Source organism: Pleurodeles waltl, chromosome 3_1 (genome assembly GCF_031143425.1).
Source record: "Pleurodeles waltl isolate 20211129_DDA chromosome 3_1, aPleWal1.hap1.20221129, whole genome shotgun sequence".
Lineage (NCBI taxonomy): Eukaryota > Metazoa > Chordata > Amphibia > Caudata > Salamandridae > Pleurodeles > Pleurodeles waltl.
Genome location: NC_090440.1, coordinates 692,800,638 through 692,944,816, shown reverse-complemented (window position 1 = coordinate 692,944,816; position 144,179 = coordinate 692,800,638).

The window sequence follows — 144,179 nt, the reverse complement described above, 5'->3', positions numbered from 1 at the left end:
CTACAATTCGTGCTGGAAATGGCAAACGAGATCTGGGATGGTAATTAGGATCAGTTGGGTTGAACTTATAAGGCCTGTAGCCTTTAGTTGGTATAATACTCTATCCAATACAGACCTACTGAAGTGAGCAATAGGTGGTAGCCATCACGCATACCGTTATAAATCACAAATACAGGGAGTGCAGAATTATTAGGCAAGTTGTATTTTTGAGGATTAATTTTATTATTGAACAACAACCATGTTCTCAATGAACCCAAAAAACTCATTAATATCAAAGCTGAATATTTTTGGAAGTAGTTTTTAGTTTGTTTTTAGTTTTTGCTATGTTAGGGGGATATCTGTGTGTGCAGGTGACTATTACTGTGCATAATTATTAGGCAACTTAACAAAAAAAATATATATACCCATTTCAATTATTTATTATTACCAGTGAAACCAATATAACATCTCAACATTCACAAATATACATTTCTGACATTCAAAAACAAAACAAAAACAAATCAGTGACCAATATAGCCACCTTTCTTTGCAAGGACACTCAAAAGCCTGCCATCCATGGATTCTGTCAGTGTTTTGATCTGTTCACCATCAACATTGCGTGCAGCAGCAACCACAGCCTCCCAGACACTGTTCAGAGAGGTGTACTGTTTTCCCTCCTTGTAAATCTCACATTTGATGATGGACCACAGGTTCTCAATGGGGTTCAGATCAGGTGAACAAGGAGGCCATGTCATTAGATTTCCTTCTTTTATACCCTTTCTTGCCAGCCACGCTGTGGAGTACTTGGACGCGTGTGATGGAGCATTGTCCTGCATGAAAATCATGTTTTTCTTGAAGGATGCAGACTTCTTCCTGTACCACTGCTTGAAGAAGGTGTCTTCCAGGAACTGGCAGTAGGACTGGGAGTTGAGCTTGACTCCATCCTCAACCCGAAAAGGCCCCACAAGCTCATCTTTGATGATACCAGCCCAAACCAGTACTCCACCTCCACCTTGCTGGCGTCTGAGTCGGACTGGAGCTCTCTGCCCTTTACCAATCCAGCCACGGGCCCATCCATCTGGCCCATCAAGACTCACTCTCATTTCATCAGTCCATAAAACCTTATAAAAATCAGTCTTGAGATATTTATTGGCCCAGTCTTGACGTTTCAGCTTGTGTGTCTTGTTCAGTGGTGGTCGTCTTTCAGCCTTTCTTACCTTGGCCATGTCTCTGAGTATTGCACACCTTGTGCTTTTGGGCACTCCAGTGATGTTGCAGCTCTGAAATATGGCCAAACTGGTGGCAAGTGGCATCGTGGCAGCTGCACGCTTGACTTTTCTCAGTTCATGGGCAGTTATTTTGCGCCTTGGTTTTTCCACACGCTTCTTGCGACCCTGTTGACTATTTTGAATGAAACGCTTGATTGTTCGATGATCACGCTTCAGAAGCTTTGCAATTTTAAGAGTGCTGCATCCCTCTGCAAGATATCTCACTATTTTTGACTTTTCTGAGCCTGTCAAGTCCTTCTTTTGACCCATTTTGCCAAAGGAAAGGAAGTTGCCTAATAATTATGCACACCTGATATAGGGTGTTGATGTCATTAGACCACACCCCTTCTCATTACAGAGATGCACATCACCTAATATGCTTAATTGGTAGTAGGCTTTCGAGCCTATACAGCTTGGAGTAAGACAACATGCATAAAGAGGATGATGTGGCCAAAATACTCATTTGCCTAATAATTCTGCACTCCCTGTATATGCAGAATTGCAGATGGCAAAACAATAAGTGACCCACTCAATAAGGTCTAACAAGAATCATCACAGGGAAAATGTTGTACTCCCAGGATTTATCAGACTGGGGACTAACACCTAAACCCTTGCCTACACTCTGCAAGATTGCGTATAACAAAATACCTGCATAGAGACTTTATTACAGTGTAATAACAATCCACTATTAAAAGCGGACTGCATTTAACACATGCTTTTAACTATCAATAAGTATGGCCTACTTGCTTTGTCATAACCTTTCATTATAAAGAGATCAACACTAAGGCATCTAACACAATTAGAGGCTCAGCTGCGTTGAGTGGTGGGCTGTTTGGGATTTTACACACCCCTAATAAATGTATTTTGCAATAAATAGTTGGGACAGGTGCTTTCTTTCAGGTATGGTGAGGGGTCTGTCATATTTCACCAGGAAGTTGTACACACACAGACAAAAACACACACACTCTCTCCCTCTCTCTGTTTGGGAAATCTTCACAAATGTTGGTTATTTCACAAAATAATTTGCTTTCTCTCACATAGTACCTCTACCAATTAGCACCACGCGCCCTTTCTGCTGTCCCTTAAGCCCCTCTTGTGTACCCTGCTTGTCGTATAATGTATTTTAACATTACGTGCCCGCGTGATTGTTAGGAAATCCGATGCTCAACCCCCCCAAACTTACTGACCAAGCTAAGCCTCTGAACATAATTTTTCCCAGTGAAGTGATAAGGCCCATAGTCTTTACCATTGACTTGACTTAATATCCAATACAGGCCAACTGAAGTGCACATAAATCGACAACCATCAGGCATCCACTCATAACATTACAAATATATACAAAATTACAGTGCGCACAACAATATACAACACCTCTCAACAGGACAGTGAAAGCCTACTCCTAAAGTATATTAGAGTGGGTGAGCAACACCAAAACCCTTGTCTATTACGGTAATCTTTGAGGTTACATGTAACCACCTGTCTACAGTCAGTAACATAATCTGATAACAATACACTGTTAGAGGCCTACTGGCGCTAACAAATGCTTTTCACAAAAAGCCAGGCCTAATGCCTTTGTCATAACTTCTCATAATAAATAGATCAGGCTTAGGTCTTCTGGCATAATGTTTCCCTGTGACCAATTAGGCATAGAGCTGTTATCATTAACAATAACCATCATGGGCCTACTGTACTGAACAGAAGCTTTCCAACTGGGCATCCATCTTGCATCCAGTCATAAAGTTACAACTGTATACAAAATTACAGCTAACAGAGCAAAATACTATATTTCCTAAAACAGCCTAAGAGGGGTTATCACAGTGCATATCTTCTGTCCCCAGAGTTTGTTCAGGTGGTTCTCCAACACCAAAACCACGGTCTGCTATGACAATCTGTGCAATTCTACATACCAAATACCTCCCTAAAGGTTTAGAGCATTGCAATAACATTCCACCCTTAGAGGCCTATTGCCTTTAACAGGTTTTACACAATAAGTAGATCAGACCTTCTGACTCTGTCATAATGATCCATTACAAACAGATATATACTATGGGATCTAGCATGACCTTTCCCAATGAACCAATAAGACCCATACCTTTATTAAATTGGCTTTACACCTTGACTAACACCGGGCTGTTCAAGTGAACATAAACTGAAAACCATCATGCATATAGTTATATAATTCCAAATACATTTGCAAAAAAATATACAGCCCATCTCAATTGGGCCTAACACGAATCTTCCGAGTGAAAATGTCCAGAGTTTGTCAGAGTGAGTGGCTAACACCAACATAATAGGCAGACCAATCCTATGGCATCAGACATAAAGTTTCTCTGTGCACCTATCAGGTCTATTTCTTGTCACCATAACCAACTGTGGACTACTGTTTTGAGCATAAACCTTTCTATAAGACAACAATCAGGCACACAGTCACAAAATTAAAAAGATATGCAAAATTACAGTTTACTAAGCAAAACACTTTCACTCCTGTGAGGACGAGAAAAAGGATTCTCACAGGTCAAATTTTCTATATCCATGGATTGTCACAGAAGGAAATCAAGACCAAACCCCGTACCTGTTATAGTAATCTATGAGATTCCACATAACAAAATATCTACCTATGGGCTTCAATGTGGAGGAATACCAATTCACCCTTAGATACCAGTTGACTTCGACATATACTTTTCACTATAAATACGTCAGTTTACTGCCTTTATCTTAACATTTCATAATAAACAAATCAGGTTTATTGCCATGATTATTGCTCTGTCACCATAACCATCTCCTTCCTGCTGCATTCAGTATAAGCTTTGTCAAATGCCAAAAAAGTATAATGCATGTACTCCAGTTAGTGGAAGCACAGAAATGTGGCCCAATTTAATCCAGTACTCAGGAAAACCAACATGTAGGTGGAGCCTAAGCCTTTCACTCAGTAGTACTCTAAAAGCTACTTTTGTTGATGATATAAGTTCAGGAGACAGTTGAATGGCCAAGCCACACCTAAAATCCATTTAGATTAGTTTAGCTCAGGACCTCCATTACTGCTCCCAAACATACAACTGCACTTTGAAGTCTACAGTTAAGGATGAAAGAGGATGGTGCTGTGATTGAAACACACATACCTTCCTTAAGATTGTATTCATCTTATATGTGCTGCTGCCAGAGAAACCCGAATACTATAAATTATATACTTATTTAAGACACCTAAACAGCATTAAAGCACCATATTTGTGCTCCAGAAAGGTCAAGGATTTCTTACTGCTGCTGGCTCAGGTAGCTGGATAAACAAACAAAACAATCTCAGCTGTGTGGCATGGAAAGCACCTTTTTGGGGAAGAACACAGCGTCTGCCCAATCAAAACATATTCCTGTTTAACAACACGCGGACTGAGCCAAAGCCCTCCTCAGTAAAACTCCTGAAAGCTCTTTTTTTTACGTTGATTGCATAAGGTCTGGCCATCGCTGCACTGTCAAGCAAGAACTAAAAGTGTGCCTCATTCTTAGAAGGTGGGTCGCTTTCTTTCTGTGACCAACTAGAATGTGTTTTGCATTACAGAGCCTTCGAGTTGAACCTACGCCTTACTTCCAAAAACATATTTTCTCTAGGTTGTCAGGTTCATGAATTTGAGCTAGACAACCTTTGCTGAGTAGAGTAAACAGGTTAAAAATCAACAATAGCAGGGGCCCTGCCACTTATGGTCTAAACCTCAGCATTAGCCACACCTCCTCCCCACACAGGCATGCTCCTTCCAGGCCATTGTTTTTTTTTTTGTTCCTTTGTTCAACACTTGGGCATTCACATATCTATTTAAACAGTTTCAAGGTTAGGAATACGTAGGGGGTAATCAGCTGGGATGAAATTTGATAATGGTGAAATCCAAAGTTTGATTACCAGCAGTGGAGCCAGACAAACACTTGTCAGAAGTTGTAGATCTCAAAGGTATTTCCAAAATTTGAGGAAGATGGATTCTAAATGGAGGGAGGAAGGAAGCCACTTCCAAAGTGAAAAGTCTTTGCATTTTACCAGGTGTATTTCAAAGTGTGTTGGCCAGCTAAATTGGGTATGTGGTAAGTAAACACAAATTTGGTGACTTATGGTGAAAGTCTACCATGAAAGGCCGTATGCAGAAATATAGTGCAAAAAAAAGGGAGTACACTGCCTCACACTCCAGCAAAAACTTGGCCCGATGCATCTTTGTAAATGCAGTCAGATTCGTTTCACATTAACAAAAGTAATCAAAGTCTTTCACCTTAGTAGGTGCAGCAAGTGCTGTGTATCTCTGGACACGTGTTTCTGGCTTTCGCCCGTCATCAGCAGAGAGCAAGGGAGCACACCTAGGGTATTGACCTCAATCCTTTGATCAGGGACAGCGAAGCGTCAGCAGAGCACAGGCAATGCGGTTATTGTGCTCCTGATGCAGGAGATTTTGTTATATCCTTCAATCCCAGTGACATACCCCTCAACCTTTTGACCCTCCACGGATTGTGAGAATGGGTCGTTTTGGAGGGTATTTCTATTTACATAAATTGGAGATTGACATCTTTTTTTGGAGGGTGAGAAATGATGCCTGGATGGGTTATGGCTCTGGAGTCTGCTGATGCCACTTTGCTTGTTTGAAGGGTGAAGGTGAGCCCATGAAGTGTGTCCTCATCCAAATGAGGGGAAGGTAAGAGGTATGCATTTGAAGGCAGGGAGTACACTTCCCATCCAAAGGTGCCATTTTGGAAGTATTTAATTTCTACATTCCAGATACTAATGAGACCCTATCTGAAGTCGGGGAAAAGAAGAACAATGTCAAGGAAAGCATTCAATAAACCCCAATATTTTGAGGAGTTTGATTAACCATGTTCACCAACATCCCCTAAATCAAACAGCCCTCTGGGGAAAGTGCCTAGAAGCCTTTAACCACCCAGAAGCACCTCCTGGCTCTGGGACATCTTTACATATGACATTGCATGGAGAGCTATTCACTAATATTTGAAGGGTGATTTCTTGGGAAGTAAGCAGCTTTTTCAGATATGTCTCTCTTCTCACTCTCCTGACTCCCATGTTTCTTGTCTCTGTTCTGATCAGTCAGATGCAAAGTAAGGTAGGTTCTTTATTAGCAGCCCCAGACACTTCGTACAGCCTCCGCATTACATATTCCCCACCTCCTGACTGCCTTCTTTAAAACATACAGCTATATGTGTTCTATTATGGAACTGTACATGACCAATCTCCTACCAGTAAGGTGAAACTTCATAATAGTACTAACTTGGCATTATAACAGTCTCCAGTCTCCTTCCCATGTTTCTAAATTATATTACTTCTATGTTATATGATTATTTGCTTCAGGGAGTTAGTACTACTACTAATTATTAGCTTTCCTCTGCTAGTTTTATCATTTTTTTAGCTAACATTTTTCTCAATTTGAATCTATACTTTTATGACCATTCACATGTTTATGACACTGGCTTGGGTCTTTGAATAGATATATCAAAAGCAATAAAATAAATACAAATAAAAACATTTTAAGCCTTTTCGTCACACTGAAAGCTTAGATCAAAAGCACAGTGAGTCATTTTAAGCTTTTTATTTGGCAAAGTTGGGCACAGAGAATGATAGGAACTGGACCTATCTAGGACATCTTTAACCAAAGTGTAGAGCTGTGAAGACTTTCAGGTTATGCAAATGAGTGACGTTATAGAGGGTGGTGTCTGAGAGAGGATCCTGGTCATATCTTTCAGGTGTTTCACCATGGAAATAGGCCCAAAGGTCCCCTAACTCCTGTCCTGACCCAGGCGGTAAATAATGGTGCAAAGCTGGCTTTGCAGCATTATTTAACCCTTCCTCCCCCTGTGCCTGATTTTAGCATGGGGGATAAATGTGACGCTAAGGTCATAGAGTCAATTTTTGCACGGGAACGCCTACCTTGCATCTCATTAATGCAAGGTAGGTTTCCACGTCCAAAAAATGAATTTAACTCCATAAATTTGGTGCTGGACTGGTCTATATCAATTGCTATCGAATGCAATGGATTTTTTGGGCCAACATTTTCACTCATTGGAGGTCTAAAGGTCTGAAGGGACTTATCAGCTCTCAAACATTCTATACATTCTCTCACCATGCGTTCTTTGTCCGAATCTATACCAGGATATCAAAAAACTTTTTTTACAGTAGTCTTGGTTTGACTGATACCAAAATGACCTTTGTGTCACAGTGCTAAGATGTTAACACGTAATTCAAGTGGCAGGACTGTCCTCTTCCCCCCGAATAACACTCCCCCATCTAGTGAAAGTGCAGAACATATTTCCCAAAAACATTAAATTTTGCCTGTCAACAATTTTTTATTAGGTCACACACCCTCCACATATTTTTTATATTCTTGAATCCATTCCTCCTTGTTTACTGCAGGCAACCCATTATCATGTATTAGTGCTACCTGAAATTAATTCAATTTTTCATCATCACACTCTTCTATATGAATTAGCCTTCTTGAGAGAAAATCTGCATCTATATTTTCTTTCCCTGGCATATAAACTATTTCATATTTGAAGTCCTGCATACGAATGGAAATTTTGGCAATTCTTGCAGAAGCATTTGTAGTGCCTTGTCATCAATAATTTCACAAAGGATTTTTGGTCACAACGGATTGTAATGGGTTTACCACACACAAACACTCTGAAATGATAGAGTGCCCAAGCACATGCAAGTGCTTTCCTTTCAGTAGTTGGGTATTTTTCTTCTGTTGGCGTTAATGACATAGACAATGCCCTTACATTTTCGCCAGCCTTTGGCATAACATTGCTCCCAAGCCCTTATTGCTTATGTCCATTTAAATTATTCAATCATTATATGGATCAAAACTTCCTACCCTGGTAGCTTCAGTGATCCCTTCCTTAATAGTTTCAAAATAATTTTCACATTGTTGTGCCCAAACAAACTTTGTTCCTGATTTTAGAAGTTGCCTGATAAAAAAACACTTCTCCGCAAACCCGGGAATAAACTTAGCACTAATGGCTTGTGCCAAAGTGGGGGTAGGTCTGACCCCAAACTCATCAATCACATGCCCAAGGTACGTTCCATTTTTTCCACAAATTTACATTTTGTCAATTTGAACTTCAATCCACTTGATTCAAGAATGGACAGTACTTTATCCAACTTTTCATCATGCTTTTGTCTGTTCTTGCCAAAGATCAAAATGTCATCTTGGAAAAATTTAACATTTTGCTCTTTACCAAAAAAAGGACATCAACCTCTAAAAGGCCGCAGCCGTGGATGCCAACCCAAAAGGTGTGCACCGAAATGGTAGATAACGCTCAGGCTTCATAAATGTTGTAGATTTTCGGGAGTCAGGTGCCAATGAGATTTGGTGATACGCAGAAGACAGATCGAGGATAGAAAACCATTTTGCATCTTGAAGTAAGGTCACCATCTCATTGATTTTCGATAACGGAAACTTGTCAACTATAATATAGTTGTTAAGATGGCAAAGGTATGTGCATAATCGGAGCTTCCCGTTGCTGTGTTATGCCACCACCATTAGAGAACTCCACTCCAATGCTTCAACGGGTTCAATCTCCCCAGAATTTACTAACTTTTTAAACTCCTTATATATACCTCTTCTCTTATTGCCATGGGCACATTTCTTATTTTATGGACTTTAAAACATTAATCTTTTTTTAATCGAATTTTGGGTCAAAAACCTACACGATTATCTAAGCCTTGATTGAATACACCAAGGGATTCTGCATAATTTATCCTCCATCAAAGTGTTCTGGTCAACGATCAAGACTTGTTCTTTGCATTTTGGGTCTAACACAATAGACAAGTCCTTTTGGTCACACCAACTTAGCACCGGAGGACCTCTTTTTGCTACATATGAATTTCCACATGACTTTCTATGCTTAAATTTGAAATTTAGCCACCTGAATCCTAGCATCTCTATTTTCTCCCCTCCATATTCTTCAGGCTCAATGTCAGAAGGAAGTAAATATCCTCCAATCTTTCCAACAAATTTGTTCTTCCAAGGATGTTCATCAATAATAGTGTAAGGGGAACAGAGTCAGCAAAGATATTTACCTCCACCTCTCCAATGGTCATTCTGGTTTCCCTTTACATGCATCGCTGTGTACGTTTAAAATAAATTTTTCTTTTATGTTTTCTATATCATTTGAACTATCTCCCTCAGAATCATGTTCGGATTCACTTTGTTCAGAAACCTCCTTTACCTCATGATAAACAAATTTCACACACATTTTTTTCTAGCACACCTTAGCAAAGTGGCCTTTGATGCCACAATTACTACATTTTTGGTTCATGGTGGGGCAAGCCTTGCTGTAAACCAGATGTTCCTTGCTGTTACATCAGTAACATCTAGCCTTATCACGTGCTTTGGTATTTCTTTTGTAATTTGTCCCCTTGCCTTTAGTACTGTAACTTTTGACAATTCTATGCACAGATTCCACCTCCTTATCACTCTGTTTCATGCTACCACACTCTTTTCAGATCATTTTGCCTTCCTGACTATTGCTAGACTGATATCTAAAGGTGCATCTCCCGTTAACCTATAATCTCTCCTGACTGGCCAGATTACTAGTCTGCATCACAATCTGATTCCTTATTAAATCCTCTTGTAAATTACTGAAATTACAATCAGTGGCCAGTTTTTGAAATTCAGCAACATATTCATCAATGGTTTCAATCTCGGTCTGTTTGTGCTGAAAAAACGTGTATCTACAGATACCTGTGCACAACTTAGGTTGAAAATGGTTATCCAAATCATTGAATGCAGCAGTGAAAAAACACACACACCCCTCCTCTTCCCCCTGAAGGGGTTTCAGACACATGTGAAAACATTTTTAAACCCACTGGTCCCAACGTGTGTAGTAAAATTCTTCTTTTTTGTGCAGACAACATTTTTCCTGCTTCATCAATGGCATCTATATAATTTGTAAAGTGTTATCTCCATTCCATCCATTTCATGGGATGTTCTGAACCTTATGCCCAGAAGGACTAAGGTGGGCTAATGTTAAAATTCAGGCTACTCATTTTATTTTGATAGTGGACTCCTTCAGTGAAAGGAAACACTGTCCAATCTTCACCATTACCAGCAGGAAACCAGCAATATGTAAGGTCTTTGTACTAGTTGAAGCTGACTGCTAGCAGTAAAATAAAGGTATTGGTCGAAAAGTACGACTTGCGTGAAAATGTTATATTTTAAAATTGAGGATCTACAGCAAGAATCACCAACAGTAAATACTCCATGAAATGTGCGAGTCCTGAAAAAACATATCTTTAAAATAGTTTAATTTCCATTGGAATGCTACTAGATAAAGCTTTTGTTGCAGATAAGTAAGTATTCCTCACACGGAACAATTTCCGAGTAGGCCGGGTCAATTACGTTACTTGGCACTTCCAAAAACTGCAAAAACGTGTGCCGCCACAGCTCGCTCCACCATGCTTATATTCAGTTCCTTGTACATGACCGGCGGTGCTATGGATACGCTCGCACTCTGCACTGCGTCACATTAACTTTCTTGTACGCGAGACTCACACACCCCGCAATGCCTTCCACACAATCCTTGTACTGGCCTGAGGCGCCGGAGCTGCCTCGCGCCCAGGCCCCCGACCGAGACTACAGTCCCGCAAAAAAGAAATATATGCAGCAGTTGCAAATAAAGCACCACTAACCGCCAAGTTAGATCAATCTGAAGTTACTAATCCATCCGGAGGAATCACAATCCTGAATTAATGTGCGTCCGTTGATATGCACCAAAAGCCTCCGTGGGTTCCTTCCTTTACCTTGGAAGCTCATCACCAATTTGTAGAGGTAAGAGGACATAAGGTGCCAGTTAAATACGTTGCTTTATTCTAAGGTACAAAGAGTAAAGGGCCTGCTTTCTTCCAGCGTCATCCTGTCTCCAACTGTCCCCTACCATGCTCTAGAACTACAATTTAGGATTCCTAGCATAATACATAACACGCTTCCTCATAGGACAAAACAAGCTCACAAAACTAAGGTAATCATTGGGGAATGCACTATTGTATGCTATGAATTTGGTCATTGTGATCACAACAGATATCTGTGTGTAACAAGAGAGCCACAGAATCGAATCCTTGTCATTGCAGTGGGGAAGACTGACTTGTGTGTTTAGTGCTAGGAAGTCAGAGTCATGACAGAAAGCACTTCACTCTCAGTACGCCATACATTATTTTAAACTTGCATTACATACAGTATGCCATAGGCTTCCTTAAAATGTGCAAACGATTTAAATTTTAGGTTTAAGATAGCATAGTGCTTTCAAAACATAGATTTTAGTAATATGCAATCAAACTGTACCTACTGCAAACATTTTTATGTGTTCATTAAACGCACACACTCCACATCTCAGTTGGTAACATCATTACAATAGGTCTCAAATAGAATACATCTTTGTCATAATTAAGCTTTAAGTGACTATTAATTAAAACAGCTTCCAAGCAGCCTTTCACATTTGCAGATTAACCAATTGCACACATTTACATTTTTTTCAAGCAGCAGGCACCCTGGCAATAAAGCTTGTTTCTAGTTTAACTGTTTGTTCCTCCCTCGCCTGCACAGTACAGGAGACTACTTTCCTTCTAGTGCAGCGGAGGCAGCTGAACTGCTGGGAATAAGTGTTGCCTTTTTAACAAAAAGTAAGAGAACTATTTTTGTTATATTAAAAAAGTAAGGGCATATGTGTACCACAGACCCCACCCACTTCAACCTTAGAAGACTAGGACACACTTTCTCCAGTGCCATCAGGTAAGCGCAAGGCAAGCTCCCTCTAATCATTTAATTGAGGCACTAGTGGCAGATTTCTGTCCACAATTTTAGGGCAAGTCACTCTGTCAATCTTTCAAACAGAGGGGGTTATTACAACTTTGGAGGAGGTGTTAATCCGTCCCAAATGTGACGGATATACCACCAGCCGTATTACGAGTTCCATAGGATATAATGGACTCGTAATACGTCTGGTGGTATATCCGTCACTTTACCGTCACTTTTGGGACGGATTAACACTTCCTCCAAAGTTGTAATAACCCCCAGAGTGTAGTGTTACCGGTCTGTGCGGACCACTGTTTGCCATTGCTGTGGTTGGGTCACATAATCCACCATCTGCTGCATAAATTGCAGATCTTTTTAAACTGCAGATTTCTTTTAAAAAATAAAGAACTTTGTTTCTAGCGCAAACACATCAAAATTTACTAAAAGTGCAGCAACATTTGTTGCTGTGTAGCGGAAGGCACTTCACAAAGATTGACTGTTTACCTTTCAGTTACATATTGAAGTATTTGGGTGATAAACTAGTACTAATAAGGTGAAAACACTGTTAATATGTAACAATGTGAAAATTATGAACTGATGTTTTCACAAAATGTGGCACATTATGCGACATAATTTGCATTTTCTTGCTGCATAATTTATTAAACTCTGCCACATAATTTGGTCCTCCCTTGCCGCATAGTTCCAGTGGCCCTGTATATACCCTTCCCATTACATGGCAGAGTCATCTGGTGGGAGCAGGGTTGCTGTGGTGGCCTACCTATTGGGCCAAGCCAGAGCTGTGACATGGCAGACTGGGAGTCAGTGGTCATAACCTAGTGTTTAAAGTTAAGTTTGCTTCTCATATTTTGCCAGTGAAACTAGATAGTGAGACCAGGTGACCTCTCTAACCGTGGGTCAGCATCGACACACTCCTGAACACAAGCCACCTTCTTCTGCATATTTCCTCCTCAGTCAGTCTATTTTCCTGCATAGCCAGACACACTCCTTCCCTCTCTAAGCAGGCTGGTAGGCTTCTAGTTTTAGACAGACCCACAGCTTCTACAGCAAGTTGTGCAGATCTGTTTAGAAACCAGCCCTGGTCACACAGCAGCGCTTCGAATACTCTGCAGAGCACTGGCGTGTATGGCCAAACAAAACTTGGAAATTAAACACATTTTCAGAGAGGGATTTTGATCCAATGTCCAGGGTCCTCAAACCAGTTTTGGGTAGTTTGCTTTCAAATATAATTTTCTGGCTGCCGTTGTCTTCAGACACAGCCTTTTTGCAAGACGATGCCTCTCACAACAGATTGTGATGATACAGGCTCACAGCAGAAGTATCCAAAAGTGAAGTGGGAAGTGTCTCTACCTGGCTGTTATCAGCCTTCCAGAATGAGCAATTATGGACAGAAAAAGCTTTGGATAGAAACTACTATCCAGAGCAGGCACCGAAATACAGAACTCTCATTCTTCTTCCTGCAAAGATGCCTCATCAATCCTTAATGTCAAAGCAAAGATGAAATCTCACCTGACGAATAACATCGCAACCAATAACTATTAACCTCTCTTCGGTTATATTGTTTTTCCTAGGAACTGTACACATTGTCCTACAGCGGCCTTGCCACCAACGATATGTTAAGCTTTTGCCTCATTTCACCTTCATCTTCTTAATACCCTCTGACTGCATAGCTATGCTATCTTACCTACTCCAATCAGATCTCGCTGCACTGCAATTTCTACTGCATTACACCCACTTACTTTATTACTATGATCTCCTGCCTATTCCTCCAAATGGGCCTTACCGTGCCTAAAATTAAATCTATCTGGTATACGTTGCACGCAATGAATAAATAAATATCTACAAAATACTAAAGGACAAGCCCTGTCTAGAAAGTTTCTCATCTTTAACCTTTGAATTTCTGGAAGAGTAATCAGTTATCCCTAGGTAAAAGCTCCTCATATAGTTTCTAAAGGTAGCAATGTCTCCATTCCTCCTTACTTCAGTTTCTGGGTCTCTATTCTTCAGCCACAGGAATGCAGGTAAAACACTTCCTCTGTCTGGATAAGTTGTATCCACCGTCTATCTTGTGCCATGCAAATACCTAGAAACACGGACATGTTGTTTGATGTCCAGCTATCCTTTGCACTAAAGATTTTGCAGATTGATTCCTTGTGTTTTGCAATAATAATAGTACTTTGCATAGTCCTTCCCTTCCCCTTCTCCAACTTTCTTCACTGAAAAGTGAAGTGCAGTCTTTCATAATCTGTCACCTGTGAAATGGGAATTCCTTCTCTCTGAGTCTAGTGGACAATGTCATTAAAAGTGTCCAGGTGGTATCAAATGCTACAGCTCGGCTTATTCTGAATCTTCTGTGATGTAAGTCGGGGTGTCAGCACCTTAAAATCCTGAATCCCTAGCCCAGATCCAGCAACCATACACTGAGTCTTGCTCATTTGCCACACTCCCACCTTGTATACGCACAATCAGCAAGCACACAGAATGTCAGAGCAAAAACTTGGGTATTGCATCTCAGCAGAACTTTACACAAGAGAAGCCAGTAAGCTGCACTCCCCCTAAAATAGAAAAAAGGACTGCTCAGGACTATGAATCTTCAAAACTCAGTATGCTGGCCCCACTGCTGTATGTCAACAACCCAGGATGTGGACAGTTGTCCCAAATCATTGAGAGGGTACGCTTGGTGTGCCCCTCCAGATTACAGAACATGTTTTGGACCTTGGCTTTACCATAAAAAGGCAGGCTTAGGCCTCTGCGCAATGGCTGGGTTAGCATGCTAGCTGGACCAAAAGCAAGCCAGGATGCTAGCTTCACATGGAGTTAGGTTTCTCAGGGCCATGGTACATATACCATGCATGCGACATTGTGGTCCCAGCACTGAGGACGTCTCCACACAAAGTTCCAATGGAACATGCTGTGGCATTCTCAACCAAGAAAGGCAACATTCCCCTAACTGCGTAATTGCAAAACAAACTGCAATCAAACCACTGGGAGTATTACCCCCAATAGTGTAAGAAACTGACACACTTCCACCAATAGTTTAAAGCAGGATAAGCTACAGTCAAACTACTGTGAGAGTCAACGAGCTATGAAAGAGATTAGGAAACTCTTGCCAAACCTGTAAAACCAGGCTAAGTAAATCATGTATTAGCCTGGCAAACGCCTGCAAATCGTGTAATAGCAGGCTATGATATAGCCAAATTATAGAGGATGCTACCTCGTCATGTCAAAAATTGGCAAACTCACATAAATCCTGTATGAATAGTCTAAGCTTCCGTCAGATGTGTAAGACATACTCAAACTGCTAATCCTGTAAGAAAATCTAAATTCCAGCCAAAGTAGTGACCAAGTTAGCATAAATCATAAAAACGTTTTGCTAATTCCTGCAAATCCTAAAGGAACAGGTGAAACTCCAGCCAAACTACTGTGAAAGATATTTCCAAGTATGTGAGAGACTGACAATCTCACCCCACCATCCTGTGGGAACAAGCTAAACCCCTGCCAAACTAACAGAGAGATTACCCCCAATCAGACTGACGATCTCCCATCATCCTGTGAGAGCAGACTAAACTCCAGCTAAACTAATAGACAGGTTAATCACAATCATGTAAGAGACCAGCAATTATCCAGGGTCATTGAAATTATGAGGCACAGGAGGACCTGATCATGTGGCAGGGTTAACTAAATTATGTGTCAATAAAGCAAATTGTGTGGCACACTTGTTGATAGTATTACTTCAGTATTTTGCCATTTTTGCATGTTAACAGTGTCAGGACAAAAGTTTTATCTCATCAGTACCAGTTTAACACACAAATTGAGCAAAGAAGCAACAGAAAAGTGACCATGACCAGTCAACCTTTGCAAAGGGCCTTCCACTGTGCGAATTGTCAGATTATGCAGTAGATGGTGGAATAAGTGGCTAATGCTGCAATACAGAAATATGTGGAAAATGCCATAAACGCGAAATCACATAATTCCATTGGCTCTGTCAATATCTCACTGATCCTACAAGAGCAGACTAAACTTTTTCTAAACCAATAGGGAAGATTTCCCCAATCATGTAAGAGACAGGCAATCCCCAACCAATTCTGTAAGACCAGACTAAGTGACACTAGTAATAATGAAGAAGTTATCCTCAATCTTGTAAGAGCAAGACACATGTAAAACAGACATCCTAGAGAAGTCCTGGTAAAATGCAACTGAATATACTGGGAATCATGATTTACAAATTCCTTCTAATTCTGTAAAAGCAGTCTAAACTGAAACCAAATGATTTGGAAAGTCAGCCCAATCATGTGGCAAAGACTCACTCCAGTTGGGGGAGACGTATATATGGCAGTTTTCGCTGGCCTGAGAGCTGGAGGTTGGCAGTGCGATGCGCCACACTCACCCAGTAAGGTGGGTGGTGATTAGGCGATGGCAAGGTTGTAGCCTGGAAGCACTTAGGGGCTGATTTAAGTGCCCCTATTGCTATCTTAGCACCGCCATAGCGTCATATTTTTGATGCTAAGGCAGTTCTTAATTGGCATTTTCCCTACACCATATTGACAAAGTTGCGCAATGCATGTCTTGCACCACTCTGTAAACCCTTGCGTCACATTATGCCTGCACCTGGCATCATGTTTGTAAGGGGGGCCGAAAAAATGGCACAAAGAAACCTAAGATTTTTTTTTCAGCACTTTTAATGCCTGCTCACAGCAAGCGTTAAAAGGGAGCCTCCATTAATTATAATGGGCCCCAATATACTCTGCAGGAGTAGCGCCAAAATGTTGGCATTAATCCTGCAGAGTACATCAATAGCATAAATAAAGATTACGCTATTGCCCCCTACCCTGCGCCATTGTGCGCTGTATTTTAAATACAGTGCACATGTGGTGGCAACAGGGGGCAATAAGGGGTGCAAGGAAAGTGGCACTGCACCCGGTTCAATGGCACTATCCTTAAATCTGCCGCTTAGAGTGCTTCAGGGTCAAGTTCCTTGAACATGTGCCAAGCCCCATCCATAAAAGGGGCAGCGAGGCTGCGAGCGGGTCTCTGGCTCCCGATCACCGCCTCATGAAGACGCCGCCCACTCCCCCATGCAACAAGGGATTTTCTCTTTTGTATCTCTTTGTTTGTCTCTGCTTTTCTCTCCTCCTGCAGGTTCATTTATAGTGCTTTCTGCTCCGCAGTCTGCACGATATCAGCAGCAGCACAGCCATCACCTTCCTCGCGGTTGCACAGGCTAAAGCGTGTCTCATCTGACCTGGGTACCCTGTACTACGTGGCAGTTCCGACAGGTTGCTGCAGGTGGGAGGGGCATTTTGGAGATACAGTTTGCTTTGATTGCAAGACAGCACAATGAAGTATTGGTTAGGAGTATTACATTCATTGTGTTCATTGTGTGTTTATTGAGTCAGCGGGTCATTGGCTTCACTGGGCAATTTTTTAGCATTTGTCTTGGGCCAGTTTTGAGCAGGGCAGTTGGGGAATTATTTTCATAGTGTGTTTATGGACAGAGAGACTTCTTTTTAGGCAGAACCAGAACTTTGTGGAATCCTTGGTGCACTGGGAATTTTTTAAGGCTGATTCCCTCTTTAAGGGGCTAGTTTTGTTTTTCATTGTGTGCTGTGGCAATGTTTGAGGAGCAGTTTTATCTCTGGCCAATTTTGAGGTGGGTGCTCTGTCGGGAAGTGAGAGGCTGTGAGTTGTTTTTGCCACATTGGTGTATTTGGTTTGTAGGCAACAGGTGTAATTTGTGTACCTACATTTGCTTTGGGTTACCTGGTGAGTGTTGGAACAGTGTCTAGTGTTGCATAGTAAGGTGCTAAGGGCTCATGGACTGAGGTGCTTCTGGAATCACTGATGAGTATAATGGATGCTATGAAGTCACAGCATGCAGCAGGCCAGGACAGCGTGCCTGCTGAGCCATTGGATAGACCCAGAAGGTCAGACCCCGGAAGTGGGTAACTCGGGCCCAGTAGCATCTCAGGGTAATATCACTGCAGTAATGGGACCAGCGGCGCAGAGGGTTTTGCCCAGAATAGCAACAGATGCATAGCTACTGGGGTTACGCCTTTGGTAGGCTCTGTCCAGCCAGACTTGGTGGCTAATTTAGCAAGTTTGTTGCTTTGGCTTTCCAAAGTGGGGAAGTTGGCTGTCTCCCTCGTGGGGGGGCCCTTGCCGGTGTTGGTGATGACCTGAAAAGGGCCAGGCAATTGGTGGCGTACCTTGATGGGACCGTTGTTAGTCAGGGGACTGAGGGGTGCGCCGCTTCTGTAGGGGGATTGCGGGAAGCAGTGGGGTGCCACAGGTGAATGCTACAGCCGCGTCAGGTAGTCAGGTGAGAACGGTGGGGGTTCCCGCTGGCTGCAGGGGTTCATGTTGCCGCTCAGCTAACGGTGCAGGTACCTTCAGCACCAGGCACTGCATTGGAGGGAAGCGTGCCCTGGGGCTCGGCAGCAACAATGACCGCGATGGATCCCCCTGCTTAAAGAATTCAGGTATGGGAGCTTTATTACTGGTTTGGGCGATGTACGGTCTCAGCATAAACCGCAGGGCAGGCATGTTTCAATGAAGGTAGAAATCTGGAAGGGGGCACACATAGACATTTTTGAATTGCTTGTGGACAAGCCTGAAAAAGAGGAGGTCAAGCTCAGCAGGGAATGTTCTCACTATAAGGACTGTAGCCACTGGCCATACAAAAAGAAGGAGGAGGAAACAATATTGAGCTGGGTGAAAAGTTCTCAGTTTACTAGGCTATTCTGGCTGAGCGTTTAATAATTTGGTGCTCAACTCACATGCTATCAGAATAGAATTTTTTGTGCTGGATATAGTGGTTTGGCCTGGAAGGAATATGATAAGGAGTTCAGGAGGATTAAGGCCATTAGGCCATCATTAGCCTGGGATCAAATAGATCTCATCACGTGGCTAGGGTATATAAAACCATACCATGTGGATGCAACCGCTGGTCAACCCTTCAGCACGGGTTCGGGGTCTGCTAGCATCACAGGGAATGGGGGATGAAGAAAGGTGCCTGATGGGACTTTAACAGGTGGACCAATACCTGGCCTGCAGGGACCTGTATATTCAGGCATTGTTGCTCATTCTGTGGCTTGGCCTCACACCCAGAGTTCAAGTGCTTTAGGAAGTCCAAAGACAAAGGTGCCAAAAAGCAGGATTGATTGCCCAAATTTGACAAAACTCGCTCACCAGTTAATTTTATGTCAGTGATTCCATGGCTTAGTGTGTACAATAATCATCTGGCAGCTCGGACATTGTATGAAGATTTAAAGGAAGGTTTAAGGACCCAGAGGAGGGGTATGTGGGCATCCTTTCCTGATGAAATCAACAGTCACTCAGGTCCAATCCTAGAGTTGCCAAGGTGAAGATCTTTAATGAGATGAGTTTGGGAAGAGTGGCAGGCCCCTTCCACGTGATCCCGCTAGAGGATTTTGTTTGCTATCCTCTAGGAGTGGTTCCTAAAAAATAGCCTGGTGAGTTTAGATGGATACACAACATATTGGCTCCCATGGGTCAGTCAATGAATGAGCCTATTGCTTATTCTCTATCAAATATGCTTCCCTTGATCAAGCAATTCAGATATTATAGAAACTGGGACCTGGGACCTTGTTGGAAAATCTTTCATTAAGTCTGCCTTCTGCTTGCTTCTTTTATATCCACAGGATTTCCATCTGTTGTATTTCCAATTTGAGTGTGCATTATATTTTTGAGAATTGCATGTCCATGGTTGGTCAGTATCTTGCTCCTACTTAGAAAAATTCAGCACATTCCTTGAAGATAAGAAAGATGAGTTACTTCTTGCTTTGGCCTGTGGTGATTCCAATTTGATCTGTGAAAATACAGCAAGAATATGAACTGACCCAAACAGAAGCACGAAAGGATTGGGACATGCACATATGGGAGAACCTATGTGAAGCTTCTGTCCTTAGATACTGTAGGAAATTCTGAAAGGTAGTAGCCAATGGTAATCAGCATCCGCTCAAACCTATGGCTTCTTGTATCTCCCCTGAGATATGGCACTCCCATATTTTGGACCTCTATAAACATGGACCGGCTAGTGATAGAATAACTGAATCTAGTGTAGTTGATTTAGCTCCCTCTGGGCTGTTAGAGTTGGAGGTCAGTGAGACTGTTACTGCAATTAAAGCTGAAGTAAGTGGTAAGTTGTCAGGACATTTTAGCATCCCAGGTGACGTCGTTTTAGCAGATGTTGATGGTTGGGCTGTGTATTTTAATAAATTAGCTAATTTATTCTTCAAGGGGCCAGTATCCCCAGTAGTTGGAAGGCAGCCAAAATAATCTCCATTTATAAAAAGGGAGAACACGATTCCCCTCCAAACTACAGGCTGATTAGCCTGATTGATGTGACTCAAAAGGTTTTTGCAAGGCAAATGTTAAGGATCCTAGTATGTTGGATTAAGGAGCAGAAGGATCTCTCCCCCTTACAGGCAAGCTTTCGAAAAGGGATTAGTACATTTGACCAGTTTTTTAGGTTTTTATTGATATACTGGAAAATAGTTCTTCTCCAAAAAGCACACCTATACCTGGTCTTTGCAGACTCTGCATTTGACCTCGTTCCACATGGAAAGCTTTGATAGGTCCTTAAAATCAAATGGGTCCCATATGATCTCCTGGATGTTTTGGTTTATCTGTACAAGAACACATACACCCAAGTTAGATAAGGAGGAAGGGCTGGGGGACTCACAGATCATATACCCATTCAAAATGGAGTGTCAGGGAGGCACCCTCGCCCAACCCTATTCTCCTTATGTCTAAATGATGTAGTGCATTTTTTAAAAGATGACCTGAATGATGCACCCCAACTTGCTGGTTGTAAGATTCCTCTTTTATTATCTACTGATAATACTCTTTTGATATCAAAAACCCTGAGTGGCCTCAAATGCCTAGTGGATAAATTTGCTGCTTTTTGCAGTGAGCCAGGGCTGGTTCTTAACCACTCTAATACAAAGTTTATTGTTATCAGCCAGCATAAATCTTTTAGGGGTTCTCTAACTTTGGCAAGCAGACCACTAGATAGGGTCATCTACTTGCCGATTAAGTTAACTAAATCGATGTCTTGGTTGTCTCAGGTCGAGAGAAGTATTCTGAATCTTACTCAGCACTCTGCAGTCATCTTAAAACTGTACTGGGCCCCTCGATCCAGACAGACATCTCCCACTTTGAAGGTGTATCGAGCCAAGGCTGAGGGCACTGCATTCATGAGGCTGAAGTATGGGGCAGTGCTACCTTGGCTCCTTTGGAGGTGGCTGCAAGCACGTTATTAAGAACTATTACTAACCTCCCAATAAATACTCCAGTGATCTCACTTAGACGAGATTCAGGCCACCACTAATGTACCAACTCCAATGCAAATATTTGAACACTGCGCATACAATCGCCAGTTTAATGCACAGAAGCTATAAGGCATCCTATGCTGCCTACAGCCCAATTGTTTGCATATAGGAATAATCCCTAATTTTATGGGATACACATAGGAGGGGAAGAAGAAAAGAAAATGAGCCTAGGGTTTCTCAGCCTGCTGACATGTTGGACATATAGAATTCACACAGCATTGGGTGTTCCATTTCACTTGTAGCGACTGTGGAGGAGGAGTGCCATAATGGAATTTAAGATATATACTCTTAGCAGCTGTTGGAGTTATATAATCTAAAAAAGGCTCAAATGCCATAGAACTCTGGGGGACAGATTTGCAAGGCCCTAGCGCCACTGGAGCGTCACCTTTAGTGAAACTCCGGTGGCACTATTTACTACAACATGTTTACAAGGAGGCATTAAGCCTCCTTGTAAATATGGGCCCCTCCGACACAGTTTTCTGTGGCAGAGGGGTGTGCAATGGGTGTTGCTGTGGGCCTTCTAGTGCAACACCCATTGCTTTTGACGCTGAAATCGTAAATCTGTGGCAGCGCCAAAAACGACTGCCACCCCATGGGTGGCGTTAGCGTGGCACAACGAGGAGGAATACTGTTATTCCTCCTCATTTTTGCTTTCCTGTGTGTTCCACATTCTGCAGCAAACATAGAAAGAGCAAAAGGCCATGAATGATTGTTTATGTGCAGCAAGGTTTCCCTTCCTGCACGTAAACAATCATTCAAAAGTGATGATTTAGTACTTCTATGTGTGCTGCAATCTGCAGCACACATAGAATTGCCAAATCGCCATTGTAGATCGTTTATGTGCAGGAAGGCACACCTTCCTGCACATAAACAATCTATCTCCTCAACACAGACAACCTTGCACTATGGTGCAAGGATGCCTGCATTGGCGCTGGCAGCTATATTTAGCAACGGTGCAGGGGGAAACACAAGGGTGCACCATATTTTGGTAAATATGGCGCATCCCTGCGTTTTGAAAGTGGTGCAGCGCTACAAATTTTGTCGCAGTACTGCACTGCACCACTTTTTTTGAAAATCTTGGCTAAAACATCAAACAAATGATCAGCAAGAGACCCCTCTGTGACGTTCCTAATTTATTTAGCATACATATGTTCCCAAAAAGCTTCTTTTTGAGAGATGCCCTAGAAAGATGTTTTATGGTAGGGGAAGAAGACCAAAAGTCACCAAGACCAATCTTACATAACAGAGTTTTGAAATAAGAAACCCATTTGATTTTCCCAGCCCTATCATAGTTGGCTACATCCTGGTAAGAACAATAATAATTCGCCATGTTTGAAGAGTATTTAGGCTTTCAACAAAAGAGAAGTGGTTTAAGTTAGGCTTTATAAACAATCGGCCTAAGGCCTGAATCTCGTCTAAGTGAGATCACTGGAGTATTTATTGGGAGGTTAGTAATAGTTCTTAATAACGTGCTTGCAGCCACCTCCAAAGGAGCCAAGGTAGCACTGCCCCATACTTCAGCCTCATGAATGCAGTGCCCTCAGCCTTGGCTCGATACACCTTCAAAGTGGGAGATGTCTGTCTGGATCGAGGGGCCCAGTACAGTTTTAAGATGACTGCAGAGTGCTGAGTAAGATTCAGAATACTTCTCTCGACCTGAGACAACCAAGAGATCGATTTAGTTAACTTAATCGGCAAGTAGATGACCCTATCTAGTGGTCTGCTTGCCAAAGTTAGAGAACCCCTAAAAGATTTATGCTGGTTGATAACAATAAACTTTGTATTAGATTGGTTAAGAACCAGCCCTGGCTCACTGCAAAAAGCAGCAAATGTATCCACTAGGCATTTGAGGCCACTCAGGGTTTTTGATATCAAAAGAGTATTATCAGTAGATAATAAAAGAGGAATCTTACCACCAGCAAGTTGGGGTGCATCATTCAGGTCATCTTTTAAAAAATGCACTACATCATTTAGACATAAGGAGAATAGGGTTGGGCGAGGGTGCATCCCTGACACTCCATTTTGAATGGGTATATGATCTGTGAGTCCCCCAGCCCTTCCTCCTTATCTAACTTGGGTGTATGTGTTCTTGTACAGATAAACCAAAACATCCAGGAGATCATATGGGACCCATTTGATTTTAAGGACCTATCAAAGCTTTCCATGTGGAACGAGGTCAAATGCAGAGTCTACAAAGACCAGGTATAGGTGTGCTTTTTGGAGAAGAACTATTTTCCAGTATATCAATAAAAACCTAAAAAACTGGTCAAATGTACTAACCCCTTTTCGAAAGCTTGCCTTGCCTGTAAGGGGGAGAGATCCTTCTGCTCCTTAATCCAACATACTAGGATCCTTAACATTTGCCTTGCAAAAACCTTTTGAGTCACATCAATCAGGCTAATCAGCCTGTAGTTTGGAGGGGAATCGTGTTCTCCCTTTTTATAAATGGAGATTATTTTGGCTGCCTTCCAACTACTGGGGATACTGGCCCCTTGAAGAATAAATTAGCTAATTTATTAAAATACACAGCCCAACCATCAACATCTGCTAAAACGAGGTCACCTGGGATGCTAAAATGTCCTGACACCTTACCACTTACTTCAGCTTTAATTGCAGTAACAGTCTCACTGACCTCCAACTCTAACAGCCCAGAGGGAGCTAAATCAACTACACTAGATTCAGTTATTCTATCACTAGCCGGTCCATGTTTATAGAGGTCCAAAATATGGGAGTGCCATATCTCAGGGGAGATACAAGAAGCCATAGGTTTGAGCGGATGCTGATTACCATTGGCTACTACCTTCCAGAATTTCCTACAGTATCTAAGGACAGAAGCTTCACATAGGTTCTCCCATATGTGCATGTCCCAATCCTTTCGTGCTTCTGTTTGGGTCAGTTCATATTCTTGCTGTATTTTCACAGATCAAATTGGAATCACCACAGGCCAAAGCAAGAAGTAACTAATCTTTCTTATCTTTACAAGCTTTATTGTACCAAGTGTGTGCACCCTTTAGTGGAGGCCGACCAGACCCAGGTCACCTAGCTGCTTAAAAAACTCCCCGTTAATCTTTAAAAAGTTAGACTGCCACACCTCATCCCTGGGCTGGGCTAAAACGAGATTTTCAAGTTCTAATACCGCATCCCCTAGAGCTTTGATCCTAAAAGCTCTGGTGTCTGTATTAGCAGCTACTTTGTCCTATTTTATTCTATGTTTATTGTTTGCAGGGATCATGTTTGTAGTTAGTGAAACCGTGACATTCCAGACATGGGTAAATAGATCTTTTAAAGAACAGTGGAGAGCGTTGTGGTTGCTATCTTACCTGCCTAAAGTCTAAAATCGACCAAATTGTCCCACAAGTGCAAAGAAATCAAGCAGTAATCAATTCTACTTGTGCAACCAAGGAAATTGTAGGTGTGAGCAGCATACAAATCCTTTACTGGCCCTTAGGCCATATGCTTAAGTGAATGGCATAAGTTGGTAAGCAGCACCTGTCCAGCATTTTAATAGAATGGTGTTGGGTGAAGGGATTCCGCCAGTCCTCGTCCTTCTCACTAACTGGGGAAGCACAACCCAAGTCTATTAGTTCATAGGTCATATTAAAATCACCACCAATGAGAATTAGATCATGAATTATCTGGGTCCCATCCCCTCCTCCAGTTACCCGATTATCACCATATATATAGAGAGAGTTCGAGCACCCAACATGGATAGGGATACACTCAAAATGTCATGCGAGATCAAAGGCAGCACAGATATCTTGATGCCTAGAGCCAGTCTGACCTAAATAAGCAGGCCACCCGATGAGCGGCCCCTTTGTGCTAGAATAGCAGGTACGTAATATGGAATGTAGCTCGATCTATGCAATGGATCACATGGCAAGGCTTCCTGTAAAAGACAAAGATCAAACTCGTCAATAAAGTTTCCCCAGTTCGCCTCCCCTAATTTGAACTTAATCCCTGCTGTGTTCCATGATGGGGTGTTCATAATGGGGATTGCACTAATAGTGGGCACACTATTTGAGGCCAAAGTAATTGGGACATTGTTAGGCTCCGTTCTCACCTGTTTGACTGGGCGATCACTTTCACTATTTATGAGGGAACTGTGGGGAAAGCCCATTGAGTCAACCATAGAGGTAGCCAGATCATCTGGGTGTTAGCAAAGTGGTATCTGAGGTTCGACTGACTGTATCACTAGTAGGCGGAAATGTCTCCTTCTGAGTGGCTCATGGTTCACAGGGAGATGGAGGGTTCAGTCTAAACCAAGTAAACCGCCCACAAAGAGTTTGCCTTCATCTTCAGCCTTGTATAATCAAAACTCCCTGCAGGCAAAGATAGATCAGGAAAACGTTTTGCCTGCAGGATGTCTGATCAGGCAACAGAGCACAATTCATAGAGTGTCCTTATGTGATGTATGCATTTGTTTTGGAGGGACTCTTCGTCTTCAAACGAATTTTTTGATTGAGACCTTAGTCATATATATATTTAAAAAATGGTTGGTCTACCGACTGGGATGTTACCAACTGAGTGAATGACCCATCTCGACCCCAAGTAGGTATGAGCCATGTTGGGCCCTAATGTCCCACCTTTCCCGCCCCTGAAACAAAGGGTGAAAGGCCTTTTAGAGGTGGGTACAAGGGCCCCTTAAGAGGCAAATCTCTGGGTGGTGGTGGGTTGGGGGCAGATACGCGCCTTTTAATGGCACTATTGTTTTTCGCGTCATTTCTATGATTAATTAATAAAGTGTAGGCACAATATTCTGCCCCAGGAGAGGTTTTAACTGCACTAGGTGGCCTAGCTAAAGCTTTAAGCTTTCCGATTTCTCTAATCAATAGGTTAACCTTAGACCTCAACTTCCCCACCTCAGCTTGAAGAGATTGCAGAATGCGAGCCACTTCAAAAGACCCCGATTCCCGTGCTGCTTTGTCAACCATAACCAGTGGGTTTAAGGTGGATGAGTGCAGAACAGAGGGACGGTGAGCCTCAGATCCCTTTAACGGGCCTTCTTCTCAATCAGAAGTATATTTACACAGATTATCGAAGGAGAAAGGGGCACAGGCACAGATACCGTATTCATGGATACAGTTTGCTGCGTGGTGGTTATTAAATCACTGTCACATCCAGGAACATTTGTTAAGCTCACATCCGAGGCAAGGTTCAAGTTGAGCAAACTTGTAAAGTCTTCGTTGCGTTAGGCTTCCGTTTTTTAAAGATGGATGGTACTTGCCTCAAAGAGTGTCTCAGTAGAGAGTTAGGTATGGTCAGTGCCACCCAGGAGATTTTCTACTTGTTCAATTATGTTATCAATGTCCTTAACAGTTAAACTGTCTGATAGATTGTCAGGGTATGGGCTCATGGCTGGTTTGTGCTTTTTGACCATATTTTCCCTGTAAGGGCTGTTTCTGTGCTCTTCTCCATATTAAGACACAGTGGCTACTCTGCCAAGGGTGGCCTCAATCAGGATTCTCCAGGGCATTGCAGTAAATGTGGCATAGATCAGGATTCACCAGGGCATTGCAGGTAATTAAAGAATTTGCAAATTGGGACCAAAGACACAAATGACCATGATAGTCAGCACATAAGATGTATCATCTTAAGTTAGAGGACCAAACCGATTGCTCAAAAAATCAGAGGTGTTACAGTAAAATAGACCATTCTGCTTTGAGGCAAAGGCAGCCGATGTATCTTACCCCGAGCTGACAAGTGTCCTTCCAGAAGAAACAAAGCGGGCGAGGTGCGGCCCTGCTCTGCCTTTTCCTGGCACTGATCGGTGCAGGAAGGGTCCACCCTTGGCCTGGGCTTTGCCTGGGTGTGGCCCATGCTGCAGAACGATGGAGGGAAATGTATAGCCCTAGCAGCTCCCCAGGTGCAGCTTGCGGTAGGGACTGCCTCCTGGAGCCCAAGAGATTGTGGAAAAACAAGTCCTCAACAACTTAGTAGGCATTGGTTGACCTGCACTGTGGAGCAATGTAGCACACTATATAGTGACGCCGCAGGTCCCCAGGTGCTGCTTGTGCCAGGGACCAGCTCCTGGAGCCTAGGAGATTGTGGAAAATGAGATCCTCCACACCTTAGTACACGTTGGTCAACCCACACTATGGGACGATGGAGTGCGCTATATAGCGCTGCTGCAGCTTTCCAGGTGCAGCTTGTGCCAGGGACTGCCTCCTAGAGCCAAGGGGACTGTAGAAAATTAAGACCTCAATACCTTAGTACACATTGGTTAACTTGCGCTGCAGGATGATGGAGGGCACTATATAGCACCGCTGCAGCACCCCAGATGCAGGTTGTGCCAAGGACCGCCTTCTGGAGCCCAGGGGATTGTGGAAAATGAAGTCCTCAATACCTTAGTACACGTTGGTTAACCCACTCTGCAGGATGATGGAGCGTGCTATATAGCGCCGCTGCAGCTCCCCAGCTTGTGCCAGGATCTGCCTCCTGGAGCCCAGGGGATTGTGGAAAGCAAAGTCCTCAACAACTTAATACACGTTGCTTAACCCATGCTCTGTGATATTGGAGCACGCTCTACGGCACCACTGCAGTTCCCCAGGGGCAGCTTGTGCCAGGGACCTCCTTCTGGAGCCCAGAGGATTGTGAAAATGATGTCCTCAACACCTTAGTACACAATGGTTAACTTGCACTGCAGGACGATGGAGTGCGCTATATAGTGCCACTTTGGCTCCCCAGGTGCAGCTTGTGCCATGACTGCCTCTTGGAGCCCAGGGGATTGTGGAAAATTAAGCCCCCAACACCTTAGTACAAGTTGGTTAACCCACCCTGCGGGAAAACGGAGCGTGCTATATAGCACCACTGCAGATCCCCCAGTGCAGCTTGTGCCAGGGACCACCTCTGGAGCCCAGGAGATTGTGAAAAACGAAGTCCTCAACACCTTAGTACATGTTGGTTAACCCACACCGTGGGACAACGGAGTGTGCTATGTAGCACCGCTGCAGCTCCTCAGGTGCAGCATGTGCCAGGGACCACCTCCTGGTGCCCAGGGGGTTGTGAAAAATGAAGTCCTCAACACCTTAGTACATGTTGGTTAACTCATACTACGAGACGATGGAGTGAACTATATAGCTCCACTGCAGCTCCACAGGTATGGCTTGTCCCAGGCACCAGCTCCTGCAGCCCAGGGGAATTGTGAAAAGCAAAGTCCTTAACACCTTAGCACACGTTGGTTAAGTTCATTTATCAAAGATAAGTAACAAAATGTTCTTAGTGAACCTACTGACCTGATTAATTCACTCCTTGCGGTAGTGTGATTGATTGGGGTGACGCCAGATAGTAGTGGAAATATGCTGGCCTGCAGCTTGTGAGGTCATGATTGGTGGGACATTTTGGGTCCCTATACGGCATACCTTTTAGCCTAGGTAAACACTACATCTGTGTCACAGGGCCCTCCAAGGGGTGCTGACAGGGAGTTGAATAGATGTCACATGGGTGCGAGGGTTGGGAGTGATCACTGACATCTGGTCCTTCTGGCCAACCAACCATTCAGGTGCAATTGTGCAAAGCTAGCACTGGTCCATCTCGCCAACCAACCATGCAGGCGCAATGGGCACGAAGCTAGCACTGGCCTGTGGAGGGGATAATGATGGGTGTAGGGTGTGCCTGAAGTAAGTATCTTAACGGGCAGACGGGCCCCAGGCTAAGGAGGGACCTACCCTAGGTCCACTAGATGGGAAAAGGAGGTTCTGGAGCAGGAGACATCACTAGGACCAGTCATGAGCTCACTCAAAGGCCTAAATTGTGAATGCAAAGGAACAAATTTTAGATATAGGTTAGGAAATCTAATATATTAGTGTCTCTGTTAAGGCTAGTCATCAACACATGTAAATAAAGCTGTAACTATCAAGGGTTAATGCGTATAATCATGAGAAATTTGTGTCTTTTAGTGCAATTTTATGCATTAATAAAATATGGTTGGGGGTTCACGATCCCTAACCCTAAGGGAAAAGGGAAAATGTGTGTGCCTGTCTAACGTGGGGTGGGTATGTTGTGGGAGTTTTGGTCTGGTGTCACTTGGGAGGGGAGGGCCATGGCGATACCAGGCCATATGAGAAACTGAGAATATTACAACAACCCCTTCAAGATCTAGATAAACCTCAATTAAACTATGAAAGTCCAATGACATAAAGGTTACACAAACTCTGCCTATCGCACTGGGGCGGCTAAGTGTCAGCCAAACTAGTAACCAAGCAATCCCGATTCCTGCGGGAGATTGGCAAACTCTCTTAAAAGTAGCCTCTATTCCAGCCAGTCAACTGGGTAACTTACCACCAATCACGCATGAAAGAGACTTGATGGCGAATGTATGCTATCAACACCTTCTCTACAAGGCGCCCGGGCTTTCTCTTCCTTCTTTTAATTCTGCTTTCCAGGATCACCATGTTTCATGTGACAAGGCTTGTATTCGTTCCTAGCAGGGTAGCTCTCCACCTCAGCCGCACACCCCCTCAGTGTGTGTGTTAAAAATAACATCACTTGTTATTGAAACCCAAAGACAGCTTTTCCTCTTGCAGATTCCACCCTGTGTTTTAATAAAACACATCCTTGCTCTGTGATTGCCTGTGTGTTTACCGATTGAACATGTCAAATTCAACGTATATAAATGGAAACAAAACCAGCAGTAGTCAGGGTATCTTCACTTGAGTTCACATGCATTTCGAATATATTCTAGCAACGGGGAGGCCCCCTGCCGCCAATCTCCGCTCTTCACGTGTGCGGCGCTATATAATGGCAATCTTTTAAAGTGTACTGTCTAAAGATAATAAATTCATTTTTGTAGCTACAATTAGAAACTAGTAAAAGTATCTGAAGCAGAAATAAAGAGCAAACACCTCGGGCTGTCTGAGATAAAAGGAAAGGTCGCAATACATCGACTATCTGTAGCACACTGTCACTTTCAACACTTTCTGTGAAAGCGTTAATAAGCACTGGAGGTGGACAACTCTCAGGAAAAGAGGTGCGCCCACTGCTATAGGGAAAGGCGAGTGTGCATAATGCAGAATGGGTTGTGGGGAAGGACTTCTTCTGGATACCCCAAAAGACATCATCTGGAGCAGGGGTGTCCAGCGTGGGTCCGCAAGGGCCGGATCCCTTCCAGCTATTCAAAAAATGCACATAAGATCAGGTCACATACAATGACCTCATTTATATAGTCTGGTGTTCTGGAAAATCTGGAATATAGACCCATCTGCCCGACAGAGTGGAGTATGTGGTCTCACGAGAGTACAGTGGTCTTTAATGAGACCATATTTAATGTTGTCCATGTTAAATACCGCAGTGGGTGGTTGTTAGAGAATGGCGACTCTCATAATATACTGAAAAGAGGTTCTAGATTTCATGAAAGACACAGAGGCTAGCATTATGCCTTTAATCCTTTAATGTCACTCCAAGCAGCACATTTCAAAGAAAATATTACATCATAAAGAAACATTCCACAATAGAACACTATACTCCATAAATAGTGTTGGACCTGGCCCTTTTTGCAGGGTCATCACCAAACTTTTTGCCTTCCTCCTCCTGTTTTTTCAGACCTCTTTTTGTTGCCTCTAGGACTCTGAGCACTTTGTCACTTCTGATCAGAGCTAAAGTGCATGTGCTCTCGCTTCTAAACTTGGTATGATTGACTTACACCTGATTGGCACATTTAATTTACATGTAAGTCCCTTGCATAGTGGTATCCTTTACACCCAGGGCCTGTAAAGTAAATGCTACTAATCAGCCTACAGCGCAGCTTGCGCCACCCACAGAAGTAGCATTTCAAACCTGTCACAAGCCTGCCACTGCAGGGCCTTTGTGCCCAGTCTACTGCCACATAGGCTTGGCATCTAAATTTACTTACCAGGCCTAGAACTTTCCTTTAGGTCACCCCTAAGGTAGGCCCTAGGTAGCCTTAAGGGCAGGGTGCTGTGTAGGTAAGAGGTAGAACATGTGCCTTCATTGTGGGGCATGTCCTGGTAGTGACAAACAGCCTGTTTGGTTTCTCACTGCTGTAAATGCTGTGCTTCTCATAGGTTTGCATTAGGAATGCTGTTGCATATGTCTAAGTGGTATTTTCTGATCTATGAAGAGCAGCATGGGCATGTTTGGCATGTTTGGAATGGTAGTGAGAAATGCTGCTTATTGGTGTAGGTGGATTGTTTTCTTACCATTGTGGAAGTGCCACTTTTAGAAAGTGGCCATTTCTCTGTGCCTATGACTCTCGTGCTTTGCAATCTGACTTCAATCCATGTCTGGGGTAGGGTGACAGCTGGGCTTTGTGCATACTTTCCAGACAGCCATCACACAGTGAGGGTGTATAAGATTACATCTGCATACTGAATGGTCTTCCTGGGCTTGGGCGCACTTGCATTTGTATAAACTGTGTCCTGCCCTCACACAAAAGGCTTGTTTACTCTCTACTGATGTCTGGAGCCAGGGATAGGGTTAAAGGGGGCTGTTGGGCACTTCTGAAGTTCCTTTGAAGTGCCCACTGAGATCAAAGAGAAAACGAGTATAATTGCAGGGGTTGTTCCCCTTGTTTTTAGACACTGTGTGGGCTGGACACCAGATGCTGCTGGAAGGATTTGCTAGGAATCACCCTTGGGACTGCTCTATTGATGTGCTGACCTGTGGCCTGCTAGACACCCTGCTTTGGTGCCCCCAATGTTCTCCAGGGGCTGGGTGGTGTGTCACCTTCACCCCTGTTTTCTGCTCTATAGCACAAGGGAAGCGCTTGATCCTTTGTGTGGAAGCTCTGTTTTCTGCAGGGAGCGCGTGGTGAGCACCCCTGCAGTCACCGTGGCTGTGGGCCCCCCTGTTGCAGGCTTGTTCCCCTGTCTAAGAGGACCATGAGGAGTAGAAAAGCACATGGAGCCCCCGACAGTCCTTGATGTGCATGGACGGGGCACACGCTCTTTGGTGCCCCAGAGGCACAAGTAGGAGTCCTTTTCAGGGGCCAGCTCACCGACATGCCCGGGAGCACCTGTCACGGAAAGTCCTGCCACCCTAAAGAAGGAGAGGGTGAGAGTATCCGGAGGGAGAACCACCTTCTTGGATCTGAGCCGTGTTACTGCGGGGTTAAAGGAAGTGGCTCCGAGGAAATAAGCATAGCAGTCTGGGAGGCCTTGGAGGGCTTAGACCACACTAAGTAGGTTTGAGGCAGCTGAGAAGAGAAAGCTGCACAAGTGAGCAGCTGCAGCGATGCAGGTGGCTGCTGGATGAGTTGTACTATGCGGGAAGGACCCAGTGAGGTCTCCCTGCTGTGATGGGAACTGTTTGTGCGCCTCCATACGATAGAGGAGTAGTGTGTGTGGTCCCCATGTCTCGTGGGGCATACCACATTAGGAGGCATTGTCTGGCCAAACGCAGGACGAGACGGAGACCTCGAAGGAGGCCCCATTCCCACTAGGAGAAGAAAAACCATATCTGGAGCTAAAGGAGCTCCTGGCCCGTTGTTGTGGTGATTGCTTGAGGCTCTACATTGCCACTGTGTTCTTTACCTGATACCTTGCAGAGCGAGTGCAGATGTGCTGTAGCCCTTGGTAGAAGGTACTGTTGGAAATCCTGACAGATTATGTATTTTGTTACATTATTTTTGCCCTCACTGTTTCTGCAATGTGTTTCATAACCTGATTCATGCAATATTTTGTCTTTGCCATATTAGGGGGACATGCATATTTCAGGATTTGCATTGCAAGCATTGGGTGAGTATGTTTTGTTTATCACACATGCAATAGGAGAATATTTCTTTTATTTGCATACAGGAAGAAAAGGGTTTGACCACTGCTTGCTTAGCAGAGTATTACTAATTTATGTTGTTTTTGGTCTGAGGATTTATTCAATATAATGTGGTGTGTTTACTGTGGCACTGGGTTGTGTGTGTTGTGCAAACGCTTCACACATTGCCTCTGGGATAAGCCTGACGGCTCGTGCCAAGCTACCAGGGTGGTTAGCAGGGGTTATATTAGGTGTGTAGCTTACTCGCTCTGACTAGAGAGGTGGTACTGCCTGGTTTATGGGCCTAACCTAGCCAACTAGGAACCTTATTGATAACAAATTGTCTCCATCCTCTTTTAAATTGTCAATCATAAAGGAAAAATTCCATTAGATAATTCTAATCCAAACGATTATCTGCCAACCACAATCTTCTTATTGATTATTTTCTGAAAAGATATACAGATAAAAATCATTACAATGTAATCAGTACAAAAAATAATAATGCATTTCCTATTTATTTATTTATTTATTTGTTTATTTATTTATTTATTGTATTTATTTATTTTTAATGCAACCCCATTAGAAAAAACACCAATTAAAACAATCAATCATATACTTAATATATTTTTATAATTCCTAAAATCCATACTTTATTTGAACAAAATATAAACATTATGAGGTCCGGAGGGAGGGATAATGCTAGCCTCCATGTCTTTAATGAAAATCTAGATCCTCTTTTCATTACATTATGAGAATCACCATTTCATTACAAGACCAGGGGCTATCATCATGCATGTTGGTAGCTCTCCAGCACCACTCTAGACATATGTTCAATTGGTTTGCAATAATGATTAGCAAAAGTAGAAGCATTTGAGCAATCTGCTGCTATCAGGATACCTTCCAATCTACCACCACTCCAAAACGCTTTTCTGGCCATAACCCCTCTCAAAGAATGTGCTGTAAAATTATTCACATCAATGCTTGCCTCATGCATTATCCATTTAATCCATCTTGCAATAGTGGTTTTGGTAATCACTTTGTATGGTTTCACCAAATATATCAACAATTGATTTACTTCATGAGCTCTCACTTCCAGAGTTCTTGATTCATACTTCTTTATGCAACATACCACACACAGATCTTTGCATAGATCATATATTGAATAGAAAATAGTTTCTGACATAGGCTTAGTTTATTTCAAAATTTCAAATGTTACCCTAAAGGGGCTATAAATCATGCTACTTACCCCCAAAACCTTCACATCTGATACTTTAAGGCATGAGATCAAACATAACAAGGAAACCAAGTTCATAGACAGTCTCTTGATGTCCCAATATTTATTACATGACCAGGAAGTGAACACAGATAATACCTTATTCACGTCCCATAATTCTCTATGGGCCAGATGTATCAAGTCTTTGTGCATTCGCAAACGGTGCGAATGCCCGTTTGCGAATGCAAAAAGGCCTTTCAGAATGTATGAAAGGCATTCTGAACGCAATTTAAAGGGATCGCTAAAATAGCGATTCCTTAAAATTGCGAGCCCATTTAGAGAATCGCAATTAGCGATTCTCTAAATAAGAAATCACAAATAAGGAATCCTTATTTGTGATTTCTTAAGCACATGTATGAAGCAGTTCCTTAATGTGAATTGGGCATGGATGAATCGCTATTACCACCAAGTTGAACTTGTCGGTAACAATGTGCAAATTTTAAAAAATACATAAAAAATGCATTTTTAAAATTGACATTTAACGCACACATGCCCTTTTGGCATGTGTGGACCTTACATGTCTTCCAAAATTGTTTTGGGGTGCAGCAGAGGGGGCCTTAGGTCCCCAGAACCCTGGAGTTTGCATTTCCAAAATTGCGAATTCCAGTCAGAATTCGCAATTTGGGAAATGCAAACAATTTGCAAATATGGGCAGCCCATAGGTGCGAATGGGGGCTGTATCGCAATTTGCGATTCGGTAATAGCATTTGTGATTTTTAAGAAATCGCTATTACTGAATCGCAAATATGATACATAGCATTTTGCGACTCTGAAATAGAGATTTCTTAAAAATCGCTATTTCTGAATCGCAAAAGGCTTTTTTGATACATCTGGCCCTATATCTTGACATTGGAGGTCTCTTCAATCTAATACTTTTCATTATCCTACATACTAAAACATTACTCCCTATGCTTCGTCCTTCTACTTGAGAATGACCTGCAGAAATTGCTGACCTATTACAATTAATTGTCCTATAAGATAAACCCTTCTCAAATGATTCCACCACAAAATTCACAACTTCCACTATAGGGGACTTCACAGAATCCAGACCCCTTTCCATGCACCAACATACCCATTTGTTCCAAAGTCCTTTATATCGACGACTGGTTCCCGGAGCCCATGACTCCTTCAATAACTCCTCAGCCTTACCCGAAAGGCCAGACACACATGAAGATTTCTTCATACTTTCCAAGCAAGAAGGTTCAAAACTCCTGACTGTACCATAGGATGATCCTCTCCTCCTACACTCAACAAAAGGCCTTCTCTTGCTGGCAAATAAAACAGAACTTTGCAAGCCATCTCCAACAGCATGAGAAACCACCCCTGAGATGTTCAGAATACCAATACCAGAACACATGTTTCTCTTCTCACCTTCTGCAAAACCCTGTGAATCATGGCAAATGGAAGAAAGGCATGACCTCATTCCCTTCCAACTGTGTTGGGATGCGTCTACTGCAAGAGCTCCTGGGTCTGGCAACTAACTTAAAAACTTCTGAAACTAAAAAGTCAATCTGCTTGCAAATAAATATATTTCCAAATGACCTCAAAGATGATCTAACTCCTGAAAACGCTCCGACAAAGCTTCCAATCTGTGTAATCCCTCAAATATCTTGAACTCCAATGCTCAGATACACTTTCCTTCCCAGGTAAATATTCTTGAATCATAATTATTTTGTGCTCTAGTCAAAACATCCAAATCTCCTTTGCCAACGCTGAAAGTCCACTGGATCGACCTTCCCTTAATTGATTTATATAGGCCACTGCAAAAACATTGTCCATCTTCAGAAGCACTGCGATGCCTTTCAAATAATCTTTGAAACTCATGAGCACATAAAGACTTGGGGGGTTATTCTAACTTTGGAGGAGTGTTAATCCGTCCCAAAAGTGACGTAAAAGTGACGGATATACCACCAGCCGTATTACGAGTTCCATAGGATATAATGGACTCGTAATACGGCTGGTGGTAAATCCGTCACTTTTCCGTCACTTTTGGGACGGATTAACACCTCCTCCAAAGTTAGAATAACCCCCTTGCTGTCATTTGTCAACAATTGACATGATAATTCCTCTCTTTGTCTCATGAAGCACCAGTATCCTGAGCACCCAAACGTGCACCCCAGCCTGACAGACTGGCATCCGTCTCCAATACCAATGCCTTCATTACAAATTTGGCGGTCTATTCCGAAGACCACCGCGGTGTTGGCCACCAAAAGACCGTAAAGTTGGTGGTAACCAGACTGTCGTATTATGAGTCACACACTGCACGCTGCCAAAAGACAGCCACAAATCTGATACCGCCTGGGCAACTGAGGGTGTGAAAGAGGCAGTCCTACCACCAGCACCACAATGCTGACCACATCCCGCCCTCCATATTACAACCCACAAATCAAGTCCCTTTCACGGGCAACCCAGCATCTGAGCCATCTACTTCTGCGGCATCCAGTGGACTAGAGGCCCTGCCAGGGGAACCACAGGCCACTGACACCCCTCCCTCTGTAGCTGAGGAACCCCCCGAAAACATGGTCGTCCATCCAGGCATTCTGCTGGAGCAGATACGAAGACCAAAACCACCGCTGGAAGTGAACCTTCCCTGAACATTCTCCCTTGTGTGCCACTGACACACCCTGTTGACTGTTCAATGCCATAACTCACCTTTTCCTATGACCCTTGGACACTGGACCTAGACTACCTATAGCTAGGCCATCTACTCGGAGGATTTCATCCACCATGACCCCACTCATCAACTGTTGAACCCAATATGCACAATAAACACTGTAGAACACAGACAAATGCATATGTGGCTTCAATGTATGATGTGTATATGGTATACTTAAATGACATGTCTCGTACCACCCATCAACCCACAGCAAGTGCAAATCACAGTAGAGGTATGCATCCTCTGCAGGGAACTTAGGACAACACAGGTGGTTTATTAGTGGTAATAAAGGAGGGTCAGTAGGCCAGCCACACACCAGAGTAGACCCAGTAATCCAATCTGTAAAAACGACAACAAAGGGACACAAATCAGGATGTGAGTCAAGGTGTCACCCTATGCACATATGCAGAAAATTGCTGTGATGGCCATTGTCATATGGCAAGGAAACAAGGCACATCAAATTGCACCTCCACATCTAAAAACACAAAAACTGCACAACCAAAAACCTGTAGCTGACACCTGGAATGGGCTTTAAACAATACCTCCAACTGTATGCAGACACAATTTGCCATCCATGCCTCAACCAGTAAGTAGGATATGTAATGATACTCTCCATACAGTCCATAGCCTGCCTCACTTCTGGACAGGAGATGACATGACACAATGCACATAACAGGATTGTTCTAAGTAGATGTAAACCTGCCAACCTATAGATGGTCACAATGGCAGTGTGTTGACCACTTACACTGCTCCAGACATACAATCAGTAGTTTTTCACCAGCCACATATAGGAAGGGTAAATGTGACATCCCCACTGATAAACCTGGCCAAGATGGACATTTCATTGTATCCAAGTGTTAAAATATAATTTGCAAAATCACACAGACAACATACCTACAGATTATTGATCAACTCCGTCCTGGACTAAGCTGCACCATCCTCACCTGCCTCCTCATCACTCTCCATGTGCCCCTCACCACCCACAGGTTCAGCAACCACCTCCTCATCTGCCAGTAATGGGATTTGATGTCTGAGGAGCATGCAGTAGGCAACAATCATCTGACACACCTTTTGAGGACTGTAGAGGAGGGCACCTCCTGAGATGTGGAGACATCTAAATCTTGCCTTGAGTAGGCCAAATGTCCTTCAAATCACACACCTTGTCCTACTGTGGGCCTCATTGTAATGTGTCTCTGCATCGGTGGCATGGTACATCACTGGTGTCAACAGCCATGGTAGGATAGGATATCCAGAGTCTCCTGTCTCAATAGAGGCAGGACATGTTAGAAACCATATATAGACATATGGAAGATAATATTGGCATGTGCAACAACAGAAACACACATCCACACAGATACCTACCAATTAGCCACGCCCTCTCTCATTTTAGACGTGCCATCATGTTTGGGATATTGCTGTTCCTCCTTATGTAGGCATCATGGACAGATCCCAGAAACCTTGCAGTCACCTGGGCGATACTGGTCCACGAAGCACACTACCTGCACGTTTATAGAGTGGAAGTTTTTCCTGTTCCGATAGACATGTTCGTAGAGACTTGGAGGAACCAAAGCAATATTGGTGCAATCAATAGCCCCTGTTATGTGAGGGATGTGTCCCAGCTCATAGAAGTCAACTTTTACAGTGGCCAAATCCTCAGGTTGTGGAAACCGGATGTAACAGTCCAGGTGTTTCTGGAAAGCTGACAGTATATCCCACAACACAATGCTGAACATGGGTGATGACATCCCTGCTGCCAAGCACACTGTTAACTGGAAGGACCCTGTAGCAAGGAAGTGCAGCACCGACAACACTTGGACCATGGGAGGGATGGGTACAGAGTTCCATGATGGTGACACGATTCAATCTGTAGGTCTGCACGATGGCACGATTCCTTCAAGGTGGCAAGGTCGACCTCCAGACTATACACAGGTTCATTCCTCTTTCTCCTCATTACATGGTATCTACGATGGACAGGGAAATATCGTTTCATGTGATGTGCAGGTCAAACATGTTATCATTCCAATACATTGTGATACGCATTAATCAATGCAGACATGACTGAACAGGTGACAGTTACTTCATACGGTATGTAGGAGTATCCTTAATGGCATGCATGCTGGCAATATCTGGTCCTGTACATGGTATGTGTCAACCAATACATGTGTGATGGTGCAGGTCGTGTGCACATATGTGTCCCGCATGGGACCTGCATGTACATATGACAGTGATATAGGTAGCAAAGCAGCCAACAGGCCAACATGTAGGGGCATATTCACTTCATATTACATATGTGTTGTATCCCCCATGCATGTGGCCATGTATGACGTACGGTTGTACGACGGAACACCGATTTCCTAAACAACTAGTGCCTTAACAACGAGGTCGGAACACCGACCTCGTTGCTACTACTAATGATTTTACCACGAATGCCTTAACAACAATTTTCGTTGTAAAGGCATTCCTGATAAAAGCATTACCCCCCCAACCCCACCCCAAAACCTAAAACCCCCTGACCCCCCACCCCCTCCCCAAAACCAAAAATGCCCCACCCCCCCAACCCCACCCCAAAACCTAAAACCCCCTAACCCCCACCCCCTCCCCAAAACCAAAAACGCCCCACCCCCCAACCCCACCCCAAAACCTAAAACCCCCTGACCCCCCACCCCTCCCCAAAACCAAAAACGCCACACACCCCCAACCCCACCCCAAAACCTAAAACCCCCTGAATCCCCACCCCCTCCCCAAAACCAAAAACACTCCAGCCCCCCAACCCCACCCCAAAACCTAAAACCCCCTGACCCCCCACCCCTCCCCAAAACCAAAAACGCCCCACGCCCCCAACCCCACCCCAAAACCTAAAACCCCCTAACCCCCACCCCCTCCCCAAAACCAAAAATGCCCCACCCCCCCAACCTCACCCCAAAACCTAAAAACCCCTAACCCCCCACCCCCTCCCCAAAACCAAAAACGTCCCACCCCCCAACCCAACCCCAAAACCTAAAACTCCCTGACCCCCCACCCCTTCCCAAAACCAAAAACGCCCCACCCCCCCAACCCCTCCCCAAAACCAAAAACACCCCACCCCCCCAACCCCACCCCAAAACCTAAAACCCCCCGCCCCCCACCCGCTCCCCAAAACCTAAACCCACCACTTACCTTAGTCGACCCCTTCTCACCTGCGTCGTCCTCCTTCGCCAACTCCCTTCTTTGTACCTTAACCACGCATGTTCGATGTTCAGAACATACGTAGTTAAGGCACAAAATAACGGAGTCGTGGTTAAAAAAAGTTTTTGCGCTTTCTTTAACCACGACTTTCGTAAAAACAAAGTCGTAAAAAATGATGTTTCCCATGACGTACATACATGGGCAGTAATCGGGACATTTCAGTGTCATGACGAACTTGCATTTCTCAGATAAACCCAGCACAGGACAGTTGGAAGTGATGCAGTTCTGCCAGCACATGCTGTCATGGTGGTCGTATTGAACGCATAACTTCTCATTGGTTGACGTTGCTCCCTATGGGGGGATGGGGGCAATGATGATCACCGCTGGCAGTGACGGTCCTGTACTCACCAGCCTTGACTGCCATTTTCTGCCAGCTATTTCACTTGACTCCTGACACTCCTGCAAGCAAGACATCCACTACGTGAGCAGGTGTGAACTGTCTCAGTGAGCCATAATGCCAAGTCATGCAGGTGATAGGGCCCCGGCCTTTACCCAGGAAGAACTGGAGAAACTGGTGCAAGGGGTCCTACCCCTGTATGGACAGCTGTATGGGGCACCAGTGGAACAGGTGAGCCCCATGCCATTGGCTTGTGTGATAGGGGTGTCACTGTGAGTGGTCGTGCCATACCGGCCACGGTGTGCATGCATGCTGGGGGCATAGATAAATGGAGTGTGATCCGTTTGGATAGATGTGGATGGCGATGTGTGTGTGGTGTATATAGGCCACTGCTGTTGATGTAGTGCCACTCCTAATCACATTCTCCTATCTGTGCCACCCATCCAGGTCAGCGCCCATCAGAAGAAAGGGGTTTGGAGGACCATCGCCAAGCAAGTGCTGACCCGGGGGGTCCATAGCCAGCAGAGCACCCACTGAAAGCGGTGGGTGGACCTGAGACACTGGGCTCGGAAGATCACCGAGGCCCAGTTGGGGTTGTCCTCCCAACGAGGGAGGGGTGCCCGTCTTACCCTGACCCCCCAATGGCCTGCATTTTGGTGGTGGCCTACCCTGAGGTGGATGAGCGCTTAAGGACAGCAGAGCAGCCACAAGGGGGCAAGTACTGACAGTTGACACTTGACAGGCTTTGAATGTGATTGGGTGGCTGCATACTGGTATACTGTGAATGTGTACACTGACAATGTGTTTCAGTGACCCTGGTAGGGTAATCAAGGGGTAAGTGTGACAAGGCAATGATGTAAGTGAAGTGCACTTCCAAACTTGCCATGGGTGGGACTGTTTTGACAACCTATTCATTGTGTCTAACCAGCTCCTGCCTATTCCATTATTGTATCAGAGCTGTCAATTCTATTCCATCTATGTAAGTCCCCTATTGCAACTGCATTTGCATTGGCATGGTATGGTATGGGAGCTGCCATTGACTCTATGTGGGTCTGGCTTTACATGTCCTCCATAAGAAGGGCCTCAATGGGGCTGGAGTATTGGCTTGATAGCTGACTATGCAATCATGCCTCACCGTCAGAGTTCAGGGATGTGTTGTGACACAACAATGGAATACTGATAATTGCTCTAAGATGAGGGCTGATGGTATAGCAAGTGCAGCTCATTTAGTCAGTGTGTGGACTAGGCCTTACTAAAATGGAGTGCTACTAGTTAAGATTTGACAACTTAAGGACTCCATGTGATTTGTCATATGTTCAAGGCAATTCCTAGTAGTACAGCAATTTCTCAGCCTCCACATGTCCATATTCCTAGCTGTGTGTACATATGATGTAAATTAAGACTTACAGCTTTGCACGTGCAATTGGTATTGACAGACATGGAGTGCATTTGCAATGACATTCCCTGACATGAGATGTAAAGAGTGATATGTACATGTTGATATATGTCATTGAGAGTTAGGTTTTGACCGTTTCCCTACCTCTCTTTTTCGCTCCCCCCCCTTGCTCTCCCTTTGTCTCCATCAGCATCATCTGGCAAAGGAGAAGGGGCATAGGTGAGTGGGGATGCGGCAGCCCACGGGACCTAAGAGGCTGGATCCAGTGAGGCTGAGGGACCCAGTGGGACAGAGAGCGAGGGAAGTGCCATGGGGGAGACCAGTTCTTCAACATCATCATTGGATTTTTCCTCCAGTGGACACTCCCTGGCTGTGGTGGACTCATTGGGAACCACCCTGCACCATCTGTGTCCGCCACCCCCCTTACTACCACTGCTCTCCCAGTACCTCCCCACCCAGTTGCCCGTGCCCGCTCACCCAAGAGGGTGGGCATCTCCTTCGCCTCAGGCACCTCTGCCAATGCCCAGTTAGACCTGCTGTCCTCAGTGAGGAGGCTATTGACCTCCGGAGGTCCATCTCTGTGGGTCAGACCACCATCATGAATGCCATCCAGGGACTGGCAGCTCAGGTGCAACAGAGCAATACTTTCCTGGGAGGCATTCATGGTTCTCTGGCTGGCCTGCAGAGAACCTTTCAGGCTCTGGCCTCCTCACTGATGGCAGCCAGTGTACCTATGTATACCATCCCCCCTCCACCTACCTCATCCCAATGCCAAACCCCTCTTCCCACACCCATCCAGAGCCCACCTTCTCACACACAGGCATCCACTCCAACAGACACGGTTGAACATGACAAACACAAGCACCACAAGACCGACCAGCAACATACACCCAGACAACACACATCGGCATACATGGCAACACCCACTCCCTACACGGACTCCCTCAATGCCCCATCCAGCACAGCCACTACACCACTCACACCTGCTGGCAGAACATCAACACTGATCCAGTCACTACTCCCATCTTACCCACAGACACCAGAGTAGCTGACCCACAGACATCCACCCCAGTCACCATATCCGCACTCACCACAACCACTGACACCCCCACATGCAGCACATCCACCATCCCTGCAGCAACCACTCCAACACACAGTCACCCATCCAGCATGGATATTCCCGCACCTCCTCCCTCCCTCCCTCCTCCTAAGACACCTAAACACCCACATTCACCAACCCAACATACATCCAGCACACACAAGCATTTCGTGCACGCACCTGCACCCAAACCGCACCCAATAAAACATCTGACAACCACTCCCACTCCCTACACCCCCAAATGCTTTTCCCATGACCGCCCTTGTGTACCTAAAAAACATTTCCTTTTTTAATTTACCCAGCCCCCTACCCCTCTCCCACCCTGTGACTCCCCAAATAGTCCCGGGTCCCTGCCCAAGTCCAGCCCTTCCATCTCTGCCTCCACTCATGGTCCCCCTGGTATTCCCCATGCTCCTCCTCCTCAAAAAAAGTATAACCCCACCCAAAAAACACCTCTTCCCAAGTTCAAGCCTAAAGCCCCCCAACCCAAACCCAAGCCATCCCCAAAGCCAAACCCAAGGACCCACTTCCCAAGCCCAAACCCCCCCCTCCAACACCACCCCTCACCCATGAGGTGCCTGCCTGTCTGCCCCATTGTTGCCCCTGCCATGTGGAAGTATATCTTGCAGTCATGAGTCAAGTTGGGGCAATAATACGTACCATATGTGCCTTGCGCACAGATTATCATGGACTGGCCAATGGCCTTATTGTTTGTATTTATTTACATTTTTATATCAATATTTTAATATATCTTGCCCAACATTACGTTGGAGTCGATGGTGACATATTTGTCCTGCCTTTCCTTCATCTTGCCTGTATGGTGTTTGTGTGAATAGGTTTGTGGGTGTTGGGTGTGTTGGTTGTGCGAGCTGTGGTGTCCGGCATGCATGTGTGTGTAGGACAAGAGCCCAGGTGCAATTAATGTGTTTTGTGTGTGTGTGTGATGATTGTGTGATTCTAGGCATGAGAGTGGCTTTTGTTGTGGATTGTACGTGGTGTGTTGTGGTGCTGTTGTGTGCCATTGTGTGCTTGTTGTGTGTCTGTCTGTGTGTGTGGTGTTGGTAAGGTTTTCTGCATATTGTGTTGTGTGGGCATGGTATGTAATTTGGGATGTTGTGTGGGTGTATGCTGGTGTTGTGTGGTTGTGGAATATATTTGTGTGTTGTTTGTATGTGTTGTCATGTGTAGGTGTACTGTGTCACTGTGTCATGGGTTGGCAATGCGTTTGTACAGTTGCGACTGTGATGGTCTGTGACACTGTGGTGTTGTCCTGTGGCGGGGTTGTGTGTGTGAGTGGTGGTGTGTTTCAGATATGTGTGTAATGTGCATGTTGTGTGTATGGTATGTGTGCGTGTTTGTGGTGTGGGTGCATATGTTTGTATTGGTGCGTGTTTGTTGGTGTGGGTGTGTGGGTGTGAGTGTGTTGGCTGTTAGATGTCCCGTCTGTGTGTGTCTGTTGTGTGTATGCGTGTACTAATCCAGTTGCCTTCAGTGTGTGCTTGGTGTATGTACTTATGGTTGTTGTCATCTTCTTCATCACCGTCACTGGTTCCGGAGACACAGGGCAATCAGGAGTAGTGGGAAGACTTTAAGTTCTGGTTCCATAGCGGCTCCGAACATATCTGTGTTCCTGGCGGTGAGTGTTCTCTTTTATATGCTTTGTTTTCTCCAGGGTTTTGGTGGCGGACCGACAGTGATGGAAATCCTTTTGGTGTGCAGCCTCGTAACATGGTCCCCAATGGACTGCAGACGCCTGCTGCCGGCCGCAGCGTTCCATCCGCAATGGCGGTACTGGCGGTGCATTGGCTGTGTCCCATTGGGAACACTGCCATTGTCATAATATGCCAGTCTTCTCTGCCAGGCCTGCGGTGGTGTGACCGCCATCTCCACTGAGGCGGTCCTTGGACCGCCAAACTCGTAATGAGGGTTCTAATCTGCAACACATCCAAAAATTGTACGGAGATTCCAGGCTCCCAAATTTTGCAACCAACAAGTCAACTCCAACTTTGCTTCTGAATCCAAATTTATGTTGTCTCCATACCAAAGACCAGAACAAAACGATTTTGCCTTTGGCCTTTCCAATGCTCAATGATGCAAAGGTCCCGGAAATACTGCCTAAATTGACGAGAATAGTAAACCTATCAACCTCGCTAATTCTCTCAACATCAAGCAATCGCTTCTCAATACATAATGGATTTTTTTCTTTATTTTGTTTACCCTTTTCTCTTGTAAACTCAACTCAACATCTAAATTGTCTGTTGTTAACCTCAGGAATTCCAACTCCTGAGAATTCAAAACTTACTTTTCTATGTTTATCAAAAAACCCAAACTCTCCAACAGATTCTTTGTCCTCTGCAGTTCTTTGAGAAGCTGATCTACACTTTGAGTCATTAAAAGAATGTCATCTAAATTGATGATCATTCTCACACTTCTCTCTCTTTAAAAAGATACCACTGCTGTCATCACCTTTGTGAACCAAACACCAAGGTGCTGAGGACAGACCAAAGAGAAGGCAACAAAATTGATAAATATGACCCAGCCAAACAAAGTGGAGGTCTGGTTGACTGTAACTCAACATTGGGATGGTAAAGTAAGCATCCTTTAGGTCTAAGTTCACCAGCCAGTCATTCCTTAACAGCATGTCCCCCAGAAGATGGATTCCTTCCATCTTGACATGTCTGAAACCTAAAAACCTGTTAAGTTTTCTGAAATGTATTACAGGTCTCCGCCCTTTGTCTTTCTTTTCCACTAAGAACAATGTACTTATGTAGACTTTGTCTTCTACACTCACTCTTACAATTGCATTATTCTCAAACATACTTGCTATTTTTTTTCTACAACTACATTCTGGTCCTTGTTCAGTATCATTTGTCTTGGTCTCTGTACTGACAAGGAATCTCTGTAAACTCTATTTTGTAACTGTGAATAGTATTCAGAACCCAAGGGTCCAGTGTAATTTATTCCCATTCTTTTATAAATACCTTAAGCATACTCCTACTTACCCTAGATAAAAAAACAGAAAGTATTCACTTTCCTCACTAGCGGATCCGTGACCTCAGGCTCTAGATCCCCTTCCTCATTGGGATCTTCCTTGTTGAGGATAGAAGAAGATTCTTGCACCTCTAGAATATCCTCTTGCTCCTCTTTGTAATCCTCGGCCAGCAGAAAGTCTCCTTCTGCCAGCCCTCCCAAAAACACCATTATTGAACATGTATCTCCTATTAAATTACGCTTTATCAAAAGCCATAAAAGTTTAAATGTATTCACTCAAATTCGTAATCATATTAATCATATTAAGGCATATCATCCTCCCCTGCAAAAATCACGCACAGGAGGGAGGAGGGGTCAAAAAATGGTGCAAAGCTTGCTATGCACCCTTTTTTAACGCCTGGACCAGGGCAGGCGTTAGGGGACCTCTGGGTTTATTTCCACGGTGGAACACCATGGAATAAGCCTACAGGTGCCTCCCCAGGGACACCCTCACCCACACCAGAGGGACAGCGGAGGATGGGGAACCCCATCCCAGGTAAGTATAGGTAAGTACAGGTAAATATTTTCTTTCTTTTTTTTATGGCACTTGGTGCAATGGCCAAGCCTAGGAGCCCCTGGTCCCCTGTGCTGGCCATTGGGGTGGTGGGCATGACTCCTGTCTTATGTAAGACAGGAGTCATGTGGTATCAATGGTTTTGCGTCAGAAAATGACTTTCGGCAGGTTAGAGTCATTTTTTTTTTTCACTCTAAGCTAACGTCACTTTTTGGCGCAAAACCCCCTTCTTCCATACCGCCAGCCCCACCCGACTAACGTCATTTTTTTTACACTACCCTACCCTTTGCACCAGCTTGCACCATTCCATAAATATGGTGCCCGGCTGGTGCTCATAAATGGTGCAAGCTGGTGCTAAACTTTTTGGTGCAAAACTGCGTTAGTGCAATTTTGCACCAAAAAGTATAAATCAGGGCCTTGGTGTGCTTCATTGAATTTAGGAGGCTGCCTACTTTGGAGGTGAACTGTATTGAGTCCCAAACCCTTTTGAAGAAAATAAGTGACACCAAGTATTTATTTGACCCAGTACTCCCTCCCCCACCTACTGAGACCCCTGCGTTATGTTTCAGTGGATCTCTCAAGTCATGCTGCCATAGATTTGTATAGGTGTTTCTCCTTTTAGCTACAGACAGGACAAATCTGATAGCAAACCCTTTGCTAAACTGCTGTGGAGAGCTGAGAAGGACAGCTTAGTTATGAAGTACAGATCACCTCCACCCTTTCATCCATTCAACAAATAGAAGGCAAAGCCCTGCTACAGTACTTCTAAAAGTTGTTTTCCTTGACCTCAAGATTGGCAACATGTTGCATACAATGGAGGCTGGAAATGTTGGCAGTAGGCCAGCGGGCTGGCAAGCAACAGGTGGATTAATTTGTAGTTCTGTTAACAAAGGGAGGCTGGAAGTGTTGGCACCAGGCCAGCAGCTGGGGACGATGGCATCAGGGTAGAAGGTCAGCGGTGATGCCACTTAAGAGCCAGAGTCTCCGGTGATTCCATGAAAGTAGGGCGCCTGCTCGGCTACTGGCCGTGACGGCACTGGACAAGCAGACCAACAGTAATGGATGAAGGTTGGTCCTGCTCGGCATGTCTGCCTGTGTATCACACAGAGTGCCAGTGTTTATTAAGAGTAAGAAATCAATGGAGAGGGCCGGTGGGAGTGACAGGCCCATCTGTCAGAGGCGCACGAGTCACACTCAGACTTATTATTCCTGAGGTCCGCTTATTAAAAATGAGGAAACTGTAAGTAGAGCATAACAGGCCATTAATCAGCCTCAGGAAGTCACACAGCATGCAGCGCCTGTGCTGGCATCTCTGGGCCGCCGTCCTGCAGCTCCTGCTCCCCTGCTTCAAGTAGGGTGGGCGCAAACTGCCAGGGGTCCTCCTCCGCCACTACCTCCTCCTCAGTAGCAGAAGCTAATTAGAAAAGGAAAGGACCCCCTGCAGGAGTAGCAGAGATGTATAGCCGGAGCCTCTTTCTGGGAGGGGTAGAAAGTGTAGAGTGAAGAGCAGACCTGAGTGATGGTAAGGGAGGAACAATGACCAGCCTGGCAGAAAGATGTTCTGTTTCTATCCTCTCAGGGAACAGCACTTTCTACATCTTTGGCTTTCCACGACAGTAACTTTCCTCTCATCCAACTCAGCACACTTTCTTCTTTAATTCCTACCCAGCTGAATGGTCTCTTCCACTTAAGTACACTTCTTCCTTCTACCGCTGTGACTTCGGTACCTTCAGCCAATGACAGAGGCGCTTGCATTCCACACACCATTTTTTCTCCACCTGGGCAAATGGCATAATTCCCTGCAACACAAACACTTGATTTCGCATACATGGTGCCCGGGAACAGCCATTTTGCATTTCCTTGGTCCCGTCATCTAAATTTCTGAGTTGAATGTAATCAGTCAGGTGACGTCTTCAGCAGGGCTGTCACTTTACCTTGACCTTCCAGCAGCAGCACTGCTTCCACAGCACAGGAACACCCTCCACTCTGTCGCAGGCAACTGCCCAAATGAGAAGCATGAATCCTCCGGCTCCAAAACATGACCTCTGTAGCATGACATGATCCACTAATGGAGGCAGCCTAACTCCAGTACAACACCGAACTCATAGGAATCAATTTTAAGAGCGACACAACGCCAACAGCAATAGACCCTGTCTATCACAGGCACAAGCGGAACCTCTCTGGCATAACATGGCCACTTCATTTTGTGACATCAGGGCACCATGATTCTATTCCTAATCTTTAATATAACAACTTCAAGTGTTCTGAGAGCTATAAGCAGTGGTTCCCAACCTTTTAATTTCTGTGGACCCTCACTTTATCATCACTGGAAGTCAGGGACCTCCACTGAATCATTATTGGGATCTGGGGACCCCCCACCGAGTCATTACTGAAAACTGGGGAACTAATTTGTTAATATTATTTAATTTTTCAAGCAATCGCGGACCCCCTGAGGAGGCATGCGGACCCCCAGGGGTCCCCGGACCACAAGTTGGGAACCACTGAGCTATAGTACTGTGCTTTAATTAAACAATTTAAACATAGCAACAATGATTTGCCACAAAAAAAATCTGAAGTGGAAACTTTGACTCCTTGACAATATGAATAAAAGTGCAAACGAAATGGGTCGAGTCCAAGGGACAGATCCAACATAGCACCTCTCAACCAAGTACATCCAATCCAGAGAGGTGGTGACAAAGCCCTCACGCTCTGGATGCTCCCTCTCCATACAGGTGCCGTTCCTTCAGCACTCTCCACCGTTGGCATGCACCATGTGGAAATGGACCTTTTTTTAAAGAGGCATTGCCTCTCTAGCACAGGCACCTTTAGCACCTGTAAAAAGGCGTCTCAGGAGCGCCTTCTCTGGCCTCAGCCAGCACGCAGAGTCCCTAGAGGCTTACACCCTTTCAGTACCTCCTTAGCACAGGCATCTCCTACCTAACTGCCCCGACCCCAGCTCAGGCACATCTGCTCACGCATAGAAAATGTTCACACACACAAAAACCCTTATGCACAAGCATCACCTACACCGCAAAGCCCCTACACACAGGCAGTGCTCCCCATAGAAAAAACTCCTCCAGGAAAAGCCCTTTTGGCACACACATAACACCTTCAATACAGGCATCATATACAACTGCCTCCATCCCCCATACTCAGCACAGAGCCTCTGTGCATAGAAACAACCCTTTGCCCTCCTCCCAATAAGCACAGAAAGTTCAACTTATGCCTCGCCAGCACATACCCTTTCAGCATACCCCTTTATCACAAGCATCTAGTAATATTCTGTCCCTTCCCCATAAGCACGGCGGTTTTGCACATAAACCATCTGCACAAGCAATTTTAGCACGTCATTTTACCACAGGTATCTAATACTGTCCAGTTCCTGTCCCTTCCCCATAAGTAAGGCTGGATGTAAATTGCATAATTCAGTGTAGTGTAATCACACCGAACTACCTAAAACTTCTGCTAGATTATGCTTAAATTACATTTAGGGCTGTTTTATTAGCACAAAAATGGCCCCTCGTGTCCTAAATTGACGCGAGGATGCATTTTGCACTGAGAACCAGTGCTATCTGCAACAGAAAACAACTGGGAAGCACGAGCAGTGGTTCCCGCTTGCAAAATGTGCTCCTGCGGTGGGACTTTCCCCCAATTTACTACAGCATTAAGCACAATTTACTTAGCACAAAATGCACTCTTGCATCCAAAATGAATGCAAGGATGCACTTAGCTCTTAGAAACATAGCTAAATGCAGCAGAACACAGATAGCGAGCACAAGCGGGTGCTTGCTAAATGTGCTCTTGCAGTATGATTGTTTTCCCCAGAATTACTCTTAATTACGCAAGGCGGGGTAATCGCACAATTATCGGTAATTCCGCATCAAAGCGTATTGCGGAATTACTGAAACTACTCCAATTACTCCGGCGTAATCGAAATTCTGCCCATGCATACCCATAAGCACAGCAATTTTTCACATAAGCCATCTGCACAAACCCCTTTAGCACACCCCTTTATCACAGGCATCTAATAATATCCAGCCCCTTCCCCGTGAGCACAGCAGATTCTGTATATAAAACATCAGCACAGGCGGTTTTGCACAACCCTTTAGGAGAGGCATTGCATGCCCAGCCCCGCCCAGCACAGACACATCCCCTCCAGTACAGGACATTTTCGCTCACACATAATAACCCAACATAGTCCACGCACCTCACTTCTTACGACGGCAAATACATCACTTGGCTTTTGGCAAAGCCCTATCAGCCAAAGTTCTATGCTTTATTCTATTTTTTAAAGGTTATAAAATGGCGCCGACCATTGTGACCCCAAAAGACCTCGCATTATACAGCTCAGGGACTCCTTTTATAGCTGTGGGATGACAGCCACTAAACCGAGGATGTGGACTGGCAGCAAAGCACGCAAAATATTAATAGCTCCCTGCTCTTTGTCTGTATTTAATGTCATTAGTAAAGAGGATTAAGAGATTTTTGTCTTTTGGAAGCTGCTCCAACCTGATTTCTTGTAGCATTACAGGCCATGGCAATTTTCCTTATTTAAAATTGACTGAATTATGAGGCTCAAAGTCAGAAAAGGCGAAAAAATGGAAATGGTTCCTTTCACGCATCAGTGATCGCTTGTGATAAGGTACAATGCAATTATCATGAAAATATGTTGATAAATTACCAAAAATCCTTTATACTTTAAATAATGGGTCTCTACAAAAGCTTTGCAGCAGTCGAACATGTGTGAGAAGCGATTTACAACGTTAGCTAATCGACTAAAGGCATTGTGCTACTTCGTTCCTTTATGTGTGTTCCTTGGATGCAACAAAAGGGTGACAAAAATCCAAAATCTACACCAAGGACATCTGTCTAGTGATTTCCGAAGCAGAAAGATACAAAGAGCCATCACATCTAATACAAAACCGCAAAGACAGATTAAAACCTACTTTAAGACGATTCTTGTGTGCTGCGTTGCAGTCGCCACGCGAGCCAAGGCTTAAATCTGCAGATCGGTGTTTTTTTATTTTTTATTTTGAGAGAGTTTTATAGAGCGCACCAAGCCCCGCAGGGCTTCCGGGCGCTTTACAATAAATTGCATGTCTTGGAGGTGGAGATGAAGAACATGTTTACACAATGAGCGCTTTACATTTAAAATTACATTCCTCCGGGGTGCAGTCTCGGGACATTAATACATGACATCGACAATTGTATTACATTTCCCAGATTTCCCGCGGGGGTGGGCAGCCTTCCGTCGGGGGCAGTAGGATGCTGGCTCGGCGTGCTGAGGTCTTCTGAGACTCTCGGTGACTCGAGGAAGGCTTGGGAGTGGTGAGTGGAAGGGCCCGTGGGCAGAGACGCTCTTCAGGTAGTGTGGTGTTTAATTTGAGAGGTGCATTTCTGAAGTAAGTCAATCTCCCGGCCTTCGCGGTAAACTGAGGGTCTCTCTGGGTTGTATTCAACGTTTTAAATGGAAAAATAAAAGTTCAGGTACTCACTAGTTAGGGTACCTCTTTGCTCCTGAGAAGTGCCAGTACTCTCCCACTAAACGTATTGCGCAAGTGCTGAGAAGTGCAGATACTCTATCTTTCAAATTAAAGAAGTGCAGGTACTCGGTACCGACAGTACCTTCCTTTTAAAGCACTGGCTGCATGTAATTTCTCTTGGAGGCGGGAATAACTGCCATGCTGGATTTCTTAGAGGTGCATTAGGTTCTCTTGATTGTGACGTAGCAGGGGACAGGGTTACCATGCACCCCAATAAAAGCAAGGAAAATGGGCCCTGCTGCGCTTCTCAGAGACGTTTCAAGGCATGGGCAATATGGACGAATGACGGCGCCCCCTCCTCTCCTGTGGCACCATGGCGAAATGAGAAGTAAAGCCATAAGTCCTTTGATGTAGAGTGCACTTCGGCCTGCTACGTTGCCCTGTGCACAGCTTCGAGCTGTGTCTAAGTGTCAACTTTTCCAGTCCATAATCATCTGAATATAAAAGAGCTTTAAAAAAAAAAAAAATTGCAACAGTTCGATATACAGACTACTATTGCCCCTTACTGTAAGTACAGTTGTATCCCTTGTGCTGGTTTACTAGTTGCCTCCACACAAAAATGTATAGGATTTTGAGCCTGATTTAAACCTTGGCAGTATGTATACTCCATTGAAATGGAGTATACGTACCGCCACGATAATGGCCCGCCCACCAAATGTATATGCGGGTGGACAATGGGTTTAATGACGGCAGAGACTGCTCCATCTCTGCCGTGATTAAGCCCCTCTGAATGCACGGTGGAGTTCAGAACCATCAGAGGCAGACCTGTAATTCTGCCCACCTAATATAGATGGGTGGAATTAGAGGTCAGTTTTTACTGCCGTTCACTGACAGGAAAATCCTGGTGGTAAGGGGCAATAAGAATTGCTAAATGATCCCCTCCCCATGCCCAGCTCAGCAGCTCGGCAGTTCTTTTATTAACATGAAGGGTGGTCCCTCCACCGCAATGAAGGAATAATGTAATTCGTCACCCTGGCGGAACAACAGGCCGCTCACCAAGACTTAATTCAGAGTCTAAAATCATAGCAACAATCTCATTGAGAGAACCTCCTGATGAAGTATCTTGCTGAAAATGTATTCCTGCCAAGACCAGGCCACACTTTTAATTTATGAATAACAATTCCCCTGCTTTTTGTGAAAAGACAAGTATATGCGGACAGTTAATTCTAATAGTTGAAAGGCTTCAGCTGAAGTGTAAGGCAGATAGTCTCCTGTGCTGTGAAACCGAGGGAGGGCAGAAAGCTAAACATGCCTTCTTGCCAGAATGTAAAGGGTGCTTGGGAGCTGCACTGGCTTTAAATGATGGAGTCACTGTAAGCTTCATGATGACAAATATTTATTATTTTTGAGTGGCATTGCAAGGGAGTTCCCAGCTGAGCTGTGAAGTGTGTCCTTTCAATGGACAGTTATATAAATTGCACTAAGTATAGTCTGGGAACTCCTAAAAACCTATAATTTGGAAGCACGATTTTATCCTAAACCTTTTTGCATATTTTGTAGCTCTCTATCTTCTACTGTGTGTAATGCAAGTTTCAAATAATGGCACATATTCACAGTGCTTTCTGTCACAGGTTGGGATTTCATAGCACTAAAATTACACAGCACTATTCTCCACTGCACCAACAAAGATTCAAATCTGTGGCTCTCTGGTTGCACACACAGACTTCTGCAGAGCATCAACTAATCGAGGTCTCACAATGTACTATATTTCATGTCTCACTGATAAACTGAACTTTTTAAATTTATTTTTTCATTGAATTTGCGTGTTATTTTGTATGGAGTTACCTGAAGGTGAAAAGCCAATTTTTTTTACAGAAATGTAGTTTTTTAAGCCAAACCTTTGACCAATACGCTCACTGACCTCCCACCCATTGCATGCAGCATCACACATCCCATACTTTTTCTAATGCACTTCGACCGCTGATGGTAGTCTTATAGCTGATGGTAGTCATATATGTAACTGTTGCAAAAGTAATTACATTATATTGTATCCTTCACAGAAGGTGAAATGTGATCATTTTGCTATACATATGGAAATAAAAACGTCACGATAAAATCCAATTTGATAGATTGTACGCAAGACTATTCATTCACAACGTGCTACGAAGTCTTGGAGCTCACAACTGTGCACTGGGTAACACCGCGCACAGGAGCGCACTGTGCATGGATGAATGGTTTACACACGAACTTTGAGTGGTGCATTTGTCCCTGTAGCACGCTGAAGGTATAGTACAAAGTAACCAAGAGCAACATCATTATAAACACGCCGGTAGCAAAACTATTAACAGGATGTGCTTAAAAGAGGAACCTCACATAGGTTCTCAGAATCAAAAGTCCAGCCATATTAATGGGCAGCATAAAAAGCTGATGCTTCACATAAACTTAATGTTTCCTAAGAAAATTACATTTATGGCAAATAAATTAAAAGAACATCTTTTTGTGACATGCCTTTCTCCTAACTTCACATTATCACTTCACCTCACCCCACACTACTTTATGTGTCTCTCTGAATTCTCTCTTTGCCTACATCATTATCTCCCTCTCTCTATTGCCTCTCTGTTCCTCAACTCTCCCCATACTCACGCCTCACTTTCTACATCAGTTCTCTGTTTTCCATCTCACTTTTATAACTCTCTCCCACATTTACTTCACCTCTCTCTACCCCACCTCTCTTTATGTCGCCTCTCTGTCTCTCTCCTCGTCTCTCTGTACCTTACCTTTCTATCGCTCTGTTAGCCATTTCTCCACTTCTACACTCTCTCCCCTACCTCTCTATCTCATTTTTCTCTCTACCACACATTTCTCTCACTATCTGATCTCTCTGTACCCCACAGGTCTCTTACTACCACCCAATTTGCTTGTCCATTCAATGCATGTCTTTCTTGTCTACCTCTTCTCTCTTGCTCTCAAACTCTCTTTGGGCCAGATGTATGAAAATCCTGAATTGCGACTCACAAATTGCGAGTCAGACTGACTCGCAATTTGCGAGTCGCAATTCAGGATGAAGGATGGTGTCCCTGACACCATTTGCGGGTCGCAAAGGCCCACCTCATTAATATTAATGAAGTGGGTCGCAATTTGCGACCTCCTTGCGACTCGCAGCACTCACAGGGATGGTGAACTGCTGGAGACAGCAGACCACCATGTCTGTGACTGCTTTTAAATAAAGCAGTTTTTTTTTTGTAATGCAGCCCGTTTTCCTTAAAGGAAAACGAGATGCATTACAAAATGAAAACATGAAACGTTTCAGTTTCATTTTTTCAGAGCAGGCAGTGGTCCATAGGACCACTGCCTGCTCTGATTTTTTTTTTTACAGGCCATTCACAAAGGGGAAGGGGTCTCATGGGGACCTCTTCCCTTTTGCGAATGGGTTACCACCAGGGTGACACTGGTGGTAACTGCGATTGCTTTGCGACCGCGGTCACAAAGCAATGCAGCATCGCGCTGCGACTCGCAACTAGGAAGGGGAACACACCTTCCTATTTGCGACTCGCAGTCCCGTTTTGAGAGTCGGTCACCAGGTTACCGACTCGCAAAACAGGAATTGGGCATCGCAATGTGGGTTTTGCACGTCGCAAACAGCAAAATGCGCTGTTTGCGACGTGAAAAACCTTTACTACATCTGGCCCTTTCTCCTTCTACCTCTGTTCCCTCCATCCCACCTCGCTCACTACATTGCTCCTTTCTCCCTTCCTCTTTTTCACTACCTCTCCTTTTTTCTGTATCTTCCTCCTATTTCTCACTACCTCTCCTCCTCGTTTATTCATTTCTGTACCCCATTTCTGTGATTGTTTTGCGACCACATTCACGGACTCAAAACAAACATACATGAGCCTGCCAGTCACAATTAGGAAGAGACACCCATAGAATGCCCTTTCCTAACTGCAAGTCGCAATCCCTATTTTGTGAGTTGGTAACAGGATACCAACTCTCAAAATAAGGATGGTACATTGTACAAGGCTGTTTTGCGGTCACAAACGGAGATTTTCACACTTTGAGACCACAAAATCACATCTTACATCTGGCCCTTAGTCCCTATCTCTGTCTCACAGTTCTCTCTCTGTCCCTCGCTCTCTCTGTCTATCTTTGTCTTTCCTTTTCTTTCTCTACTTTTCCCCTATTTATTTCTCAGCACTGCAAGTCTCCCTGCCTCTGTGCCTCTCCATCTATCTGCCTTTACTTCTCTTTAACTTGATCCTCTTTCCGCCTTACTCCTCTCTCTCTCGCCTTCATCCCTTGGTGAACCCCAACCCTCATACTTGCTTTACATTTCTTTCTCCCTCTCTCCAGCTCTTTCTACCTCTGTACCACACTCTAAAGTATTGAATATCTCTCTTACAGTGTTTTATTTACCTGCTTTCTCTATATCCCAGCATCTTATCTTTCTCTTCTAATTTTATATCTCTTCCTGCATAAAGTATCTCCTTAAGTAAGCTCTAGCTCTACCTCCATTCTACCTCCACTTCACCACTCTTGCGATCTTGTTCTCTTTATCTCACCATTCTTCTTCTATCTTATGCACACTCCAATTTCTCTTATTCAGCAGAGTCGGAGGTAAGTATCTAGACAAAGAAGCAGTGGTGGCCGGTAATTTTAGGAGGGAGGGGGGCAGGCGGGAAGCACTCACACTCATTTATTCACACACGCGCGCACATCCATTCACAACACTCATCAATATTCAGACATACACGCACGCACCAAACATTAATTTAGCGCACACACACACATACACACACACACACTTACCTTCATCTCTGAGGTCCCAGGAGGGTTGGGAGTGCTGCCTCCCCTCACTGGCTGAGCCTAGGTCAGCCAGTGAGGGAAGGCAGCAGTCCCAACTTCGTCACAGAGTGGGATGGGGTCAGTGAGACGGCTGACCCCACTCTGTGACAAGGTGTCACTGATTGACACTCACCCTGGGCGCTTCAGGGCTTAAACCTGGAGCTCCCAGGTTGGAGTCAATGGGTGACTCTTCCCCTCGTCACCGAGGGGGATGGCCTCGAGGCACCTTTGCTGAGCTGAGGAGGACATGCCCATAGGAGCTGTGACCTCTTCAGCTCAGCAAAGTTCAATTCAGGCAGCCAGGAGTCTGCGCAAATCACACTTCTCGCTCCTGGATGCCTGAGCTGAACATGAAGAGTGTCTGTCAGGCTGACCTTTGCTCAGCCTGACAGGCACTTTTCATGAGGGGCAAAAGGTGGGCGGGGTGTGGCCCCTCCGCTCTAAAGGACGGGCCGCGGCTTCAAAAAAGTGTGCACAACATTAATACAGTGCTTTGATTACCACTCTTGTAGCAAGAACACCAGTAGCGAATCATAGTTTATTTGTAAATATAAACATCCTGCAACTAAATCTACAGTTTCAAGTGCAATGTGCATTTTTCTTGTTTTAATATCATGCACAAGTTCACTAAGCATCCCCCAAGTCACTGCTACTGAGTGGTTTCTGCTATGGGAGGAACAGACGGTTTAAATACTGAATTCAACAATAAAACGTTGTTGCTGCCAGTCAAAAGAAGCATTGGCAAAGGCAACAGGCCTGGCGTTGGCTGTCAGCCTTTTAGCTTTATTAATGTTTGTTTTGTCACAGTTTTTGCACAACTTTATTGTTGGAGAAGCCAAAGGGCCCTTGTCAGTCTGAAACAAAACAAAACTGTGACGTAAAGCAAAAACGTTTTTGAACTCAAAAAGCAAAATTTGCCACAATCGTTCCTCACACTGAAGGTAAGTTCTCTACCGTCACTCACAGTAGTGTTAGCTAATGGGTAGAGGGCTGACCCTTTACCCCATTCTGTATACGTCAATGGGCAGAAATAACATGTGTACGACACAATGACAGACAGATGAAGAAAGCTGGCTGAAAGCCCTTATAAGCAGGGACAATTGAATTATGTGAATTTGCAGCTGCTGCGTTTTCTGGCTAAATAATGGACTTATTGCATGTGCAATATAATCCATCATCTGCTGCACAATCTGCAGATTTTAAAAAAAAAAGTTGTTTGTAGCTCAATCAGATCAAACGTTACTAAAAAAAGAAGCAGCATGGGTTGCCGCACAATGGAAGGCTCTTTCCAAAGGTTGACTGGTCACCCTTCTGTTGCGTGTTAAAATAGTACTACTAAGGTGGAACCTATGGTCATACTGTGTTACCAAGTGTAAAAAAGTAATAAAAATTATAAAAGTATTAAAAAAATGCTAAAAAGTAATGAAATACTACTATTACAAACTGTCTCACATTAGGCCACATTATTTGCCTTTTCTTATCACATAATTTAGTCAACTTTGCCACATAATTTGATACTCGCCCACCCCATAATTCCTGTGGCCCTGCCAGAAAAAAGTATATTATACATAACATTTTATTAAAATCAAAAGTTTTTAGCTAATGCTAGACCCAAAAATACTAGATCCAGCCACAAAAAGATCTAGCTAAATCTATGCTCATCCATGCTTCCTTTTGCTACTATTTGAGTGGTGGACAGCAGAGGCCGAATTACAGAATACGGCGCACTCTCCTTGTTTGCGCTGAGCGCACCTTTCAAAAGGTGTACCCGATGCAAACAAAGACAGTGTGCCGTATTATATATAAGTTGTGCTACCCTAGGGGCAGCTCATTTAAGAGAAATGCGGAGCAGCTGTTTAAAAGCTGCTCTGTGTTCCTCTGTGCAGGTGGCACCCCGCCTGCACATTTGAGGGGGATTACAGATCCTCTTGCAGGCAGGTGCAGTGAGTGACTGTACCCTCCTGGATAAGGATGTCTGAGAGGTCCATGGGACCCCTTTTCTCCACTAACATGGCTGCCTTTGAAAGGCGCACTTTAAGTATGCCACCTTTTTGTGGTGCACGTTCAGTACGCCTTCTAAAAGAATGTTTGCCTCTGCGCCACATCTGTGATACAGCAAGAGCACAGAAGAAAAGGGATTACCTCATTTGCAATTATGGGAACGCCCTCTGATGATAGCGCTGGCGCGATATGGACGCCAGAGGTCTTGGTATTACAGAAGGGGCCGCACAACTTCTACAACCCCTTCTGTAACACCAAAGTGCCCCAGGGGTGTGCAAAGCGGGTGTAAATGCCCACTGCTTTATGTAATGCAGCCCCAGGAGGTTTATGGCTTCTGACCCTCGTTTCTTAATGTTTAATCCAATAGTGTTTGGCATCACTGGGACTTGAATTAGCAAAAATGGCTATTAAATTCAAATATGTTACAACAGAGGCCCCAAAACTCCTTACGGTATCAATGCCCTCATGGGAATGAAAAAACAGCCATAACTGTAATGCAGCAGGCTCCTCACGCCCCTTCACCCTCTTGCCACTGTACCTGCTGCACTGATAGCAGTTTCTCTCTCCGGTATGCAGGGAGCTGCTGAGCTGCGGGCATTCTACATAGGACATGTTTAAGTCTGACAAAGATTTTTGGGTGACTCAGGGGCCACCTTGCTGGATCTCTTGGCCTAAGATGGCTTAGGTTCGGGTGGCCCAGAAGCCCCTAAGTCGTGGCTATAGGCATAGATAGAGTTTGTTTCAAAGGACCCATAGGCTGCCATGCTGAGACTCAAGGTGAGGAAACATTTACTTCTGGTGACTCGGAGGATGCCTGTCTGTCTCTAAGATGAGGTTGTTTTAGGTTCAACTGATCCAGAGGGTAGGTCTTAAAGAGAGACGGATGTTGCAAAGATGGACTCATGACTGAGGACATGTTTGCTCCTTACAACCCGAAGAGTGCCATCCTTGTGACCTCTTGTCATGGGCAGCATTTCAACCATGCTGGGACACTAGGAGTAGGCAGCGTTAGGTGATCTGGAAGATGGTCACTTTTGGTATAGGACCATTCTTCTCTCAGAGAACTTGAAGCCACCATGCTTTGACTTGTGGTAAAGGAAGTATTTGCTCCCTGAGAAGAAGTAAAAGTCACTCTCTGGAGACTATGCACAGGGAGTGCTTGCTCCCAATGAACATGAGGCTAGATGAGATGGCCAGCCTGCAAGCGAGGTAGGCTAGCTGTTTATGGAGAACTTACTCAGGAAAGGATGCTGGTTTCAAAAGACTATTGATGAAACTTTATAAGAGTAGAGCAATGTGGTTAAAAAACATGATGACTCCTGTGCTGACCTGAGCTGAGCATTGTATGTGGTTTTGAGACAAAAGTCTTAACCCGTGGAATAATCACACTTCTCTTGCACCTTTTTATTCACTTGCATACTGATGCACACAGTTTTCAACTTTTATCACACTGGATAACAATTTTGAATGTGTGCTACTGAAGCCTTAAGCGTCTACTGGCCAGGAGTACACCGAGTATCCTATTCTGGTGTTAGTAACCCACATACAACATGCTGTAATTTCTCTACCTGTTGAAGGAAGAATTGGGCACTTTTTTGGAGGGGGGTTAGATTTGTGTGCATGCAGTAGGTTGATGTCTAATGGCTACCAGCTTAAAATTTACTTAGAACCAAACGGTCAGAGTTCAAAGTGGTCAGCACAGGATGTGAAGGCCAGTTGGTGGGCGTTTCATTTTTAGGTCGAAGACTACCAGACTGCACCATGGCTGGTTTGCTAAAAACATCTTGTAGACTTTCAGAAAACTTCCCTGGGAATGTGTTCCTTCTGCTGTTTACCATTGGCTTTGTGGTTTGTAACTCATATTTTATGGCTTTACATTTTTTTTAGGCTGTCCAGGCTCACTTCATTCCTCCCAAGGAGCAAAGCCTTCTCACACTACGTCTCCTTGTATTCTTCCGTGAGTGCTCCTTTCTGGAAACAGGCCTGTAAATCCTGTTCTTCTCTTGTCACATTTCCTGTGCTTTCAAAGACAGAGGTCAAATGTCAGGCTATATCTTTTGAGGGAGCTTGGTGTTTACTTTTCTTTCTCTGACTTTAAAATGAGAGACTTTATGTGACATTCTTGCTCGATACTGGAGGTAGAGGAAAGGGTTATTTTCTAGCATACAACATTTAAATGAACAGTGCAAGTAATTTCAAATATAACAGAATTAGCAAAGCACAAATGAAGCATATTTCTGTTAATTCTGAAGTGTGTTGGAAACAAGTACTTTAATATGATACAAATAAATCAGTACACTAGGTGATGCCATTTCCACACATTATCATTTGTGTGCTGTACAGTATTATTAGTAAAACTGTATGCCTGTGTCAGTGTAAGGTTAATTTCAAGTGAAATTATGTTGGCTGTAATGGCAGTATGCTACCACCCATACTTCACACTTCAACAATCCACTGTACTCTCACCACTCTACTCTGCACCAGCCCACTTTATACCACGCCATTAAACTTCACACCACTGCACTCTAGTTCACTCTGCACCACTCTACTCTACCCCACTGCATTCTATGTAACTTTTCTCTACACCGCTATACTCTACTTTGCACAGCCCTACTCTATGCCAATGTACTCTACACCACTCTACTCCACAACACTACAGTCTAGGCTACTCCTCTCTACTCTGCACAGCTCCACTCTTCGCCACTCCACCCTATGCCACTCTGTATCACTGCACTCTACTTCACTGCACTCTATGCAATACATTCTACATCAGTAGTCTCCAACCTTTTCTGTGGTAAGAGCTACTTGTGTTCAATGAAAATCATCATGAGAATTACTACTATTAATTTTGTAATAGCGACAATATCAGACAGGATTACCTTAGTAGCTAAACAAGATTACCAGGAGTGATCACTCCATGCATCAGGAAGGTTGCTAACAGTAATGTAAAAAAAAAAACTTTGCCAATTGGGAATGCCTTTACACTGGTAATACATAACAGCCATAGCTTCAATGCCAGAGCATCAAGCTAAAACTGTTAGTAAAAAGTCTCCCGAGAGCCACATGATTTATCACTCAAATCTCTGCTTTAAATCTATATTGGACACCGAATGGTTTTTATCCAAATATCAGCTTATGAGTTCTGAAAATGCATACATTTTTGTCTCAAATACACACTTCTCAATTTTAGTTTCAATATATTCAACCAAGAAAAAGCTTCCAATTAAGTAGGTGAGGCTATACACAGGAGAGCTCCTTACAGGTAGCTGGAGAGCTACCAGTAGCTCATGAGCTACTTAGAGGAGAAGCTTTATGTAGAGTAATGGTGTGAAGTGGTGTAGAGTGAGGTGGCACAGAGTGCAGTGCTGCAGAATAGATTAGAGTGGCTTACAGGGGGTTGGAATAGAGCGCAGGGGAGTAGAGTGGAGTGGTACAGAGTAGAGTGCATTGGTGTAAAACAGACTTCTCCAACGAGTAGCTCATGAGCTACTGGTAGCTCTCCAGATACCTCTCAGAAGCTCTCCTTTCGGCACCCCAGCCTACCAAATTGAAACATTTTGCTTGGTTGAATTAACATATGTATGACAAAACTGTGCATTCAAGATGAAGATGTGTGTATTTTCATAACGCGCATGCTGATTTTTGGAAACAATTGAATTTCCCAAAAATATTTGAAGCAGATTTTTGAGTGATAAATCATGTGGGCAGAATAAGTACTAATATGATTTGTGTCAGGAGCACTGCAGCTATGACTGGCATGTATTAACTACTGATAAGTGTTCCAAATTGACAAAGCTTGAAGAGATCACTGCTGGCAATCTTGGATGTGGTGGCCACTAATGTATTCTTTTCTGATGTGGTCACTATTACGACTCTAATAATATTAGTAGCTCACAACGATTTTCATTGAATATAAGTAGCTCTTACTATACAAAAGGTGGGAGGCTCCTGCTCTACGCCACTCTACTCTACGCCACTGCACTCTACCCTGCACCACTCTACTCTACGCCACTTCACTCTACCCAGCATCTCTCCACTCTATGCCACTTCAGACTACTCTGAATCAACCTACTCTATGCCACTTGCACTTTACACTACTGCATTCTACGCCACTCCACTGTGTCACTGCACTCTATGCCACTCTACTCTAAACCACTGCACTCTGTGACACTATACTTTACATGATTACACTCTACGCCACTACATTCTATGCCACTGCACTCTACTCTGCACCACTGTAGTCTACACTACTGCCCTCTATGCCACTCTACTCTACGACACTGACCTCTACACCACTGTACACCATTGCACTCTATGACACTCTACTCTGTACTACTGTACTCTATGCCATAGCACTCTTTTGCATGCTACTCTATGCCACTGCACTCTATCCCACTCCACTCTATGCCACTATACTTTACTCTCCATGACTCAACACCACTGTACTCTATGCCACTCTATTCTGCAGGACTCTATGCCACTGCACTCTGTGCCACTCTATGCCACTGTACTCTACTGTGCGTCATCGCACTCTGCACCACTGTATTCTACACCACTACACTCTGTCACTCTATTCTGCAACACTTCACACTGTACCACTGCAGTCTACATAACTTCACTCTATATGCACTACTCTAATCTATGCAACTGCATCCTACGATTCTGCATTGTACGCTCCTGAATTCTATGCCCCTGCACTCTGCCACTGCACTCTATGCCACTATAGTCTGCAACACTCTACGCCAATGCACTCAACACTAGTCCACTCTACTCTATGCTACTTCACTCAACTCTACGGCACTGCACCCTACTCTGCAAGAGGCTACTCTATGCCACTGCACTCTAAGCTACTCTACTCTATGCCACTGCACTCTACTCTACTGCACTCTTCTCTGCACCACTGTACTCAACACCACTGCACTCTATGCCACTCTAATCTACTTCACTCGACGCTACACAACTGCACTCTATGCCAATCCATTCTCCACCACTGCAGTCCATGAAACACCACTTACAACACTACACTATGTCACTGAGCTCTGCCCTTCTCTACTCTGCACTACTGCATTCTATGCCACTACACTCTACACCACTTCATTCTATACCACTCTACTCTGCATCACTCCACTTTATGCCACTGCACTCTGCAGGACTCCACTCTACACCACTGCACTCTATGCCACTGCACTAAACAGCACTATTCTCTACTCTGCACCACTTTACGCCACTCTACTCTGAACCATTCTATGCCACTTTACTCTGCATGACTCCACAACACTGTACTCTAAGCCACTACATTACTCTACTATGCAACACTCTAATTTATGCCACTACACTCTACAACACTGAATTGTATTCAGCTGAATTCTATACCACTGTAGTTTATGGCACTGCACTCTATACCGCTGTTCTCTGTAACACTCTATGCCTATGCACTCTCCACTAGTTCAATTTATTCAACAGCACTCCACTGTATACTGCTGAACACAACTCTACTCTGTGCCACTCCCTTACATGACATGGTATTCCACTCCACTCTACTCTGCTCTTTGCCGTTCCACTTTAAAACACCCCATGCCACTCTCCTCTATGCCACAAACTTTTAGCCATGCTGAACAGCAGCTATGCTGGTGTACAACATGGCTAAAACACATTGGCTAAGCCAATAGCTCTTGCATAGGCAAGACCTATTGGCTTTCCTAATGCTTGTTATTGGTGTGAATAGCTTTAATTTGACAGTATCTTGGTCTCCACTAATTTATCCACTTGACTATTTGAGGAGCGATTCTCTATGGTTTATGCTTGCAGAGCTCCTGGGCTTAGGCAGGGCTTTGCAAAGGGGAATCGTCCTTCATGTCCATGCTCTTGTGTTTGCACAGGTACTCAAACCTGCCTTCTGTGCTCTGTTCAGTAGTCTTTCCTGGCTGGTTTGCAGCATGTTCTTCATGCTCGCACTCGTCCTCTAAGGTATGTTTTTGAGACCTAGCAGGTGCAATTTTGGGCTTGCAAGATGGCTGCAGATGGTCCATGTTTTCCAAGTCTCAAAGTTGCTCACCAGTATCTTCTGTTTATACTGTTACTTTCCTTCTATCTCCAGTGGCTTCGGCGTCAGCCCTTGCAGCTCCTGTGCTGCAAGATTCTGTTCTTTGTCTTCAGTTCAGCTCTTCCAATCCCGTAGGCCTGTGCTCACTTCCTTAATTCCCTGGTATTACTACAGTGCAATTAACCACCTGACAATCCAAGTCTGCATTTAACAAGTCTAGAGAGAAGAACTGATCCTGCTCGCAACCACCTTATGCTTTGAGGCTTCTTATCTCCTGCGTTCTTTAGCCCTACCATCAAACGGGTATCCACTTGTAATGTGTGACTGTCAAGATTTTGTTGACTACTGTCCAGCAGCAAAATATCCGGATCCAGACTGATACTTGACAGAATGATGCTGCTGCTTTTTTAACCACATCCATCTTAAAAGTCGAATCTCATCCTCTCATCAAATTTTGTGTGTTTCATGTATCGCACAAAGCAGCATGGGCCCAGACGTGGATCCTGTGTTCACTGTCCCACTTGAAACAAGTTGTACCCAGCTGATGAGCCCGTAACTATGGCGAATCCAGTCCGGGGTTGCTTGTGTTCTGGTTCAGAGGGAACCTAGATTGGCAGTTTGGGCTAGACTGTTTCCATGAGGAGCAAGGTCAAGACTGATTTGCAGACAGCTGGGTCCAAACTGAGGTGGCATGGTAAACAAAAGAACGATGGGTTGGGATGCTACCCCGAGCAATTGCCAATGGTTAGACACATTGAAAACAGTCCTCCCATCACCTTTGTGTGTTTCACATTAACCATATGCCCCAGAGATGACCTAAATTGCAGGGAAATGTATAACTCAGGGAATCCTTCCAGACAGTAGTTGCTGCCTCACTGGGGCCTTTAGGCCTTCAGATGCACCTCCTCAACTCCAGAAATCTGCATATACCATATATCAAGTAGCCTTTAGTGTACGTCTACAAACAGTTGGTCTGTGTACTGAGAGCCTGCATGTCTGCCTTTGTTAATGTATGTCCTTTTCCATGTATGTGTGATATATTTCTGCATGTATTTTGGGTATCTTGCAAAAGTCATATATATTGTTTTCGTCAATGCTTGTGCTTAATTTGTGAAATGCCTGTTTAATCTGTAAAATGCTGGGGGGGTGATTGGAGTCAGGAACTGCGGCCAGCGCTGCAGAAGATCGTGGCGCCGAATAACAAGGTTGTGTAGCGTTGAGTCTCCTACATTCCCATCACGGACACTCCCTGTTCAAATATGTTTTAAGGCATGGGCAAAGTGGAAAATTGCCTTGCAGGGCCCCCACCCTCCAAAGGGTCCCCTGGAAACTGAGCGTTCCCTTTTTTCACCTTTTCCCTAGATTAAAGTCTCTCCTGTTCTCTACCTAACTCTCCCTCTGATAGTGTCTCCAGTCGTGGCTCACTGGGTGGGTATGCGCACAGAGGGGAATAAACATTAAATTAATTTTAAAAACCCACTTACCTGCATGCTGCTGCGCCACTCCGCTCCTCCGTCTCCTCTGCTGCAGGCACAGGATCCAAGCCTGCCCTGCAGCCAGTCTTCTTGACACCGCTCAGAGAAGCGTCAGGATTGGCTGGGAGCACCCAGCCAGGACGTTCCCAAGCAGAATGGGAGCCTGTGCCTGCTATCTCCAGCCCAGAACGCAGTTGCTGGGCTGGAGAGAGCACATTGTGCATGTGTGTTTGGCTGGCCGGAGACGGCCGGCCAAACACATATGCTCTCTGAGGGGAAGTGCACTGCTTGTTACCCCCGTAGTTCCGCCCCTTTAGAAGAAAAGTAAAGGTTTTGCAGCTACCACTACTGGCAGGGGGGGCAATGCTCTCCTCGCGAAGGAGCCGCCTCTACGTTTCTCTCTAGCCAGTGACATTTTAAGGATATGCGGGGCTCTAGGAAAAACATATTTTAGCTGTTTTGGGTGCTCTTTTACTAAACATTTAGCATATAATTAAGCACTGTTTGCCATAATGTAGTAATGATTTAGGACACATAAAATTCATGATAGTTCTGGAAATGAGCCCCCAAAATATGTCTTGACCAGGGCCCCCAAATTCTTACGAATGTCCTTACTACTCTGTCTCACTCCTGCACGTTGTTTGTTGTCTCTACTTCCTCTCTTAGTCACTTTTTTTCGCCTTTCTCTTCCTCCATCTTTTATCCTTTCGTGTTTTGATCCCTTTTGTTCTGGGTCAAGTCTAATGAGCAAACATAGGTGCAGGTGTGCCCCACCTGCAAGCACCAGCTCAAATTAAGCACTGTATATGAGCCCTGATTTATTTGATAAACTTTAGAACAGCTAAGGCAAAAGCTTTCGTTCGTAGCATAATGGCTGCATATGGAATAAGCAAAAACGTGCTTTTACATTTCACTCTTACTGGCGAACAAAAAAGAGACATATATATCCGACATTTTTTCAGGTAAAAATATATATTTAAATGTAGCCTTGGTTGCTGCAAAATACGTGACCGCATTTCATGAGAGGAACCGTGGTGGGAATAAGAGGGGGAGAGGCCAGGCTTTGAATGAGCAGGCTTGGCAGGAAATGGTTACAAGCCCATCAGAAAAGAAGTGTTGCTCTTTTGGCGCCGGTTTGCACTTTCTGCCTTGAAAATGAAACACAGTTCTAAGTCAGTGTAGTCCTAATTGTACTATTAAAAAGACAAGCTGTTCAGATATGCAAATTCAGCGCCGTTACAGCCTCATTGTTCTATTAAAATCCTCGGCTAGTGCGCGCGCCGACAGCGTTTCCTCATGATTAGGATGTTCAAGCTGTATGTTTTCTCATTTTTTGTGTGATATATTTTTGTGCACCTTTTTTTGCGGTTTTTTTCCACGTACACAGACGTTTTAGCCATAGCCTTTCAATGTCTGGGACTTTGTGACAAAATCATTAACAGACCAGCAATGACTCAACACTGCTCATTATATTGTACCTAAACCCCCTCCTCCCCAGAGAGATGCAGTCTGTGGCGAGGGCAAGGATTGAATGTGCGCAGGCTAGGCTTGGTGGGACGTGGTATTTCAGGACTGGCTTAATACTGGATAAAATGTATTCTAGGAATGGGTTCAAGCGTAGCCAGTTTGAATGGTCTTCCTGGACTGGGAGAGGGCGAGGCGGGGCACACATGCATTTGTAAAGGCTGTGCCCTGGCCTCATACAAAGGGCTTGTTTCCCCTCCATTGATGTCTGGAGCCAGTGCTGGAGGAGAATGGGACACTCCTGGAACCAATTAGTATTGGTTAGAGCCCCTTTTGTGGAAGCTGTGCAAAATGAGTATAAATACAGGGGATCTTCCTCTACATTGTAGACACTAATGGACTACTGAACTGGACAATGGATGCTGCTGGAAGGACTTGCCAGGAACCGCCTTGGGACTACTGCTGTTGTGCTGACCTGTGACCTGCTAGGTCACTGAGAGGAACTGCCACTGCCTTATTAACGCTTGTGCTGGCCTGTTGCTGGGACCCTGAGGCCCTGTGCCCCATTGTTGTCTCCAGTGGCTGGGTGTTGTGCCCCTTTTCCCCCTGTATTTTGACTGCCTAAGCAGGGAGAGAGTGCTAAATTGGGGATTCATGCCAGGTGTCAGCGCACGGTGAGCGCTAGATGGGATGCTGCTAGCCCCTGGGGAGTGCATTATGTTTTGTGCTTGTTAAGCGCTCCCCCATCACTCGAGTGCGAGGAGCTTCTGCTGGTGGTTGGTGCACCTCAAGCGCTTTTTTAAAATTATTGCCCCGGGTGCCAGGAAGCACCCCATGTAGCCCTGTGTGTGCCCCCCACTTCCTGGTGTGGAGAGGCCACACAGAGCCACCAGAAGCACGGACAAAGGGCACTCTGGAAGGTGCCCCAGGGCATATTCAGTCACCAAATCATTACCACCAAGGTGCACAATGACAAGATCTAGAAATTAGAGTCCTGCATGACCTCCAATCTCCTCCAACAACTGTTGAAGCTCTGAAATCCAGAGATCTTAGACTCTGTACCACCTGGGAATGGAAAGGTTATGAATCAGCCTGAACTGCCCAGGTTTGTTTTGAGGCACTACACCCACCAGAGAACAATCGTCCTCCTTTGCTAGAATTTTTGTTACTTCTTCCTTGTGCAAGTTTCTACAGTGAGGAATGGGGGGATTATACCGGGGGGGGGGGGAGTCCTGAGCCAGTGGAAAGCCGAAGTACAACATGAATGCTGCCTCCTTGTTTTGATTCAAAGTATCTTGTGGGTAAGGGGTAGTTAGTTGTTGGGTTTAGTAGTATCCTTTACTTTCTCTTTAAACTTAACTTGGGGTGAGAGGAGTGACTGCAAATGTAACAAACATGCTTGAACTTCAATGGCCCAGCTGTGTGTGGGCACAACTTCCAGTTGAAAGTAAGTCCAGCATGATCTCTTTTTGTCCACAGAGGCATGTTGGGAGAGGTTAAGATTACTTCAGGAGAGTTTTATTATTAAGGTTTCCCAACCAGACATTGACTCTGTTCTGGTCTCACTCAATGTCAAGATCCTCCACCCTGGTCCACCTAAAGTCCACTAATAGTCTAGGCAAGCTGTACCTCCATAGGCATAATGAGCTTTATGCATTTTATTAGAATAAAATACCAGGTTGCAACTTCTGATTTCTATTCCAACATCACCGACGTACACATTGAAGCCAAGTAACCAATTGGTAATAAACTCTCAACCTTAGGTTTTCTTGCCTTCGCTGAGGGCTCTTTCCCATCTTTATCTTTTGACTCACAGTCCCTTCTCTCAGCCCAAGTAAGTGAAAAAACATAAATGAAATCCCCCTTCCAAACCTTTTCCTTCATTTTCAAAGGCATGCGTGATGCCAGCTAACCTGGCTTTGACAGCAAAGTATCCTGGCCCTTAATAGCCCTGGCAGATGAAGAGTAATCTTTGTTCACTCCCCCCACCCCACCATTTCAGTTTTTTTACCTGGTGCTGCAACTGTGATTTCCTTGGCCCCAAAGGAGACACTCATGTTGCCCCCCCATCTGCCCTTTTCCCATCCCATCACAAGCCATAGTGATGGCACCGTCATTTTATTTTTTAAATCCATGATAGCGGAAAGAACTGTACTGGATGGGGACCAAGGGGAAGTCAAGGAGGAGCCCTCTGGAGTCTTATCAGCAGAGCCAGCTAACTGGGAGAGCCACTGAACACCCCAGATGTAGCATCAGATGAATCTTTTGCAGACCCTTGAGTGGAGGAGCCTTACCCAGGAGAGGGAGGTGTCAATGTGGCTTGAACTGTGGCTGCCCAGGTGAGGCTATTCACTAGGGGTTGGCCCCAATGGATGCCCCTTTTAGTTCAAGGGAACAACTTTCAAGGTCTGCCTAATGTCCACCAAGGCAGCAAGGACCTCGCTGGGCTCAGGCGGGCTAGGAGAGACTGTCGGGTGCAAGACTGGTGGTCATAATACGTCAACAACATGTGATGAATGACTGTCAGTGGACACCTTAGGTAAGGGCAGTGGAACAACTAGAGGTGGGCCCAGTTGGTAGGTAACACTACGACACACCAACACCACCTGGTCTACCAGGGATACAACCCCTTGAACTGAAACCCTCAGCCAGACTAGTGCAGAGAGAAACATTGCACTGCCATGGGTGGTCAGGTACTGAGGCTCCTTGCCTAGGCTTGGAATCGGATGCTGAACTATCGGAGCCCCCTTCATTGCCCGGTTTGGCGAAGACCAGTTTCAATAAATAAGCCAACTTGGGGTCACACCCATTTCTCTTCCCCACCCGACCACCTTTGGCTGCCATCGTACTCTAATGGGGAGCCCACAGCTATAAACAAGTAAAGACCAACTATCAATGATGTTTAAAGAACATAGTTAGCAATCCCAACCCTGGAGCCCCTCACTCACCCCCAATATCCTGATAGGCTGCAGATCTTTTAGAACAAAGCACATATGCTGGCACTACTGCAAGAAGCTGTTCAGCAGGTCAGCCATTCTGGGCCAGGAAAGTGGAAGTGATAACCAAAGGCAGTGAGGGCAAAGCACTGGAGCCCACTAACCGCTCTCATGTGGTGGCTGGGTCTGGTCTGGTATGTATTAAGAAGAACAGGAAGGAAGGCAATGGCCCTTACGGGAATCAAACCCGCAACTTAGGAGTTATTAGCACCAGGCTCTAACCAACTAAGGCTCTAACCAACTGAGCTAAACAAATTTACAGCCTATTTAAAATACTTGGTAGGGCTAGGAGGAAATCCTTGGCACAGTAACCCCAACAAGGCCACATCAAAGCGGTGCCGTGGTTCACAAGACAATGAGACAATTATGTAAGGGGCCGGCGGGGCATGATAGGGCTACGCTAATTTAGCACCCACTCTAAAGCTGGGAAATCACTCCACCTGACCCAAGTAGGGTACCCACACTCAAAGGGTGAAATGTTAAAGCTGCTCCGCTGTGGCAATTCTTGACTGAGTGAGAGGAGTTGAACCATGCCACTGCAAATCTGTCAGGCCTGAGTGGTGTTGAGGATAGAGTAGTAGTCACGTTGCCTTCAGCGCACCAGAAGCCACCTCCGCTGCAGCAATGGTCTAAATGAAAAAGTAGAAGGCTGGGAGCATATAGACCTAAATACCCCCGGCCACTGCAGGGGCAGTCAGGCTATGCCCATCTGCTTTCTGTCACCCTTCCCACATCTTGTGAGATGAGTGACAGGAAGCCAAACCCAAAGGCCAGGTCTGTCCCCTCCATCTCAAGGCCAGAGCATTGTCAGAAGCCAAGGGGGCACAGTGCTCTGAGCCTAGTCCTTTAATTCTCAATCCACCACGGGTGTACATTGCTAAAGCCCCCCCAGGACTTCATGGAAGGCACTTAGAGATTCACAGGTTGACTGGCAAAGTCCAATCCAAGTCCAGTTGCCACTGAACAGCTAGGCAGTTGCAGTCCCAGGTGTGAGCTACATCTGCTGTGACACAGTGGGCTCCTTTGAAGTGCCCCATGGGTCTCATAACTCACCACATGGAAGCCATCAAGCTACCAGGTGACAGCTGAATCATTACAGAAAGGCCTCTAGAGGCTTTAGGCAATCTAAATGTTACTTTTCCAACCAACGTTTTCAGTAATAGTTAAACAACATTTGACTTTACAATTAAATTCAGGTTTGTTCAACAGTTAAAAGGAGCCCTTGAAATATTTCTCTAGCTGTTTCCCAGGTGGATATAACATTTAATACATTAAATGTTGCATTGAAATTCTTTCTTACGGAACAGCCAACCCCACTACAGTGAAAATAGCTTTGAGGTGTTAGTCAATGAAGAACATGTTTAATAACATTGACATTCACAAGTCCAACTTTTAAATTTCATGCATCCTGCATTATTGGGAAGTTCATTTCACTTAGGGGTGACTTATTAATATTTAAAAGGAGGGTTTTAGGCCTGCCAGAAGAGTTTATTCTGACAGGATGAATTAGCAGTTTAAACTTGCACAGCCAGGCTACTGGTGGCAGGGCTACAGTCGTGTTTGCATTGTCACTACAGTAAGTCATACAATGAGTGCTGCAGCCCACTGGTATCATTTAACTTACAGGTCCTGGGTACCCTCTGCTACAATATAATAGGGCCCTATAGGTAAGTTAAGTATGCCATCACGTACATGCTAATTTCATCATGTTGAAAAGAGGAGCACAAGCACTTTACCCTTGGTTAACCGGGGTAAAGTGAACAGAGTTCTGTAGCCAGTAAAAATCTGGAGGAATAACTCACTAAAGATGGTAATTTCCAGCACTGATTATTAATTGCTTTTGTTCTAATGAGGTGGGAAGATCAAAGAACTGTTGCTTTATATTATATTGGTGCGCGCTATGTGTGTTTTCTTTCTTCAACGTTTATCAAGTCTGCATGATATGATATGATCTTAGCTTCATTGTTTAAGGTCTTCTTTGGGGTACAGGCAGAAATGTTTTCCAGTGCTCCTCAAACTGTATGTTTATAAAGCTTCGTCCAGATATGTACTCCATGGATTCCTCACCATAGCAAGAGTTTTCCAAAGAATGATCTTCATTGTTAGAGCTGGGGCTGTTCTCATTCGTGTGTAGTATGGACAAATGGCACCCACAAGATGTACATTTGTATCCACAATTTGAACTACAGGCACACATGTACTTGCGGAGTATAATTTGGCAAAGAATTACAGATCTATGTGTTGTGCATTGTTCAAGATCCAACCACCCAGCAAAATTACCATGGACGTTTATCACACCATATTGTCAGAGTGAGGAGAAATGTACTTGCCAATAGCTTTAACGATGGCAAAGGGACTTGGTGTGTTATTGCAGAGGCCAACGAAAATACAATGTATTTCCTGGCAGTGAGTAAATATTGGATTTGTTAGCTTTTCGGGGTTTTATCTGACAGCTCATTTTCATCAGCATACTCTAGTATATCTGTGCTTTGTTGACCTCATTTATTAGTATAAGTCTCCACTGCACCAGGCATAACTCCACAATTTACTTTCTATGAGTCAAAAAGTAAAGGTATAGGTATAAACCCCTGTTTGAGGCTCTTATCAGTGTAGATTTTTCTATTTCCGAGGAAAGGCTTATTCTTAGCCATATTTGTGTGTTTAAGGAAAGGATATCATTCAATAAACGCACTGCTATCCCCCTGTTCAACAGCTTTCCACATAATCTCTCTTTGTCAACGCAGGAGACCGCGGTTGCCAAGTCAACGAACGCCACATAGATGAGATTACCTTTAGCAGTAACAGTTCTATGAATAAACAGCGAGAGCGCTACTAGATTATCTCCAAATCGACATCCTCTCTAGAATCCTGCTTAATAATTGAGGAACATTCCTTTACTAGAGGCTCAATACTATAATTCTTTGTAAAGGGGTTTGGCGAAACATTTGCCCTCAATATCTAACAAAGCAATTAAGCGATAACTGGTGGGAGATGGGTGGGAGATGGGTGGAAACCTTTTTTGTGAATAGGCGCTAATCAGGAAGCCCGTCAACTATGAGGCGCCTGATTGCTTTCCAAACAATTTCGCTAGAGGGTTGTGAAGAGCTACGCCCATTGGTGCGGACCTGCCTTGAAAATTGTTACAGGAAGACTGTTTGGGCCTGGGGCATTATCTCTGTTAAACTCACGCAGAGTCGCCTGGACCTTACTTGTTGTAAATAAGAAATCTGCTGCATTTGCATGAACAGTATGAAATTTTACATTTTCCACTATTTAATTGCTGGTAGATTAAAATGTCCTGATGTGAGTATTCAACAACAGGGCACGGTTAATTCCGAATCTATTTCTTGTAAGAGTGATTGCCCATCAGGCTCGTTATTTGTATACTGTTGATTTGAAATCACCCTTTCATGCAGTGGATAAGAATTTGCTGTGGGCCAGGGTTGCCACTGAGTGAGCTCGTGATTTTAGGAAATGTATGGGATGGGCACGGTGTTACTCTTTAGGGTTACCATTTAGTGTAGGCATGGGAGCCATTCACTTACAACTCAAATGTGCTCGTTCAACACAAGAGTGAGATTGCACATTCAATCACATTGCACATACTGCTTTGACAAGCAACAGAAATCAGTCTGGCAGTTACGTTTCTGAAAGATCTGTCTTTCAGTGAAAGAAATTACTTGAGGTGAAAACTATGCTGTGGAAATTAAATTTAGATATAATTGGAGGTGATGCAGTGTCTGTTTATAAGCTGACATTGAGACAGTTGGCTATTTAAAAATCAGTCCTGGTATGTAAGTATTTTATAGCTGCGAAAAACTCTATGACTTTTTAATAGGGTAAAATTAAAACGCGTAATGGCAGATTACTCATTAAAAGATCTTACAATGACAAATCAAATGCTACTTTTTGCTGTGCCAAACTTCACCAGCACTGCAATGTATATATTAGCTCCAATCTACCCTGCTGCCAAACGTCCACAATGTCTCCCACACAAGTTTGCTCGCATTAGCTGCATCTATGAACCTGTCATGCTTCTAATGGTCAAACCTGTCATTAAACAAGTTGTTATTCGATGAGCGCGTAGGGCACTTGGGTATTACTGGCTCTAGAATCACAGAAAGTTGTAGAAGCAGTACCCTAAGGCCCATATTTATACTTTTTTAGCGCCGCATTTGCGCCGCTTTATGACGCAAAAGCGGCGCAATCCTACAAAATACAATTATATATTTTGTAAGTTTGCGCCACTTTTGGGTCAAAAAGCGACACAAATTCGGCGTTAAAAAAGTATAAACACGGGCCTAAGTGTTGAATGTGCTATTAATTGTTTTACTATGAATTTTCATGTGTTATGTTTCATGTGTATTTTTTTATTGGATGTTAATTAAGTTTTATCTTTGTATAGATCGTCCATTATATACATATCTGTATATACATGCATATACACACACACACACCCTACAACGTAAACATCTTCGAAGAATACTTAATGCTGAGCTCCTTGCTATGGATGGAAGGTAAGATGCTTTGAGGGTCGGTGAGAAGGGGAGGGTCACTTCATTTTGAAAACAGTTACATGGAATGATGGAATGTCCCAACCCGTACATTAACAAAAAAAACATTAAAAGGAAAGGCAAACCGTCAAAACTAGCTCTCAAGCTTTCAAGTGCATTTATGCTTAAGCCACGGTTAAAATCAAGAGTCCAGAGATCAAGGTTTTCCCACTGGAAGGAATCCATAAGCCACTACTATGTAATTCACTGGCAAATAGTGGAAGAAATTGGGAGAAAGCACACAGAGTTACAATACTCAGTCATCGTTTGAGTCTGGCCATTCTGAAGCTTTATTAGGTACCTTCATATTTTTATAGCTATTGTCGTGATCAGGAGTGACTTTGTAGGGCTTTAAATAAAAGGTTTCACTGTATTAGATTGAAAGGTCTAGGGCATTACAGCCTAAACTATACCCTGAGATGACCAGGCTGTGTTACTCTGCCCCCTGCCCTGTATTGCAGAGTGAGTGCTCCCAGAACAAGTTAACCAAAAACAAAGGTCACCAAGAAGAGGATCGATTTCCACTTTTTGTATAGTGGGGTAAATGTTTGTAGGTAGTTTGCCTTGGAGCAGAAACATAATGTCTGTTATTAATCCACAACAGACACGGCCTACCTGTGGGAGATCTGTGACCAGAAGTCAGAAATCACAATTGTGCATGGCTGGATTTGGGAAATCCAAGTAGTACGGTGCAGAAGTGACAGTCCATCTCCAAAGAGCAAAAGAGCATCTCCAGTAACTCACTGCACTCTGTAGAGTGCCACCCGGCCTCTGCCTTAATTTGTAACAATTCCACAACCAGAGGGCCAGTGCGGCCCGAAAGTATAGGTAAATGCTGAGGGATCGCTAGTGGTCCTGCGGTACCACCCAGCATTCTATTATTGTGTGCATTGCAAGTACCTGACAAGGCGTGTACCCCCAGGGGCTGCCCACCATCACACTGGCAATGAGGTCGGTCCTCTCCCTGCGTGCAGGGAAAACATAGAGCGTGCTGTTTACGCGTTTTTAGCACCCGCAATGCACCATTCAGAAATAGTGTCTGCAGAAGTGAATGCCCGATGTGACGTTCGGCCAATGAAAAGTAGGACCCCGCATGTTTTGCATGTGGCCTGGGCCAAGAGACTTGCCTGCTGTGTGTTTCCTGATGTGCCCCCGAACTGATTGCCAGCTGCGACTGCACTGCCAGTGGAGCAAGAAGGCTTCTGCGGCGCCAAAACCATTTCACAGTTCCACTTGGTGAAAAGAAGATGTACCCCACCCTGCACATCCATATGGCTGCAAAAGCATGTGGCTCCTATTAGGCCCAGAGACCGCAAGTATTGGGCCCTTCAGACGACCCCGACCATGCTCTGCATACCAGCTGGCAGGAGGTAAGGCTGCTGACCTGTGCAACCTCACAAGAAATATAATAATAAGAAAAAAAATCAACTAAGTGTAAAGAAGGGACTATTAATTTGCAAGTACACAAAAGGAGAGCACTGGGAGTGTTGCTAGCCCACACCGCCTCCCTAAAGAAATCTATATAATCACTAAAGGTGTGGGGTAGTAGGAACTGAAGGTAGGACTAGGTCAGTCTTCATTCAGTGCCCAGTATTAGTTAGGTCTCTTTAGATCCTAAAGTGGGGAAATCATGGTTGGAAAATATCCATGCAAGGGGGTGCTGTGTTGTCCTACAGGGAGAGGGGGGATTTCCCTTACGGACTAGGTGGTCTCACACACATAATAGTGTCTTGCTTCATCATATGACCACCTAGCCCCACCCAAGTAAGATGGAACTACTTGGGCGGACTTAACTTCTTGGTTAAAAGAACCAGAGGGAGTGCTGAAATTAAACTGACTGGATAGTTACATAGATACAGAAGGGGTGAATAATAAAATTACCAAACATGTCACCAGTAGCTACTGCTAGTTTTAATGATGGTGCGTGCTGGTAAGACTAAAAACAAGGGGGAGAGGCTCGTTGGAGAATAATGTCTCTTGGAGTCTAAAAAGAAAAACGTATGACCAACATGTTTCTGCCCTCACTAGGTGCTGGTAGGTCAGGGGCATTCGTCAGGGTCGGAGCACACGCAGTAAGTGGGGTGCTCAAAGTGAATGATGTATGGCCTATCTGAACGAGTAGTTCACGGTGGGGTAGGTTCCGGGGTGGGGGGCGATTTGCCTCTGGTCTGGCTAGTGCCGGGGTGGGGTTTTCCCTTGTAGTCACACTCACTCCAAAGGGAATACCATAGAGGGTACCTACATGCCGGAGCCAGGCCGCTCTGGTGAAATTAATTTGCATCCTGCTGGCCACCCAGGAGTGCTGAGCCCAACTTATGAATAGTGCTGAGGTGTGCTGCAGAGGTGTGCTCCAAATTGTTAGAACCAAAGTCAAGCACACACGAGTAAACAGACACTCATTGTCAGGAAAACTACTGCCAGTGTTGTTAAGTTCTTCCCTCAGCAAAAACGATTCCCCTTTTCCTTGTACCCACGTTGGTTGCAGCGGCGTCCTCACTCCAGGTGGCTCTTGTGGAGGCTGTTCTCAGAATTAGCTTCTTCAGGTATAACTGCCACTCAAGATGGCTGCAAATCCTTGTGAGGTCAGCGCTCTTGTGTTTCTACTTTAGTCACGTGCTGAAGCTTCCCTCCAGCTGTTTCTCTCTGGGAGCCCTGCACTTCAACTGTCATCCTAAGGAGAATGAGCAGTGTTCTGAGGTGCTTTGTTTCATAGAGAATTCTTCCAGTCTTGAGTAATTAATTATTTTTCTTGTTACGGTGTGCACACCAGCTACTTTTTCACTTTTGAAGAAGTTGAATTGTTTTCCTTCTTCCAACAACTGGCTATTGGCTTTCTGAGGAGAATTAGTTTTGGCTCAACAGAACTTCAAGCAACTGCAGTAAGGAATCCTTTTGAATGATTTCCAGACTTGACAATGTATATATATATATATGTACATATATTCAAGAACTCTTTGCTTTACAGACTTGTCAGTCATAGAGCCAAACCTCCAGACTAATTCCTAGAGACTGTGATTGAGAAAACTGAACCTTGAGAAGGAGTTCTTGTTTCCTGTAAAATACATTAATAGTTTGTATATTTGTGAACTTTTGAACTGTTCTCCAGAGAACCTTGGAAACCTATGACTCTTGGCGAAAAGAAAATATTAAGTTAACATTGTTCTCTTAGAGAAAGGCTAGTCTCTCAAAAGATCCAGGTTAGGAGAACTATTGAATTGGGTGAATGTGAGTGGCTGAACAGTTGAATGCTCAGTAGGATTGTACTTATCTATGCTCTTATCACCCAACTGCAGGTCCTTACTTTAAAGAAGTCCCAATATGAAGAAAGGTGCAGGTTTTCAGAGACACGCACACTGAATAGCCTATCTTCAAGTGGGAAACACAGGCTGGAACTGGATCCGGAGGCGGTCTCTCTTTTTCTATTCTCATTCCCCATTTCCCCTAGTGGATGCAGGGTTCAGATAATCAGTTAAAGTCTGAGCATGCATCTGTTGGAGGGAGTTGGGTAAAAGGCATCTGCTCCTGTTTGATTTAATGGGTAATGTTCTGACAATCATTTGCGGATTGCCAGAAACAGAGATATTGGTGCAGGGACACGACACAGCTCAACCAGCCGCTCAACAAGACGCACAGGCGTCACTCAAAGCATTACCCCGATTTAGCCAGCTGGTTGATCCTGCTATGGCCTCCCCACACAGGCACCAGAGGTTAGGGCATCTCAACACTACTTTTACATCACAGGTGAAACAGATGAAGTGATGAAGAAGTCCATAATGCTCCAAGATGGAGGTGCAGAGCTATACAACCTATTTGAACACCTCCCAAACATGGGTGAAGATGACAACTTCGCTGCTGCTGCAATGGCCCTCACTTTGATCCACAACGCAACCCAGATCATGAGAGGCTCAAAATGCGCCAAACCCAACAAACCGAAGACTAGTCCATAGATGTCTTCTATGCTTGTCTCCACAAACTAGCAAGCACCTACAATAACATCAACCAGCCCGATGAAATCCGGGCCCAAGTAGTCCAAGACTGCTGGTCATCCACGCTATGGAAACCCATTCTTTGCCAACCAGGGATCTCTCTGGACAATATCCTTATCCTAGATCCCACAAGCTAGTCGACAACAAGGTTGATGATATGGAGCTGGTGCTAACAAGAAGTGCACCCCTCCCACCCAGGACCCAAACGGCCAAGATATAGAAGAAATGATCGCCGCCACTCAGAAATGTCCCACACACTGCCACTTGGCACTGGTCCCCCCAGAAAACCAGAAAAAAGGGGCAGGAACTGCACACCGCATGCCCAATGTGCTCCCAGGGCAAGGGGAACCATGCTTGAAGTGTGGCCGCATGACCGACTTTGCAAAGTGTGCCACAGTGGAGGACCGAACACAAGCATAGGGCATAGCTCTTACTGGGCGATAAAGAAGCAGGGCACTCGGCTTGGAGACCTGAATGCCTGGGCCACCCCAAGGACGACGAGATCAACATTTTCACAAGGTCCTTTGGTGGGAGAGAGAACCATTGCATGGGACCCCCACCAATGTGCACAGTGCAAGTTTGCAGAGCCCAGATCACTGTCTTCATTGACAGGGGTGCCAGCGTTAACGTCATGGACTCACTCCAATTCTGCAAACTCAAGATGCAACCAAAATTGGCATCCACCAAAGCCAGAATCTGTTTGGGGGACAGTCTCATTAACCCTCATTACTAGTTTTCTTCACCCGGCAGGTACATTATGCACATGTGATGAGCATTCTTGAAGACTTCCCACAACTATTCCAGGGCCAGGGGAGTCTAAAAGGCCTCAAAATAAAACTCCACATCAATGAGACCATCAGACCCAAAGCTCACAGATACAGAAGAGTGCCATTCCACCTATGGCCACTGGTAGAAAAAGAACTACTCCAACTTGTGCAGCTTGGGGTGATTGAAAAAGATAAAGGACCCACCCCATGGGTATCACCTCTCAAGATAGCCCAAGGCATAAGCATCCAGCAGCAATTAGACTGTGTGTGGTCATGCGGTTCCCAAACAAGACAATCTGTCGCAAACAACACATCACACTCACAATAGATGAAATAGTAGCAGAGCTCGTAGGAACTCACTGGTTCTCAAAGTTCAACCTCAATGCAGGTTACCACAAGATGGCGCTTGACAAGGAGAGCAGATATATAACAATATAACAACATTCTCCACTCACATGGGCCTCTACAAATACAAACACTTCAACTTTGGGATTTCATCTTCTGCAGAGGTCTTTCACGACGTCATAACGAGAGACTCTGTCAGGGTTAGTCAGCGTGCTGAACATAAGCATCAACATGTTGATCATCTCTGAAAGTCATGTTGAAAAGGCTAGCAGACACAGATTGACCCCCAGAGGCAAAAGTGCTTGTTTTACACCAACACTGTTGAATTCTTCAGTTACCGATTTTTGAGCAACGGACTGCAGTCGACCCAAAGGAGGTAGATGACATATGCAAGGGGGGGCCTTCCCACGAAATGTATTTGAAGTGAGGAACTTCCAATGGATGGCCAATTATTGTGGTTGATTCATCCCCAAACTGGCCACCCTGTCACCCTGAGGGCCCTGACCAAGCGCGACGGCATGAGACAGCAAGATGGACCGTACATTCTGGTTGGAGGTGGAGGCGCTCCTGGAGGATTCCAAGATAGCGTACTTCGACCCCAACACAAAAGGGAGCTGGTGGTTGATGTGAGCTTGGTGGGTCTTAGCTCCATCCTTTCGCAAGAGAGGGAAGAAGGATCATGGGTCCCCATCACCAGCAAAGCTCTACTTGACACAATACATGATACACCATAATAGAGTGCGAGGGGCTGGCGATTCAGTGAGCCTGCAAACATTTCTACCTGTATCTTTGTGGCCAGAAGTTCTGGGTAGTAATCAACCACAAGCCACTGATCCACGTCTTTTCAGGCACTGCCAGAAATGGACCACGCCACATCGAGTGATAGGATGTGCAGCTCCAACCATATTCCTTTGAGGTAATATACTGGCCAAGGGTCAACAACCCTGCTGACTATCCGTCCTGGCACCCAGCAACACCAATGGGTGACAGTGCCGTGGAAGAAGACGAAAGGGCCAAGGAATTTTTGAGACTAATAGTCAACAATGCCTACCCAAGAGCACTATCACTAGAAGAAATTCTAGAAGCCACTGAAGGAGATGTGAGCATATCCGAAGCACAGGGGACACTCCTCAGACATCAATAGGGAAACATTTTGGACGGCTCAAACGCCTTCATCGTCGTTAAACAAACAGTGCTAGGTAGATCGGCATAGGTGGTCGCGTTGGCACACCAAGGACACCAGGGTATGGCGTAGACTAAAGCCTACCTCAGAGACATAGGCCCTCATTCTGACCCTGGCGGTCTTTGACCGCCAGGGCGGAGGACCGCGGGAGCACCGCCGACAAGCCGGCGGTGCTTCAATGGGGATTCCGACCGCGGCGGTAAAGCCGCGGTCGGACCGGCACCACTGGCGGGGTCCCGCCAGTGTACCGCGGCCCCATTGAATCCTCCGCGGCGGCGCAGCTTGCTGCACCGCCGCGGGGATTCTGACCCCCCCTACCGCCATCCAGATCCCGGCGGTCGGACCGCCGAGATCCGGATGGCGGTAGGGGGGGGTCGCGGGGCCCCTGGGGGCCCCTGCAGTGCCCATGCCACTGGCATGGGCATTGCAGGGGCCCCCGTAAGAGGGCCCCTAAATGTATTTCACTGTCTGCTGCGCAGACAGTGAAATACGCGACGGGTGCAACTGCACCCGTCGCACAGCTTCCACTCCGCCGGCTCGATTCCGAGCCGGCTTCATCGTGGAAGCCTCTTTCCCGCTGGGCTGGCTGGCGGTCTGAAGGAGACCGCCCGCCAGCCCAGCGGGAAAGTCAGAATTACCGCCGCGGTCTTTCGACCGCGGAACGGTAACCTGACGGCGGGACTTTGGCGGGCGGCCTCCGCCGCCCGCCAAGGTCAGAATGAGGGCCATAGTGTGGTTCCCTGGCATGGACAAACTGGTCGATGAGAAAGTATAAAGCTGTCACTCCTGTGCCATCACAAGTGGAGACCTACCAACTGTACCAGTAATTATTGAAAAGGCCTGCTCAATGCCATGGTCATGTGTGAGCATGGACATTGGCAGTTTCCTGGACGGTGAACTCACTGCTGTTGTGGTAGACATCCATACCAAATTCCCTGTGGTAGAGCTAATGCACTCCCCAGCATTTGGCAACGTTCATCCAGCACTGGAGAAAATATTTGCACTGCTAGGAATCCCCAATAAAATTAAAATAGATAACAGACTCGTCCCCCATTTAAAGAATAAAAATTCCAGTGGTATCTCAATTGTCTGAACATCAAGCTTCAAAAGGTAACCCCACACTGGCCCCAATCAAAAGGAGAGGTTGAGCACTTTACATGCACCCTGAACAGGATGTCACATGTTGGAGTTGAGAGTGGAGAAGACGCTGAGTGCTGCCTGCATGGGTTCCTGAGGCTTACCGACATCATCCCAACTGGGCCCAGCTAGAGTAGGTAGTAATTACAATGTGTTTAAATGCATACCAGTTTATGTTTGTCATATATCTTTAATGTTTAGAACTTTGAGTTTTTTTAGTTCCATTGGAATGCTTGTACAGTGTAGATTCTCTTGGAGTCAGTTACCCTGGTGGCTGGAGAGAAGAGGATCACATTTCATCTAGCTGTGTATCAAATAAAGGTTTTATTTCCTTTCTATGTTGTGTAAACTCCTTCACAACATTATTAGGCGGTGAGCGCCAGCCACAAGTGAAAGGCACCTTCACAGGAACCAAAAATAATCCACATTGGATGATTTAATTGGACTCCCATCTCCACTTTCTGATGTCTGTATGGTGACTACACATGCCATTACAATAAGGTATTACAAGGTAAAGACACGGTTGATGAGCGTGTGAGTAAACACCTTCCCTGTTACTTATTTTATCCCAACAGCAATGGATCTCTCTAGCACTCGCCTCAAGGGAGCTCATTTGACTGTCTCTATTGTTAGAATGCTCCTGCTTGCGCTAGCTACACGTGCACAGCACATAACATAATTGTAAGCCCGATTCAGATGTAACACTGTGCAATGATAAACATTACAGACATTACCTGCATTAGTTCTCGCCATGCCGTTCAAGATCACTGGAGCTGCATAAAAACTTTAGCGAGGTCCTCTCCGGTTCAGTCTGTGAAACCAGTGCATCATTCCTCACTTAACTCGTTAGAGGAAAAACCCTTAGCAACCACAGTTTTGAAGTTTCCCTAACAAAACTAATACCTTCTCTACACATCATGGTTATGTCCTCTATAGTTATTCCTCCACCGTTTCTTGCATCTCCCGGGCAACCATCTATCCAATGGGATGAATGGATAGACTTTTTTCTTAAATAACCAAATAGCTTTAAATAGACAAAGGTTTTCAGGCAAAAGAAGAAAACAAGTGTTCTTATTAAGTACCAGAGGCACATCACATTTTCAAATACTTACCTTAGATGCTGGGAAGTGACAATCAACCTTTAGAGGATGTGTATAAGGAGGCCAGGCTGTGCTGACAGAAGAGATTTGCTAAAGAGGAGAACATAGTCATGTCTCATTATAAGTTTTTACACCAGACCACAGAGACAAGGGGAATCTTTAGAAGAGTTTATATCAAATGCAAGTTTGTGCAGATGACAGACAAACTGATCAGATATCAACTAATTGCAAAATGCAGGGGTGAAAAAACTTAAGAGTGTGTATGGGCTGCCAAAAACCCATCTCTGAAGGATGCTATTAGTTTTGCTGAAACTGTAGAAGAGTTGGAACAGTGCTTGAAGGAAATTAGTAAAAAAGAATCATTAAGCAACGAAGGAGACGTAGCCACTCTAGAAAGAAAAGCGGAGCCCTAGGATAACATAGGGGTGATTACCAAATCGAATAATAGGCCACAAAAAGGGGCCGAAACAAAATGGTGCTTGAGATGTGAAAACGTGTCACATGCGAGCGATTCAAAATGGTGTTTTGCCAATAACAAAGAATACAGGAAATGCAGATACAAAGGACATCATGCTCGCATGTGCAAAGACAATAGTAGGTCACGGGTGGCAGTTATGGATGGAACTGAATAAAAAGACAATAATGAAGACCGAGTGCTGATCGCAAACAATGAAGAGGATGAGAAAGGGAGGAAAATTCAACCAAAAGCATCTTTTGGTAATCTCATGCAAAAAAGTTTAATTGATGTTTGACTTAGGGTCCTTGTATACCATTGTACCAAAGAGCAGCTGGAAGATCAAGTGGCCACAGATGACTTTAATGCCCAGTGATATCAAGGGGAAATAAATAAATGTATTGGGATACTTTTTGTCATCTCTTGTATTCAAGACATCGAAAATAGAGCCAGAGTTCTGTGTGGCTGAAGATGGACTGCCCATTTTGGGTTGGGTTCATCAATTTTACCTACACAATGTAATTGATCCTCATGCACCGGACAATGTGTTAGCAATAGATTATTTAAGTATGGAGGAAGTGTTGGATGAAATGAAAGAAAAGTTTAAGGGAAACGTTGGGAGAATTGAGAGTTTATGTATACAAAATAGTTTTAAAAAGGAACTGTTTCCATCAAACACAAGTTGAGGAGGGTCACAGACGTAGTAAGGGCAGAAGTAAAGAAAATGCTTGAGGATATGATAAAAGAAGGGGTCATAGAACCATTTGAGGCCTCTGTGTGGATCTCCCCTATGTTTATGACCAATAAAGTGATGGCAAACTCAGGTTCTTTGTAGACTTATGTAGTTGTAATCAAAATGTTGTGACTGATGCAGTTCCACTTCCAAACATTAACAGATTGCTCCAGTTACTCAAGGGTGATAAGACCTTTTCGAAACTTGACTTGAAAAGTGCTTACCATCAGATCAAACTACATAAAGAGTCCAGATGTTTAACGGCATTCATCGCGATGGAGGGCACAGTCCAGTATCCGAGGATGCCATTTGGATTATCCTCGGCTGCGAGTTTGTTCTAGTGGATGATGTCAGAAATTTTCAAAGGAATAGAAAATGTGATATACTTTCAGGATGACATCTTGGTCTTTGTTAATTCAGTACAGAAACATAACAATGTTCAGAGATCCATCCTGCGTACGGTAAAGGAAGCATGACTAACACTAAGGAGATACACATGTACATTTATTTTCAAAGAAATTGAATATTTAAGTTACACAATCTCGGATACGGGAGTTAGACCTATTAAAGCAATCAGATCTGCACCTGTTCCTCATGATAAATGGGACTGATCGAGTACTATTCCAAATTTGTCAGTGACTTTGCAGAGAAAACTGAAAATTTAAAGGATGCTTTTATGCAAAGGGTGCACATTCAATTGGGGAGAAGCACAACAGAGAGCATGTGAAGATGGATATGTGTGAAGTTGGCATTCTAGTGCCTTTCGTTACCCAGTGAAAGACAATATTGACTGTGCATATGAGTGCTTGTGGTCAGGGGTCAGTCTTGTCCCAGCTGCATAGTACCAGGGAGAAGACAGAGTTGTTTGTCTCGGGCTCTTTAATAGAGAGCAAACATAACTATTGCGTGATAGAACACAAGGCTTTAGCTGCTGTAGGGTTGGTGGAACATTTGAAGACCTTTCTGTGGGATTTAAATGTTTGTATCCACAGAGATCACAGACCACTCATGAAGGTAATGAGCTCTGGGGAGCTGGTAAGGGGTTAGCTAAGCTGGCAAGATTAGCTTCTAGGCTTCAAGAGTATCAATTTGAGGTAGAACATATTCCCAGATGGAAGAATGCACAAGCAGACTGTCTTTCACATGTATCTCTTGACTGGAAGGATATACATGATCCCAACATCATAGCCAAAGAAAACGAAGGGTCAGTGGCTTGGTTATATGAGGTTGAAGAATGTCTGAAAGGTCCGCTCACAGATGAAGAGTGGAGTAAATGTATGGAGAAGAACATGATTCTAAAAGGTGTTGAGCAAATGGTGGCAAAGGGAGGATGCAGAGAGAGTTCTGTGGCTCTGTTTATGAGATCAGTTGTGAAAATTGTTGATAAACTGACATTGGCAGATAATGTGATCATCATGAGGAATTATACATTTGTACCACTGAAAAGACTGAAAGAAAGGATTATCAGTCTTGCCCATGAAGGCCATTTGGTTCAGACCATGAGAAAGTAAAAAGTGATTGAAATATTTGACGGCCGGGTCTGAATGATCAGATTATATCATTGGTAGAGAAGAGTGAGATGTGTAAAGAAAGTGAAAAAGACTCAAGACTGGGTTTCAAGAAACGGAAGGTCATATTGAGGATCCAGAAACACCGTGGAGCATGGTGTGTTTGCATTTTATTGGCCCGATGCAAGGTGTGAGAGGTAAAATCAAGAATAGTGATAACAGATGTACATTCAACACTTCTGGTCGTTAAATGTATGTATATGGTGACCATGAGTAGTACTATCAATGTGTTGAAGAAAGTGCTTTCAGACAATGGATTTCCTCACATATTAATTACAGACAATGGCACACAGCTTATGTTCTGGAAAATTGTGGAGTAAAACACCATCACACTTTGTTGTATAACTCTCAAACCAATTGAATGGTTGACAAGGCCAACCGTTTGGTGAAAGGAGACATACTGATGACCACTCAAAGTGGAGAAAATGTTGACTCACTGGTAAATTACATGGTTTGAGCTCACCAAACCACTACAAAAAACATAACCAATGGTTCTCCTTTTGAGAAAATGAGAGGGAGGAAAGTGAGCACAAATTTGACCCCCAGCATGGTTAAGTCAAAATGGTCGCGAGAGAAGTGCAGACAAGAGAAAAGATAATACTAAGAGTGCAGCAAAAAGTGGTGACTAAGGCCCTAATTATGATATTGGCGGTAAGTCCCACTTACTGCCACGCAGACTGCCGCCAACATATTGCCGTCACGACGGCTATCTGGTCACCATATTATGACACACACACACCAATCCGTCACTATTCAGCCACACACACAAATCCGCCACACCAAAAGTCAGTGACAAACTGACGGTATCAAAACCCCCAATGTTACACCAACAGAACAACGCCCACCACATTATGAGCCACAGATCACCACGGCAGACATTCAATGTTGATAAACTAATGGCGGAACATCCTGCCACGCTCAAAATACACACACAAACAAAACAACACCACATTGGACAATTCAAAAAATACACACCTGACACCTGTACATAACCACACTCTCACACCCACACCACTATAAAACACACACTCACATTACCCACAACACTTTACCATTACAAACCACTGGTACGAGACAGACACCACAACCACAGACAAAACCAGAGCCACACACTTCCTACACCTATACACCACCCACACACTCCACATCACACACCCCAACTCATCACCTTACACACCCTCACCTACACACCTCACACAACACCCATGGCACCACAAAGACACCCCAGATTCTCAGAGGAGGAGCTAAGGGTCATGGTGGAGGAAATCATCAGGGTAGAGCCACAGCTATTTGGAGCACAGGTGCAGCAGATGTCGATATCTATGAAGATGGAGCTCTGGTGGAGAATCATGGACAGGATCAACGCCGTGGGACAGCACCCCAGAACCAGTGATGACATCTGGAAGAGGTGGAAAGACCTACGAGGGAAGGTACATTCCATTGCAGCAAGACACCAACTTTCTGTACAGAGGACTGGCGGTGGACCCCCACAACTAACAACATGGGAGGAGCAAGTCTTGGCAATCATGCATCCTGAGAGCCTGGCCAGAGTAGGAGGAGGTCTGGACTCTGGTAAGTCAACTCTATACTACTACTACCCCTCTACCTGCATGCCAAAACATACCCCCACCCTCACCCTCACTCCCATCCCTCCACCACTCCCACACACTCCACATCACACACCCCAACTCATCACCTTACACACCCTCACCTACACACCTCACACAACACCCATGGCACCACCAAAACACCCCAGATTCTCAGAGGAGGACCTAAGGGTCATGGTGGAGGAAATCATCAGGGTAGAGCCACAGCTATTTGGAGCACAGGTGCAGCAGATGTCGATATCTATGAAGATGGAGCTCTGGTGGAGAATCGTGGACAGGATCAACGCCGTGGGACAGCACCCCAGAACCAGTGATGACATCTGGAAGAGGTGGAAAGACCTACAAGGGTAGGTACATTCCATTGCAGCAAGACACCAACTTTCTGTACAGAGGACTGGCGGTGGACCCCCACAACTAACAACATGGGAGGAGCAAGTCTTGGCAATCATGCATCCTGAGAGCCTGGCCAGAGTAGGAGGAGGACTGGACTCTGGTAAGTCAACTCTATACTACTACTACCCCTCTACCTGCATGCCAAAACATACCCCCACCCTCACCCTCACTCCCATCCCTCCACCACTCCCACACACCCCACCATCACATCTCACTCATCCCAATGCCAAGCCCTGCATGCTCTCCCAATGCATGGACACCACTCACAGACCTGCATGGACACCTATCACTAAAGCATGCACACTAGAGAGAATTAGCTAGCCCACCACATACCAACTTACACAAGTGAAAGCTGCCAGGGCAAATACAACCAAAGAGGGCAACCCACCAATGCACAATATGTCACACACAGAAACAATAACACAGCATTTACATTTCCACAGGTAGCCCAGCAAATGTCAGTGGAGAGGAGGTGCCAGCAATATCCAGTCCCCCAACTGAAGAGGTCCACAGTGATGACAGCAACTCTGGTCTCCTGGATCTGGATGACCAACCTGGCCCATCAGGGACCTCTGGACAGTCGGTTACCCAAGCCCAGTCAAAGACAACAACAGAGCCTCCCCCATCCGGAAACACCACCACAGCACCCACCCAGTGTACCCACACCTCTGTACCCAGGACACGTCAATCAGCAGTGTGTCCACCTCTAAAGGGACCCCAGGGCACACCTCATCAGACAATCAGGGACCTGGGGTCAGTGGCAGTGGGCACACGGTTCAGGGGACAGAGGCACAGACCAGTAGGGAAACTGGGAGGAGTGCTGTGTGCCATGGGGAGGACAGGCCCAGCGACCCGACTCTCCAGGAGGCACTTGCAGAGATCTTGGGAGGATACCAACATTCCTAGGACACGATAGGCCAGATCCTGGACAATGTGCAGGAGAACAGGTGGCTGCAGGAGGGACCGTACCAGGGGATCAGGGAGGACTTGCAGGCCATCAACACCACCCTGGTCTCCATAGCAGGGGTGCTGGCAGACATGGCCAATATTATGCGGGAGGCAGTCACACAACAGCGGGCTCCTGCCACTAGCCAGACATCTGAACTGCCTTCCACTTCCGCTGCCGCTAGTGGCCAGGAGGCCCCGCCACAGGACCAACACGCCACCAGCACACCTCCCCCAGCAGAAGGAGTACCACCCCGCAAACGTTCCCTGCGATCCAGGCAGAAGCCAAAGACTATTGGCAAGACCCCGCCAGGAAATTAGACTCTTCTGATTGTCACCCTTGTGTCCCACTCTGTCACCCTGTCCATCTTCAACTGCAATTGCTCCCCTTCCTATTTCCCCATGGACAATGCACCTGTGCTACAGACTGGAACTCTACCCTGGAATTTACTCCATCATCACCCCATCGCATTGTACTTGCCACTCAATATCTTAGCACTTAAATAAGCACCCTTGAACCAAATAGAAGTATGGAGTATGTCACATTATTTAAGTATGTGTACGTTTAACCATGTGCAAACATTGCAAATCAACTGTACAGTAAATGAGCACATATGAAAGACCTGTAGTTGGCTGCAGTGATCACACCAGGAGCTACTGTGAGGCACCAACATCTGTAAAATGAATTGCCAAAGGGTACGTTAAGTGGGCATAGAAGTGGGAAATAACAGCATGCCAGTGCCAAACAATTTCAAAATAATGACAATGAAATGTGAAGTAACACTGTCTTACCTGTGTGTCATTGGAAGTACTGTCTGATCACTGCTGTTCTGTTGTCCTCACCCTCTGCCTCCTCATCCTCACTGTCCACAGGGTCCACTGCTGCCACACGGGCATCTCCAGCCTCCTCCTCCTGCAGAAAAGGTACATGTCGTCTCAAGGCAAGGTTGTGCAACATGCAGCATTCCACTATTATCAGGCAGGACTTCTTGGGTGAGTAGCACAGGGATCCACCTGTCAGATGGAGGCACCAAAACCTGGCTTTCAGGAGACCAAAAGTTCTTTCTATGATCCTTCTGGTTCACACATGTGCCTCAGTATAACGTTCTTCTGCCCATGTCCTGGCATTCCTCAGAGGGGTCAGTAGCCATGATAGGTTGAAGTAACCAGAGTCACCTGCAAATATTGAGGGACAACATTTAGCCACACACTATCCCATATGGCCCACACCATACCTATACCCCAACATCTACTGGGTGGGAACCAGGGCTCACCTATTAGCCACACCCTGTGCCTCTGTAGTTGGGCCATCACATTTGGGATGCTGCTATTCCTCAGGACAAAGGCATCATGCACCGACCCAGGATACTTAGCATTGACATGGAAGATGTACTGGTCCGCCAAGCACACCATCTGTACATTCATAGAGTGGAAACTCTTCTGATTTCTGTACACCTGTTCATTTTGACAAGGGGGCAAATGCAATATGTGCTCCATCAATTGCACCAATTATGTTTGGGATATGTCCCATTGCATAGAAGTCAGTCTTCACTGTGGTCAAATCTTCCACCTGGGGAAATACAATGTAGCTGCACATGTGTTTTATCAGGGCAGACAACACTCTGGTCAGCACTATTGAGAACATTGGCTGTGGCATTCCTGCTGCCAAGCCCACTGTCACTTGGAAAGAACCAGTTGCTAGGAAATGGTGAACTGACAGAACTTGCACAAGAGGGGAGATCCCAGTGGGGTGACGGATAGCAGATATCAGGTCAGGCTCCAATTGGGCACACAGCTCTGTGATTGCTGTCCTGTCAAGTCTATAGGTGAGGATGATGTGCCTGTCCTCCATTATTGCCAAGTCCACTAGGGGTCTGTACACGGGGGTATGTCTCTATCTCCTATTCATCCGCAGTGGTAGCAATCTAATGGACAAAAGAGTGAGGAGCCGGTCACAAACTGAACAATGGGGCTACAACAGTACGATGCATGCTGTCAAATTGTAATGGAAAAACAACAGATGATGGGCGGAATGCAGAACAAATCAAACATTCACCCCCAGTCACAGATCTGGGTTTAATCCACCAGTTTTTTTGCTTGCCATGCCATTCCAGTTTAGACCCAGCCATATGCAAATCAGTCTTGACCCTGTTCCCCATGGGAACAGTCCATCCCGAACTGCCAGGCAGGTCTTCCCTGGTCCAGAAACAAGCATCCTGGAACCGGTTTCAGGGTATCACCCTTCATCAGCCAGGCTAGCTTGAACCTGGTGGCATAGCAAGCACAGGACCCACGTCTGGGCATACCCATCCAGAGGATGTGGGCAAGTCACCCTCTTGAGAGACTGTGGCCTATCACTCCCCAGGATCAAGCCCCAGGCATGTTGCCCTCTCCAGAGAATGTGAGCAAGTCACCCACTTAAGAGACTGTGGCCTTGCACTGCTCAGGATCAAGCACAGGCATGTTGCCCCCTCAAGAACCAGTGGTGTTGTTCCATCTCCCGGCTTAAGTGCTCCCCCATCCCCCGTCCCCCTGAGGTGCCTGCCTATTTACCTGCAGTGTTCTCTCAGTGTTGATGCAGGTAACAAGTGGGGCCTTGGACTTTGGCCTGTGGCCATGTGGCCCACGCAAACTGAGGACTGGACAGTGTCCCTTGAACTGTACAATTGTAAATATCTTTAAAATTGGCTACGTTATTGTTATACTGTGTTGATTTTTTTACCCTCACTTTAGTACATTCATTTTGTCCTTGCATTATTCAGCTGACTTAGGGAGAATAACCTGTTTACTTGTGCATCTGTTTGTGTATGGTGTTGGGTATGTGTGTGTGTGTGGTGTGCGTGTGTGTGTCACTCTCTTTTTCCTCCCCCCTCCCTTGTGTGCTAGGCGGCTGTGGGCCTGCAAACATTTCTACCTGCATCTTTGTGGCCAGAAGTTCTGGGTAGTAATCAACCACAAGCCACTGATCCACGTCTTTTCAGGCACTGCCAGAAATGGACCACGCCACATCGAGTGATAGGATGTGCAGCTCCAACCATATTCCTTTGAGGTAATATACTGGCCAAGGGTCAACAACCCTGCCGACTATCCGTCCTGGCACCCAGCAACACCAATGGGTGACAGCGCCGTGGAAGAAGACGAAAGGGCCAAGGAATTTTTGAGACTAATAGTCAACAATGCCTACCGAAGAGCACTATCACTAGAAGAAATTCTAGAAGCCACTGAAGGAGATGTGAGCATGTCCGAAGCACAGGGGACACTCCTCAGACATCAATAGGGAAACATTTTGGACGGCTCAAACGCCTTCATCGTCGTTGAACAAACAGTGCTAGGTGGATCGGCATAGCTGGTCACGTTGGCACACCAAAGACACCAGGGTATGGCCTAGACTAAAGCCTACCTCAGAGACATAGGGGCTCATTCCGACCCCGCCGGGGACCACGGAAGCACCGCCAACAGGCTGGCGGTGCTTCCAGGGCCATTCTTACCGCCGCGGTCAGAAAAGGGGAACCGGCGGTTTCCCGCCGGTTTTCCCCTGGCCCAGGGAATCCTCCATGGCGGCGCTACTTGCAGCGCCGCCATGGGGATTCCGACCCCCTTCCCGCCAGCCTGTTTCTGGCGGTTTCCACCGCCAGAACCAGGCTGGCGGGAACGGGCGTTGTGGGGCCCCTGGGGGCCCCTGCACTGCCCATGCTAGTGGCATGGGCAGTGCAGGGGCCCCCTAACAGGGCCCCAGAAAGATTTTCACTGTCTGCTTAGCAGACAGTGAAAATCGCGACGGGTGCCACTGCACCCCTGCAACTCCGCCGGCTCCATTCGGAGCCGGATTCCTCGTTGCAGGGGCTTTCCCGCTGGGCCGGCGGGCGCTCTTTTGGAGGGCGCCCGCCGGCCCAGCGGGAAAGTTGGAATGGCCGCCGCGGTCATTCGGCGGTTACCGCTTGGCGGGCGGCGCCCGCCGCCCGCCAAGGTCCGAATGAGGGCCATAGTGTGGTTCCCTGGCATGGACAAACTGGTCGATGAGAAAGTATAAAGGTGTCACTCCTGTGCCATCACAAGTGGAGACCTACCAACTGTACCAGTAATTATTGAAAAGGCCTGCTCAATGCCATGGTCATGTGTGAGCATGGACATTGGCAGTTTCCTGGACGGTGAACTCACTGCTGTTGTGGTAGACATCCATACCAAATTCCCTGTGATAGAGCTAATGCACTCCCCAGCATTTGGCAACGTTCATCCAGCACTGGAGAAAATATTTGCACTGCTAGGAATCCCCAATAAAATTAAAATAGATAACAGACTCGTCCCCCATTTAAAGAATAAAAATTCCAGTGGTATCTCAATTGTCTGAACATCAAGCTTCAAAAGGTAACCCCACACTGGCCCCAATCAAAAGGAGAGGTTGAGCACTTTACATGCACCGTGAACAGGATGTCACATGTTGGAGTTGAGAGTGGAGAAGACGCTGAGTGCTGCCTGCATGGGTTCCTGAGGCTTACCGACATCATCCCAACTGGGCCCAGCTAGAGTAGGTAGTAATTACAATGTGTTTAAATGCATACCAGTTTATGTTTGTCATATATCTTTAATGTTTAGAACTTTGAGTTGTTTTAGTTCCATTGGAATGCTTGTACAGTGTAGATTCTCTTGGAGTCAGTTACCCTGGTGGCTGGAGAGAAGAGGATCACATTTCATCTAGCTGTGTATCAAATAAAGGTTTTATTTCCTTTCTATGTTGTGTAAACTCCTTCACAACATTATTAGGCGGTGAGCGCCAGCCACAAGTGAAAGGCACCTTCACAGGAACCAAAAATAATCCACATTGGATGATTTAATTGGACTCCCATCTCCACTTTCTGATGTCTGTATGGTGACTACACATGCCATTACAATAAGGTATTACAAGGTAAAGACACGGTTGATGAGCGTGTGAGTAAACACCTTCCCTGTTACTTATTTTATCCCAACAGCAATGGATCTCTCTAGCACTCGCCTCAAGGGAGCTCATGTGACTGTCTCTAGTGTTGGAATGTTCCTGCTTGCGCTAGCTACACGTGCACAGCACATAACATAATTGTAAGCCCGATTCAGATGTAACACTGTGCAATGATAAACATTACAGACATTACCTGCATTAGTTCTCGCCATGCCGTTCAAGATCACAGGAGCTGCATAAAAACTTTAGCAAGGTCCTCTCCGGTTCAGTCTGTGAAACCAGTGCATCATTCCTCACTTAACTCGTTAGAGGAAAAACCCTTAGCAACCACAGTTTTGAAGTTTCCCTAACAAAACTAATACCTTCTCTACACATCATGGTTATGTCCTCTATAGTTATTCCTCCACCGTTTCTTGCATCTCCCGGGCAACCATCTATCCAATGGGATGAATGGATAGACTTTTTTTTTAAATAACCTAATAGCTTTAAATAGACAAAGGTTTTCAGGCAAAAGAAGAAATCAAGTGTTGTTATTAAGTACCAGAGGCACATCACATTTTCAAATACTTACCTTAGATGCTGGGAAGTGACAATCAACCTTTAGAGGATGTGTATAAGGAGGCCAGGCTGTGCTGACAGAAGAGATTTGCTAAAGAGGAGAACATAGTCATGTCTCGTTATAAGTTTTTACACCAGACCACAGAGACAAGGGAATCTTTAGAAGAGTTTATATCAAATGCAAGTTTGTGCAGATGACAGACAAACTGATCAGATATCAACTAATTGCGAAATGCAGGGGTGAAAAAACTTAGGAGTGTGTATGGGCTGCCAAAAACCCATCTCTGAAGGATGCTATTAGTATTGCTGAAACTGTAGAAGAGTTGGAACAGTGCTTGAAGGAAATGAGTAAAAAAGAATCATTAAGCAACAAAGGAGACGTATCCACTCTAGAAAGAAAAGCGGAGCCCTAGGATAACATAGGGGTGATTACCAAATCGAATAATAGGCCAGAAAAAGGGGCCGAAACGAAAAGGTGCTTGAGATGTGAAAACGTGTCACATGCGAGCGATTCAAAATGGTGTTTTGCCAATAACAAAGAATACAGGAAATGCAGATACAAAGGACATCATGCTCGCATGTGCAAAGACAATAGTAGGTCACGGGTGGCAGTTATGGATGGAACTGAATATAAAGACAATAATGAAGACCGAGTGCTGATCGCAAACAATTAAGAGGATGAGAAAGGGAGGAAAATTCAACCAAAAGCATCTTTTGGTAATCTCATGCAAAAAAGTTTAATTGATGTTTGACTTAGGGTCCTTGTATACCATTGTACCAAAGAGCAGCTGGAAGATCAAGTGGCCACAGATGACTTTAATGCCCAGTGATATCAAGGGGAAAGAAATAAATGTGTTGGGATACTTTTTGTCATCTCTTGTATTCAAGACATCGAAAATAGAGCCAGAGTTCTGAGTGGCTGAAGATGGACTGCCCATTTTGGGTTGGGTTCATCAATTTTACCTACACAATGTAATTGATCCTCATGCACCGGACAATGTGTTAGCAATAGATTATTTAAGTATGGAGGAAGTGTTGGATGAAATGAAAGAAAAGTTTAAGGGAAACGTTGGGAGAATTGAGAGTTTATGTATACAAAATAGTTTTAAAAAGGAACTGTTTCCATCAAACACAAGTTGAGGAGGGTCACAGACGTAGTAAGGGCAGAAGTAAAGAAAATGCTTGAGGATATGATAAAAGAAGGGGTCATAGAACCATTTGAGGCCTCTGTGTGGATCTCCCCTATGGTTATGACAAAAAAAGTGATGGCAAGCTCAGGTTCTTTGTAGACTTATGTAGTTGTAATCAAAATGTTGTGACTGATGCAGTTCCACTTCCAAACATTAACAGATTGCTCCAGTTACTCAAGGGTGATAAGACCTTTTCGAAACTTGACTTGAAAAGTGCTTACCATCAGATCAAACTACATAAAGAGTCCAGATGTTTAACGGCATTCATCGCGATGGAGGGCACAGTCCAGTATCCGAGGATGCCATTTGGATTATCCTCGGCTGTAAGTTTGTTCTAGTGGATGATGTCAGAAATTTTCAAAGGAATAGAAAATGTGATATACTTTCAGGATGACATCTTGGTCTTTGTTAATTCAGTACAGAAACATAACAATGTTCAGAGGTCCATCCTGCGTACGGTAAAGGAAGCATGACTAACACTAAGGAGATACAAATGTAAATTTATTTTCAAAGAAATTGAATATTTAAGTTACACAATCTCGGATACGAGAGTTAGACCTATTGAAGCAATCAGATCTGCACCTGTTCCTCATGATAAATGGGACTGATCGAGTACTATTCCAAATTTGTCAGTGACTTTGCAGAGAAAATTGAAAGGATGCTTTTATGCAAAGGGTTCACATTCAATTGGGGAGAAGCACAACAGAGAGCATGTGAAGATGGATGTGTGTGAAGTTGGCATTCTAGTGCCTTTCGATACCCAGTGAAAGACAATATTGACTGTGCATATGAGTGCTTGTGGTCAGGGGTCAGTCTGGTCCCAGCTGCATAGTACCAGGGAGAAGCAGAGGTGTTTGTCTCGGGCTCTTTAATAGAGAGCAAACATAACTATTGCGTGATAGAACGCAAGGCTTTAGCTGCTGTAGGGTTGGTGGAACATTTGAAGACCTTTCTGTGGGATTTAAATGTTTGTATCCACAGAGATCACAAACCACTCATGAAGGTATTGAGCTCTGGGGAGCTGGTAAGGGGTTAGCTAAGCTGGCAAGATTAGCTTCTAGGCTTCAAGAGTATCAATTTGAGGTAGAACATATTCCCGGATGGAAGAATGCACAAGCAGACTGTCTTTCACATGTATCTCTTGAAGGATATACATGATCCCAACATCATAGCCAAAGAAAAGGAAGGGTCAGTGGCTTGGTTATATGAGGTTGAAGAATGTGTGAAAGGTGCGCTCACAGATGAAGAGTGGAGTAAATGTATGGAGAAGAACATGATTCTAAAAGGTGTTGAGCAAATGGTGGGAAAGGGAGGATGCAGAGAGAGTTCTGTGGCTCTGTTTATGAGATCAGTTGTGAAAATTGTTGATAAACTGACATTGGCAGATAATGTGATCATCATGAGGAATTATACATTTGTACCACTGAAAAGACTGAAAGAAAGGATTATCAGTCTTGCCCATGAAGGCCATTTGTTTCAGACCATGAGAAAGTAAAAAGTGATTGAAATATTTGATGGGCGGGTCTGAATGATCAGATTATATCATGGGTAGAGAAGAGTGAGATGTGTAAAGAAAGTGAAAAAGACTCAAGACTGGGTTTCAAGAAACGGAAGATCATATTGAGGATCCAGAAACACCGTGGAGCATGGCGTGTTTGCATTTTATTGGCCCGATGCAAGGTGTGAGAGGTAAAATCAAGAATAGTGATGACAGATGTACATTCAACACTTCTGGTCGTTAAATGTATGTATATGGTGACCATGAGTAGTACTATTAATGTGTTGAAGAAAGTGCTTTCAGACAATGGATTTCCTCACATATTAATTACAGACAATGGCACACAGCTTATGTTCTGGAAAATTGTGGAGTAAAACACCATCACACTTTGTTGTATAACTCTCAAACCAATTGAATGGTTGACAAGGCCAACCGTTTGGTGAAAGGAGACATACTGATGACCACTCAAAGTGGAGGAAATGTTGACTCATTGGTAAATTACATGGTTTGAGCTCACCAAACCACTAGAAAAAACATAACCAATGCTTTTCCTTTTGAGAAAATGAGAGGGAGGAAAGTGAGCACAAAGTTGACCCCCAGCATGGTTAAGTCAAAATGGTCACAAGAGAAGTGCAGACAAGAGAAAAGATAGTACTAAGAGTGCAGCAAAAAGTGGTGACTAAGGCCCTCATTATGATATTCGCGGTAAATCCCACTTACTGCCACGCAGACTGCCGCCAACATATTGCTGTCACGACGGCTATCTGGTCACCATATTATGACACACACACACCAATCCGTCACTATTCAGCCACACACACAAATCCGCCACACCAAAAGTCAGTGACAAACTGACGGTATCAAAACCCCCAATGTTACACCAACAGAACAACGCCCACCACATTATGACCCACAGATCACCACGGCGGACATTCAATGTTGATAAACTAATGGTGGAACATCCTGCCACGCTCAAAATACACACACAAACAAAACAACACCACATTGGACAATTCAAACAATACACACCTGACACCTGTACATAACCACACTCTCACACCCACACCACTATAAAACACACACTCACATTACCCACAACCCTTTACCATTACAAACCACTGGCACGAGACAGACACCACAACCACAGACAAAACCAGAGCCACACACTTCCTACACCTATACACCACCCACACACTCCACATCACACACCCCAACTCATCACCTTACACACCCTCTCCTACACACCTCACACAACACCCATGGCACCACAAAGACACCCCAGATTCTCAGAGGAGGACCTAAGGGTCATGGTGGAGGAAATCATCAGGGTAGAGCCACAGCTATTTGGAGCACAGGTGCAGCAGATGTCGATATCTATGAAGATGGAGCTCTGGTGGAGAATTGTGGACAGGATCAACGCCGTGGGACAGCCCCCCAGAACCAGTGATGACATCTGGAAGAGGTGGAAAGACCTACGAGGGAAGGTACATTCCATTGCAGCAAGACACCAACTTTCTGTACAGAGGACTGGCGGTGGACCCCCACAACTAACAACATGGGAGGAGCAAGTCTTGGCAATCATGCATCCTGAGAGCCTGGCCAGAGTAGGAGGAGGACTGGACTCTGGTAAGTCAACTCTATACTACTACTACCCCTCTACCTGCATGCCAAAACATACCCCCACCCTCACCCTCACTCCCATCCCTCCACCACTCCCACACACCCCACCATCACATCTCACTCATCCCAATGCCAAGCCCTGCATGCTCTCCCAATGCATGGACACCACTCACAGACCTGCATGGACACCTATCACTAAAGCATGCACACTAGAGAGAATTAGCTAGCCCACCACATACCAACTTACACAAGTGAAAGCTGCCAGGGCAAATACAACCAAAGAGGGCAACCCACCAATGCACAATATGTCACACACAGAAACAATAACACAGCATTTACATTCCCACAGGTAGCCCAACAAATGTCAGTGGAGAGGAGGTGCCAGCAATATCCAGTCCCCCAACTGAAGAGGTCCACAGTGATGACAGCAACTCTGGTCTCCTGGATCTGGATGACCAACCTGGCCCATCAGGGACCTCTGGACAGTCGGTTACCCAAGCCCAGTCTCAGACAACCACAGAGCCTCCCCCATCCGGAAACACCACCACAGCACCCACCCAGTGTACCCACACCTCTGTACCCAGGACACGCCAATCAGCAGTGTGTCCACCTCTAAAGGGACCTCAGGCCACACCTCATCAGACAATCAGGGACCTGGGGTCAGTCACAGTGGGCACACGGTTCAGGGGACAGAGGCACAGACCAGTAGGGAAACTGGGAGGAGTGCTGTGTGCCATGGGGAGGACAGGCCCAGCGACCCAACTCTCCAGGAGGCACTTGCAGAGATCTTGGGAGGATACCAACATTCCTAGGACACGATGGGCCAGATCCTGGACAATGTGCAGGAGAACAGGTGGCTGCAGGAGGGACAGTACCAGGGGATCAGGGAGGACTTGCAGGCCATCAACACCACCCTGGTCTCCATAGCAGGGGTGCTGGCAGACATGGCCAATATTATGCGGGAGGCAGTCACACAACAGCGGGCTCCTGCCACTAGCCAGACATCTGAACTGCCTTCCCCTTCCGCTGCCGCTAGTGGCCAGGAGGCCCCACCACAGGACCAACACGCCACCAGCACACCTCCCCCAGCAGAAGGAGTACCACCCCGCAAACGTTCCCTGCGATCCAGGCAGAAGCCAGAGACTATTGCCAAGACCCCGCCAGGAAATTAGACTCTTCTGATTGTCACCCTTGTGTCCCACTCTGTCACCCTGTCCATCTTGAACTGCAATTGCTCCCCTTCCTATTTCCCCATGGACAATGCACCTGTGCTACAGACTGGAACTCTACCGTGGAATTTCCTCCATCATCACCCCATCCCATTGCACTTGCCACTCAATATCTTAGCACTTAAATAAGCACCCTTAAACCAAATAGAAGTATTGAGTATGTCACATTATTTAAGTATGTGTACGTTTAACCATGTGCAAACATTGCAAATCAACTGTACAGTAAATGAGCACATATGAAAGACAGACCTGTAGTTGGCTGCAGTGATCACACCAGGAGCTACTGTGAGGCACCAACATCTGTAAAATGAATTGCCAAAGGGTACGTTAAGTGGGCATAGAAGTGGGAAATAACAGCATGCCAGTGCCAAACAATTTCAAAATAATGACAATGAAATGTGAAGTAACACTGTCTTACCTGTGTGTCATTGGAAGTACTGTCTGATCACTGCTGTTCTGTTGTCCTCATCCTCATCCTCTGCCTCCTCATCCTCACTGTCCACAGGGTCCACTGCTGCCACACGGGCATCTCCAGCCTGCTCCTCCTGCAGAAAAGGTACATGTCGTCTCAAAGCAAGGTTGTGCAACATGCAGCATTCCACTATTATCAGGCAGGACTTCTTGGGTGAGTAGCACAGGGATCCACCTGTCAGATGGAGGCACCAAAACCTGGCTTTCAGGAGACCAAAAGTTCTTTCTATGTCCTTCTGGTTCACACATGTGCCTCAGTATAACGTTCTTCTGCCCATGTCCTGGCATTCCTCAGAGGGGTCAGTAGCCATGATAGGTTGAAGTAACCAGAGTCACCTGCAAATATTGAGGGACAACATTTAGCCACACACTATCCCATATGGCCCCCACCATACCTATACCCCAACATCTACTGGGTGGGAACCAGGGCTCACCTATTAGCCACACCCTGTGCCTCTGTAGTTGGGCCATCACATTTGGGATGCTGCTATTCCTCAGGACAAAGGCATCATGCACCGACCCAGGATACTGAGCATTGACATGGAAGATGTACTGGTCCGCCAAGCACACCATCTGTACATTCATAGAGTGGAAACTCTTCCGATTTCTGTACACCTGTTCATTTTGACAAGGGGGCAAATGCAATATGTGCTCCATCAATTGCACCAATTATGTTTGGGATATGTCCCATTGCATAGAAGTCAGTCTTCACTGTGGTCAAATCTTCCACCTGGGGAAATACAATGTAGCTGCACATGTGTTTTATCAGGGCAGACAACACTCTGGTCAGCACTATTGAGAACATTGGCTGTGGCATTCCTGCTGCTAAGCCCACTGTCACTTGGAAAGAACCAGTTGCTAGGAAATGGTGAACTGACAGAACTTGCACAAGAGGGGAGATCCCAGTGGGGTGACGGATAGCAGATATCAGGTCAGGCTCCAATTGGGAACACAGCTCTGTGATTGCGGTCCTGTCAAGTCTATAGGTGAGGATGATGTGCCTGTCCTCCATTATTGCCAAGTCCACTAGGGGTCTGTACACGGGGGTATGTCTTTATCTCCTATTCATCCGCAGTGGTAGCAATCTAAGGGACAAAAGAGTGAGGAGCTGGTCACAAACTGAGCAATGGGGCTACAACAGTACGATGCATGCTGTCAAATTGTAATGGAAAAACAACAGATGATGGGCGGAATGCAGAACAAATCAAACATTCACCCCCAGTCACAGATCTGGGTTTAATCCACCAGTTTTTTTGCTTGCCATGCCATTCCAGTTTAGACCCAGCCATATGCAAATCAGTCTTGACCCTGTTCCCCATGGGAACAGTCCATCCCGAACTGCCAGGCAGGTCTTCCCTGGTCCAGAAACAAGCATCCTGGAACCGGTTTCAGGGTATCACCCTTCATCAGCCAGGTTAGCTTGAACCTGGTGGCATAGCAAGCACAGGACCCACGTCTGGGCATACCCATCCAGAGCATGTGGGCAAGTCACCCTCTTGAGAGACTGTGGCCTATCACTCCCCAGGATCAAGCACAGGGCATGTTGCCCTCTCCAGAGAATGTGAGCAAGTCACCCAGCATGTTGCCCCTTCAAGAACCAGTGGTGTTGTTCCATCTCCCGGCTTAAGTGCTCCCCCATTCCCCGTCCCCCGTCCCCCTGAGGTGCCTGCCTATTTACCTGCAGTGTTCTCTCAGTGTTGATGCAGATGACAAGTGGGGCCTTGGACTTTGGCCTGTGGCCATATGGCCCACGCAAACTGAGGACTGGACAGTGTCCCTTGAACTGTACAATTGTAAATATCTGTAAAATTGGCTACGTTATTTTTATACTGTGTTGATTTTATTACCCTCACTTTAGTACATTCATTTTGTCCTTGCATTATTCAGCTGACTTAGGGAGAATAACCTGTTTACTTGTGCATCTGCTTGTGTGTATGGTGTTGGGTATGTGTGTGTGTGGTGTGCGTGTGTGTGTCACTCTCTTTTTCCTCCCTCCTCCCTTGTGTGCTAGGCGGCTGTACACACCATTGTTGTCTTCACCATTGTTTGCGTTCATGGTGGAGCAGCACGTAGAAGAGCATGGGGAAGACATGCAGCTCGGGCTCCATGCATGGCGGCGTGGTTGTTCCCTGTTTCTCCAATGGTGAGTCATTTCACTTCTGAGCTCTGTTTCCGCCAAGCTTTTGATGTCATTTGTACCACCCCGGAAAAGGTGGCGGCTTGGCAAGTGTTAATACGGTGGGCGGAACATTGACTTCCGCCTGGCTGTCGGAGGCTACCACCGTGGTGCCTGTTGTTTCCGCCCTGGGGGTCGGTGTGATAAAGTGGCTGTCTATCTGAGATCTTTCAGCCATGGTCATAATTTGGCAGTAATTACTGCAAACCTGTTGACGGTATTACTGCCATTTGTGGACCAACCGCCAGGGTTGTAATGAGGACCTAAGTAAAAATAAAGCATGGAAGGGTGAGTGGAGGACTATCCAAGTTTTGGGGTTCTGTTGAAAGTGAAGAAAGTATCAGATGGATATGTTAAACTGGAGAATGGCAACAAGTGGAATAAATGCAAGGTAGCACTATATCAAAGGGGATGGATAGTCAGTGAAAACAAGAGACATGCATGTGAAGAACTCAACAGTTACATGTTGATGGATGATGAAGAATTGGTGAGCAATGCGAGAGGGGGGTGAGGAGACCACGTTAGCATGGCGATGGGGATGTTCCAGAATAGGAGCATGACAATAATGCACACAATGAAAGTGCAAGAGAAGTACAGTCATAGGATCTGCAAGCCTCCTTGCTATATGGAGGATTATGTACAAATTTTTTAATATCTTAGCTTACCTTGTGGTATCATCAATAATTCACACTGTCTCTCTATTTTGTGCTCATTTGTTTGAGTATACAAAAAGTGGATGTGTAGTAATTACAATGTGTTTAAATGCAGACCATTTTATGTTTGTCATATATCTTTAATGTTTAGAACCCTTAGTTATTTTAGTTGTATTGGAATGCTTGTACAGTGTAGATTCTCTTGGAGTCAGTTACCTGCATTGCTGGCGAGAGGATGATCACGTTTCATCTGGCTGTGAATCAAATAAAGATTTTAGTGCCTTTCCATGTTGTGTACACTCCTTCACAACAGAGTCCCATGGTCATTGACATTCATGTCACACAGGAAAGGTGGCGAGCAACTAACGGCAAAGCCTGCAAGGAATGAAGGGCAGTGGTTTTTAATCTTGTCATTGGAGATTAGGTTACCATGAAAGATCAACACAATGGATGGAAGTTGGGCACCCCTTTTGAAATATAAGGTGTGAGAGCTCTCCAACATCCAGGCGACAATAGTAACAGTCCTACAAGACCTCTCCACAGTATCCAAAAATATATCCTGGTGATGCTATGTGTGATGCCTACAATCCAGAGACAGACATGCTTAACAACCACACGGAGGCCGGGTCAGCAAGACAGGAGCCAGTCGCGGCGACCTCACAAGAACCAAGCAGCCAGAGCTCATATCCGGGGAAGTGTGAGTGATGGACAAACAGTTAGTCAGGAGGCGAGTGGTCACAGCCAGAAGTGTTGACTACAACTCAATTCTGCTCCCAGCCATAGGCTAAAAGACCATGGGGCATATTTAAAAGCCCCTAGCGCAACCGGAGAGTCACTTTTTGTGATGCTGCGGTGCCGCTGTGCACTGTGCGATATTCATAAAGCGTGATAAGCTACTTTTTTTTATCTTAACACCCCCTTGTAAATATGGGCATCTCTGATGCAGTTTTCTGCCGGAGAAGGGCGTGCAATGGGTGTTACTGCAGGCAGGCATTGGCTATCTTCCTGCCCTATGGTCTGTTCTAACGCTACTCTCATGCTGCTGGCAGTATGAGAGCAGCATCAGGACTGGCCTCAGCACCCTGGCTTTGCGCTCCCAGGCAGACGGGGAACGTGTGCGTTCTATCTCCAACCCGGCATCACAGGTCTGGTTGGGGATAGCTCAGTGTGCATGTGTGTTTTGCCGTCCTGACATGGCCGGCCAAAAACACATGTGCACTGAGGGAAGTACACACCACTTCCCCTACCTTCCTGTCATCTCCCATGGCCCCGCTCCTATAAATATAAAACAATAATAAACATTGGTTAGTATTGTTTTGTTTTTAAGGTTTTGCAGCTGTAGCTGCTGGCAGTGGGTCAACGCTCCTCCGCCATAGTGGAGGAGCCGTCACTGGGTGCGTCATATTTTCGCAAATATGGTGCATCTCTGCGTTTCAGAACTGAGGCAGCGTGGTGCTGCAGTGCACCAATTCCTTGTAAATCAGGCTCCATGTGTGTCATATCACTGTTCAGTGAATGTTGTGGTGTTATTCAATGAAACATAAAAGTTGGAAGATATGTAGAGTGGCAGGCAGCCTCTAACTTACTTTGTAATACTTCCAGAACCGGTGGGCTGGCACAGCCCGAAGGTATAAATAAATGCTGCGTGATCAAGGTATAAATAAATGCTGAGTGATCACTAGAAGTCACTCGGCGTCACCCAGCAAAGAGTGTGTCTGTGTTATATTAATTATTGTGTTCATTGCCGGTACCTGACAAGGTACGACGCCCGGGGAACTGCCCTCCCTCACACACTACTCAGGACTCACTTGGACCAGGTGAACGGCAGGGGTAGCTGACCCAAAACCCAGTGGCACAGGTAGGCCTACATCCGCCTGTGAAGAAACACACAGGGCACTTACACTCCCTGGCCAGACAGCGGGCACACAAGATCATTAATAAACAAACTGCAAAGTAGGTCGAAGCCTGCTGAACTCAGGATAATGGCGAAACAAGTGTCTAGCCCAGGATTGTCTCGTCCTGGGTGCCAGGGGAGACGCTCTGACTTCTGACAAAAATGCAATTTAAACATTAAAATGTCTGAGATGGCGCTGGTGGGCAGATGCCTGTCTCCCACGCACTGGCGTGGTTGCAGCTGAAGAGCTCTCCCGCTGCCGTGGTTTCCGACTTGTTGCCAAGGCGGATGGAGGCCTTGGAAGGCAGTGAAATCTTCCTGGAGAGGAGCGCGCACTGTGGAGCACACGCTGAAAGCAAGTCTTTTCTCCCCTCGAAAGCGCCGCTGATTGCAGGTAATAGTCATTCCTTTGTGACCGGGGGCATTAATCGCTCTTTAAAGAGTAGCCACTTCATTTCCGATTAATTAAAACACATAGTATAAAAGGAGCAACTTTAAGCCTCCCCCAACCCCACCTACTGTAACAACATTTCTGAAACGGATTTAATTGCTTTCCAAGGCCATGGAGTCAGATCTCTACCGGAGAGTTTCAGAAAAAGAGATAGGTATTTTCTAAGTCAAGGCCTCTGAGACAGAGGGAAAATAAAGTCGTTATGCTGACAAAAGAATTTCCTAACGTGATCTCTGAGAGTTCCTCTTCTATAACATCGAGTGCTTCATACTACAGGTGTGGCCAAGAAGGGCCGTGTCGTATGGTAACAGGCTGTCAAAGCATGGCGGAAAAGTTAATCTTTTTGTAGCAGAATTACATGTGAAAATCAAAGGCAGTGACGTAGTGAAAAACAATGCCCCCTCCCCTGCAAAATGTGAAGAGGAATCATCAAGCCTCCTGATGGAGCCTGAGGCCCTTTCACTAATTCTGGGGTCAGTTCTGCAGGGTAAAAAGTAACAGTTATTACATTAATTAAACTTTTTCTGTTCAACCCAATTGTCACATAATAACACTCCCAGTCAATTCATAGTGTTAAAAGGATTTAATACAGACTCAAAGTCAATGTTACATAAATGAGTCTCAAAAACATACTGTAACCATATAAAATCACCAAAGGAGAAATAAAGTGTTGTACAATGTTGAACCTAATTAACATACACAGGACTAAAACGTCAATTGCAACAATGCAAAAGATCAGGAAAAGCATGTGGTTCTTGGTCACTAGAATCACATTCTCCTGCCTAACAATTTAAACTAAATCCTAGCAAATACTAAATGAATATATGAGAAAGGTCTGCAAACAGAAATTCAGTAGAATATTCTGCTAAGAGAGGTGTGATGGCATAAAGCCACATAAAAGTATGAGGTCTCTATCTCAGAAGGGTCCATCCAGCTCTAAGGACAGGGAAGGGTCTGAATCTTTCACTAACTAAACCCTTCTTAAATCACAATTTCCCAAGACGATGACATCACAGTCAAAGCTTCTCGATTGAAACCCTAATTCAATTTAATTGGAAGTTACAATTTCCAAACCCCTGATGCATCCCATCTTGATACTCTTTGGTAGCAAATTCAAAAGAGTTATGAATGCCAAACTTCCTGAAAACTCCTCTCTTTGTCCTTGCATAGTTTGCCTCGGGCTTTCTTATTGCTCATGCACAATAAGCTTCTGGTTGACCCCGTCTCCGCTTCTGACACCTGCATCTTGAAAGAAACATTCAAGAAAAACAACTCCACATTGAATGTTAACTAAAAAAAGAAAATTATATGTGTAGGCCTTCACTCCAGTCAAGTTAATAAACATGAATATATTTTCAAATAAATTAATTCTAAACAATGTACGAAATGATTATGCAAAATAGTACTTTTTTGAATGTTAGTCTCGAATAGATACTCATAAAACGTTGATTATATGTCATATGCAAAAATGCACTCCACTCATATGCTTTACAGTGCAGAAATTATATAAATCATATTAAATGTCATTTAAAATGTGACAACCAGATTGTGACCACCAGGAAAAAAATGACCACCTTTCACGTTCTTTTCTCAGAGACGTAGTGGTACAGCCAAACTAAGCTCTTTCACTCCCAGATAGTCATTGGCCTTGGGCTCATTGTGGGACACCTAAAGGGCTGAGGGTCCCGCCCCTGAAGGTTAGCCCCTCCCCTGTTTACTAATTTACCTAAGCTGCACAGGCCTTAGCTACCTCCTGCCAAGAGGGGTAGTCTGGTGGTGCCTTGCCAGTCAAACCAGAGGGTGTGAGAATGACAGAACACTCACGTTGGTGGCCTGCCTGCGGTGAATATTGGGGGAAGTGTACGTTTATTATAATGGTGGCTTATATGAGAAGCATGGGACATCATGCCTAAGAGCCGGAGGGGTGCGTGGCTTACATTGCTGGATGTCAATGATGCATGCAAATTGATACTCCTGTAGTTACTCAAATTTAGCATTAATTTAGCAATAATCTCCATCAAATATGTTGTTCTTGCTCATGCTAATATCGCCCCTGGACCTATGGTTGGCAACAGCCAGGTTTTTACAGCTTCTCCATCCTCCAGGTGGGTAGAATGGATTCTGATTATTTTTGGGAGCAAGTTCCAGGGCATGCTCATTTGTAACGCAATGAAGCTATACCAACAATACAGAAGTTGCTGTATTTGGGAATTGGTATAAGAGGGGCCAGTCTTGATTTGATGGATATTCGTGGGTGGTATAAGCAGACTTTGGGATGAAAGAAGATTTTCCCATCACTATGAATTACCCCATGGATAATGCAGTTTCTTGAAGGAAATAAGGGCCAGATTTATATGTTGGCTGTCTGTATACTCCGTGGCCATAGCGATGGAGTGATGGAGTATACATACAGCCAACATAAAGGTAAGACTGCCCTATATAGGGCAGACCTTAGGTTTGGATACGACAGTGGCTGCTCCATTACTGCATTAGCCAAACCTCTCCAATGACCAGATGGAGAAAGGGGTGCTGCTTTCTAAATGATTGTCTGCTTGGTGGTCATTTATACATTTTGCAGGTGGTCCCTCTGTCACGTGGAGGAAGTAATGTAGTCCTTTCCCATGGCGGGACAGTGGTATGCCCACCAATGTATGAGCGTGGCCCTAAGCCTTGCTCCTGGGAACCACTGAAGAGTTTGAAGGGCAGGGGAGTTGCAATTACGGCTGCACAGGTGGAAAAATTGTCTAGCAGATGCCTTCGGAAAACTTCCATCTTCTCTATGGGGAAAACCAGTGAGTGAGAAAATGTGCCATCAGGCCTTCGTGGTGAAGAAAAAGAATATTAGGAACCTAATTTACCTAAGGAAGGATGGAGAGTCTGGAGACCACAAACACCCACAAGCTCCTCACTTCGTTGGAAATTGTTCGGTTATGTCCAGAAGGCCAAGGGCAAAAAGATGGCATGAGGACTATTTTCTGCTGAGGACGATTCCTTCTTTTTAATATTTGGGCTTTAGGTGGGTAAACAGCATCCACCGGTCCACTGCTAGGTTTTAGGAGCCTAGGGCACTTGAATCCATGTTGGACAAGTGTACAGAGGCAGTTTTATTTGTTGGTCAGTGTCTCTGCATGGATGATAGGGACATACATGTGTTTCAAGACCTATCTTTAATAATTCCAATTTCCAAAGAAAAAAGTGCCAGAGCATGTCCCATGTTGTGATTTTGAGTAAGGAGGACCCTGCGGTCCCATGCACATGTACTACATTCATTCCTTATTAGCCTTGATCCTGAAACAAGAAATGTAGTGGAATGCAGTTTTCTGTACTCAACTGTGGTAACTGGTCAAGCAATCTAGGCATCAACTCTAAAGCAGACGTATTGAGAGCTGAATGCCAGATACAGTATTAAAGGTTATCAGCTTTGTCAGTATGTTATGTTGTTATGTTAGAGAACTTCTAGAGTGCATCATATCACCTATGAGGGTATCCAGGCACTAAGCAGGTGATATCTGAGTCTGGCAGCTGCTGATGCAAGGACTAGAGTGCTGGTTGAAATGCCAGGTATTCAGCTTCTCTCAGAATTCCAGGAGGTCCTGATATGGAGGGGGAGGTCATTCTAGGTCCTTCTAATTCTTTTCCCACCTCTATTTGCTGTGAGGTGGGAGAAGAATCGTCCTCCAGCTGTGCTTCTGTTTATGTGAGGTTTATGGGTGAGAGAGAGAGGCAGAGAGAAGCTTTCTTGTGGTTTGATGGAAGTGGAAGTGGTGGTTGAGGTAGGATGGTCCAGTGCCTTGCAGTGCCATCAATACATTTGTGAGGACTTTGAACTGGCAAGGTTTCTGGACCGGTAGCCAGTGCAGCTGTCTCAGGTGGGGAGGTGATGTGGGTGTGTTGAGGTAGGTCAAGGATGAGTTTGCCAGTGGAGTTCTTGATGGTCTGAGGTCTCTCTAGGAGATGGGCTGGTATTCCTGCATAGACAACATTGTCATAATCCAATCTGCTTGTGATGAGGGCCAGGGTGATAGTGCGCCTTGAGTCCTGGGGAAACCATGTGATGATCTTACATTGCATGCAAAGGATGAAAAAGCATCAGGGTGTGACACTGTAGATTTGAGAGGCCATAGTAAGTTTGATCTCCAGGATAATTCTGAGGTTTCTGGTGTGCTCACTCAGGTTTGGTGTGGGGCCAAGTTCTAAAGACGACCAGGAGGAGTCCTAGGGGGAGTTCTAGCCTCCAAAGATTAGCACCCCCAGCGTGTCAGTGTTGAGCTTTAGGCAGTTCTCCTTCATCTAGTTAACGACACTCTTCATGCATTTGTAGGAGTTGTCCCTGGTGTTGGTGAGGTCTTCTGATAGGAGAAGATGTGATGTGTTGTCGGCGTAAGAGAAGAAGTTGATTCCATGGGATCTGACGATGTTGGCCAGTGGTGTCATGTAAGTGTTGAATACGGTGGGTGGGGCTTAGCGATGAACTTTGTGGGACTCTGAAGATGATTTCCTTTCATTTGGAGGTGACCAGTGGGAACCATAGTTGTTGAGTTCTTCTTGTGAGGAAGGAGGTGGTCCACTGGAGTACTGACTCCTGGATTCTAAGATGTTGGAGTCTAGTGATGAGCATGTGGTTTGAGACAGTATTGAGTGCCGCAGGGAGGTTGAGGAGGATGAGTGCTGCTGTCTCGCCTCAGTCAAGAGTGATGTCCTTGGCTGCGAAGAGGGTTTCTGTGCCGTGGGTGCTTCAATATCTGGTTAGTGAACTGTCCAGGAGTTAGAGGTGTCCCAGGCATTTGGCAAGTTGCTGGTTGATTGCTTTCTTCTTGACTTTGGCCGGGAAGGATAGTAGTGAGATAGGTCAGTAGTCTTTGAGTTTGCTGGGGTAGCCGAATGTTTCTTCAGGATGGCATTGACCTCTGCATGTTTCAAGTTTCCTGGGTAGGTTGCAGTGCTATTGAGGCATTGATGATGGTTGTGAGTTTGAGACTGATCCTGGGTCTGCCTAGGTTCAAAGGTTAAAAATGTGATGGGGGCATTGGTCGGAGGAGCCCCTATGTGTTCAGCCTTCATGATGGAATTAAAAACAAATAATGTAAGTAAAAGTAAGAAATAAAGGCACACAGAAGAAAAACTGGGCCGTATTATAGGAAGCTGGTTCTGGCTTTTTGCACACACCAAAAGCACATTAGCTATGCAGATTGTTAGGTTTTCCTTCACAATCTCAAGCCAGTGTTTCTAATTTGCACAGGGAGTGACTATCAAATGAAAGACATTGTCTTTGTGCCACTGTTTATTACAGAGGCTGGATCAAAGGCAAGTAGGCTGCCCGAAGATGCACCATATAGGGGTGGTGTACAGCCAGTGTACTTCAGAGGGCACCCCTTGGGAATATGGCACAGAGGTTCCAGAGATCCCCCAGTTATCCTACTGCAGGCGCATAAGTCACTCACTGCACCCACCTGCAGGAGGATCCCTCCCCCTGTTCGAAATGCAAACTGGGTTCGTGTCTCCTCAATAAAAGTGGCCTGCAACAGTTGGTCTGCCTTTTACCAATGTGCTCTTTCCAGTGTAGCCATGGATTAGTACTTATACTGGAAACAGTGCATTTGCTATAATACAGTACACTGTTCTGGTCTGCATCTGGCATTCTCCCTTTGGTTTTCCCTCCACCCCTACGTGTGTCTGACTGTTACTGTTGTGGAGTGCTCTAGTGAATAAAGAAAACAATGTTACTCTACTGTTATTGTTTTCCGACAGCAGATGGGTACTGTGAATAGTGTGAGGGGGATTAGACTGTGTAGTTTGAGAAGAATTATCAAGTGGGCCGGACAGCATACAGAGTCGTAAAAGTAATATGCAGGCCTAAAGGAATCACAGTGTGGTCCTTTGGCAAGGCTGGTTCGCAACTCACAGCTGAGCTTTAGTGTTAAGGTTATTTAAGATGGCTGAACATTTCAATAAGAGTAGGTATCCACCAGTAGTTCACTTACTTCATACAGTGAGATTGGTGCTTCACGTATCTGCCCTCGGTAGCGTAGGCTGGCTGAGCTCTCCTTTTCAGGGATGGCACTGAACTACAGTTATTTCAGAAGACAGAAGCAGACAAGGATTCCAACAGAGATAACAGGATCTCCTGCTACTTACAGGCCAAAGATGCAGTCAAGTGGGACAATAGGCTTCACCCACCCCTGCTGATTAATAACATCTAAAGACCCAGGATGCACATCTTTACTGTCAATAACTCTTGTGCTACAAGTAGTTGGGCCAGAAAAACTGAGGTCTCTTAGAAAAGACGCCACAAACCACTTAAATTGATAACCACTTCAAATTGATAACAGAAGCTTGCATCACATTTAAGGGCAGACATTTGATGCTTAATGCAGATAAAGAGCCAATATCGAAGGTAACTCTTTCTATTTCTAGTGCTCTGCTAGGAGCAATTGTTAGCAGCCAGGGCTAGATGAAATCGAAGAATTGGCCACTGAATCACAGCTTTGCTGTCCTTTGTAATTTGAGAACCAGCCTGTGGGGACTGCTCAATGTTTCAATGTTGCACCTTTGTCCTTCGATGGACAGGGTTTTGGGAGATATAACATATCCTATGCGGGTTGAATTCAAAGTTTTTATGGAAACCAAGCTAAAATCAGACTCTGCCTGTTGACATGCAGGAATATATTACAGAATGTTTTTTCTAGAAATAAATGCTTTGAAGGAAGGGTCTCATGGTAATATTTTGAGGAACTTCAAGATCATTTTGTTTTAATAGATATTGGTTTCAGCAGAATATAGAAAATAAAAACGTCAAACTCACCAATGTATTATTTTTACAAAGGGAAATAAAATAGGAGCATTCCTCTCTGGCTTTTAATGAAATAAGGACAAAGTTCAGAGGTATATCATCGAGTTCAATATCCATTCAAGCCTATCAGGATTACAACAAGATCTTTCAGTGCTGGATGCTACGTGCAACAATCCAACAGATCCATTTGTGGGGCTTCTGTTTGATTTCAAAAGTCGTGCTCAATAGACAGCACATTGCTACACCAGTCATTGTTGCACTCCCTAAATGATCTTAGAAGTATCTGTCCCATCAGGCATCCTTAACAGAGATGAGATTGCAAGAAGTATCAGAGGAGGTGCAAAGCAATGATACATAAAGGATCATCTAGGGCCCTGTTGGATGGTGTAGTGGTGATTACAAATCAACAGGCTGTGAGTGCGTGCTGCTAATGTGAAGAAAAAGGGATGGAGAGCTTCACCCATGACTTGCACATCTCTCAGATCAGTAATATATCTTTTGACCAGTTTGCTTGTGTGAGTTGATAGAGCCGAGCATATGAAATATAATGGCTATGTGTCATGTGCGTGAGCTGTTCTTTTTAACATCTTCTGTTGGGGGCTTTGGGTGATGTATTTTGATGGTAGGTATTGTTGAAAGCCCTGTGTATTTAGTCTATCTAAGCTGTTGTATTTGATTGTATCATTTATGTAGCACTCACTACCTCTCTGTGGAGCACTTACCCAAACAGGTACCACACTATTCCATGTGTGTTGTTTTTCTTTTGAACCTCTTCACAAGTCATTTTTATTTCATGTGTGAGTGACCAGAGAGGTGTTCTTATCTTGTGACGCTATGGTCACCGGTTTGATGGATGAAGACGTGCGAGAGACAGACGCATAGTTTATGACTAGTAGTGTCCTGGCAGCACTGTGATTAGCTTTGTAGGCACCTTTATTTTGTTAATCCTTTATTTTTGGGTCTTAATTTATGCATTGATGGTGTCAAAGGTTGTCCACTCAAAGTCCATGTGGATGTAGGGACAAGGGCTGTTGAATAAAGTGGGAAGTGAGATGCAGCAACCTGCCAGGATGGACTGAGTTGGAATCATCCCATTATAAGATTGTTAATATACATTCTCAAATATAGCTATCACGAAATGGTCAGTGAGATCTGCAGCAGATTACTTTAGACATGACATGCTTGTCTAATTGGTAATGAGTGGTTATCCTGGTTCGTGAGTAAGCTGGCCAAAGCCTCTTGCAGGTTGACCCCATCAAAGAGCCTCACAGAGATCCCAGGGATGGTGTAGAGCTCAGTACCAGAAGCAGAAAGGCCGCAAACCAGCTGAAATACAGCTACTTACAATTTAGTACTTTAGCATGTAGCAAGTTCTATCACTAGTATTGTAGTTGCCTTTATATGGTGCTTACTACCCCTGACGAGGCTTTGAAGTGCATTCTGGGGAGTGGCACACTACCACAGAATCCAAGCTTACTGGTTAGTTGTTGGGCCTTTGCTTACCACACACCCATTAGTCCATTAACTGAATTCCAAGACGTATTAACTGGCTTCTTTACACCATTTACATGAAATCGGCCCTGGGTGCGACACTGGTTCTTGTTTGGGTAGATTGTGGGATTGCTGGATTTTTTTTTAACTAGCAACACAGCCACAGAGTCTTGATCTTACTGAGTTGTCAAGGCTTGCATCAAGGGGCACTGAGCAACTTGGGAAGAGGGTAGGCATATATTCCACAATGGTTATTACTGACCACTTAGCACAGACTATCCCAAGACCCAGAAAAAAAGCATCACAGGCTGAATGAATCAATGATCAACAAGTCAAGCATAAAATCATACGTTTCAATTATTAATATCTGTACCTATTAAGTGCACAAGCGGAGAATTGAGAGTCCAAACAGCTTTGTTGCTGCGTACCTTCCATGCTTTACTTTAGACATCAGTAGGTTCTCCAGTAGAAGAATCCTGGTGCCATTGAGACTTATCCACAATTACAGTGAGCCAGGAGTGGGCATGAAAGATCCGGGGGCTCCCTGCATTCCTTAATGAGCAATCGAAGATCGCTCTTTCTACCCACAAATAAAGATACTAAAAGCAGTGTCATTGTGCGTGAGTCTTGATGTTGTTTTACTCATTTCTGCAAAATCTTGTCTAAAGCATTTAGGAGTGACCTCGGAGACTGATTACTGCGCAGGTGCCACGAGCTTGAAGGACATTTTGTCTGTCATCGGTGTAGTTTATTAAATATCAACTCAGCAGTTTCGAAAAGAGTTTCAGGTATACTGTGCAAAGGTCAATAAACTTGGCACAAGCGTGAAGTCCATATTTTGCTCTGAGTGCCAACCAAACTCAAAAAACCCAAAGCGCATCAGCACAAGAGGGTATTCCAGAAACAGAATTTGGCCTATTTCTACACCTTCACAAATTCGTAACCACTGCATTCAGCGAGCCCCCTGAAGTCAACGGGCCCCTGCTTGAGCCAAGGCCTTGATCTAACTATGAAAGTAGCCTTACTGAGCCCTACTGAGTCCTGTGGGTGAAACTATATTTTTGTTTGAGAAATATGCATAATTTTCAGAAGATGTACTCTAATATTTTATTTAAAAATGGATATTGTGGGCATATCTCATGTTCGAACGTCACGCCAGACACCGGCATGATGCTATCAGGTGCAGAAAATGTACTTTTCTGCTGAACCTTCCCACAGCACAAAAGGCAGCACTATGAGAAATGGAAATAATTTTTCACAATTTGGGTAATTCGAACTATGCAACTTTCATAAGATTTCCCCCACTTAATAAAAACGAATTCTCTCTGGTATACTCTCAGTCTTGGGAAGTATATGGCAGAGGGTGGGAATCACATGGATCCCTCAATTAGCGGCATATTTACAAGCCCCTTGCACCTCCTTGTGCCACATAAGCGTCATTTTGTATGCAAATGTGGTGTTAAGGAGGCATTTCCGTTGTGCCATATTTACAAAGCAGCACAATGCAAGTATTGAGCCACTTTGTAACCCCTTCCACCACATTATGCCTCTGCCAGACATAATGTATGCAAGGTGGGTGTTCCCTCATTAGGAGGCAAAGAAAAACGGCACAGAGAAATCTACAAGATTTTTAGACAAACGTTAAAGTGATGCTCCCATTGTAGTCAATGGGCCTCCTTTGATTTAGGTGGATTAGCGCCATAATTTTGGGTGCTAATCCACCAAAGCGCCACAATAGCATCAACAGTTTTGACGCTATTGACCTAACCTGTGCCATGGTGTGCCATATTTAAAATATGGCACACACATGTTGTCGTTAGGAGGGAGCAAGAAAAGTGGAGTATCATCTATGATGCACCACTTTCTTGTAAATATGCCCCTAAATGCAGAAATGTGAGCATCTATTACTGCTACATTCCTGCATGAAGCAAACCCAAGCCCCGTGAGATGCTGCACAAGATACAGGGGTGGTTCTTCCGCAATGGCGAAAGAGCGTTGCCACACTGGCTACGATCCAGCAACTGAAAAATAAAACAATATTTTATTATCGTTTTATTTTTCAGCTGCTGGCTCCAGCCAGGGTGTGCAGGGAGGGGCGGGGCAGAGCCATGGGAACGGGAGGAGAATTGGAGCTCAGTCACTGGAGTGCAATTAAAAGTGTGCATGTCATTTTGGCCTGCCGTCTTAGGCTGGACAAACAGACATGCGCACTTAAGTTTCTCAAACCCAGATGTGTTACACAGCTGGGTCGGAGAAACAGCATAGACTCAAGTGCACTCTGCAGACCAAGCCACTAAGTCCAATCCTGTTGCTGCTCTCATGCTCGCTATAGAATGAGAGCAGTGCCAGGATAGCATGGGGAGCCTGTGCTGATGTCCCAGGGACTGATGGGACACCAACACCATTGGGAGGGAAGAGGAGTGAGGTGGCAGGTGTCAGACAGTTAAGTTTTTTAAATGCATTCTTTATTTTATTGTTTCCCACATCCACCTTTCCATCCCACCCCTCCTTGGGATTTGTGGTGGCTGCAGCTGCCCAAGATAACAAAACATAACAAAATCAGAGTTCATGAAATCCCCCGTAAAGTATGTCAGTCGCATCAAACCACACATCCTGAAGGCCCTGTTAGGGCTGGTTCCTAATGGGGTATCTTTATTTCACTAAGGCTCCGTTGTCAACTAAAACCACCTCAGCATTTACCTGTCACAGGGGTCGCCTACCATGCTTTATATGGATGGTATTGGTCTCAGTTCACCGACCAGTTGTGTGATTTTGGGGTGTACAAATTTATTAGATGTCTCACTCCTTGTATATTTCTCACAATTTTTTTTATTAAAAACGCCTACATGTTGTGAAGTTCAAGCTAATAGGTTTTAGCGTGAAAAGTTGAGAGTTTTGAACGGCTTTATTTTACCATCACTCCCTTTTGCAGGGCCGTAGTTATTGCACACCCCCGGTTTTGACCATTTTATATCTCAGTGTAATTTTGTGTCCTCTTCCCTCTTCAGTGTTGACTCGCCGTTGCGGAAGAGCCTTGCGGGTTGTGCAGTCCTGTACAAAAAGCTGTTTTTCAAGCAACCATCTACATATTTTGAGAACCGGACATCAGCAAGAGAATGGAAATAAAAACTAATTTGTTATTTGGGCATGTTTTATTGCTCGTTTGAGTGCCTGGAAAAAATCGACTTTGGGTATTAGAGAAAGCGGGGTACCATCGAACTGAACTACGCAAACCCACGTTTGAAGAATGAAAACTTTGCCCACCCTTAGTAAGAGAATTACCCCTTGTGTGTGGCTGTTGGCAAGAGTGCCTTACCAAGCCCTGTGCTTTGGTCTCGAGGTATCAACCTCAGAGCCAGTGTTTCTTTGTCCTCTTTCAGTTTCTACCATCTGCATATTCATTTTTCTGCAAACCTCTGTCTGACAAACCATGCTCCGAGCAACACAACGAGGGTTGTTTTATAATGATGGAAATGCGCAGTTGATAATGCTAAATACTTTGATTGAAGGAAATGTAATTATGTTAAACAAATGTTTGCTCTTTAATAAAATACTAATCAAGCAATGCTGATAATGTTCTCTGTGTTAAACGTCTTATTTACAGCCTATTCTTGAAATGGAGCTGTGTGGAAAGGAATTTTCGGGAGAGTTCCACGACTCACACATTGTTTTGAGACATGAACCAAGAAATTTCCATCATCCCCAATAATCAACTTATTGTTAGGCTTGAATTGGGTATTTTAGTTGCCCCAATAGAAGAAATGGAAACTAGTTAGGGTAGGCCAGGACAGCCATAACTAGGGCTCAGTGGGGCCCTCTTGTCTATCGGCCTCGGTACTGTTGCACCTATTGCGCTGATAGTTCCGGCCCTGCTGCACATTCTTCTCTTTGGCCGGCTCCATTGCAATAACCTGCCAGTGTTACCATAATGGAACTCGGCTAGGAGCCATTATGTGTTTTATCCTCGGCCCCAGAGACTGACCCAGCCACAGTCTGCGGTTCATGACGCCATACACTGCTGCCACACGTCTTTGTGACTATTGGAGGCCAACATCCAGGGCATTTTATACTGTTCAAAGAACTCCGCGTTCCCTTTAGCTGGTGCCCCATTTACTGTACTCGGGGCACTACAATACGCTGTATTTTCATTAATCCTCGCTCCCATTACCCTGTGTTTTCCGATATTCGGCTGCAATGTCCTTCTCAGCGACCTCTCACAGACCGCAGACTTTGCATGGTATAAAGCTGATAACGGCACCCTTCCCTGCAAGGCAGTGAGTGCTCTGCGAGAGGACCGTGCCATTAAATACCTCCGGTCCAAAATAATTAGCCCCGAATCAATGCAAACTTCTACAGTTGCTGGAATTCAGATAGTATTTAATAAAGACTTCCTGCTAAAGCAGTGATGGTTCTATTAAAGGCGAGGGTGACCACCCGTCCGTAAATTTCACGGACTGTCCGTAATTTCGCCCTGCTGTCCGTTGTCCGTGATGAAAGCTTTAACGGACGGCATTTGTCCGTAATTTTAGCTTTCACTTAAAGGGCAACGGAGGCAGGGCGAAATTACGGGCAGAGGAGTTTCCCCAGCCAGACTGGAAGGCAGGGAGTCTCGTGTGCCCCTGAGTCTCCTGAGCTCCAAGGGAGGGGCAGACAGATAAAAATCAGACCTTCTTGCCAGGGGGTCTCCTTCCCTAAAGACATGCAAATGTGCCCAACTGGTAAATCTGCAAATACAAAGGGGCTTGAAAACCTGCATTGACTTTACTAAAAGGAGTCACTTGAAGTTTTCTGGTGGCAAAGATATTTTTTTCAGAGAGGTATTGTAATGGTGTTCCAAGGTGAGCTGTGGAGTGTGTGGTTTTAATGGAGTGTTATAATTTTTTTTATCACTAGGTATAAACTGTATATTATTCAAATCTGTATTTGAGAAGCACTTTTTATTTATTTAACCGAAATGTATTTGCGCATTTTGTAGCAGCTTTTATTAAGATGTAATTGTATTTTTCACAGTTCTTTCAGGTACCACAGTACCTCATAGTACTAACAAACATTGGCAAAGCCAATAGGTCTCATCTACGAAAGAGTTAATGGCTTTGCTAATGTGTTTTTGCCATTAGCCATGTTATACACCAGAGTAGCTGCTGTTCAGCACGGCTTAAAGCTAGTGGCATAGTGGTGTGGAGTGGAGTAGACTAGCATAGGAGCAGTGGCGTAGAGCCCAGTGGTGCAAAGTACAGTGCAGTGGGGTACAGTGCAGTTGTTTAGAGTGCATTATCGTAGAGTGCAGTGGTTTAGAGTGCAGTGGCATGGAGTGGCAATGGACAGAGTAGAGTGGCATAGAGTGCAGTGGAGTAGAGTGGCATACAATAGAGTAGCAGAGAGAGCAGTAGTGTAGAGTGGTGCAGTGGCATAGATTGCAGAGTAGACTCACTTTGCAGGGAGTGCAGTGGTGTAGTGTAGAGTGGTGCAGAGTAGGGCAAAGTGCTGTAGAGTGGAGTGATGCAGAGTAGAATGGCATAGAGTGCAGTGGCATAGAATGCAGTAGTACATAGTACATTGGTGTATAGTATGGTGGTGGAGAGTGCAACACTGCAGAGTAGTGTCAGTGCAGTGATGTAGAGTGGAGTAGAGTGGCACAGAGCAGTGGCGTAGAGTACAGTGGTACAGAGTAGAGGGCAGTGGCGTACAGTGCAGTTGTTTAGAGTGCATTGGCGCAGAGTGCAGTGGCATAGAGTGGCATGGGGTAGAGTTACATAGAGTGCAGTGGAGTAGAGTGGCATACAATAGAGAAGCAGAGAGCGCAGTAATGCAGAGTGGTGTCATAGAGTGCAGAGTAGACTCATGTGACATAGAGTGTAGTGGTGTAGAGTGGTGCAGAGTATAGTGGTGTAGAGTATAGTGCCTAGAGTGCAGTGGCATAGAGTAGAGTGGTGTAGAGTGCAGAGTTGCAGAGTAGAGTGTCAGTGCAGTGGTGTAGAGTGGTACAGAGAACAGTGGCATATAGTACAGTGGTGCAGAGTAAAGGGCAGTGCAGTTGTTTAGAGTGCACTGGTGTAGAGTGCAGTAGCATAGAGTGGCATTGGGCAGAGTAGAGTGGCATAGAATGCAGTGGACTAGAGTATATTGGTGCAAAATGCAGTAGTACAGGGCAGAGTGGTGTAGAGTATAGTGGCGACCAGAGCAGTGTTGCAGAGAGTCAGCTTGCAGTGGTGTAGAGTGCATTGAACTAGAGTGCAGTGGTCAGAGTGGTATAGAGTACAGTGGCGTAGAATAGATTGTTTCAGAGTAGAGTGCAGTTACATAGAGTGGAGAGGTGCCGGGTAGAGTGCAGTGGCATAGAATGCAGTGGCACAGAGTGCAGTGGCATAAAGTAGATTATTTCACAGTAGAGTGAGGTGGCTTAGAGTGGAGAAGTGCAGGTTAGAGTGGAGTTGCATAAAGTGGCATAGAGTGTGATGGCATAGAGTAAAGTAGTGTAGAGTGCCATGGCATAGATTGAAGAGTAGATTAGAATGATGTACAGTGTATTGATGTAGAGTGCAGGGGCACAGAGTTGAGTGTTACAGAGTAAAGTATATTAGCTTAGAGTGCAGTGGCGTACAGTGCAGCGTTGCAGAGTGGAGTTGTGCTGATTATATTGGTGTTGCCTAGACTGGAGTGGTATGGCGTGCAGACGAGCAGAGCACAGTGGTGTAGAGAGGCGCAAAGTGCGGTGGCTTAGAGTAGAGTAGTACAGAGTAGAGTAGAGAGGCATAGTGTAAAGTAGCATAGAGAGCAGTGACATAATGTAGAGTGGTTCCGAATGGAGAAGAGAACAGTGGCATGGAGTGGCATAAAGTGGAGTGATACAGAGTAGGGTGCAATTCTGATATATTCTGAAGTCTATTTAAATGTTGTCATGTGATAGAAAAAACTCTTTCCTAACCCCAGTATCTAGCAAGATTGTTGCATAAATCCTCTCACTTTGAAGTCAGAGAAAGGAAAGTAAACACTAAGGGGCATATTTATACTCTGTTTGCGCCGGAATTGCGTCGTTTTTTTTGACGCAATTCCGACGCAAAACGAACTCCATATTTATACTTTGGCGTTAGACGCGTCTAGCGCCAAAGTCCATGGAGTTTGCGTCATTTTTTAGCGTGGAAACCTACTTTGCGTTAATGATATGCAAGGTAGGCGTTCCCGTCTAAAAAAGTGACACCGAGGCATGTGCGCCGTATTTACACTCCCGGGCAAAAATGACGCCCGGGAGTGGGCGGGTAAAAAAAAATGACGTCCAGCCGCTTTAGCGTCGTTTTTTAGCGCCTGGTCAGGGCAGGCGTTAAGGGACCTGTGGGCTCGGAAGGAGCCCAGAGGTGCCCTCCCATGCCCCCAGGGACACCCCCTGTCACCCTTGCCCACCCCAGGAGGACGCCTAAGGATGGAGGGACCCATCCCAGGGAACATAAGGTAAGTTCAGGTAAGTATTTTTTTTTTTTTTGTTGTGGCATAGGGGGGCCTGATTTGTGCCCCCCTACATGCCACTATGCCCAATGACCATGCCCAGGGGACAGAAGTCCCCTGGGCATGGCCATTGGGCAAGGGGGCATGACTCCTGTCTTTGCTAAGACAGGAGTCATTTCAATGGGGGTTGGGAGTCGAAAAAAATGGCGCAAATCGGGTTGAGGCGAAAATTTTGCCTCAGCCTGACTTGCCCCATTTTTGGGCGCCCAAGCTCCATATTCCCCTACGCCGGCGCTGCCTGGTGTACGTCATTTTTTTTGACGCACACCAGGCAGCTCCGCCGGCTAACGCCGGCTAACGTCATTGAATAAATACGGCGCCCGCATGGTGCTTCAGAATGGCGTTAGCCGGCGTTTGATTTTTTGACGCACAACTGCGTTGGCGCAGTTGTGTGTCGAAAAGTATAAATATGGCCCTAAGTTCCCACCGAAGACAGAGCCTGACATTTGACTTTGTTCTTTGAATGCACAGCAAATATGATGAGATAAGAACAAGATTTACAGGCCTGTTTACAGAAAGGGAGCACTCGGCAGGATACTGTAAATAAGGTTTTGGCAAGGGAAGGGACAAATTCAAGCTGCATGGCCTAAAACAAATAAAGCCAGCAAATTGAAAGCAACAAATTGTGAGTTACAAACAACAAGGCCAATGGCAAGCAACGGGCAGAATGCATTCACAAGGAAGCACTATGAATTTACTTAAAGTGACAGCTGTGGGATACTTTGTGGGGAAAGTCCAGTATTTTAGACCATATCTTGCAGAGGTTTGGCTACATCAATCACACAGGTAGTATGACAAGAAGACCTGGAGTGGTTTCCATGTTGCAGGATAGGTCTGTACACCCATTCTATCAGTTTGCCACCATTTCCTATGGTACAGAGCTTCTGGCACACTTCTTGTAGGGTTAGTGCTAGGTGGCAGACATGAAATAGGGCATTTAATGATTATTTAAGGTGGTTGTCAGTAAGGAGTTGACCGGGGTGAAGATGGTAGTCTGCCACAAGGGTTTGGAAATTTAGTAGCTCACTGTTCAGAAACAAAGTCCCCAATTTTAAGACACCTGCAACATGCCACTGATAGAGTTGCTCTGAGCACAGCCATCCTGTGGGAGTGGGAAGGCTTAGCAAAGGTAGTGCAGGAGCATAGGGTTTCTTCGTGTCAGTGAGTTTACATGTTCTGGCAAGGCAAGAGAAAGCCATGCATGATAACCCCGGATGGTGATCCATAGAATGGTCAGTAGGAAACGATGAGCAGTGCATTAAGCCTTCCTTAAAAGTCTTTACTGGTAAACCCCATCTCATGCAGGGAGGTGGGCAGAAAGCCAGTGAGCCACCCATTGGACATCTGCAGCTGAATAAAAGCATTCTAAGTCCAGAAGATCTAATCCACCCGCAGTCACAGTTAGCTTTAGAGTGGAAAGAGCTCCCGATGGCGCCGCAGCGACCAAATCAGATGTGTGGCCTGTCTGAAGAAGGAATGAAGGACGAGCAGGGGAAGGTTTGCAAAATAATACTATCATTGGGGTAGCACACCATCTTCGCTAGTGCCACATGGCCTCTACAGAAAGCAGAAGAGAAGACCAAAAAGCAAACTGGGCTTGGAGGGACCGTTCGCTCTGCCGAGATTTTCATCCTGGAAATCAGTGTAAGAATGGTAGATATTAATCACTAGGTATCAAAAGGTAACTTGTTCCCAGTTCAATCTGAGATCTAATTGTGTATGAAGGCGAAAACAGTGCCATATGTTAATGAAACACTAATTAAAATTTAAAATTTGTAAATTTTGTTTGTGCAATTTACATCCCAAATATTTTGAAGATTGTATGTGTACTTGACACTTAGGGATAACCCAGATCTCTAGTTTGGCTTTTGCTCAATTTCAAAACCATATAAAGACATGGACTAAGCGAGCAATTGCCTTGCACAGCCTTGCAAGGGGTCTGGCCCCTGCTCACCCTTCACAAGCACTAACAGCGAACCATTGCACCAGAAGAGTTTGCCAAGGTGGATGGGTGTTGATTATTCAACCACTTGACAGTGCCCCTTCTGTTTCGCTCCTGTGTGCAGACAACTCCCCAGGTACCCAATACCTTCAAATAGTCTTGGTGGACCCATCTTGTCTGATTTTAGGAATTGTCCCACCTTGTTCTTCTCTTCTTTATTTATCCAGTTGTTAGCAACAACCCTTTGAATTACTTGCCGTGGATCTCCCATTTGCTCTCAATTTCATCCTACTCTTTTATTATCTTTGATTGGTAGTCCGGGCTCCCATTTCTGAGATAAATGTAGAGTCCCAAACATACACTCTAGTGCAGTGAGACTACAGACAAGTTATGGGTACATCACATCCTGACATTAGGTGTGAGACTGTCACCCACACCATCTGCCCTGGCTCTTTAAAAAAAATAGGTTGAAAGTCCATGGGCGGTTGGGGTAAGCCAGATGTTTTTGTTCAATTTGTTTAAACTAGCATAAGGTTAATTACCTTAATGTTTCCCAAACTGTTTGCCAGGGGTTTTGAAATGTTCAGAAACATAATCAAAATGTTGCTGTTACTTTCTCTTCAGGAAAGATCGGGTAGATTTGGGTAGGGGTGATGGCCTTGCCGTGAAGGGCATTAATTTACTACTGAACAAGGACGTAATGTGACACCTGAATGTAGCACACCAGGAGGCAATCACAAAAGGTCCACAGTGAATAAATAGTGCTATGTTGAAAAAGAGTACATAAATGCACTGACAACATAGTGAGGCATGGCCTCTCTGGCGTGTGTCTGTAAAACTGACGTTTGTTCTTGAATTTTTGTCCTGAATTTTGACCCTTTGTCCTGAATTTTTGTCCTGAATTTCGACCCTTTGTCCTGAATTTTTTACAGTCCTGTCCAGAATTTGCCTCAATGCCAGGTGGTCACCCTAGTCACAGCAACGCACGCGCTTATAATAAAACACAATTGCAGCGCAAGCAGTGGAACGCACATGCACGCTGCTGCCTTCCAACCAGTGCTTAGTTCGTATATAGAAACGTGCCGGTGCCCAAAGCTCTCCTCTGAAACACGCGGGTGCTGCATGTAAGTGTGCGAGCACAGAATACTGAGGCATCGTAATTCTGAAGCCATCTCGGGCCTCTTTAATCCATTTACAATCACTCTCTGCTCCTGCAGCTCACTCCTGCAGCTTTCTGCTTTCTCCATGTGTGACGCTTTTTCGTTTTTCTCTTCTCCCCTCTTTCCCATATGTGTCTTTTGCTAGCAGTAAATGTTTAAGGCACAAAAATAAAAGTTCTGGCCCTCAAGAATAAGTGCTGGTGCCCAGCACCGGAAACCACTGCCTCAATTTAAGCACTACCTCCAGCCCACTGTGCACATACACACTGCCACCACATATAGCACTGTGGGTATACACACGGCCCCCACATTAGGGCCAGCTTTCGTTCTGGCAGCATCCAGTGCACAATCTCTTTTGTTTCCACCACACATGTAGTTCTTCTCCACGAAATCTCTGACCTCCATGCTCTGCCTGTGCCCCTCATCTCTCCATAGCCCCTCTCTCACATGCATTTCATTTGTTTTATAGCACTAATCATACCAGTTTAGGGTGTCTGATCACTTTATATAAAACACACAGTATACAGAGCCTATGAATCATACACGTGTAAACCAGTCTGTAGGAAATGTTACACAAGACAATGAGGATTACAATGTGTAGGACTGACATGCCGCTGATACTAGTAGGTAATATAAATTAAGTGTGTCTGGTCTGGAGAAGCACAAACTGGGGATTTAAAATGTACAACAGTGGTAGACTGTACTAATAAGAATGTATTTCTACCCTAATAAACCCCTTTTAACAATATTGTGATAATGAAGGACTGAGAAAAAGCATAACCTTCTAACCTATACCTTGCGGTTTGCATGCAGTTCTTTGATGACAGTTCACAGCTTACTGTCCCATTTTAGGAGTGTAACTTATGAACTGCAAGTAGCAAAAGGATCTCTGTGACCAAAAAAGTAAATTACTAGCAGATCCACATAAAATACAGTTGGGTGATTTGCATGGTCCACGTTCTTAGGAGCAGACATCTTAACCCTCTGCGCTACTTTACCAGGAGTGCCAGCCATAATACTTAGCATGTATTGTGAAGCACAATTCCGGTATCCACAGCACTGCGTACACAGCCTCACTGCCACCACCCACGGTACTCAACACAGAGTAAGGCACAAACCCACTAGCTACAGATCTGTTCCCAATATTGAAATCTACAGTACTGTCCACATACTCGCACTGTAACCATCCACAGTACTGTGAGCATACAGTAAGGCACACTGCCACCACCTACAGTCCATAGTCCTGCCCACCCACAAAGTCACTGTCCACAGTAATGTGCACATCAAGCACACTGTAGCCATCCACAGAACCGTGCACATACACTGCTGTCATTTACAACACAGCAGACGGTTGTATGATTTAACAATGCATGCTTTCACAACGCATGTCTTTACCAAGCATCCATTACCACACAATGCCTTTACCATGCATTGCCCTTACAATGCATGCCTTTATGACGAAATCTATACACCTAAAAACATGCTTACCACCCAATACCCCAACCTATCTCTAAATCCTGAAACACCGTTACCAGCCCATTACCTTACCCATCCCAAATCCCTAAAAACACCCTTACCACCCAATACTCTTACCCACCCCTAAACCCTAAAAACACCCTTGCCGCCAAATACCCCTACCCACCTCTAAACCCTAAAAGCACTCTTACCACCCTATAACCCTACTCACCCCTAAACTCTAAAAACACCCTTACGCCATTACAGTGTTTAATTTGTGCTTGTTGTTTCCAGTGCTGAGCACCAGCACTTATTTTTGAGGGCCGGGTTTATTCTTCTGCCTCAAGCATTTGCTGCGAGCCAAAGACACATATTGGAAAGACAGATGAGCAGAAAAACGCAAAAGCGTCACAAAGGGAGAAAGTAGAAAGCTGCAACAGTGAGCTGAAGGGGCAGGGAGTGGCTTTGTATGGATTTAAGAGACCCGAGATGGCTTCAGGTTTACGCCGCCTCAGTATTCCGTGTTCACACATTTAATTGCAGCAGCCGTGTGTTTAAGAGGAGGTCTTTGAACACCGCCACCTTTTTATGTACAAATTAAGCACTCCCCCATTACCTTACCCTCCATTAATCCCTACATCTAACCTAAACACCCATTACCTTTACCTACCCCATATCCCTAAAAAACACACTTACCACTCAATCTTCTTCCCAGCCCTTAACCCTAAAACACCCATACCACCTAATACTCTTACCCACCCAAACCCTAAAACACCTTTACCACACTACCCACCCCTAAACCCTAAAAACACCCTTACAATAATGAGATGACTACCAGGAAGAGTAGTGTGCGCTGAGCCAGGGAAGTGAGGAGGCTATGGAGAGAAGGTTATCAGAAAATGTACAGATATGAGTGTGCGAATGAAAAGTATTAGGGGGGTGATATGTGAGATAGATAAAAGGATAAGGACAATTAAGAAAAAGAATGGGGGAGAATGATAAAAAAAATGTTCACGAGAGTAGCTGTGAGAAGAGAGAACAGCATGAGACACCAGAGAGCAGGGCAATTTTGGAGTAAGAGGCAAAGGGGATTACTAGCCTGCCACTAGCAGAGAGGGGGGCATATTTCTAGGGAAAGCAGCAAATTTGGCAACACTGCTAGGGCAGGTGGTACAGAAAAAAGTACTTTGAACTTGAGATGAAAAATCCTTCTGATGGCCATTGGTTCTACAGTCAGAGACATAAGTAGTAGAGACATGTAAGAAAGAGAAGAGGTATGTAAGAGATAAAGGGAGTGAGAGATAAAAAAAGAGAGAAGTCTTAATGATGTATGTATGATATATTTATGTGGAACAGAAGAGGGTGAGAGAGGCAGATGTGAATGAAGTTTGAGGATAAGGGAAAATGATGCAAAGACAAATGAAGGTGAACCAAGAAAATGAGAAAAGACCAGGAGAAATAAATGTAAGCAAAAGAGATGCACATGAGAGTGAGAGAAAGAGAATAAGAAAGAGGGAAAAGGTAGAAAGAAGAGAATGGATAGAAGTAGTAGCTGGGTAGAGTGAGCATAAGAGAGAGAAAGGAATATTTAATAGAGAGAAAGGGATTATGGAGTCAGAAAGGGCAATGATGGAGGAGAGAACAATATACCAACATAGAGGCTTTTTGTTTTTGTTTTTGCCATTTTGTCCTTAAATAGGCCATACAATGCACGTCACTCCTTCCATCCGCTTTCACAAAATAAGTGTGGAAGGTGTCTGTATTGGTATAGCTAGGGACCTCCATTGAGTTTCAGGTTCATTCACAAATGTGCATGTGGATGGCACCAGTTGGATCTCCACAAATTGACATCAGCAAGTTGGTAGAATATGACATCAAGAGTTACAGCAATGACAGCAGGCCTCTGAGTGATAGAAGCAGGATGATGTTGAACTTGAGAATGATGTCAGAATTTGCTTATTCACTCACTCATCCACATACACAGTCCTCTCAGTGAGTTAAACACCCTCTCCCGAGATCTGTTTGTATCTTACATGTCCCTTATGATTTAACTAAGCAGGTCCCCTCACTAAAGGGGGTTAGACAGGGTTGTGTGCTGGCCCCCTTGCTTTTTCTTCTTTATATAAATCGGCTAGAGAGATCTCTCTGTGAACTGGGGAAGGATCTGCCAATTATTAATAATTCCCCAATTCCAGTATTATTGTATGCGGATGACGCTGTACTCATTTCAAAGACAGCAAATGGTCTCCAGACTTTACTGAACGTTTTTAATACATTCATGGGAAACCTTGGTCTTAAAACCAATAGATCTAAGTCATTTGTGATGAAGACTGGTCCAAAGCTAGCAAAAACAAAAAAAATTGTCTTGGATGGGGAAGAAATACTTAAGGTCCCACATTTCACGTACCTGGGGGTTCCCATTGATGTAGATTTTAATTGGAAATTTTTAGTAAATATACGTTCAATACAATTTCAGAAAGCCATAGAAGCAATTTTTAGATTTGCTAAAAGATTGCGACACAAACCTGTAAAAGAGATGATGATTGTCTTTTCCAGCAAATGTCTCTCTATTGCGTCATTTGGAGCTGGGGTTTGGGGATATGCTGAATGCTCGAGCCTCCAGATTGTAGAAAATACGTTTTTAAGAAGGCTATTAGCAGTCCTGCAATCAACCTCAGTAACGTTCTGCCACAAAGAAGTAGGTCTGAGATGCATATCCAGTTATATAAAGCTCCAACCCATATTACTATGGATAAAAATTTGGTCAAAACTGGAATCTTTCTTATGTAGAAGGGTGATATAGGATTGCCTTCTATTATTACGACCACTGGACATACCTTGGCTCAGATATGTCCACTCCTCTCTTCTTTCTTTAGGACTAGGGGAGTTCTTATGTAAAAAAGACCTTCTGACAAAGCAGGATAGCAAAAAGGTAAAGGAAATATATTGGCAGAAAATGTATGATTTGGAGCCCATTGTGGCTACCGATAGAATCCAGGCGAGGAACCAGATACAGCATTTGAACCCAATGTTATATTTGACTACTATCAGCCTTGAGCGACATAGGTTCTTACTTACTAGGCTACGCCTGAATACATTACATTACTTGGTAGCATTTCCTACACGTGGGACTTGGTTTAAGAATCTTCCACCACGCTGCTGCGATGGAAAGACATCCCAAAGCACTTTGCACTTTATACTCTTTTGCAGTTTTTATGATATCCCAAGAAAAAGGTTTTTACGTCCGTTATTTTTATCTAAAAGTATTAGAACTACCCAGCTTGCTTATTTTTATTCACATAACTTGGGAAATGTAGACATAATACAGGCTGTGTTAAATTTTATATATGCTGCTTTTGGAATTTGAAATATGTATCAATAATGTTTTTATTAATTTAATGATTATGAATTTTGTATGTTTGTATTTATTGGATGTCTTTTATGGTCTATTTTGTACTGAATAAAGCAAATTGATGATGATGATGATGAACTAAGCATGTTCTGTGAGAGATGAAAGCTTGTATTAGCCAGTCCTACTGAATCTGTTGTATAGGGAATAGACTATTGTACTTACGACATTTGTGGAAAAAGGAAGTTAACTTGCTACTACCATACTGTACCTGTATTATGGGGAAACAAAGCCTGCATTGCTGCTGTTGCTTGATTTGTACATATCCTGTCATGGTGAAAGCTTGCTCTTTGGCTGCAATAGCTGGATCTGTCCTCTAAAGGGCCTGAGGTTTACACTGATTCCACCCAAGATATGTTTGTCCTGTGAATAAGGGTTGCTTCTCTTTCTGTTTACATCTTATGAATACATAAAGGATATATTGAATGCACTTGCATAAAACAGGAAATCAAACAGGGACTTTTCACAATATTTTGTGTGAGATACTAAGACCGTGGTCTTAACGAACACACCTGACCTCATAATGGCAATATCTGATCAATGAAACATGGCTTTTGAAAGAGAAGCAGCTCAACTCTCATGATTTTAATCTAGTACTAGGGAGACACTAGTAAAAACATCTTAGCTGATCCACACACAATTTTATAATTTTAATTTAGTTCTGACTATTACAAAGGGAGAACATAAGTATCGACTTGAAGGACATAACCTCACTCAAACCAGGGAACCCATATCCAGGAAACTGTACAACTGGTTAACAGTAGCCCTCTTGGGTGCTTCCCAGTGCTGGATGTAGAATCCATCGATGAAGCATACCACACTAGGTAGGCGAGGGTTCATCTTCCTCTGTGAGTACGTGGGTGGATGGTAATTCCATGAGATTGACTGTTTCTTCCTAGACTGTTGTACTTTCTGTGTGTTTATTTATGAAGAGCATGCAACAGTCATTTAAGTCCTCTCACTCCCTTCTTTAGTGTGGTAGCCACCTGTATTGTGCCTATTCTGTAAGTGTGAGAGAACCATCTAATGTCCCTCCTGCCTCTGCAACCTGTCTTTTACTTCTGTGTGTTAGAAAAAGCTTTGCGTCTGCTGCCCATGTGGTATATTTTTTGTGTTGTTTAGCTCCGACTTAAGCACTCCCCAACAAAAAAAATAAAAAGATTTGCTTGCAGTGTTTGTTATAATCTGTGATGTGAATGAAAGAGCAAACCCTCATAAAATATGTGAGCTGAATTTACTTCTAGTTTTAGGGGTGAAACAAGTGTGTTTTTTTAAAAATAGACTAAATGACTTGGTAAATGTTTAAACCATACCTGACAAGTAGCTTAGTATCATACTTAAAACCTTAAGACGATCTCGCATTGTGTCTCACAGACCTTTGCATTCTGGGTTTTGAACCCATATTGGCAGCATTAAAAACAAATCTACAAGCCCACAATGTAACATGTTGTTTGATGAAAAGCCAGGAATGTTGGGTGTTAGACTTGGCATCATTGGCATGTTCTCCCCTAACCTTTTGTCTCTACTTCCCAGGTTGCTTCTGTGCTGGACTCTGTTTTTGCTGTTTTGTTTGCTCTGGACACTTTACCGCTGCTGACCAGTGCTAAAGTGTAAGTGTTCCCTGTATAAATTGTATGTGTACATTGGCTTATCCATGATTGGCATATTTGATTTACTAGTAAATCCCTAGTAAAGTGCAGTAGAGGTGTCCAGGGCCTGTAACTCAAATGCTACTAGTGGGCCTGCAGCACTGGTTGTGCCACCCACAATAGTAGCCCTGTAAACATGGCTCAAACCTGCCACTGCAGTGTTTGTGTGTGCAGTTTTAAACTGCCAATTCGACTTGGCAAGTGTACCCACTTGCCAGGCCTAAAACATCAGTTTTATACACGTAAGGCACCCCTAAGTAGGCCCCAGGTAGCCCTATGGGCAGGATGCAGTGTATGTTAAAGGTGGGACAGGTACTTATGAATTGTACATGGCCTAACAGTGAAATACTGCCAAATTAGGTTTTCACTGCTGCAAGTCCTATCTCTCTCATAGGCTAACATGGTGGCTGCCTTTAAACATTATTAAAGTGCAGATTCCCTTTGGGAGCAGATAGACATGTGGAGTTTTGGGCCTCTGAACTCACAATTCAAAAAAACATATTTTAGTGAAGTTGGTTTTTAGATTGTGTGTTTGAAAATGCCACTTTTAAAAAGTGGGCATTTTCAGGCTTGAACCATTCTGTGACTCTGCTTGTTTGTGGATTCCCTGTCTGGATCTGTTTGCACCTCTCCTCTAGACAGTGACACAAAGGAGCCTGGGGTGTAGCCTGCATAACCTGATGGGCCATCTGGGCTGAGGGGAGGGGAGGATTGGTCACTTACACCTGAAAGGGCTGTGACTGCCCTCACACAATGCAGTCTCCAACCCCATTGTGTGTGTCTTGGGCATTGCATGGGCAAGGCAGGTTCTTGAAAACAGCAGACACTTCTCTTTGAAGTAGCCCTACTTCAAAGGCAGAAAGGGGTATAAGAAGAGCACCCAAAACCCGTGAAAATCAGATTACTTCTGGAACCAAGAAAGGGCTCTTGAAAGGTGCAGCTGGTTGAAAAGGACAGAAATCCAAGCAAAGACCACCGTGCGGGGAAACTTTAGGTGCAACACCCGCCTCGCGGCTGCTAAACTATGCGCCGCCAGCCTTGCAGCTAAAATTGACGCTCCACCTGCACCGCGGCCTGGAGATCGACGTAATATGGCTGTTAAATAACCTGTAACACCTGCAGCGGCTGCTGTAATGACGCAAGCCCCCGCGCAGCGCGATTTCTGAACACCGTGCAAACGGATTTCAATGCAACATCGCTGGGCACGGAAAATCAATGCAAAGCCTGCCCAGATCTGAGGTGCCTGTCTGGGATTGACGCATCGCTCTCTTGCGGGAGAGAAGAAACTACGCACACGGACCTGACCAGAGGAGGAACAATGCACAGTCTTGCTTGTGAGTGAGAAATCGATGCATCGCTGGCCTTTTTCGATGCACACTCGCCCATGTGGCTTTATTTAGATGCTACCCGGTACTTTTGTGCAATAACAGCCTTCTCACTGTTTTTTAAGGATTAAGGGCCAGATGTACAAAGCTTTTTGCAATGCACAAACCTTGTTTTGCGATTCGCTTAAACTGGTTACCGAATCGCAAAACGGGTTTGCGAGTCACAATCAGGAAGGGGTGTTCCCTTCCTAATTGCGAGTCGCAGTGCAATGCAGGATTGCTTTGTGACCGCGAACGCAGTCGCCAACCAATCGCAGTTTGCACCCTTTCGAAATGGAAAACGTTTCATTCTTCGTTTTTGTAATGTATCTCGTTTTCCTTTAAGGAAAAGGGGCTGCATTACAAAAAAAAAAAAAAAAAAACGGCTTCATTAAAAAGCACTCACAGACATGGTGGTCTGCTGTCCGCAGCAGGCCACCATCCCTGTGAGGGCTGCCATTCACAAGGGGGTATATTCATGAGGTGGGCCTTTGCGACCCCCTTGAGAATCGCAGATGGTGTCAGGGACACCATCCAACATTCTGAATTGCGACTCGCTAATTGCGAGTCGCTCTGACTCGCAATTTGCGGGTCGCAATTCAGAATGTTCCTACATCTGGCCCTAAGACTCTTATTCTTTTTAAAATTCATAACTTGACTTGTGTATGTCGGATTTTTATTGTTTTGGTCTTGTTTTGTTTAGATAAATATTACCTATTTCCCTAAACCTGTGAAATGTAATTTTGGAGTGTTTTCACTGGGTTTCTGTGTGTGTGTTGATACAAATACTTTACACATTGTTTCTGAAGCTAAGCCTGCCTGCTCGTGCAAAGCTAACAAGGGGATGAGCGGGGGTTAACTGAGGGTGATTCTCCTTTACCCTGGCTGGAGTGAGGGTCCTTGTTTGGACAGGGGGTCACCTAACTGCCAACCAAAGACCCCATTTCTAACACTGGGTATATTATATTCATGTGCCCTGCAACTATGCAGTATTGTTTGGCAAGCTTGTGGTAGGTAGAAAAGAAAACTGATGTGGGATGATGGATACAATTTGTAGCAGTAGTATTACTTTATTTTGTCATTTTAGCCATCATAAAAAGTGTTTGGGTAGAACTGCATTAATACCATTTTAACACCCAAATACTGGTATCAACAACTGAAAAGTGACTGGTTAGGTTTCAGCTGGACAGTGCACGCGCTGTCTTGAAGAGACATATAGTTTTCAATCTCTGGGCTTTAGCCCCCCCCCACAGACTTACTATTTGCTCACTCTCTTGTATCCTTTGTGCCCATTTGTCCATGGCATGCATGTTCATGTCTCTTCTTATGTTTAGCCCTTCCCCAGAGATCGGCCCAAGTACTTGGGTCCTTCCACCCCTCCCATCTTTGGAGCTACTTTGTTCTTTGTGTTTGGGCACGCAACACAAGTGCTTCTGTTTTTTCAAGGTACATACCACCCACCCCAACCCTGTTGCTTCTTTTCCTTCACCGATTGGTTTTATTATTCACCTCCTCATGCAATTTCTTTTCCATTCTGTAACTTGCTTATTGTGTTTCATTATTTAAAAAAAAAAAAAATAGATACCAACATTCCGCTTGACGATTTTGACTTCGTTGCAGAGCTCTCTCCCTGAAGCTTTCAGACAGTCTACCTGTTGCATCCTCCCTGCCCATACGCCTCTCCTTCCTTTTTATGAGCGAGCGCAAAGAGCTCCGTCCCATGCTGTAATCTCTCTTTGGGCTTCTAACCACGCCCATGTCACATCAGTCACTTTCATTGGTTCGTGGGCTTGCCTTTTAAAAGCTGCTTGCTTTCATTTGTGAAAGGCATGCATACGTCATGCCTTTTCCGGTGTTTAGCTCACCTACACACCACTGGTAAACTACTGAAACCATTCGAGGCTCAATGTTTTCAGTATGGTTTCTGGACTACTTCATCTTTTTATTTTCCATGCAGTGCGATCGCGCTGGATTTTACATGGCGCGATCGTGCTGTGGTTTGTTTCTTGTAATTTGTGTGGCAAGAAAAGTCCGGTTAGGAGTCTACAGTGCTAATAGCTCTAACTCGAGCAAATGTGAGACCCGTTGCATTGCAAATGCTTGTTTCTCTCCCATTAGCTTGTTATATGATCCTATGAGAGTGTCCCTGCTCCAGGTCTCTGCCAGTCTGTCCTCTTGTTTATTCTTTTTACCACATTTCACATAAATCATGCTCTCATCTACATTTTACAAGTTGGGAGGACATTAGCATTTACCACAAAGGTTACAGTAAGCTCTGTGCTCCTCAGCAGATCTTTATAGCAATTTTGTGAAACTTGTGACAGAGACAGACGTGGAAAGGTCTAAAGCATGGGTACTCACAAACTTTTTCTCAGGGGCCAAAATTGCAGTATGGTTTGCGGCCGAGGGCCGCACTGAAGTGACAGCGGGGGGGGGGCGGGGCTTAGAGGGGGCGGGGCTTAGAGGGGGAACAACCACCCCACCCCCTTTTTCAAAACATTGTAACACACACAGCGCCATCTGCACACAGCGCCATCTGCTCCCACCCCTACCCCAGTAACACACACAGCGCCATCTGCACACAGCGCCATCAGCACTCACCCCTACCCCAGTAACACACACAGCGCCATCTGCACACAGCGCCATCTGCTCTCACCCCTACCCCAGTAACACACACAGTGCCATCTGCACACAGCGCCATCTGCTCCCACCCCTACCCCAGTAACACACACAGCACCATCTGCACACAGCGCCATCAGCACTCACCACTACCCCAGTAACACACACAGCGCCATCTGCACACAGCGCCATCTGCTCTCACCCCTACCCCAGTAACACACACTGCGCCATCTGCACACAGCGCCATCTGCTCTCACCCCTACCCCAGTAACACACACAGCGCCATCTGCACACAGCGCCATCTGCTCCCACCCCTACCCCAGTAACACACACAGCGCCATCTGCACACAGCGCCATCTGCTCTCACCCCTACCCCAGTAACACACACTGCGCCATCTGCACACAGCGCCATCTGCTCTCACCCCTACCCCAGTAACACACACAGCGCCATCTACACACAGCGCCATCTGCTCCCACCCCTACCCCAGTAACACACACAGCGCCATCAGCACTCACCCCTACCCCAGTAACACACACAGCGCCATCTGCACACAGCGGCATCTGCTCTCACCCCTACCCCAGTAACACACACAGCGCCATCTGCTCTCACCCCTACCCCAGTAACACACACACACAGCGCAATCTGCTCTCACCCCTACCCCAGTAACACACACTACATTAAAAACAAATAAATAAATAACCAAAGAGCCTTACCTGACTCAAAGCACTGTAAAGATGCCACAAATGTAGAACGGCAGGCAGGCAGGCGGGCAGCAGACGTGGAGCCGGTGACAGGAAGCAGACGACAAAGCCCCGTAAAAGTTAGCTGCAAGCGCTGACTTTTATGGGGCTTTGTCTTCCAGGATCGTCACAGTAACGCCATAAACAATGGCTGCCGTACGTAAACATAGAGGAGGGCCGCGGGAGCATGCGCAAAGAAGCCACTGTTGCGCATGCTCCCGCGGCCCTCTTCTATGTTTACATACTGCGGCCATTATCATATGGCGTTTGTTGTGCGTCTCGCGGGCGGCCAAGGTAGGTCCGTGGGGCCGCTGACGGCCCGCGGGCCGTACTTTGAGTAACGTCGGTCTAAAGAGCCCCCAGTGATGACAACCACCACCCTCCCGCCCACAGCCCTCATCGACCCCCTCCCTGGCCTGAAGAGGCACCAACCCAGCAGGAAACTCATTCCTTTTCAAGTGATCCCATTTTGAAGGCCCTCGGGGACCAGGCCCCCGTAGACCTTCCACCTTCTAAACCTTGCACTCCATTGGTTTGGCACAGCTATGTTTTAATTTCTGAGTGCAGCATCGTCCCCTTTGTGCGTGTATATATGTATATTTGTTTGTATGTGTGTGTGAGTGAAGATTAGTATCTCAGTGCCAAAAGTATTGCTGAAGCGGCAAGTGTGCTGTGAAGGGCTGTAGGTGAAATAAATTAAAACTGGGGGTCTCTAAAAGGGAGTGTGTGCTAATTACTTCCAAGAAAAATGTTCCATGTAGTTAATAGTGCGCCTTCTACATATAAAGTAAGATTTCTGTTATTGCGTTCACATATATAACAGAATAACTGACATAAACCTAAAACAAGCGAGGACTATTGGCTTTGTCAAAGGTTGTTAGCTGTTTAAGTAAAATGAATACTATTTATGATTTATTTTAAATAATATTGGAAATGTTTCAATTCTAACAGTACTAGACTGTAGTTTAAACATTACTAAGGTCTGCGGATGGGGTAGTGGTCTTCCAAGTGTCTCACAGCCCGGTTCTTCCCTTCACACCACTTTCCTCTGCAGTCAATGCTACACACTTACACATTCTTTCTCCCCACATCTTTCTGAAATTTTCCTTCTGCATATCTCATCTTTTTCCTGTTCAGCACCCACTGTCCACTCTCGCCTGCCTGAACTTCCTTTAAGCTCGTTCACTTCACCCCTCACCACAAACACATAACACTCACTGCCCCGCATTTTCTTTTATTTTCGTGTTCTCAATATTTTGCTAACTGTGTACCTCCACACACATTTGTGTACAATCAGAATTACGTATGACTATTGCTCTGCGCACTGCAGAAAGGTCAAGAATTGGGGCCCGTATTTATACTTTTTGACGCAAAACTGCGCTAACGCAGTTTTGCGTCAAAAAAATTAGCGCCGGCTAACGCCATTCTGAAGCACCATGCGGGCGCCGTATTTATTGAATGACGTTAGCCGGCGTTAGCCGCCGGCGCTGTCTGGTGTGCGTTGAAAAAAACGACGTACACCAGGCAGCGCCGGCGTAGGGGGATATGGAGCTTGGGCGTGAAAAAATGGGGCAAGTCAGGTTGAGGCAAATTTTGCGCCTCAACCCGATTTGCGCCATTTTTTTCCACTCCCAACCCCCATAGAAATGACTCCTGTCTTAGCAAAGACAGGAGTCATGCCCCCTTGCCCAATGGCCATGCCCAGGGGACTTCTGTCCCCTGGGCATGGTCATTGGGCATAGTGGCATGTAGGGGGGCACAAATCAGGCCCCCCTATGCCACCAAAAAAAAAAAAATAAATACTTACCTGAACTTACCTTAATGTCCCTGGGATGGGTCCCTCCAGCCTTGGGTGTCCTCCTGGGGTGGGCAAGGGTGACAGGGGGGGTCCCTGGGGGCATGGGAGGGTACCTCTGGGCTCCTTCAGAGCCCACAGGTCCCTTAACGCCTGCCTTTTGCAGGCGCTAAAAACGGCACAAAAGCGGCCGAACGTCATTTTTTTTTACCCGCCCACTCCCGGGCGTGAATTTTGCCCGGGAGTGTAAATACGGCGCACATGCCGCGGAGTCACTTTTTTAGACGTGAACGCCTACCTTGCATATCATTAACGCAAAGTAGGTGTCCACGCTAAAAAATGACGCTAACTCCATGGACTTTGGCGCTAGACGCGTCTAACGCCAAAGTATAAATATGGAGTTAGTTTTGCGTCGGAATTGCGTAAAAAAAAACGACGCAATTCCGGCGCAAACGGAGTATAAATATGCCCCTGGATGTCCGTGAGTTGTGAACACCTTCTTTACCCACAGGCAGGCACTGTCAGATGCTCACCCTGCCTTTATTGTCAGTCCCAGAGCTGGTGGCCTGCAATAAATACCCAGAAACAAATCAGTTCAAAGTAGGCACTATACAAGAGTAAAAGCCTGCACAAAAAAAACCATAAACACAACATTCGGGAAAAAGAAAACACTGTTTGGGAATGCAAGTTCATGTTAATCATGTTAAATATAAACTGGAACCACATCACCGACACGGATTAATTTAGCATTTTTTACATTAATTCTTCAGAATTCGATTAGTATAATTTTGCCTGTAAAATTAATGACATGAATATAGGGCTGGAGGGACCCGTTCCATTGTCTGTTTTTAATTATTGCTTGGTTTAAGGCTCGGAGAGACCTGGCCCACTTAATGCCCTGATGCCATGTACATATACAGCAGTATAAAGTCACTTAAAGAGGTGACCACTGCCAAATACTTAGGCCCATATTTATACTTTTTGACGCAAAACTGCGCTAACGCAGTTTTGCGTCAAAAAAATTAGCGCCGGCTAACGCCATTCTGAAGCACCATGCGGGCGCCGTATTTATTGAATGACGTTAGCCGGCGTTAGCCGCTGGTGCCGTCTGGTGTGCGTTGAAAAAAACAACGTACACCAGGCAGCGCCGGCGTAGGGGGATATGGGGCTTGGGCGTCAAGAAATGGGGCAAGTCAGGTTGAGGCAATTTTTTCGCCTCAACCCGATTTGCGCCATTTTTTTCCCACTCCCAAGCCCCATAGAAATGACTCCTGTCTTAGCAAAGACAGGAGTCATGCCCCCTTGCCCAATGGCCATGCCCAGGGGACTTCTGTCCCCTGGGCATGGTCATTGGGCATAGTGGCATGTAGGGGGGCACAAATCAGGCCCCCCTATGCCACAATTTTTTTTTTTTTAAATCACTTACCTGAACTTACCTTAATGTCCCTGGGATGGGTCCCTCCAGCCTTGGGTGTCCTCCTGGGGTGGGCAAGGGTGACAGGGGGTGTCCCTGGGGGCATGGGAGGGCACCTCTGGGCTCCTTCAGAGCCCACAGGTCCCTTAACGCCTGCCTTTTGCAGGCGCTAAAAAACGGCGCAAAAGCGGCCGTACGTCATTTTTTTTGACCCGCCCACTCCCGGGTGTGAATTTTGCCCGGGAGTATAAATCCGACGCACATGCCTCGGAGTCGATTTTTTAGACGGGAACGCCTACCTTGCATATAATTAACGCAAAGTAGGTGTCCACGCTAAAAAATTACGCTAACTCCATGGACTTTGGCGCTAGACGCGTCTAACGCCAATGTATAAATATGGAGTTAGTTTTGTGTCGGAATTGCGTCAAAAAAAACGACGCAATTCCGGCGCAAACGGAGTATAAATATGCCCCTTAGTTCCTGTTCCGTTTTAAGATTCTGAAGCTCCCAGGACTGGCACCTAAACCACTATATGTCACATTTCTGTGTGTGCCTGGTAATCATGGAGCCCCCACTTGGTCTGCTTACACCTCCCTCTTGCTGGACCTAGCTTGCCCTCCTGTCACTTTTTGGCTGTATCTTTACCTCTGACCCTGTAAGCACTCTTTTGTCTTTATGTGAGGTCAGCAAACATCCCTTAGATACAGACATACATATATACATACACATACATACACACACACATACATGCATACATACACACACGCATGCATACAAACATACATAGACACACACACACATTCACCCACGCACGCATAAATTCATGCATGCACACATAGCTTTTGCTGATACTACAAGCTCTTTTATTTTAAAACAATCACTGCCAAATCCAAGAGTTGTACCTTTAATGCACTATATTATTTTAATATTGGTATGCACACATGCTCGTTGCATGCATTGCATGCATAAATACTATTTAGTTCATTAAATATAGGCCTATGTCTTTGTCACTGCTGAAGAAAAAAAAGAAAAAAATGCATTCTCTATATCCGTACATGAGATTAGAAACAGAATGTGGCGAACAGTGTAATGATTGAGAGTATTTTTCAGATGTAAAGTAGTCCCTCGTGGAAGATGGAATAATACATCAAATAGCCAATAGGTCTCAGCAATCAGAGAGCTATGAGCATTGGCAATGTTAATGCATTTGTGTACGGCTCTTGGGCTATTTCTTTTATTGATGTACACAAATGCATTAACATTGCCAAAGCCTATAGCTCTCAAATTGTCTAGACCTATTGGTTTTGCCAATGCTTGTTTAACTTTGTAAAGGCTCTGCCACTGCCAAGAATTACATATACTTCTTTTTTCATAACCTTTGATCTATTTGAGCTAGAAATACAATTTATTTTTGGGTGAAATATTCAAATTCAGATGGTGCCTTAAGTGGCAAGAGAGGAAAATCCATGATTATGTTGAAAAAGCTGGGGCAGCAGAAACACTTTTTATGATTATATACCACTCTGCCAATTGGCAGACATGTGAAATGCAACTTAACATTTAGTTCTTGATTTTCTGTCTGCTTTTTCTTTCAGGCAATCAGGAGTTAAACAGCCCAGTGGGTGAGAGGATAGAGAAAGCCTTTCAAACACTCCTTGGATAAAGAAAGGGGTATGCTAAATTATTTATCAGAACAGTGCCAGCAGCAGCAGCTAGTGTCTTAAGAGGCATGCAGAGCAGAAAAACAATGTGCCTGCATCCCTCTTCTCGAGCCCATCATCGGGTTGGAAATTAATGTGTATTAGGTTGAGCGCCAGAAAGTGGCCCTGCCTCGAACAAGCGCAGCACGTGCTGCAAGAGCTGCCCTATGAGGGTCGCCAATATACTACACTCATACAATACAAAGAAACACAAAGAAAAACACCCACATCCTTCTAGTCACTCTTGATTCAAAGATTAGTTTGGAAATGTCCCTCCTTCGCTTTCCGTGTGTCACATAAGGTTTTCGAAATACACTAATCCCATATCTATTGGGTTTGCCACAAGATTATTATACAGTAAAACCCCCTGGCTACTTACTGCCTTTGGCTCAGGGTTACCATAACGCCCAAACTCTTTCATAAGCACTTCTACTGATCTTGAATCAGCGGGAGGTAAAAGTGAAGGATTTTTATGGCAACACACTCACAAGCTTTGAAAACTTACTAAAGCCTCCGCTTCGTTGAAGTTCTCAGTTCTACACACCAGCAGTTCTCTCACAGTGGGTGGAGGGAGTTGGAGGCAGGGGTGGCATGCAGAAGAGGGGAGCAGCCGCTGCCAAGGGCATGGAGGGTCCATGATGGTGCACACCTGTAAAAACTAGAAAACCATTATATCGTGTGAGTGGAGCAGGGTGGGGTCTTGTAGGACGGTGAGTCCTCAAGCCTTTTACTGCCTAACCAGTCAGCTCTAAAGGTGGGTGAGATGCAATAAGGACAGGTGCCCCTTTGTGCTGATGACAGTGTAATATCACTCCTACTATCAAACACCTCACAAACAACTTCTGAGGCTGCATCTGATGTACTTGAATGGTTGCAAAACCCCCAATGGACATCAGCTGTGTGGATGCTCTTCACATGAGCTGGAAACCCGCTCTGTGCAGGAGGGATTTCTATCTCACTTTGTCTGCCACTGTGCGATATCAGCTCTCCAAATGCTTGAAGAATATCCATGTTGTAGGGCTCTGTCTAACCGAGCCTCAATGAGTAACCAAATAATACAAGTTTCTGCTGGGAGGGAAGACCACAGTGTTCTGAAGTCCATGTGTGGAGAGGCTCTGGGTACACAGTGGAGGTCAGGGACACTTGAGATCCTTGCAGAGCTGATCCTTCCCCAGGGCCACGGGCAGTGTTTATGGTGAATGGCTATTTGCCCTTCCTGCAAGCTCCTTATTGGCAGTTGGGTTTCTATCTCCTCTTTTAGACCTTTTCCTTTAATATGGACACTTCCATTAACCTTTTTCCAGCAAGTGATGCTTTTCCTTAGAGGCAACACTCTAGGATTCAGGATCAAGGTCTAATTCACAAATTATTAAGGGGAGCTGACAATCATAGATTTCAGTACTAGAGATCAGTAGTTCTCTCAACCCCACGTGGGACTGTGGTTTGCAGCACCAGCCAATGACATTCCTGCCACACTGAACAATGCAGCTGTCCAGTAATAAGAGCAAGCCTGGGGACATTTTTCTACAAGGGCTCTCCCGAAGGCTGCTTCAGCCACTTTGTGCATTTTTAAGACCGGAGTTAGCCAAGACCATTTGATTTTACTAAAATAATATGTACAATATACTTGCTTAAAGGGACTTTCAGCTACCTCTCTTCACTCATTGGTTCTAGTTCATTGATATTTACTTCAACCCACTACAGCATGGGGCAATGGGTCAGCCTTCTTAACCCTCTAGTTAGTGTCAGTTTGAATGACTGCATTTTGCTCTTTCACAAGGTGCACATCCGCACACAGGGAGTCCCCTTTAGTGCCAGTGTTGGGCGCATTTGAAGTGAGCGCAGGACAAATTCCAGCTTTATCAGTTCCTTTCTCCTTCCAGTGCGGTTCTAAATGCCTTTTGAATTGTACTGTTGTTATTTCACAGCACACCATATTGGGTTCCGGGACTCAGTTTCACCAATGATTGTTTGATAAACTTTGCGCAGGAAGAAAACCAGACTTTATGGTGTTTAATTTGCATCACAATAGTAACAGTTTTATTTAAACATAGCTGGGGTGTTATTTAGGTTTTAGGATCCAATATTTTATACTGTGAACCCTTTTTCCTTCCTTCATTCAATCTTTGTTTCTTTCTTTGCTTCTTTGTTTCTTTCCTTTTTTATTTCTTGCCCTATTTTCTTCTCTCTCTCCCTCTCCTTCTTACTTTTCCCCTTCCTTCATTCCCTTTTCCATGCCTTACTTCCTTTTTTCCTTCTTCCTTGTTTTTGCCTTCATTACTTCTTTCTCCTATTTACCCTTCTTCCCTTTTTGCCTCCATCCCTTCCTTCCTTTATCCCTTCCTCGCTTCCTTTCTGACCTTTTTCCTCACTTTTTTGTCTACCTTCTTTCATTTTTTGTCTGCCTTCCTTCATGTTTTCATTCCCTCCCCCTTCTTTCCTTACTTCCCTTCATTCTTGTCTTCTTTCTCAAAGGCAAAGCTAGAAGCAAATGCCACACTGATGGCTTTTTTAGGTCTGTGTTACCCAATACCTTTCTATGTTACTATTAGTTTGTATAATATAGTTATTTATATGGATTTTCAGACAGACTTCATCCATTGGGCTGTGATTGTGATTGTGTCTTTCACATTTTTCCACTCACTCCCGAATGCATGAAGGGTCAATTTTAGCCCACTTCAGCCATACGGTATGTTGCCCTTTCACAAGGGGCACATTCACACACAATGTAGTTTCTTTCAGTGAAGGGTGTACAAAGGTAATGTGTACTTTGTGAGGCCAT